Below are 144,179 nucleotides of genomic sequence, written 5' to 3'. Positions count from 1 at the left end.
GAGGATCATATCATCCACAAACAGTGAGAATGTTACTTCTTTTACAATCTGGATTCCTTTTATTTCCTTTTCTTCTCTAATTGCTGTGGCTAGGACTTGCAGAACTATGTTGAATAGTAGTGGTGAGAGGGACAGTTTTTTTTTTATTGGCTTCTTGGTAAAAAGAAGAGCTTCTTGGTAAGAATAAGAGCTCTTATTCTTTTAATTCCTGGAGCTGTTGATTCATTTTTTGCTTGACTTTCTGGGACCCCTCTTCAGTTCCTGCCCTCACCCTTTCAGCTATTAAAATGTACACCATCAGTCTCTCTCTTCCCCAAAGTCTGATCTATTACTGGCTCCTATAAGACACTTTGAGCCTAGTCATCTTCCGCAGAACCCTTTGGTCAATTCCTTCATGCATTCTTACCTCTAAAGGGAGACCTGAACTTGCCTAAGGCTGACCTCTTTCTCTTTGCTTTTATTGTAGCCACTTTACCAGTCCCTTACACACTACATTTGAATTTCTCTTGGCATGAAGCAGACACTGGTCTCCATCTGTGTGCATGCTAAACTCCTGATGACATATACTGAGTCCTCCTAATAACATTTTCACTGCTCTGATGGCCACATCAAATTTACCTTCTGGGTTTTCCTCTGTCAGGAGTGAGAGTCCAATCTCCCTGATCTCATATGCTCTCTGAGGCATTATACTTGGGGTCCTATTTCATATGGTCTGGGGAGGATGCAAGAAGCAAAGGCAAAACATTTTCTACTCCAATGAATTCCTGCCAACACTGACCTTCAAACTTCTAACGTTTTCTGATTTAGGCTGGTAGTGTGTGATGGGAGATTGATAGTTAAAGGGGCAGGTTGGCCACCTCTTAGAAAGTTCTGAGGGATGGTTGTCCTATTAGTTTCCTATGTTGTTGTTTAGTTGCTAAGTTGTGTCCGACTCTTTGGTGACCCCATGGACTATAGCCCACCAGGCTCCTTTGTCCAGGGGATTTCCCAGGTAAGAATATTGGAGTGGGTTGCCATTTCTTTCTCCTGGGATCTTCCCAACACAGGGCTTGAACTTGTATCTCCTGCATTGGCAGATGGATTAAAAAAAATTTTTTTTTATCACTGAGCACCAGGGAAGCCGAATTTTATACATGGTGTGGTGGTGGTTTAGTCTCTAAGTCTCTCCTGAATCTTGCAACCCTGTGGACTGTAGCCTGCCGGGCTCCTCTGTCCTTGGGATTTCCCAGGCAAGAATACTGGAGTAGGCGGCTATTTCCTTCTTCAATTTTATACATAGTAGTGTGTATATGTTAGTCCTAACCTCCTAATTTATTCTTCCCCTTACCCCTCTTTCTCCTTTGGTAACAGTAAATAGTTTTCTATGTCTGTGAGTCTCTTTCTGTCTTGTAGATAATTTCATTTATATCATTTTTAAAGATTTTACATATAAGCAATATCATGTGATATCTATCTTTCTTTGTCTGGTTTAGTTTACTCGGTGTGATAATCTCTAGTTTCATCTATGTTGCTGCAAATGGTGTCCTGCTCTGCTGTGCTTAGTCGCTTAGTCATGTCTGACTCTTTGTGACCCCACAGACTGTAGCCTGCCAGACTCCTCTATCCAAGGGAATTCTCCAGGCAAGAATACTGGAGTGGGTTCTCAGGCCCTCCTCCAGGGATCTTCCCAACCCAGGGATTGAATCCAGGTCTCCTGCATTTCAGGCAGATTCTTAACCATCTGAGCCACCAGGGAAGCCCATGAATACTGGAGTAGGTAGACTTTCCCTTCTCCAGGAGATCTCCTTGACTCAGGAACTAAACAAGGGTCTCCTGCATGGCAGGTGGATTCTTTACCAGCTGAGCTACCAAATGACAAGTGGCATTATTTCATTCTTTTTTATGGCTGAGTACTATTACATTGTGTATGTGTATATGTGTACCACATCTTCTTTATCCATTCGTCCACTGAAAGACATTTAGGTTGCTTCTGTGTCTTGGTTATTTTAAATAGAAAGCACTGAAATTTTGCGGTTGTTTATTATTGCAGATTTACCTTGCCTATTCTGACTGATACTGTTCTTAGCTTTGGGCATTCCATGAAACTCTAAGACAAGAGGAAAACTCCCATTCAATGTGCTGTCATCTTTAGAATTGAAGTTTCTTTTTGGAGTGTATATTTATGTACTTCCTGAGAATACTCATATCTTAATACAATAATGCTAAAAAAACTTTAATAATTAAAACATTTTGGCTATTCTAAGCCAATGGGAATTTTCTATATGACTCAGGGAAGTCAAACAAGGGCTCTGTATCAACCTAGAGGGGTGGGATGGGGAGGGAGATGGGAGGGAGGTTCCAGAGGGAGGGGACATATGTATACCTATGCCTGATTCATGTTGGTGTTTGACAGAAAACAGCTAAATGCTATAAAGTAATTATCTTTCAATTAACAAAAACATTGTGGCTATTCTATAAAGAAATCCCTTGAGAAAACCTTTGAGGATTTCTCAGGGAAGATCATCATAACAAAAATCTGGTCTCATCTGGCTTATTCAGCCCTTCTGCCTCCTCTCTTCCACCTGTAACCTGCATGCCAATAAGATCTCTGGACCCACTTGCTCATTTCCACCTCTGAAAATTCATCTGAACATACAGTCACTTTTCTTGGAATTTCTTCTCTTTCCTTTCCATCTTTCTTCTTTCCTGAATTTAAGTCTTTTAACAAAATACTGATACTTACTGAGTAGTGGGTTCTCCAAGAGATTATCCCAGGAAATACCAACAGGGCAGTGGGGAATGAGGATGAAATAAATAGGGGGTGCATTAGTGAACAGGTTGCTGTTCAGGACAACTGGGGCTCAAACCTGCTGAGGACCTCTGGGAGATTGAATAGGACACTAACCTGTTCTACCTCAGAGGTGAAGTCAAATCCTGCCTCAGTACACTGACACCAAATTAAATCAGAGTTTTTAGTGAAGTGGAAAGAATAACATTATTGCTTTGCCAGGCAAAGAGGGCCACAGTGGACTAATGCCTTCAAAACTGTGTGTCCCAACCAGGGTGGAGGCTGTGAGGAGTCTTGTAGTCCTGGGGTAGAGTTGTTGATAAGAATCAGGGTGTGTGCAGGGCCAACATTCCTTCAACCCATAGATCATCTGGCATCAGGTGATGATGGGTGAACTGTGACCTTCTCTGGAACAAAGAATGCTTCATCAAGTCCTGTTTTGGTGGGGGTTTTAGTTCTGTAAAAGAGCTCAGAAATAATGTTCTGTATATACTTTGAGTGAGAACCAGGACCCTGCCTTCAAGGCTGCACTATTCTTTCTTTTTTATTGGAGTATAATTGCTTTACAGTGCTGTGTTACTTCTGCTGTACAATGAAGTGAATCAGCTGTATGTATATGTATATCCCCTCCCTTTTGGACTTCCCTCCCCACTCCCCCATCCCACCCATCTAGGCCATCACAGAGCACTGAGCTGAGCTCCCTGTGCTATATAGCAACTTCCCACTAGCTACCTATTTTACACATATATATTTTGTCAAACCTAATCTCCCAATTCATTCCACCCTCCTCTTTCCCCACGGTGTCCACATGTCCACTCACTAAATCTGCATTTCTATTCCTGCCCAGCAAATTGGTTCAACTGTACCATTTTTCTAGAATCCAGATATATGCATTAATATGTAATATTTGTTTCTCTCTTTCTGACTTAACTCTGTATGATAGACTCTAGGTGCATTCACATCTTTACAAATATGACCCAATTTCATTTACATCTTCTTTATCCATTCATCTGTTGGTGGACATTTAGGTTGTTTTCATGTCCTCAGTTCAGTTCAGTTCAGTTCAGTTGCTCAGTCGTGTCCAACTCTTATCTAGGTATTGTAAATAATGGTGCAATGAACATTGGGGTATATATACCTTTTTGAATTATGGTTTTCTCAGGGTATGTGCTCAGGAGTGGGGTTGCTGGGCCATATGGTAGTTCTATTTTTAGTTTTTATTTATTTATTTATTTTTAATTAATTTATTTTAATTGGAAGCTAATTACATTATTGTGTTGGTTTTTAAAGGAACTTTCATACTGTTATCCACAGTGGTTGTATCAATTTACATTCCCACCAGCAGTTCAAGAGGTTTCTTTATTCTCTTCATCCTCTCCAGAATTTAGTGTTGTAGGTTTTTTTTTTATGATGATCATTCTGACTGGTGTAAGGGGATACCTCATTGTAGTTTTGATTTACATTTCTCTAATAATTCGTGATGTTAGGCATATTTTCATGTGCCTCTTGGTCACCTGTATATCTTCTTTGATGAAATGTCTATTTAGGTCTCCCATTCATTTTTTGATTGGGTTGTTTGTTTTTCTGATATTGAGCTGCAAGAGCTGTTTGTATATTTTGGAGATTAATCCTTTGTTCATTGCTTCATTTGAAAATATTTTTTCCATTCTGTGGGTTGTCTTTTTATCTTATTTAGGGTTTCCTTTACTGTGCAAATGTTTTTAAGTTTAATTAGGTACCATTTGCTTATTTTTGTTTTTATTCATTACTCCAGGAAGTGGATTATGAAAAATCTTGCTACGATTTATGTCAAAGAATGTTTTCCCTAAGTTTTCCTCTAAGAGTTTTCCAGTGTCCAGCCTCACACTTAGGTCTTTAATCCATTTTGAGTTTATTTTTGTGTATGGCATTAGGAAGCATTCTAATTTCATTCTTTTTACATGTAGTTGTCCAGTTTTCCCAGAACAATTTATTGAAAAGTCTGTTTTTCCTCCATTGCCATCTTTGTCATAGATTAGGTGACCATGGGTGTGTGGGTTTAACTCTGGGCTTTCTATCCTATGCTATTGACCTATACTTCTGTTTTTGTGCCAGTACCATGCTGTCTTGATTAATGTAGCTTTGTATTATAGTCTGAAGTCAGGGAGCCTGATTCCTACAGCTCTGTTTCTCTTCCTCAAGATTGCCTTGGCTATTTGGGGCCTGTTATGTTTTCATAGATGCCCTATTGTTTCTTGACTGCTTCCCCTTTATCTCTGCATCTTCTCCTTTTCCTGATTAGCAACTGTTTGAACCTTTCCTTTGGAATTCAGGGAAGGGGGCACAGAAAGGCTTTTGTGCCCAGGAGCTCCACAGGTTCCTGCTCAGGTTCAGGGGCAAGGATCTTGCAGGTATTTAAGCTACTAATCCATGACAATATTTGGTGGAGGACTGTTCCCAGGGGTGTTTGTTCTACAGTTCTCTTCCTTCTTCTTTAGGGGCCAGCTAATCCAGTCACTGGAGAGAGGCTGTAGGGTAAGTTCATGGGTGCTTAAAAGAGGAAGTGTGTACCTGTAGAAGACTGTGAGTGCAGAGAACCCAGCAGCATTGGCTACAGTCACTACCTCTGTTGAGAGAGCTGATTTGATACAGCTCACAAGACTGAGCAGGGGAGGTAGGCAAACGCCTATCTACTATGCCATGAGGTAGGATGTATGTTAAGAGAATGACTAAAAAGATGCAAGAAGAGCATGGATGAAGGAGAAATTAATTTTTCTTTTGAGACTAGAAATACGGATTTTGATTTGGCTTTATTAGGTGGAATTGGGATTCTCTGGTGGCTCAGACAGTAAAGCATCTACCTGCAATGCGGGAGACCTGGGTTTGATCCCTGGGTTGGGAAGATCCCCTGGAGAGGAAATGGCAACCCACTCCAGTACTCTTGTCTAGAAAATTCCATGGTTGGAGAAGTTTGGCGGGCTAAAATCCATGGGGTCGCAAAAAGTTGGACAGACTGAGTGAATGGTGGAATGGATTAAGTGAAGAAGAAGAGCTTGTTTGAAATGGAGATATTCCTGTAGCAGAAGCATGACTGCTGCAGCATCAGATTGTGTTTTGGGAAAATTGTATTCAGTGGATTTGACAGGGACAAAAAGTGGTTGAGAGGAAATAGAAAACCAAGCTAGAAGAGCATAGGGCCAAATTATAGAACAACAACAGTTAGAATTGGACATGAAACAACAGGCTGGTTCCAAATTGAGAATATCAAGGCTGTATATTGTCACCTTGCTTATTTAACTTTGATGGTGGCTCAGACCGTTAAGTGTCTGCCTGCAATGCGGGAGATCTGGGTTCAATCCCTGGGTCGGGAAGATCTCCTAGAGAAGGAAATGGCAACCCACACCAATAATCTTGCCTGGAAAATCCCATGGATGGAGGAACCTGGTGGGCTACAGTCCGTGGGGTCGCAAAGAGTAGGACACGACTGAGCAACTTCACTTTCACTTTATTTAACTTATATGCAGAGTACATCATGTGAAATGCTGGGCTGGATGAAGCACAAGCTGGAATCAAGATGGCTGGGAAAAATATAAAAAAACCTCAGATATTCAGGTGACACTACCCTTATGGCAGAAAGTGAGGAGGAACTAAAGAGCTTATTGATGAAAGTGAAAGAGGAGAGTGAAAAAGCTGGCTTAAAACTCAACATTAAAAAATGTAAGATCATGGTGTCCAGTCCCATCACTTCATGGCAAATAGATGGGGAAACAGTGGAAACAGTGACAGACTTTATTTTCTTGGGCTCAAAAATCACTGCAGATGGTGACTGCAGCCATGAAATTAAAAAGACGCTTCTTGGAAGAAAAGCTATGACCAACCTAGACAGCATTTTAAAATGTAGAGATGTTCTTTTGCCAACAAAGGTCTGTCTAGTCAAACCTATGGTTTTTCCAGTAGTCATTATGGATGTGAGAGTTGGACCATAAAGAAAGCTGAGCACTGAAGAATTGATGTCTTTGAACTGTGTGCTGGAGAAGACTCTTGAGAGTCCCTTGGACTGAAAGGAGATCAAATCAGTCAATCCTAAAGGAAATCAGTCCTGAATATTCATTGGAAGGACTGATGCTGAAGCTGAAGCTCTAATACTTTGGCCACCTGATGAGAAGAACTGACTCATTTGAAAAGACCCTGATGGTGGGAAAGATTGAAGGTGGGAGGAGAAGGGATGACAGAGGATGAGATGGTTGGATGGTATCACCAGCTCAGTGGGCTTGAATTTGCTCAAGCTCTGGGAGTTGGTAATGGACAGGAAGGCCTGGTGTGCTGCAGTCCATGAGGTCGCAGAGTTAGACACGACTGAGCAACTGAACTGAAGAGTTCAGTATGTGATATTTTCAAAATATTGCTGGTGAATTTGAGGTTCTGTGTTTGCAAAATAATTTAGAGACAAAGTGATATTAAGAAGTAGATTTATTTAGAAAGAAACACACTTCACAGACAGAGTTTGGGCCATCTAAGAAGGCAAGAGAGTGAGAAAGCCTTGAAATATGGTATGGTTAGTTTTTATGGGCTGGGTAATTTCATTGGATAGTAAGTGGGAAGATTATTCCAACTATTCTAGGAAAGGGGCAGGGATTTCCAGAAATGGGGCCATTGTCCACTTTTCAGTCTTTTATGGTTAGCCTGTTATAAGCTTCCCTCATGGCTCAGATGGTAAAGAATCTGCCTGTAATGCAGGAAACCTGGGTTTGATCCCTGGGTCAGGAAGATACCCTGGAGAAGGGAATGGCAATCCACTCTAGTATTCTTGCCTGGAGAGTTCCATGGACAGAGGAACCTGGTGGGCAGATTCAGACACAACTGAGCAGCTAACACACACACATGGTTAGCCTCAGAACTGTAATGGTGCTGATGGGTGTATCGTTTAGATTCTACTGTGTTATAATGAGTATATAATGAGACTCAAGGTCTACTGGAAGTTGACTCATCCACCATCTTGGACCTGTTTGATTCTAATCATTTTTTGTCATGTGTTATAGCTATGTCAGGGCTTCCCACGTAACTCAGCTGGTAAAGAATCTGCCTGCAAAGCAGGAGACCATGGTTTGATTCCTGGCTTGGGAAATTCCCCTGGAGAAGGGATAGGCAACACGCTCCAGTATTCTTGGAATTTCCTGGTGGCTCAGATGTTAAAGAATCCATTTGCAATGCAGGAGAGCTGATTCAATTCGTGGGTTGGGAAGATCCCCTGGAGAAGGACATGGCAGCCCCCTCCAGTATTCTTGTGTAGAGAATCCCCATGGATAGAGGAGCCTGGCGGGCTACAGTCTGTAGGGTCGCAAAAAGTTGGACATAACTGAGTGACTAAGCACAGCACAGCAACATAGCTATATCGTTCTTTAAAGGTTGTGCCCTGCCCCTTTCCTCCTGTTTCAATAACAAGGGGAAAGCACCACAGTTTTAAAATTTATAGATGGACTTAAACTCTGGCCTCAGGATAGCATCCTTCAGGTAATACTTGATCTCTCCTCCACGTTTACCTGCCTCCTCTTTCTCTTCTTTGAGCCCTGTATTTGCTTTTTCCGGTCCATCTTTCTGAGTGCTTTCAGATTTTTCTGAGCTGATTTTCCCTTGACTTCTAAGATCTGTGTACTGGACACCGACCTCTTGCCGACTTTGTTTTCTGGAGCTCGAGAAGTGGCCTCATCTCTGTTCTGTCCACTTGGTGGTAACCATCTCTATTTCTTCCTTCATGTGCTGTCTACTTCTGGCTCTGAAATGCCCTGTCCTGACTTTCCTCCTTGCTTTTCCCATCAGGTAATTCTTCCTTTTATACCATAACATGGGTTATTAAATTCTTATTCAATAATTGCAAATCTTTCTAAAGAATTGTGTATCCCTGTTAGTCTATTGTAATTACAAAATATGCTTATACTGAAACTGAGATCCCTGGGTGGGAAAGATCCCCTGGAGGAGGAATTCACAGCCCACTTCAATATTTTTGCCTAGAAAATCCCATGAACAGAGGAGCCTGGTGGGCTACAGTCCATGGAGTTGCAAAGAGTCAGACATAACTGAGCACAAGTGTGGATGGACGGATGGAAACCAAGCCCTTTGGGGCTCCTGGGCACAAAAGCCTTTCTGTGTACCCTTCCCTGAATTCCAAAGGGCAGGTTCAAACTGTTGCTAATCAGGGAAGGGGGGAATGTGGAGATAAGGGAGGAAGAGCCAAGAAACAATAGTACAGTCTTAGGGGCAGGGTTCTGGTTTCACCTAAATGGGTACACATAACATTATCTCTGAGCTCTTTTGCAGGACTAAAGCCCCCACCAAACAGAAAACTTGGATGAAGCACTCTTCATTTCAAAGTCACAGTTCTGATCTCTGGGCTGAAAGAATGTGGGCCATACACACATCCTGGTTCTTATCAGCAACCCCACCCCAGGACTAGAAGACTCTTCATGGCACCCGCAGCTCCACTCCCAGGTTGGGACACACACTTCTGAGGGCATTGCGTGGTAAAGCAATAAAACTATTTTCTTCTACTTCACCCCAAACTCTGTCTCCAAGATTTAATTTGATGTTGGGGTACAGAGGCTGGATTTGGCTTCAGTACCCCTGGAATTTGTTGTAAGTTGCAGAAAATCATGTTATTTCTCTCATTCAATGATTCACTGTTTCATATATAGTATTTAAGAACAAGATCGATAATTGTATTTATAATAAGACACATGAATAAATAATTTTATTTACTTATGTAAACAAAATGAGTTACATTTTTAGCTCTGCTGGTGAAGCACACATTATGCTGAGTAAAACAAGCAGGAAAATAATTAATTTCCACATGCACTGATATTTAAGAAATAAAGCTTTTACAAAATGTTAAGCACTGTTCTGAGATTTTTATATGAATTAACATTTTAAATCATTATGGCAACCTTAGGGGATTGTCCTGTTGCTTTCCTTAATTTACAATTAAAGTAAAAGAGGTAGAGAGGAATTAAGTAACTTGCCTAAAGCCACACACTTTAGAATAAGCAAAGGTGGGATGACACTGGCTCAGAGTTCCAACTCCTTCCCACTAGGAAATAGTGTTACCCACTGTGCTAAAGGGGAGGGGTTCTCAACATGCACACCTGAGACCAGTAGCATCAGTATCACCTTGGGACCTGTTAGGGAGGCAAATTGTCTGGCCGTGGTCCAACCTACTAAACCAGAAACTCCGGACATGGCACTCAGCAATCTGTGTTGAAATAAGTCCACCGACTAACCCAACATGTACCAATATTTGATAATCACTGCAGGTAATTTTGACTTATGCTTTGAGCTATGGTTCTTTTTGGATAAATAGGAGAAACTTTTACAGAAACTCTGAGGGATGAAGGAAATGTTGTATTTGATTGGCCCTTTAAAATAACAGATGACACTGATAAAATTTTAAGTCTGTGGATAAGTCATAAAGATGATCATTCACAACTAATGGTTAGTTGCAATTTTACTACTGATAACCGAATGGGAAAAAAGTAAGATATTTTACTCCCTTTCTTTTAAATTGTTAACTTCTACTGGCGTGATATTGACTGTAGGCTGATAAGGTTAGAATAAAGCAGTCTTCATATTCCTTTCACAAAACCTCCAATGCCATACAGTGAGTGTACTGTTACCCTTGGCCTCAAACCAATGAGAGGCAATTTTGCTGTCTTGTTCAATTTTTGTCTTTTAAGGCAGGCCCTTCTCTGACACTGTAATTTTAACTGATCACCCCCTGGAGTTCTTTATTTCTCTTTGACACCAAGAGGAGTTATTTGTTCTCTCTTGCTTTTCCCACCTGTCTCTTTAAGTTTTCATTCCTCTTGTCTTTTTGGGATTTTGAAGAACCACTTTCTAAAATGGTTAAGCTTAGTTTTCTCTACGCACCCAATTTCACTTCCTGCAGCAAAACCATATGTGCCTGTCCATTTGATGTTTAGCTGCTGCCTATCGCCAGGTGTGGCCTGGGGAAAGGATTAGAGCAGCGCTTCTCAAACTTCAATGTTGTGCAGGCACCTGGGCAGTCTTGTTGAAACTTCATTTCTCATGCACTCCTAGGCTCACGCTTGGAATAGCCCTGCTCTGTCGATGGCTCTTGACCTGGGCTACAGGTTGGAATCACCTGGATGGCTTTCAAAACTACAAATGCTTGGCTTGCTCCCCATAGATCATGCCTCAGTTGATCTTGGGTGGTGACTGATAGAAGTTCCCTGGGGGATCCTAATATGCAGCCAGAATGAGAGGAAGGCATTTCCTTCAGTGGCTCTTTGAATCTGTACCTCCTGCTGCCTCCAGAGATGTGTTCTGACTGATCTAAGCTAACACCGTGTAGTGTAGAGAGCATGCCAAAGACTGAATCCTGACCTTCTGAATTGGAATCCTCATTCTCATGCTTACTAGCTGTGTGACCATAGACAATTTAATTAGCCTCTCTGTGCCTTAGTTTCCCAATTGGTAAAGTGGGGATAAGATGGCATGTTTTACTAAAAGGTCATTGTCAGTTAAAATATACAAAGTACTCAGATCTGTGAGGATGCAGTGATCTTGAAAGGGGCTGAAGAGTTATCTCCTTCCAAAATAGGCAATCACATGGCTATTGGCTACAGCCTCAGTTTCTCCCCAATCAGGCATCTTCGTAGGGCCACTTAAATGTCCTTGCAACATGGCAGTTGGTTTCAGTGAGAGTGACTGAAGAGAGAAAGATGGAGAAAGAGGAAGAGGGAGAGGAGGAGGAGGAGGAGGAGGAGGAAGCCTCAATAGTTTTTATGACTGAGTCTCAGAAGTCATACTATCACATGTCACATTTTATTCATTACAAGTGAAGCCACACTCAAAGGAGGAAGAATGAGTTTCCACCACTTATAGGGAGGAGTATCAAGGAATTTATGTACATAATTTAAAACCACCACAGTTTCTGCCTCATGGTTTTTGTTGTTTAGTCTCTAAGTCCTGTCTGACTCTTTGCATCCCATGGCTCATGGTAAGCAATGTATTTGTTAAATATTTATTATTTCATTAGCTGGTATTGAAACCATGTAGCCCAACTTGGGGCTTGAACCCACGCAGCCAAGACCTGAGCCTGTCCAAAACCCACAGTCTTTTAACTGAGATAACACATCTGGTTTCAGAACTTAATGAAACTCAGATTCTTGATGTCTCATTGCAGAAAGAATTCAGTGAGAGACAAAGTGATAGATAAGAAGTGGATTTATTTAGTGAAAAAACATACTCCACTGACAGACTGCCCCAAAATATGGGTGGATTAGTTTTTGATGGGCTGGATAATTTCATAGGCTAATAAGTGGGAGGATTAATCTAAGTTTCAGGGAAGGGGTGGGAATTTCCAGGAATTGGGAATCCCTACTTTTTTGATCTTCTATAGCCTCAGAACTCTCATGGCACTGGTGGCTGTGTCATTTAGCTTATTCTAATGAACTCCGGGAGTTGGTGATGGACAGGGAGGCCTGGCGTGCTGTGATTCATGGGGTCGCAGAGAGTCGGACACGACTGAGCGACTGAACTGAACTGAACTGAATATATTACAATGAGTGTTTATTGAGGCTTAAGGTGTAGTGGAAACTGACTCATCTGCCATCTTGGTCTGATTTGGTTCTAATGAGTTAACATCGTGTCCTTGGGCTATGCCATTCTTTTAAAGTTTGTGCCTTGCCCCCTTCACTCCTGTTTCAGAATCATATCTCCATAAAGGAAAAACATTGCCTGACATTCCAATTCTACAAAGATCAAGTCATTAGCCACTGCAGTTGACCACTGACAGTGTGCCCTGAGGAGAGTTCAGGATGGAGAAAAACAGGAAGTATTCTGTGCAGTCCCCAGGTAGTTAAGATGTATATCTAAGAACAAATTTTAATGACTCCAGGTTCTTGCAACTTCCCATACATAGAAAAACACTAAAACAGCTTAACATGTCTGTTCTTTGTGATTGGTTTGACTACATGTTTTCTTGCAGCTAAAATTCATCTAAATGCTACCTCCTTCCCTGCCTCCTCATAGCAGTTACTCAGAGCTATAGGAGAGTCTGTATCCTGGGCTATAGTCCTCAGTAAAGTCCCTGAATAAAACTGAAACTCACTGCTGTTACGTGTTTTCTTTCTTTCTTTTTTGTTTTAAAAATATTTATTTATTTACTTTTGGTTGCACTGGGTCTTCATTGCTGTGCATGGGCTTTCTCTAGTTGTGGTGAGTGGGGGCTACTCTCTTGTTTTGGTGCATGGGCTTTTCACTTTGGTGGCTTCTCCTGTTGCAGAGCATGGGGTCTAGGGTGCTGGGGCTTCAGTAGTTGTGGTACGTGTGACTTGGCTCTAGAGTGATGGCCCAGTAGTTGTGATGTACAGGCTTAGTTGCCCCACTACATGAGGAATCTTCCCAGACCAGTGATCAAACCAGTGTCCCTTGCCTTGGCAGGTGGATTCCCAACCACTAGACCACCAGGGAAGTCCTGTTGTACGTTTTTCTTACCGTTGACATTTCTGTCTGAAAATATATAATCATGCCATATTGTCTTCTAGAATCAGCTCTGGCCAACGGAACCCTCTGGGATGACAGGAGTGTCTGTTTCTACACTGCTTAACACAGTGGCCATGAGCCTCAATGGCTATTGAGCATTTGAAATCTGGCTAGTGAAACTGAGGTTCTTTAGTTCCTCTTCATTTTCTGCCCTAAGGGTGGTATCATCTGCATTTATGAGGTTATTGGTATTTCTCCTGGCAATCTTGATTCCAGCTTGTGCTTCATCCAGCCTGGCATTTTGCATGATGTACTCTGCATATAAGTTAAATAAGCAGGGTGATAATATACAGCCTTGACCTACTTCTTTCCCAATTTGGAGCCAGTCTGTTGATGAAAGTGAAAGAGGAGAGTGAAAAAGCTGGCTTAAAACTCAACATTCAAAAAACTAAGATCATGGCATCTGGTCCCAACACTTCATGGCAAATAGATGGGGAAACAATGGAAACAGTGACAGACTTTTATTTCCTTGGGCTCCAAAGTCACTGAAGATGGTGACTACAGCCATGAAATTAAAAGAGGCTTGCTCCTTGGAAGAAAAGCTATGGCCAATTTAGACAGCATATTAAAAAGTGGAGACATTGCTGACAAAGGTCTGTGAAGTCAAAGCTATGGTTTTTCCAGCAGTCATGAATGGATGTGAGAGTTGGACTACAAAGAAAGCTGAGCACCAAAGAATTGATGCTTTTGAACTGTGGTGTTGGAGAAGACTCTTGAGAATCCCTTGGACTGCAAGGAGATAAAATCAGTCTATTCTAAAGGAAATCAGTCCTGAATATTCATTGGAAGGACTGATGCTGAAGCTGAAACTCCAATACTTTGGCCACATGATGCGAAGAGCTGACTCATTGGAAAAGACACTGATGATGGGAAAGATTGAAGACAGGAGGAAAAGGGGACGACAGAGGATGAGATGGTTGGATAGCATCACTGACTCGGTGGACATGAGTTTGAGCAAGCTCTGGGAGTTGGTGATGGACAGGGAAGCCTGGCATGCTGCAGTCCATGGGGTCGCAAAGAGTCAGACATGACTGAGGGACTGAATTGAACTGAACTAGTGAAACTGAGGGCCTAGGTTTATGCTGTTTAAAGTAATTGCAGTTTAAATTTGACTAGCATGTGTGACTGACTACTGGCTACTGTATTGGGTAGCTGAGTTTCAGAGCCTTATTCCAAATGGTCTTCATTTTCTAACAATTCCCTTGTGTCTGTTCCTAGGACTGTATGTGGCATGGATGTAAGGTAATCAGGCAGCCACAATCCAGTTTGACCCTCCCAAGGCTGCTTGAAATCCTTAGAAGAGCAGCTGACATGGCCTCTTCATAGCTCCTTGACAATCACTTCCATCATACAACTGTATTTTATGCTCAGGAGCCTTTGTAACAATCGGCCCTCAGTTCTTCAGAATCTGTATGATTGACTCATTGTAGGAGAAAAGGAATTTTCAGGTCAGGAATGAGCTGCGTTTGTCACTTACCAGATGAATGGCAATGCTGATTCCTTTTTCTTGCTGATCCTCATGTGGAGGAAACCCACACTAGGGATGCATGTGATTCAGGGGCAGTAATGGGAGAACTGGGGAGGGCTGCGCAAGCAGCCAAGGAGCTGGGACCTTATTCAAGACTGACATTTTTTCAGTTGAATTAGTTTCTTTTTGAATGAAATCCTGAGTCCTCTTTTGTTTAGGAGTGGGTAGTTAGGGTTTTACTTTTATTTTCTGTTGACTAAAAGGGGACAACTGACACAGGTGATCCAAAGGGGAGATGCACTTCCAAGATTTAGAAACGAGGAAAAAGATAAGAGAGATGCTCAATGCTTGTGGACAGAATACCCTCTATTATTCTAATGTCCATATAAATAAAATCATCTCTAATATTATTAAATAATGTCATCTTTCTACCTTGTGTTCTTTAAGCACTGTCCCTACAGTTCTAGAATTTGCAAAAAGTTTACATTGGGCTTTAAAATTTAATAATTATCTCCAGAATCTTCTTTTTTTCTCATCAATTTCTCTGTGAACTTTTCAGTTATATAACCTGAGAGTGGTTATGTCCCATTCATTGTTTCAGTCCTGAAGGCAGATCAAGTTCTCCTTCCACTATTCATTTCTTTGTAGGGTACCAGAGGTTAGAACTTTAGTAAGAATGACATCAAAGAAGATTTATCTTTCTATTCTTTGTCAGTAACACTGTATTTGTCCTGTAATATGCAAGTATTATAACCCAGGCTATTTGCAAATGTCCATAATATTCACTTGGAAAAAATGTGATATATATTGAATTCAATGTCTGAGTTTTTGATTAAGCACCAAGAGAATAATTAATATAAATTAATGTAACTTCCAGATTATGGAAACCTAAAATTAAAATTTCATATTTGAGCACAGACCCATGTTTCCTTATATCACACATGACAAAGCTTCCAATTCAGTCCCAAGTAGGAGAAGCCAGGTTGTTTAAAGTGTATGTGTGTGTGTGTGGGTGTATTTGAATAGGTACTTAGCTTAGCACCTAGGCAGCTAAAATTATTGCACATGTGAAGCTAACCATTCTCAGGCATTCATGGCTCACAGGCCTTCATTTTACTCTCCCTTCAGCCTATGTTCTAAACACTTCCCAATCTTTACCTGTGGAACAGACATCCTCTCTTAGTTCTAGACACACATCTACCTGTGAACTGGTGTCCTCAGCTGAATGTTCCACTGGCATCTAAAACTCAACCCCACCTTTCACTGAATTCTCCATTCTTCCTTCACTCTTTCCATAACTTCTGGAAAACTGGGAATTCCCTAGATGTCTCCATCTCCAACTCCTTGGTTAAGAGACCATAGAGGAGGTAGGAAAGAGTATCTATGGCACTAAATTTTGACAAATTAGTTCCCAAAATTATTTTTAGAAACATATTCTAGAAGGGGGCTTCCCCAATGGCTCAGTGATAAAGAATCCCCCTGCAGTTCAGGGGATGCAGGAGAGGCAGGTTTGATCCCTGGGTCAGGAAGATCCCCTGGAGGAGGAAATGGCTACCCACTCCAGTATTCTTGCCTGAAAAAATCCCATGGTTAGAGGAGCCTGGAGGACTACTCTCTATGTGTTTACAAAGAATTGGACATGGCTGAGTAAATGAACTTGCTCGCATGTGTGCACACATGCACGCGTGCACACACACACAAGCGTACACACATATCCTAGCAGAAGTGTACAGGAATTTCTGTTTTTCTACATCTACTCCTTCATGCCTGATTTTGTTTCAAGAGTGTAACAATCTCATAAGAAGAATTAGGTACCATTTCCAATTATTCTATTTTCTGTGAGAGTTTATATGATGTAGAATTAAATATTCCTTGTACGACTTGTACAACTTGTATCTGAAACTATCTGGAAATGACGTTTTATCCGTAAGTAGTTTCTTTTTTTAACTACTGATTCTTTTCTTTACTCTTCTTGTTTTTACTTTAGTCAGTTTTGGTAAGTTACATTTTTATAGGAAATATCTATTCACCTAAGTTTTCAAATGTATTAGCATATAATTTTGCATAATTTTAATAATCATTTTAATCTTTATTTTAGCCATAGTTTTGTCACCTTTATAATTCTTAAGTGGATTATTTTACTTCCTTTCCTTTTTTGATATGTCATCCTCTCATGTTTATTTAAAAATGTCATTGGTTTCTTCTCTTTGCTTAATTTTTTCTTTATACTTTGAGTTTAATTTGTGATTTCTAATTTTTAAAAATGAGTGCTTAGCATCTTAATTTTCAGGTTTTTTCTTTTCCAAGAAGTAATTATAGCCAAGGAAATAATTGTCATACTAGATACCTCCCACAAGCTATGGAAAATAGTATTCTTATTATTAATTCCAAGTTAAAATTTTTTTCTATATAGTTCCTTTTTATACAATGGATCATTTAGAAATGTGTTTTTAAATCTCCAAAATATTTTAGTTACCCTTTTCCCCACATATTTCTACTTAGCTATACCATGGTCAGATGACATGATCTATATAAAATAGATGCTTTGAAACATACTAAAAATTGCTTTACTTTTTGTAAACATTCCACATATGTTTAAGATAAAGATGTATTTAATGGGGTTCTATATATGTCTACTAGATCACCTGAATCAAACCCCTTATGATTATACAGTGGAAGTGAGAAATAGATTTAAGGGACTAGATCTGATAGACAGACTGATGAACTATGGACAGGGGTTCGTGACAGTGTACAGGAGACAGGGGTCAAGACCATCCCCAAGAAAAAGAAATGCAGATAAGCAAAATGGCTGTCTTGAGGAGGCCTTGCAAATAGCTGTGAAAAGAAGAGAAGTGAAAAGCAAAGGAAAGATATACCCATTTGAATGCAGAGTTCCAAAGAATAGCAAGGAGAGATAAAGAAGCCTTCCTCAGCTATCAATGCAAAGAAATAGAGGAAAACAATAGAATAGGAAAGACTAGAAATCTCTTCAAGAAAATTAGAGATATCAAGGGAACATTTCAGGCAAAGATGGGCTCAATAAAAGACAGAAATGGTGTGGAGCTAACAGAAGCAGAAGATATTAAGAAGAGGTGGCAAGAATACACAGAAGAATTGTACAAAAAAGATCTTCATGACCAAGATAATCACAATGGTGTGATCACTCACCTAGAGCCAGACATCCTGGAATGTGAAGTCAAGTGGGCCTAAGAAAGCAACACTATGAACAAAGATAGTGGAGGTGATGGAATTCCAGTTGAACTATTTCAAATCCTGAGAGATGATGCTGTGAAAGTGCTTCACTCAATATGCCAGCAAATTTGGAAAACTCAGCAGTGGCCACAGGACTGGAAAAGGTCAGTCCTCATTCCAATCCCAAAGAAAGGCAATGCCAAAGAATGCTCAAACTACTGCACAATTGCACTCATCTCACACGCTAGTAAAGTCATGTTCAAAATTCTCCAAGCCAGGCTTCAGCAATCCGTGAACCGTGAACTTCCTGATGTTCAAGCTGGTTTTAGAAAAGGCAGAGGAACCAGAAATCAAATTGCCAACATCTGCTGGATCGTGGAAAAAGCAAGAGAGTTCCAGAAAAACATCTATTAAACATCTATTTCTGCTTTATTGAGTATGCCAAAGCCTTTGACTGTATAGAACACAGTCAGTTCAGTTCAGTTCAGTCGCTCAGTAGTGTCCAACTCTTTGCGGCCCCATGAATCATAGCATGCCAGGCCTCCCTGTCCATCACCAACTCCCAGAGTTCACTCAAACTCATGTCCATCGAGTTGGTGATGCCATCCAGCCATCTCATTCTCTGTCATCCCCGTCTCCTCCCACCCCCAATCCCTCCCAGCATCAGAGTCTTTTCCAGTGAGTCAACTCATTGCATGGAGGTGGCCAAAGTATTGGAGTTTCAGCTTTAGCATCAGTCCTTCCAATGAACACCCAGGATTGATCTCCTTTAGAATGGACTGGTTGGATCTCCTTGCAGTCCAAGGGATTCTCAAGAGTCTTCTCCAGCACCACAGTTCAAAAGCATCAATTCTTCGGCGATCAGCTTTCTTCACAGTCCAACTCTCACATCCATACATGACCACGGGGAAAACCATAGCCTTGACTAGACAGACCTTTGTTGACAAAGTAATATCTCTGCTTTTTAATATGCTATCTAGGTTGGTCATAACTTTCCTTCCAAGGAGTAAGCGTCTTTATTGTGGAACACAATAAACTGTGGAAAATTCTGAAAGAGATGGGAATACCAGACCACCTGACCTGCCTCTTGAGAAACCCGTATGCAGGTCAGGAAGCAACAGTTAGAACTGGACATGGAACAACAGACTGGTTCCAAATAGGAAAAGGAGTACATCAAGGTTGTATATTGTCACCCTGCTTATTTAACTTATATGCAGAGTACATCATGAGGAACTCTGGGCTGGATGAAGCACAAGCTGGAATCAAGATTGCCAGGAGAAATATCAATAACCTCAGAGATGCAGACTGTACCAACCTTATGGCAAAAAATGAAGAAGAATTAAAGAGCCTCTTGATGAAAGTGAAAGAGGAGATTGAAAAAGCTGGCTTAAGGCTCAACATTCAGAAAACTAAGATCATGGCATCTGGTCCCATCACTTCATGGGAAATAGATGGGGAAACAGTGGAAACAGTGGCTGAATTTATTTTTTGGGGCTCCAAAATCACTGCAGTTGGTGATTGCAGCAATGAAATTAAAAGATGCTTACTCCTTGGAAGGAAAGTTATGACCAACCTAGACAGCATATTAAAAAGCAGAGACATTACTTTGTCAACAAAGATCCGTCTAGTCAAGGCTGTGGCTTTTCCAGGAGTCATGTATGGATGTGAGAGTTGGACTATCAAGAAAGCTGAGTGCAGAAGAATTGATGCTTTTTATGTGTGGTGTTGGAGAAGACTCTTGAGAGTCCCTTGGACTGCAAGGAGATCCAAATTGATCCTAAAGGAGATCAATCCTGGGTGTTCATTGGAAGGACTGATATTGAAGCTGAAACTCCAATACTTTGGCCACCTGATGCGAAGAGCTGACTCTTAGGAAAAGACCCTGATGCTTGTAAAGATTGAGGGCAGGAGGAGAAGGGAACGACAGAGGATGAGATGGTTATATGGCATCACCGACTCAATGGACATAAGTTTGGGTGGACTCCCGGGAGTTGATGATGGACAAGGAGACCTGGTGTGCTGCAGTTCATGGGGTCCCAAAGAACCGAACAGGACTGAGCTACTGAACTTAAGTGAACTAGATCAAACTTGTTAATTAAGTTGCATATTTTATATACATGTTTTCCCCTGCATGGTTTACTGATTACTGAGAGAGGTGCATTTAAATCTCCACGTCTCCTTGATTTTCATTCACACTTTTTGCCTGTTAGGTGCATATACATTTAAACTTTACAAAACTTCCTGATTAGGTAAATGACTTATCATCATTTCTTTATCCTTGACAATGTGTTCTTTTAAAGCCTATCTCTTGTGATATTAATAGTGCCATACCAGCTGTCTCTGATTGGCATTTACTTAGAAAAAACTGTTTACATCCTTTAACTCTGGGTATTTCTATGTCCTTATATCTGACATATGTCTTTTGTAAATAGAAGATAGCTACATCCAATCTCGCAACTTTCTCTTATAATGTGCTATTCTAGTCTGATATTAATTATGATCACAAATATATTTGATTTATTATTTCTGTCTTATTCTATTTTGAATTTAAACTGATTTTTCTAAGTTGACATGTTTTTTCTCCATTGTCCTCTTTTTGATCAGTAAACTTTGTAACTTTTTTCCTATTCACTGTAAAATTTACATTCTTTTAAATGGTTATTATTAAAATACTAACATGCATACTTAAGATCTAAAGCTAACATTTCTGTCCTTTTCTATACAATTAAGAAGCTTGGAACACTTTAATCCCAGTCACCCCTACCATTGTACATTTTATCGTTTTCCAGTATTTATTCTAACTTTAAATCCTGGTTTGAAGTTATTATGATTATTTTCTATAGCTCCTATTTATAGAGACCTAAATTTACTAACAAAGCTAGTGGAGGTGATGGAATTCCAGTTGAGCTCTTTCAAATCTTGAAAGATGATGCTGTGAAAGTGTGCACTCAATATGCCAGCAAATTTGGAAAACTCAGCAGTGGCCACAGGACTGGAAAAGGTCAGTCCTCATTCCAATCCCAAAGAAAGGCAATGCCAAAGAATGCTCAAACTACCACACAATTGCACTCATCTCCCACACTAGTAAAGTCATGCTCAAAATTCTCCAAGCCAGGCTTCAGCAATATGTGAACCGTGAACTCCCAGATGTTCAAGCAGGTTTTAGAAAAGGCAGAGGCACCAGAGATCAAATTGCCAACATCCGCTGGATCATGGAGAAAGCAAGAAAGTTCCAGAAAAACATCTATTTCTGCTTCATTGACTATGCCAAAGCCTTTGACTGTGTGGATCACAATAAACTGTGGAACATTCTGAAAGAGATGGGAATCCCAGACCACCTGACCTGCCTCTTGAGAAACCTGTATGCAGGTCAGGAAGCAACAGTCAGAACTGTACATGGAACAACAGACTGGTTCCAAATAGGAAAAGGAGTGCGTCAGGGCTGTATATTGTCACCTTGCTTATTTAACTTATATGCAGAGTACATCATGAGGAACGCTGGGCTGGAAGAAGCACAAGCTGGAATCAAGATTGCAGGGAGAAATATCAGTAACCTCAGATATGCAGATGACACTACCCTTATGGCAGAAAGTGAAGAGGAACTCAAAAGCCTCTTGATGAAAGTGAAAGAGGAGAGTGAAAAGGTTGGCTTGAAGCTCAACATTCAGAAAACAAAGATCATGGCATCTGGTCCCATCACTTCATGGGAAATAGATGGAAAAACAGTGGAAACAGTGTCAGACTTTATTTTTTTGGGCTCCAAAATCACTGCAGACGCTGATTGCAGCCATGAAATTAAAAGACGCTTGCTCCTTGGAAGGAAAGTTATGACCAACCTTGATAATATATTAAAAAGCAGAGACATTACTTTGCCAACCAAGGTCCGTCTAGTCAAGGCTATGGTTTTTCCCGTGGTCATGTATGGATGTGAGAATTGATGCTTTTGAACTGTGGTGCTGGAGAAGACTCTTGAGAGTCCCTTGTACTGCAAGGAGATCCAACCAGTCCATTCTAAAGGAGATCAATCCTGGGTGTTCATTGGAGGGACTGATGCTAAAGCTGAAACTGCAATACTTTGGCCACCTCATGCGACGAGTTGACTCACTGGAAAAGACTCTGATGCTGGGAAAGGTTGGGGGCGGGAGGAGAAGGGGACGACCGAGAATGAGATGGCTGGATGGCATCACCAACTCTGTGGACATGAGTTTGAGTGAACTCCGGGAGTTGGTGATGGACAGGGAGGACTGGCATGCTGTGATTCATGGGGTCGCGGAGAGTCGGACACAACTGAGCGACTGAACTGAACTGCACTGAAATTTACTGATTTGTTTACTCACCATTCCTTTATGTATTGCAGACCTTTCTTTCTGGATTATTTTCCTCTTTCCTAGAGTACCTTCCTTTAGTGAATGATTCTAAGAATCAAATGGTCTTGGTTTTGATTTTCTGAAAAGTTTTATCTTCATTCTTAAATAAAGTTTAGCCAGATATAGGACAAATTAACAGTTATTTTTCTTTTATTATTTGGATGATATTATGCTATCATCTTCTAATTTGCGTAACTGCTTTAAAAATGTCAACTTTCAATCATATTGTTGTTTCTATGTAGATAACTATAAAAAAAATCTGATTTTTATTCTTTAATTTACTCAGAACAGCAGTCTATTTCCCAAGTGAGGATGAAGGAGGAAATAGTAGAGGCTGAAGAGAGAAGAAAATACAAGAGATGTCTATTGGGGCAGAGTAAGAGCATGAATGAGTTGGAAACTTGTTGTGTGTTTGCTAGCACACTAGAAGCCCACTTAAAGTTACCAGTTAGTATGGTTTGTATGTTCTGCTCCCCATGTTGGCAACCCAAATGTAGTAAACAGGCAGTGGAGAGTTAGAATTAAGGGATGAAGTTCTGCTAAGTGTGTGTTAAAATTTTTCTTAAGGGAGAATAAGAGGAATATTGGTCTTGCGTGTTAAGGTGGTGAAAGAGAGAGGAGAGGACACAAAGATGGTGAGAGACAGTGAAAAGATGTTAAAATACACAAATTCGAGGACCCAGAAGATCTAATGGATCATTCTCATTGGAGGTACTAGAGAGAGTGAGCAGGGAAGATAGGAGGTGGTGGATGAATATGGAATGCTTAAAAAGTGAGATTAATAGAAAACCAGGTGTTTTTCTATCCCTGTGCTCATACAATTATTTAAATTATGCTAGCTATTTAATAAATCTTGCAACTTTTATGCTGAGTCCCACTTTTTCTCCTTCTTCTCCCTCTCCCTCCCTTTCTTCTTCAAAATTGTTTTGGCTATTCTTGTCTTTTAATCTTCCAATCTGCCAAGTTCCTTGAAAAAGGCACTGAGAGAAAATATGTATATTTTCTACCTAGACAATTTTTCACGAATGGCTCCTGAATAGGGCCTGGTCCCTAGAAAGACCAAACCATAATTAGCTTTTGGAATTTTCAGCCCCAGCCTCCATCCTCCAGAGAGGTGAGAGTAGCTGGAAATGTGCTTAATGATTGTTCATGCCTACTTGGGGAAGCCTTCATAATATCCCAATAGTAGGGGTTTCTGAGAGCTTCCAGGTTAATGAATGCATCCACATAGGGAGGGTGATTGCACCCCAACTCCATGCCCCCCCAGACCTTGCCATATGTATCTCTTCATCCTGTTGCTCATCTGTATCCTTTATCGTATCTTTTAATAAACTCGTAAATGTAACTGTTTCCCAGAATTCTGTGAGCTGCTCTAGCCAATTAACCAAACATGGGGAGAGGGTCGTGGGAACTTCATGTTTATAGCCAGATTGGACAGAAATTATGGGTAACCTGGAGACCTACTACTTGTGATTGGCATTTGATGTGAGGTGGGAGCAGTTATGCTGGACTGAGCCCTTAACCCATGGATCTGCCACTATCTGATATTCTCTCTAGGTAGATAGTGTCAGAACTGAGTTAAATAGTAGAACATCTAGCTGGTGTTGTGGAGAATTGTTTGATGAGGGGAAAATCACCCATATTTTGGTGACCAGAAACTGTCTGAAGGGAAGTATTCTGTGTGAATAGTAAAGGAGACACATAGGGAAGGATTGGTTCGTTTTTAACTGAGATTTTAATTAGATTATAGGCTACTTTGGAAGAGAATTGACAAAATTATCTTCCCATCTAAGGCATTCCCTTTAATTTAAGCGTTATTTTCCAGCCTTTGGCTACATAGATTAATTTTCCCCAATAAGGACTTTCATATTTCCTGTTAGATTTTTCTATTTAAAACCTTTTTATAGTTTAGGTATTTTCTTGTGTTTTCTGTGTAGGCAATTATATGTGGCATGATTTTACTTCTTAACTATATTTTCTCATCTTATTGTACAACTCAGAAGTCTAGACCAGTGCTGAATTGAAATGATGAAAGCAGAAATTCTTGCTTTTCCCCTATTAAAGGTAATGTATCTAAAATATTTCAATTAAGAATGATGCTTACTGTAGATTAATGGGTAGATACATGCGACGAGTTGAGTCACTGGAAAAGACTCTGATGCTGGGAAAGGTTGGGGGCGGGAGGAGAAGGGGACGACGGAGAATGAGATGGCTGGATGGCATCACCGACTCTGTGGACATGAGTTTGAGTGTACTCCGGGAGTTGGTGATGGACAGGGAGGCCTGGCGTGCTGTGATTCATGGGGTCGCGGAGAGTCGGACACGACTGAGCGACTGAACTGAACCCAATTATTAAAGTCTTCGTATGACACTCAAGTCTAAATGTCTGTAGGTTTTCTTTTGGACTGTTCTGTTTCCCCAGGGTGGAACATTTAATTTCTTACCTGCAGGATAGGGTAACAGTCAATGATCTCAAGTGCCAAAACAAGAAGGGCACTTGTAATCTCACCATTAAAAGATTTCTCTGTTTCAGTTGGCATCTCACGCTTGCCTGTCACTGCTTGATCTCCCAGTTGTGAGGCTCTCTGGACAACCCTTCCAGGGAGAGGGTTTGTCTCTTGCTGGGGTCAAGAGGCCCTGCATATTTGGAGAGGATACCAGTTTCTTATGAAGGATTTCAACTAGACTTTCCTTTTCCTTAGGCTTGCAGAGGTGCTTGTTGCCTCTAGTTCAGGCCCTTCTGGCTTCTACTATGAGTCAGACACTTCATGTTGCTTCTTGCCTCCTGCAAACTGCCTGCTGTTGTCAGCTTTCCTTGCCCTGATGAGTCAGTTACCATTTATCCATCTACTTTCCTTCTTCCTAAACATCCTCTACATTTCTCATCTCTTCTGTGGCCTTTGTGGGCTTAATTCCCTTTGGGGACTTTAGAGACGAGTAACAATAATTGATCTGAATTTCTAGTGTTTAACTGAAAGTCAGATTTGTCTTCTCCATCTTTTTTCAGACAATTTCTATGTCATCTATGTCAGAATAGAATAATGATGAGCACACCCTTGGATTAAAAATCTAACTGAAAACCCAAGAATCTTTAACTGGCAAGTTTAACTTATCCATATTTATTATGAATATTGTTACACTTGAATTTATTTATTTCTGTCATCTTCATATTTTTGCTTTCACAGTTTTTCTTTACTTTTCTCTTTTTTCCCCAGTATCTGTTTTATTGACTTTTCTTTATTCCCTGCTTTTCCTTCTCTATTAGTTTGGAAACAATAGATTCTATTTCTATGGCTTTAGGGATTACACTTAAATTTTAAACTTGTATACTTGATTCAACTATATCTAAAAATAATCAACCTCTCTACCCTTATGCTGATAATACAACCCCCTAAGAATGATTAACTCTATCAACTCTTGATTATCATCTTGTCTGGCTTTTCAGGATCCCTTTGTCTTATGTTTAGCTTGTTGTTGTTGTTCAGTCACCGAATTGTGTCTGACTCTTTGCTATCCCATGGACTGCAGCACCCCAGGCCTGTCTCTCACCTCTATTGGAGTTTGCCCAATTTCATGTCCATTGAGTCGATGCTATCCAACCATATGATCCTCTGTTGCCCTCTTCTTCTGCCTTCAGTCTTTCTCAGCATGAGTATCTTCTCCAATGAGTTGGCTGTTCGCATCAGGTGGCCAAAAGATTGGAGCTTCAGCTTCAGCATCAGTCCTTCCAATGAGTATTCGGGGTTGATTTCCTTTAAGATTGACTGGTTTGATCTCCTTGCTGTCCAAGGGACTCTCAAGAGTCTTCTCCGGCATCACAGTTTGAAAGCATCAATTCTTTGGTGCTCTGCCTTCTTTATGGTCCAGCTCTCACATCTGTACATGGCAACTAGAAAGCTTTAGCTTTACATTTTTCTAAATGCCTCAGTTAATCATTATTACTATTATTATTGGCAGCCTTTATTTAACAATTTCTTTGCTCACAATTACTTCTTGTATCTTGCATTTTCCTTCTGGGTTCAATTAACTTATTACTGAAGACCATACTGTAGTGGTTTTTTTCCCAGTGCAAATCTTCGAATGGTACATTCTTTCATATTTTAGATAACTAAAAATGCATCTGCTTCATTTTTATTTTACAACTTAATTAGCTGGTTATAGTGTTTTAAGGCCATAGTTAGCTCTTTATAAATGCTAAAAATAGTTTTAATTGTCTCCTGACACCTGTTGTTACTATGGAGATGGCTTCTTTTCTTTTTCTTTTTTGCATGCATGGCATTTAGAATCTTATTCTCTGACCAGGAATCAAACTCATTTCCCCTGCAATGGAAGCACAGAATTCTAACCACTGGACCTCCATGGAAGTCCTGGAGAAAACTTCTGATTTTTCTTTGTGTTAAAAAATTAACTTTTTCCCTTTTTCTCCCTTCTGAGAATTTCTTTTTCTTTTTTGTTTTCCAGATTTATTAAAATACAGCTGGGTATGGATTTATTTTTATGCTTACAGTATTTAATCAATATATCTAGGTATTAATTTTTTTTATGCTTACAAGTTTTTGTATATTTTCTTCCTCAGGATTTATCCTTTTTTTTTTTTATCAGTTCTGGAGCATTCTCAGCCATTATCTTCTCAGCACCTCTGTTCTCTCTTTCTGGAGCTCCAGTTTTACATAAGCTAAATCTTCTCTGCTCTTTCCACACCTCTTATCAATTTTTTTAACTTCTTGATAATTCTCTATCTTTTTTCTTCTATGATATTGATTCATTTTTTCATTTTTGAAAATCAAAAATTTAATCTGTATTTTAATCCATCTGTTGAGACTTGGAATGCCACTAGTTCTTTCTCAAAGTCTTTTAGCTATTTTTTTCCCCAGAGTTCTCTGTTCTTGTAGTTTCTGTTTCTTAGTTCTTTATTTGAAAATTCATATTTTCTAATCTTTCTCAGTTTATTCTGTTCTTGCAAATTCTTGATGTGATACATATTCCAGTTTGTTTTATCTGCTGACTTCCTGTCATGGCAGATTATTTCCTGGCTTGCTGAGTCAAGTGTTTTGCATATGTATTTGTGGGTGTTGTATACAGCTTCAGTTCAGTTCAGTTCAGTTCAATCGCTCTTTGTGTCCGACTCTTTGTGACCTCATGAATCACAGCATGCCAGGCCTCCCTGTCCATCACCAACTCCCGGAGTTCACTCAAACTCATGTCCAGAGAGTTGGTGATGCCATCCAGCCATCTCATTCTCTGTCGTCCCCTTCTCCTCCTGCCCCCAATCCTTCCCAGCATCAGAGTCTTTTCCAGTGAGTCAACTCGTCGCACGAGGTAGCCAAAGTATTGGAGTTTCATAGGGGTTTTTCTTGCCTCTGCCTAGGGTCCTTGGGATTTCTATTGTCAAGTCAGCTTGGAATTCTGGTGTCACTTAATAGCATGAACTCTAGGTTTTCTCAGCCTTGATATTTTAACTTCTCATGGGAAAACACTACTTTTTCACTCAAATTTTTGGGAAAAGACAAGTTCCTTGATCCTTTATTAGGCCCCCAAACTGATTTTTTTTCTAGTTCTTTCACAAAAGGAGTAGCCTTTCACTATATATATATTTTTAATTAATTAGTTTATTTTAATTGAAGTCTAATTACTTTACAATATTGTAGTGGGTTTTGCCATACACTAACATGTATCAGCCACGGGTGGACATGTGTCCCCCATCCTGAACCCTGCTCCCACCTTCCTCCCCATTCCATTCCTCAGGGTTGTCCCCATACACTGGCTTTGAGTGCCCTGTATCACGCATCGAACTTGGACTGGTCATCTGTTTCATATAGGGTAATATAGATGTTTCAATGTTATTCTCTAATCATCCTACCCTCTCCTTCTCCCAGAGTTATATTTTTTAATGCAAGTAGTCCAGAAACACCTTGCCTCCTCCGTGCCCCAAATCATAACTTTGTGTTTTCACAGATAATAAGATGCCCTCCCAGCTGTGAAACATGAAATTTGAAGCAGATACTTTACATTGGCAATTAAATAGTCATTGAACAGTAACTCTAAAAAGTTTTACGTTTGTAAAAATATGACCTTTTAATTACATTTTTACAAACTAAATAAAATTGTTATCCATTAGCTATAATGTGAAGGATTTTGATATAGGCTTGACATTAACACATGCACTCACTCCTCTTTACTTCTTCCATCTGCAGAATTCTTTTTTCCCCTCTCTTTCTTTTTGTATTTTATCCACATGTTTTTGTGTCCATAGTGGGAGAAAGATCAGTTTAGTCTGCACTTAGTTTAGTTGCTAGAATTGGAAATAATAAATCAAGATAACACTCAAAATTACTTTCTATCCTCTTATTTTAAATAATATGATTGAAAATTTACAAAATATCAAAGATGACAGAATTAATTATTATCTTTCTTGTCTCAATATTTTATTGATGGATCAGCAATGTTTGGATAAATAATAAGGATCTATATAATTATTAAATTAATTTTATAAATTTTTATCAGAAAAATCATTATTTTTAACCAATATTTTTACAAAATTGACATTGATTTGACAGAACTGGCATTCAGTTCAGTTCAGTTGCCCAGTCACGTCCGACCCTTTGCTACCCCATGAATTGCAGCACGCCAGGCCTCCCTGTCCATCACCAACTCCCGGAATTCACCCAAATTCATGTGCATCGAGTCTGTGATGCCATCCAGCCATCTCATTCTCTGTTGTCCCCTTCTCCTGCCCCCAATCCCTCCCAGCATCAGAGTCTTTTCCAGTGAGTCAACTCTTCTCATGAGGTGGCCAAAGTATTGGAGCTTCAGCTTTAACATCAGTCCTTCCAATGAACACCCAGGACTGGTCTCCTTTAGGATGGTCTGGTTGGATCTCCTTGCAGTCCAAGGGACTCTCAAGAACCTTCTCCAACACCACAGTTCAAAAACATCAATTCTTCGGCAATCAGCTTTCTTCACAGTCCAACTCTCACATCCATACATGACCACTGGAAAAACCATAGCCTTGACTAGATGGACCTTTGTTGGCAAAGTAATGTCTCTCCTTTTCAATATGCTATCTAGCTTGGTCATAACTTTCCTTCCAAGGAGTAAGTGTCTTTTAATTTCATGGCTGCAATCAGCATCTGCAGTGATTTTGGAGCCCCCAAAATAAAGTCTGACACTGTTTCCACTGTTTCCCCATCTATTTCCCATGAAGTGATGGGACCAGATGCCATGATCTTCGTTTTCTGAATGTTGAGCTTTAAGCCAACTTTTTCACTCTCCTCTTTCACTTTCATCAAGAGGCTCTTTAGTTCTTCACTTTCTGCCATAAGGGTAGTGTCATCTGCATAACTGAGGTTATTGATATTTCTCCCAGCAATCTTGATTCCAGCTTGTGCGTCTTCCAGCCCAGCATTTTGCATGATGTACTCTGCTTATAAGTTAAATAAGCAGGGTGACAATATACAGCCTTGATGTACTCCTTTTCCTACTTGGAACCAGTCTGTTGTTTCATGTCCAGTTCTAACTGTTGCTTCCTGACCTGCATATACGTTTCTCAAGAGGCAGGTCAAGTGATCTGGTATTCCCATCATTAGATTGATCTAAAAAATTAAAAAGTTAGATGAAATTGTAATTAGTGTACATTACTATTTTCACTAGAATGTAAATTAAATGTAAAAAAAATAAAAAATTAAAATTTTATTCATTTGTCTTCAAAGTTATTTTTCTTCTAAACTATAAAAAATTACTTATCAAAATTAATATCCAAAAGATAAATTGTAGCTAATGGATATCAGCGTTATTTAATTTATGAAAAACTGCTCTCTCCCCTTTCTGATCTTTATTGTTCTTACAGTTTGTAGCACATCACTTAGTACTTTATCATTTCCTGCTTGTATCATTCAAGTTAGGTGGTGAACAACTTGAAAGCTAGAACCATATCTTGGAGAAACTTTGTAGTTTATATTAACCTAATTTATGCTATTGCTTGTTACAGATTGATTCTCTTTTCTGAGGTACATTTCTCAGGCTCTTCAGCACGTGCATTAATAGATCATATAATCATCAAAGCATAAATAGGTGTTTTAAAAAATAAAAGTTGGAGGCCTATGAAGATCCCTCTCCCCACTTCATTAACATTAAAATACAATTTATTGAATTCTTTCTTTTTTTCCCCCTTCTACTTGGTTGCTTTGTGCTAAGTGAAAGTTTTTTTTTTTTTGGTAGTATGTATATGAGAAATGCAAACAAAGAAGCAGTCCTTTTATGGTATAAACTATGTTTGCCTTCAGGCCAAGTGAATGTGTAAACTCATCTACATTCATGGAAAGGAATCATTAGTTTTGAGTTTTCAAGTTCTTACTTTTAAAATTTATTGAGATTAGCTCAGGCAGCATTAAATTTGAGGCTTCCAGATGACTTTTATGATTTTTATGGTTTTTTAGAGGACTGACATATTTTTATTTCTTTACACTAAGAAAAGACAATAGAATTATTTAAATACCAACAGGTATTTTTAGAGATGCATGTTTGTCCAATTCACTTTGCTTCTTTTTTTTTTTTTTCTTATTAGATACATTTGGGATTTGAAGAGAAACAAAGCTATAGACCTTACCATCAAACAGTTAACATAAGAGCACAATACATCAGTTTTTCTTTAAAAATTCAGAATTTTCCCCATATTCCCCAAAGTATGTATTTAATTCTCTTGGCATGTTACATAGCAAACTGAAAGTATTTATGAATGTGGCTACTTCTTTTAACAAGTTCCAATAACTGCTTCCTAAACTTGTGTTTTTATATCAATTACATACAGTAAGCACTGAAATCAACCAAAGAGAACTGCGGAGGCCAACTTGAGATATTCATGTTCAATGAAGACTGAGCCTGCCAAAAATAAAATGTGGATATAATTTTATAACACCATTTTATAATTAAAGTCATAAGTGAGGTTTCCTGCTATTGTTTAAAAATGTGTCATGATAAATTTAAATCAAAGATATGGGCAAAGAAAGGTCTGTAAAGTAACAGATGAAGGCAACTAAGATGGTACAGGAACACAGCCCAGTGCAGAAAAGAAACACATGCAAACAATTTCAGTGAAATAATTACATTTATTGTAGATGGAGTTCTGTTTTAGAAACTATAACCACTTAGAAATGGTTTTCATTCATGTCAGACTGAGGTTAACTTGTTGGTACTGTCTGTCTATTGAGAGATTTTTTACCAGCAGAGAAACTTAATACATTGATTTAATGATAAGACTATGTCTTCTGACCAAATAGCCACCAAACAAAATCCCCTAAAACAGAAGAAGGTAGTTCTTGCATGTGGTCCACAGTTAGTGTCACCAGATTTAGCAAATAAAAATACAGGACACCCAGTTAAATTAGAATTTCAGATAAATTACAAATACATATTTAAGGGTAAATATGTCTCACACAATACTAGGAACTAAATTCTAAAAAAGTTGTTTGTAGTTTAATTGATATTCTAATTTAACTGTGTATCTTGTATTTTATCTGACAAGTTTAACATTAGTAAAAACACAAAGTTTGGCAATGGATTTTTGTAATTTTAAGCTAAACATTTGAATGACAATACATTTAAATGATCAAAGCAGAGAATGAGGTTAATTTATTTTTGCACTGTCAGCTCATTAAATTTCTGATGTTCATAGGTATACGGATGAGTGATGATTTCTGTTCAGTAATGGAGAAGATTTTTGTTTTGCTAGTGAACACAGCTCATTTAAAAGAAATTCTTCCCATAGGAGATAAGTTGATTCACATACATGGATAGATTTAATCATTAGGGCATTCCTGGCTTTAATAAGTCATGTTTGTCTAATGCACAGGCCGTTCCCAATGTATCAATTCATTCATCTTGTCTCTAATACAAGCCATGTGTTTCTTATGGGAGTTGAAAGGACATTAATCAGAATCTCCCCCTTCAGCCAGTCCAAGGGGACACAAAGTTCTTGGTTACATCTCAAATGTCAAGATACGGGGAAATGGAGAGTAACATTCAAAGCGTATCAGTTGTAATTCATACCGTTGTTACAATTGCTGTGAAATGTGTTGGGGGTGGGGCAGCAACGAACCATAAAGCAATGTCTTTTCTGTGGAAACTGTGGCTGGAAGGGCCTGGAGGGCTGTATCTGTTTTTCCTCAGCAGACAAAACTTCCACTGAATCCACGAGAAAGCAGGATTTGGTATCCGAACTTTTGTATAGCTTGATTGTCCTTTAAGAGTAAGGGAAAGATGTAGTCATCTCTGACTTGATTCCCTTGTTATAGATCAGTGGTTCTAAATCTTGGCTGCAGATAGGTACCACCTGGGAGCTTTTCTCTTCAAATCCCTCAAAAACTCCTGAGGTTTTTGCCACACTCCAGAACAATTAAATAACGATCTCTGGATTGGGATCTAGGCATCAGTCCTTATCAAAAACTCCCCACATAGTGCCAGTGTGCAGCCAGGCTGGAGAACCACTGGCTCATCACAGGAAATTATGTTTATAAACATGGAAACACTTACTGACTTGATATTCGTGGCATTTGATTTCATATAAATTTATGCTATTATTTGGAAACTTCTCTATTTTACAAAGTTTTGTTAGTTCACTATCATCATTCATATTATGAATATCATCTCTTATGCACTTAGAAGAAAAGTGATGGCAAACAAATAAGCATAATAAATATCTTGTAATGAGACGCTGGGCTTCCCTGGTGGCTCAGTAGTAAAGAATCTGCCTGCAATTCAGGAGATGCAGGTTCAATCCCTGGGTTGGGAAGATCCCTTGGAGAAGAAAATGGCAACCCACTCCAGTGTTCTTGCCTGGGAAATATCATGGACAGAGGAGCCAGCAGGCTACAGTTCATGAGGCTGCAAGAATTGGACACAAGTTAGTGATTAAACCACCACCAATGAGATGCTAACATTTGAAATGGATGGAATACACCAGGTGGTGGGCTAGGGTAATCAGAAAAGCCCTCCTCTTCAGATGACTTTAAAGTGAAGCTATAAAACTGGTTCTCAAAGTACAGTCCCAGCCTCCATGTTACCTGGAAACTTGCTCAAAATGCAAATTCTCAGGCCCCACCCACTCTAGCACTCTTGATCAGAGACTCTGGGAGTGGGGCACAGAGGCCTACATTTTAACAAGCTCTTCAGCTGCTTCTGATGTATGGGCAAGTTTGAGCTTATAAATATTTCTCCTAATGTTGATTTAAAGCAATCCTGTAGGAATTGCTGTGCTCTCATTCACTTTCAGTTTTGACCTACCTTTTAAGTTAAGGGTGATAGAGAAGAATGTTTTAGATTCCAAGTTGGGTAACTTTTGGTTGCTAATTTCCAGTTTTATTTTTTTTAATTTAATTTTTATTTTTTTTAACACCAAAAATATTTTGTATTGAAAGTGTTAGTCACTCAGTTGTATCCGACTCTGCAACCCCATGGACTGTAGCCCACCAGGCTCCTCTGTCTGTGGACTTCTCCAGGCAAGAATACTGGAGTAAGTAGCCATTCCCTTCTCCAGGGGATCTTTCCAACCCAGGGATAGAACCCAGGTCTTCTGCATTGCAGGCAGATTCTTTACCATCTGAGCTACATAAATGTCTTATTTTGTACTGGGATACAGCCAATTAATAATGTTGTGAGAGTTACAAGTGAACAGTGAAAGGACTCAGCTATACATATTTATGTATTTTCCCCCAAGCTCCCCCCTCCTATTCAGGCTGGCACATAAGATTGAGCAGAGTTCATGTGCTATGCAATAGGTTTGTGGTTATCCATTTAAATATAGCAGTGTGCACATATTGGTATATGTTCCACTTGGCAACCATGAATTTGTTTTCTAAGTCTGTGAGTTTCTTTCCTTTTTGTGAGTGAATTCTTTTGTATCATTTCTTTTTAGATTCCATATATAAGGGATATCGTATGATATTTCTCTTTCTCTGTCTGACTTACTTCACTCAGTATGACACTCTCTGTGAAAGTGAAAGTTGTTTGTGTCCGACTCTTTGTGATCCCATAGACAGCAGCCCACCTCCGTCCCTGGGATTCTCCAGGCAAGAACACTGGAGTGGGTTGCTATTTCCTTCTCCAATGCATGAAAGTGAAAAGCGAAAGTGAAGTCGCTCAGTCCTGTCTGACTCTTAGCGACCCCATGGACTGCAGCCCACCAGGCTCCTCCGTCCATGGGATTTTTCCAGGCAAGTGTACTGGAGTGGGGTGTCATTGCCTTCTCTGATGACACTCTCTAGGTCCATCCAAATTGCTGCAAATGGCCTTATTTCATTCTTTTTAATTAATTTCCAGTTTTCTTGTATTGTCTTTATATAACATCACATAGATGATTTCTTTGAGGCTATCAGACCAATTTTACAATATTTCATGGATTTTGGGAAGAATATATATCTTTTGGAGTACATATTCATATATACTAAGTCAGGATTGCTTATTCAGTAATTTTTTCTGTGCTTGATCTGTCAATCTCTGATGATGTGAAAGGCTTCCACTCTGGGGCTGGCTGTTTTTCACCTTTCCAACATTTTTGTTTCATGTGTTTCAAAATGATGTCCTTACATAAAAATCCATGAGTGTTTTACCTTGATAAGTCTATTAGCATTTATAGCATTTTATCAGCTTGTCATTCCCTATTAATGTTATTTTTGCCATTCTATTTTGTCTGATATTTACTTTGCTTCACGTATTTTTGTTCATCACCTTAAAATAATTTTATTTGTTTATTTTAAATTTAATTTTATTTATTATTTTTGGTTTTGCTGGGTCTTCATTGCTGCATGGGCTTTTCTCTGGTTGTGGTGGGTGGGGGCTACTCTTTTTTGCAATATGTGGGCTTTTTGTTGTGGTGGCTTCTCTTGTTACCGAGCATGGGCTGTAGGGTGTATGGACTTCAGTAGTTGTGGCACATGGGCTTGATAGTTGTGGCTCCCAGGCTCTAGACACAGGGTAATAGCTGTGGCACACAGGCTTAGTTGTTCTGTGGCATATGGGATGCTCAAGGATCTGGGATCGAACCCATGTCTCCTGCATTGGCAGACAGACTCTCTATCGCTGAGGGAAACCCTGTTCGTCACTTCTGCTGTCATATTTCTTTTAATACATTATGTCTCTTAAGACAGCCTACAGTCTGTGGATAGTTACTGGTTTTGTTAGTTTTGAACCTAATTGGAAATCTCTTTTTAACAGCAGAAATTAGCCATTCATATTCATTGTAATCTTTGAAACATTAAAACTTCTATGTTATTTTGTGATTACTAGTTTTTAAATTTTATTATTTCATTTTCCCTCTGACTTTTGATAGGACTATATATATATTTTTTATTTTATTTTTTTTAAAGTAACTTTTCTTCTAGTAAGTTGTTGGAAATAATACATCTTAAACTACTTAGAAATCTGTTTTCAAGTTCTTTGACACTTTTGCACTAAGAAGTGGGGTCTAAACCCCCTTCTCCTAAATAAACGCCAGGTCTAACAAATAGAATGTGATAAAATGATACAGGTACCACATCTTTTGTCTGATGTTCTATCTCTCAATTTCTCTCTCTCAGAATGCTTGCCACTGGAACCCAAGCACCATGCTACAAGGAAGCTTGGTCTGCACGGTGAGGCCGTGTGCAGGTATTCTGAGTAATAGCTCCCGCCGAGGTTCCAGCAGAGACTCAGCATCAACTAGCACACATATAGATGAAGAACCTTCAAGCCTTGTTGTGCTCAATCAATCCCCAAACCATGAGAGAGGAAAAAGGAATGGTTATTGTTGTTTTAAGTTACAGATGCCAAAGCAGTGGTAGATAACTGAAGCAACATCTTACTTTAATATTTGTTAGTTTTACATTTATACTGATGGCAAGATCAAGCATTAATCAATATTTATTGTCTATAACATGAGCAAGGCAAGGTCTTTAGCAAATTTATACTTAACCTCCTTCTCTCTTTTGGTTTATTGGAAATAAATATGGGATTGTTATTACATCTTATAATGTGTCTTTGTTATTTAATATTTTATTATTAATAGTGTTTTAAGTGTCCTATGCGTATTCCCAGCAATTGTTTAGATTCAATTGTAAGTTTTGTTGCATATCTTACTCACTACTATTCCAGGTATCCCATGTCTTTATCTTTCTTGGATTTATTATTTCATTTCACTGTGGTATATACTTGGATCATTTTTCAAAGAAGATATATGAAGATCGAATATTTTGATCCCTTACCTATCTAAAGCTTTTTTTCTCACATATCAATGATGTTTCTCCTGGGAGTAGAATTCTCAGTTTTAAATAACTTTCTTTTAGGACTATGAAAACAATTCTCCATTGTCTAGTAGCACCTCCTGTCAATGAGAAATCAGATGCCAATTCAGCATTTATTCTTTTGTTTATAAGGTATTTTTTTACTTTTGGGATTTTCAGTTTAATTTTTAATATAAATATTTTTGCCAATCTGTACCTCTGCATACGACTTAAAATTATTTCTGCTTATGCTCTGATGGTCTATTTCAGACTGAAGACTCAAGTCCTTTAGCTCAGGAATTTTTTCCTATTATTCCTTTGGTTATTCTTTTTGTCCTCCATTCTCTTTTTTCTCTGTTTCTTGAATGCCTACCAGATGAATGTTGGCATCCTGGGACTCTCTTCCATGTTTTTAAAATTGTATTTTTGTATTTTCAATCTAATCAGTTTCTTTCATTCTCTTCCTCTCCCTTCCTCCTTTCCTTTCTCTTTTTTTCTCTGTCTCTTCCTTTTTGAGCTTTATCACGATATTTATCATCTAGCACAATATTTGGGTTGATTTTTAGTCATTTTATTATTCAGCCCTTCTGTTCAATATATTATTTTGGGAATCAGGTTTTTAGTGTCAAAGAGCTCTTTGTTGTTCTCTGAATGCCTGTTCTTATGTTATGGGTCCACCGTCTTCTCATAATTAGAACTTAAAAAATTATCATCTATTTCTTGTATTGTTGATTTCTGCCTTTGTATCTTCAAATATATGGTGATAGTGACCACCTGTTCATAAAAGGAGGATTAGATTGTTTATCAAAGTTATGAGACACATGTACTATCTGGAGGTCTCTTTCCACAACAGGCATGTTTCTTTTTAACTTGAGTGAGCAGAAAGCAGTGAGGAGAGAGAAATCTGAATGAACCTTGAGTCTGATTTCCTTCTGATAGTTTAGCAAAGAACTGACTCAGCAGGCATGAGTTAGCTTAGCAGGCTGATAGGAGGCACTCAGCTTCCAAAATTGCTTCTAACAATGTCTCTTCCCTGGCCAGAAAATTCCAGAGTAAATTATTTTTCATAGCTGTTCCCTTTTCCTGATGCTAACAAAAGCAAAGGAGAAAAGGAAAGATATAAGCATCTGAATGCAGAGTTCCAAAGAATAGCAAGGAGAGATAAGAAAGCCTTCCTCAGTGATCAATGCAAAGAAATAGAGGAAAACAACAGAATAGGAAAAACAAGAGACCTCTTCAAGAAAATCAGAGATATCAAGGGAACATTTCATGCAAAGATGGGCTCGATAAAGGACAGAAATGGTATGGACCTAACAGAAGCAGAAGATATTAAGAAGAGGTGGCAAGAATACACAGAAGAACTGTACAAAAAAGATCTTCACGAGCAAGATAGTCACGATAACGTGATCACTGACCCAGAGCCAGACATCTTGGAATGTGAGGTCAAGTGGGCCTTAGAAAGCATCACTACGAACAAAGCTAGTGGTGGTGATGGAATTCCAGTTGAGCTCTTTCAGATCTTGAAAGATGATGCTGTGAAAGTGCTGAACTCAATATGCCAGCAAATTTGGAAAACTCAGCAGTGGCCACAGGACTGGAAAAGATCAGTCTTCATTCCAATCCCAAAGAAAGGCAATGCCAAAGAATGCTCAAACTACCGCACAGTTGCACTCATCTCTCATGCTAGTAAAGTCATGCTCAAAATTCTCCAAGCCAGGCTTCAGCAATATGTGAATCGTGAACTCCCAGATGTTCAAGCAGGTTTTAGAAAAGGCAGAGGAACCAGAGATCAAATTGCCAACATCCACTGGATCATGGAGAAAGCAAGAGAGTTCCAGAAAAACATCTATTTCTGCTTCATTGACTATGCCAAAGCCTTTGACTGTGTGGATCACAATAAACTGTGGAACATTCTGAAAGAGATGGGAATACCAGACCACCTGACCTGCCTCTTGAGAAACCTGTATGCAGGTCAGGAAGCAACAGTTAGAACTGGACATGGAACAACAGACTGGTTCCAAATAGGAAAAGGAGTGTGTCAGGGCTGTATATTGTCACCTTGCTTATTTAACTTATATGCAGAGTACATCATGAGGAAAGCTGGGCTGGAAGAAGCACAAGCTGGAATCAAGATTGCTGGGAGAGATATCAATAATCTCAGATATGCAGATGACACTACCCTTATGGCAGAAAGTGAAGAGGAACTCAAAAGCCTCTTGATGAAAATGAAAGAGGAGAGTGAAAAGGTTGGCTTGAAGCTCAACATTCAGAAAACAAAGATCATGGCATCTGGTCCCATCACTTCATGGGAAATAGATGGAAAAACAGTGGAAACAGTGTGAGACTTTATTTTTTGGGGCTCCAAAATCACTGCAGATGCTGATTGCAGCCATGAAATTAAAAGACGCTTACTCCTTGGAAGGAAAGTTATGACCAACCTTGATAATATATTAAAAAGCAGAGACATTACTTTGCCAACAAAGGTCCGTCTAGTCAAGGCAATGGTTTTTCCCGTGGTCATGTATGGATGTGAGAGTTGGACTGTGAAGAAAGCTGATCGCCGAAGAATTGATGCTTTTGAACTGTGGTGTTGGAGAAGACTCTTGAGAGTCCCTTGTACCGCAAGGAGATCCAACCAGTCCATTCTAAGGGAGATCAATCCTTGGTGTTCATTGGAAGGACTGATGCTAAAGCTGAAACTGCAATACTTTGGCCACCTCATGCGACGAGTTGACTCACTGGAAAAGACTCTGATGCTGGGAAAGGTTGGGGGCGGGAGGAGAAGGGGACGACTGAGAATGAGATGGCTGGATGGCATCACCGACTCTGTGGACATGAGTTTGAGTGAACTCAGGGAGTTGGTGATGGATAGGGAGGCCTGGCATGCTGTGATTCATGGGGTCGCGGAGAGTCGGACACGACTGAGCGACTGAACTGAACTGATCATGGGTTAGAGTCCTATGACTGGAATTTTGGCCATGTTCACACACTTCATCCATGCTTGGCCTAAGCATGGGTTAATGAGAAGCTCAAAGACTCTGTGCGTTCTACTACTTCTCTGCTTATAATCACAGTTTTTCACTTTGGTAAATTCTGGTGTCTGCACTAGATACACGGATCTATGGCCCACCCATTTGTATGACAAGCAGGCTTGGGGAACCCTAAGTTATCCAAAGCTGAGATGGGTTTGCTCTAGGCATGGATGATGTTTTTATTTTCTATGCATTGCTGCCTTTTGATTTTTTTTCTTCATGGTTACTGTGGAGTTAGGCACTTCCCTCTTTGGACCTAAGTTCTGCCCTGGAGCCTTCCCCCAGTACTCTTCTCCCACAGTTGTGATTGACCTGGAAGCAAAAGCAACTGACAGCAGCTCTGTTCACAGAGGGTCAGGACATGTGTTCATTTGGGTGTTTTGACATCAACTATAAAAGAAGCTTACTCCTTGGAAGGAAAGTTATGACCAACCTAGACAGTGTATTAAAAAGCAGAGGCATTACTTTGTCAACAAAGGTCCATCTCGTCAAGGCTATGGTTTTTCCAGTGGTTGTGTATGGATGTGAGAGTTGGACTATAAAGAAAGCTTAGCACAGAGGAATTGATGCTTTTGAACTGTGGTGTTGGAGAAGACTCTTGAGAGTCCCTTGGACTGCAAGGAGATCCAACCAGTCCATGCTAAAAGAGATCAGTCCTGAGTGTTCATTGGAAGGACTGATGTTGAAGCTGAAATGCTAATACTTTGGACACCTGATGCAAAGAGCTGACTCATTGGAAAAGACCCTGATGCTGGGAAAGATTGAGTGCAGGAGAAGAAGGGGACGACAGAGGATGAGATGGTTGGATGGCATCACTGACTCAGTGGACATGGGTTTGGGTGGACTCTGGGAGTTGGTAATGGACAGGGAGGCCTGGCATGCTGTGGTTCATGGGGTTGCAAAGAGTCAGACATGACTGAGCGACTGAACTGATCCAGAGGTGGGGGGCGGTTGGGGGGTGGGGGAGGGGAGAGAGAGAGAGAGAGAAGGAAACTAAAAGTATTACTGTGACAAACCTTCCAATCTAGTCAGTAGTGAAGAACAAGAGCAGGTGTGAATCTGTTTTGGTTCCAACATGCCACTCAGGTTGAGCATCTTATCAGACTGAGTATGATTCTAACCTTAAAAAATATCTTTTATTTTCTGTATGCTCTTAACGCATGTCATAAACTATCTGGTGCTCCAATGAAAAGCTATGATCTGTCCCAGTGCTGGAGGAAAATCTATCAACTTGTAGACTCTATGGTGATTGAAGATATTTTCAAGGTGATAATGACTCCAGGAAACTTCTGCCTTATGTGATGATCTTAAAAGGCTCCTTGAGAGCCTGACTCACCCACATGGGCCAAACTTTATTTAAACTCCTGTAGAGTTGTTCCAATGGAGAAGGCAATGGCAAGCCACTCCAGTTCTCTTGCCTAGAAAATCCCATGGATGGAGGAACCTGGTAGGCTGCAGTCCGTGGGGTCGCTAAGGGTCAGACACGACTGAGCAACTTAACTTTCACTTTTCACTTTCACACATTGGAGAAGGAAATGGCAACCACTCCAGTGTTCTTGCCTGGAGAATCCCAGGGACGGGGAAGCCTGGTGGTCTTCCGTCTATGGGGTCACACAGAGTCGGACACGACTGAAGTGACTCAGCAGCAGCAGCAGCAGCAGCAGAATTGTTCCAAAACCCAACCCCACACCCTGCTTTGTTAGCTCAGAGCTTGGAAATTCTTTGGGACTTTTTGGAAAGAGGTTATTTATCCTATGTAAATTTCTTTGCAAGTTCAACTTTAGGTTGGAATATTTTTTCCTCTTCTATATTAATCTTATTCCATCTACTTACATTTAAAAAATATTATTTTTGAAATTATCCATTCTCAATGTAAAATTTCAATCCATAGCAAAAAAAAAAAAAAAAAAAGAAAGGGCATCTTCGATGTCCAATCTAGAGTAGACTTGAATTTCCATTTTTCCCCATTACTCTGTTAAATGTTTATTCAAATGTATTTTTAAAATCTGATCTTCTTTATCCAAATATGTATATATATGCATAGTTTTAAAATGTAGTTGCGCTTTCTAGTGGTCTTTTTGCTCTGTCTACAAATCACTCCAAACTCAGTGGCTTAAAACAACATATATTTTATTATATCTCATGATTCCATGGATTGGCCATGGTTAAGCTCATCAGTTTTTCTACTGTCCTTGCTTGGATGCTGTAGATAAAAATGTCCACAACAATATTCCCTATTTTACATGCTACACTCTGATCAAATGGTGGAGACTATGTCCCCGCCTCTTAAGTTAGGTAGGCCATTGTGAATTGCTCAATACTCATAGCACAGAGTATAGCAGAGGAGATTCTATGTAACTTCAAGGCTAGTTCATGAAAGGTAATATGGCTTCCACTGGGACAGTCTCTTGGGACAGTTTCTCTTGGGACACTCACACTTGGAACCCAGCCTGAAGAAGCCCAGCTTATATGAAGTCTCAGTCCTGGCCATACAACTTAGCAAGTTTGTATGTGAATCCTTTAGCCCTCAATCAAGTTTACTCCAGGTGGCATAATGTATAGCATCAGGCAGCAATGCCAAGCTCTGCACAAATTGAAGATGTGTGAGTAAGTAAATGTTACTGTTTTGAGCCACTTCAAATGTTCTGGAGTGGTCTGTTTTGCAATAGTAAGATAATGGGATAACTCTCGTGCAGCAGCATCTGATGGTGGTGTGGAATAAGATGTATGGTGCCTTGTATTCCTCAAGGTAGACTCTCACCCCGATGGGAGCCTGTACACCTTTTGTGGAAACTCAGAACTCCAAAAAGGAGAAAGTGGAAATTTTCAAGCCTCTTTCATGCCTCAGCTTGGAAGTCCCAGAATGTCACTTCATCCACATTTGATTGGTCAAAGCAGTCAGAGGCTCAGCCCAAATTTCAGTGGGGAGACGTAGATCCAGCTGCTGATGGGAGGAAGAAAGAACATGATGTGCATATAGGAGGGAGAGAGAATTGATGCTGGCCATCTTGGAAACCAACTGCCACACTGTCCTTCATTAGAATACCAGGTCCACACCAGCCCCAGCCTTGCCTCTCTTGTTCACCGTCGCATCCCCAGCACCTACTGCTGTATTTGGCACATGGTTTCTGTGAAAATATTTATTGCAAAAGTAAATGGGTATACAATACAAAGGAAAAGTGATTTTGTATGAGACCATTTCTTTTGACCAGAAGTCTTCCTTCTCTCTCCCCTGCTGACTAACTCCCTCTCCTTTTCAAAACTCAGTTTATGTGCTGTTTCCTTTATGACTCCAGGCTGGGTCATTCTCTCCTCTTGGATTCCTTGGTCCATTGCTCATATCTCATTGTTGTGTTGGACATTTCTTGGTTTCCTTCTGGGAGGACCTCAAAGGGCAAAAATCATGTCTTTGTCATATATTTGAGTGATTTCCAGTGTCTGGCAGGTAGTATGCTCAGAAATAGAGCCATGCTTAGATGAACACTCAAAAGTGGAATCAATTACTTCTAATTCTGGGCTCCATCACTCAACAGAGAAATGAAAGATTTGAAGTACATTTTAAGAAGAGCTTAAAGGCATTGTAGTGGGAGTGGGGCAGGCAAAGATAGAGATCAAGAAATCAAGAAAAGACAGAGTCAAGAACAAGGCAGTTATTTCCAAAGAAAAACATGGAGACTACTAAAATGTTAAAAATAATTATATGAACTTGCAATAATAGGAATGTATAACCTTCTAGACTTCATCTGTAAAATGGGGATAAAATAGTTCTTATAAAAATTTAAGGTTGATGTGAAGAGTAAATGAAATAGAGTATGCATAGTGCTTGGATCAATGTGTGGAGCATACTAAGTGTTTGATAAATGCTAACTATAATGAAGAATTGAAGCTTTTGAATTGTGATGCTGGAGAGACTCTTGAGTCCCTTGGACAGCAAGGAAATCAAACCAGTCAATCCTAAAGAAAATCAACTCTGACTATTCATTGGAAGGACTGATGCTGAAGCTAAAGCTCCAATACTTTGGTCACCAGTTGGGAAAAGCCTACTCATTGTAAAAGAGCCTGATGCCGGGAAAGACTGAGGGCAAAAGGATAAGGGGGTGGCAGAGGATGAGGTGGTTAGATAGTATCACTGACTCAATGGACATGAATTTGAGCAAAGTCTGGGAGATAGTGGAGGATAGAGGAATCTGGTGTGCTATAGTCCATGAAGTTGCAAAGTGTTGGACACAACTTAGTGACTGAATAACAACACAAACAATAATGAAAACTCCAGCAATATTTGCCATTGGCTGACTGACCGCTTTGTGCCAGAAACTTGTCTCACAGATATGGATGCCAAGCAATGGATGTTTGTTTACTAGAGCAATTCAACACGATGCAAGAAAGGGATGGGAGCCTTTCTGGAAACAAGTTTGTGGCGCTTCAAGAAGTTCTCTCCTGTTGTTTATCACTGGTGCTTTCAGAGTCTAGAATCTTCTCCAGTGCAGGAGGGAAGAGCAGGTGAACCTGAGATTGGCAGTTTCTGCAAGGTGGTGAATAGGAGGAAAAGCCTCGTTCTTGCTTGTCTGTCACTTAGAACAGAAAAATCCATGTCTGAAGAGAAATCTCTGGGTCCAAGATTTCTAGATTTTGGGAATTTGGAGCTTGTTTTATGTAGCAATTCTTTTCTAGCCAGCTATTGGAACAAAAAATGTCTGCTATATTAAAACCAGTCTTCCTGTGAGAGTTATTCTGAATAGAGAAATGGCAGAATTCTTGCTCACCTGATGTAGGACCAAGTGGACATGTCACAGGCAGTCTCTCATGCATACTCAGCAACACTCTCAAGGTTTCTTGGAGAATCCATCGTCAACTGACATTGCTTTGTCTGATACCTTACATGGCCTGTTCAACGGCAGATGGCCCAGACAGACCTCATTGCTAACTGGCAGCTAATTAGTTTACCTCCAAAATACAAAATAAGGTCTACTGTTCTTATTGTTTTTTCCTCTTCTTTCTCACCACTGTTTTTTTTCCAGTCCTGCTTTTACCTCTGTTCACTGACAACAATCCAATAGCCATCACCTTTACATACAAGTGAATTGTTTGGCATGTAGATAATTAACTACATGTCTCTGAGTCATTCTTTGACATATGACATCATGGAGACTTACTGTCATCTTATATGCAGTCCCTTAAAATATTAGTAAATATTCTGTTTTGATATTTTCAATATAAACGCCACTTTTGGGGACTGATTTTAAAATACAGAAATGAGGGTAGATGCCTTTTTGAAATAGGATGCATCATTATATAAATGGCCTTTGGACACTGATTGATCTGGATGCCAGATTTTGAAAATACCTGGAGATGTACTGGTTGAAGATTCAGGTAAATATTTTAATCAGAATTGTCCAGTTAATGTCAATATATAAGTGAAAGAAGATTAATTATTTTCTAAGATCTCTAGGACAGTGGTTTCTCCACCAGAGGACAGTTTTGCCCCCTGGGGAGCACTTGGCACTGTCTAGAGACATCTTTGGTTGTCACAGCTGGCACAGGGTGGGGGAGGGTGTAGAGTGCTACTGGCATCTGGTGGGTAGAGGCCAGGGATGCTGCTAAAGGTCCTACTGTGCACAGATCCTCACAATTACAAATTATCTGGTCCCCAGTGTCAATAGGGCCAAAGTGGGAAACCTAATCTAGGGTTACAAGTCCTAATGACCATCGCCCCAGGTAGCACTCATTAGGTTAAAAGTTCCTTTTTTCTCCTTCCCCTATCTCTACCTTTGTTGTTTTGTCAACTAAGCCAATGTCAAACACAAGGCCTGGCACACACTGAGCACTCAAACACTCCTCCTTGACTTCTGTGACTTTGGTGAATATTTGTTAGATGAGTAAAGGGTCTAACTTTACCAGCTAATTGCAGTGTTTGTGCTCCTCAAACATTGTGAGCTTTCTGTTTTCTTGCCTTAAATGACTTTCCTCTGGGTTCACTGGGACTCAGATTTCCAATTACCCAAGAGATTAATTCTGCAGGGATTTGGAAAGATAGTAGTGAAGCTACACGTGGCAGGGAGGTAAGTAACATTGCTCTGCTTTGATTCTAAGGTTACTAGGCCCTCTGGATTACAGTGAATTTATAAGGGATTACATGATTTGCAGAAATATTTGCACATTAAACACATTTGTTAAAAAAACTCACTTGAATTAACTAATCTCCATAATGTTCCTGCAGCAGATCTTTATTAATCTTTACGCCTATGAGCAGTTATTGAGTGCCTTTTACAAACCAAACCCAATTATTTCCTCTAACTTTGATGAGACCAAGAGACTTTATATCATTAGCTGGTGAGTTGTTCCAAAAGTGTTGGCTTATTCATGACCAGAGAATTCCATCTCTTTTGTGGCCTTGGCTAGATTGTATAAAGCATAGCCTCTTGTTTATTTATAATGAACTTTGAGATCCTTGGACGAGATGTATTACATATGTGCGAAGGATTAGAGGGCAGATTTTAATAACAACAGGAATAATACTGCTTTGTACTGCTAAACTGTAGATCTTTTCTTCTAAAGATTTAAAGCCCATTATAGACATAATTTGATTGTTGCTCTATTGCAACAGTGTTTTTCCTTCTCTCCCTGTCCAGTCAGATTTTTTTCTTTATTAAAGATGGCACAGATACTTTCTCATGTTATGACCTCTTTGATAAACAGCTCAGGATGTTATAAAAGCAAAGCAGGAGATGTCTCAAATAATTAACAACAGAAGGCTTGCTGATGCTTGGGTGTTAATGTTGCCAGAAAGCTCGGCTATTTGTGGGTTGCTCAGTACGTTTTTGTACAGATGTGTGTGAGGTTGAGTTTCAGCCATATGCCTGTAACAGCATCAGGAAACATTTTGTCATGCTACTTCCTTGGGTGATCTTTTATGACCAAAAGAAAAAAAAGTAATATTTCTGTCTTGTGAAATTGAACTCGAATTCTGGGTAGTTTAACAGTAATCAGTATATGCCTGAATCGCAGCTGCATGGAATGGTTTGTATTATATACCAATGGCAACTATTGCTCTAAATATGGAAATTAAATACTTTAGGTTCAGGCTGATTCAAATCTGTGGGTAGGAAATGTCTGATTTTTCTCAAGATAAGTTTAAAGTGTGTGGAGCTTTCTCTAGGGCTGCAAATCCTGTTCACATTCATATGTATTTCTTTGGGGACGGTCCCTTGAGACCTCTTGGCAGCCTCCTTCTTTAATATAATGGAGAGACTGAGATCCAGAGGAATGCCAAAAAAAGAGAAAGAAAACGTCCTCAGTAGATTACCAGAGTGTGGTTGATCTAGAAACCAAATCAGACAGTTCCAAGCCTCAAAAGATAAGTATCAAGCAATACTTGGCTTCCCTCCCTCCAGGCATCATGAGACATCCACATTTAGCCAGAGTCAGTTCGTAATTTGGAAGCTTCTTACATTACTGACATTCTCAGATCCTGCACCAAATTTCTCATCTACTCTCCTAATCATAAGTAGTTATATATAGTGTTATGGTTGTAGTACTTGTAGTAGTTGTATGTTGTATTATGAAGTCTTGAAGCTTCTATTATCGATCCATCATTCTAGATGTATTTCTTGAAGCCTCTGTAGCCATGACACACACTCTAATACAAGATGGCACATACTCAAATATACACACTAATACTCTAATACAAGATGACCATATGAAACTCACCTAGTAGGCTTTCTTAACGTGGTTTTCTTTTCTAAGAAAAACAATTTTTAAAAATTTTGTATTGGGGTATAGAAGATTAACAGCATTGTGATAGTTTCAGGTGAACAGTGAAGGGACTCAGCTATATGTATATTGATACATACATTCATTCTCCCCCAAACTCCCCTCCCATCCAGGTTTTCTTAATTAGTCTATGTTAGAGCTCACTCAGATTTTTTTAAGGGGTTAAAGTGACATGATATGTCAGAAGTTATTTACTAGTGCCTTACCAGACCATCTAGTCTATGACCTTCTGGACACCTAGCAGACTGTGCTGTGCTCTGTCTTTACCAACTCCACGCACCCTAGTGGTTGTGGGCAACTTTGGTGGACACTTTCTGTCACACTCATGACTTCTGATCGCAAGCACTTGTGTTCTCTGCCTGAAGCCTTCTTTGGCCTGAGGGCTGACTCATCCTGGCTTGGGGCACAGCAGGGGAATTAGGATTGGTCCTCAGTTGTTGAGGGATGAGAGCTGGTGGATAGGAACCCAGGCTTCCTCACTATCTAGGTCAGCCCTGAGCTATGTTCCGCACAGTGGCTGAGAGGGTGCCCAGGGGACTGAACCCTACAGCCTGTAGTAGTCTGCTATCTGTAACAGCTTCTTCTAATTCCTTCTTTCGCCTTCCCAGTCCTTGCTGCTATCACTGCTCACATAAAGTACCTGCACCCAAATTCTTATATACTGGGATCTGGGATCTGGTGTTGGAATAATCCAGACTACGGTAGCACCTAATACAGCAGCCCTCCAGGGAGCCTGCCTCTTTTTAGTGGGCTACTAAGAGCTTTGGCTCTACTTCCTACATAACCTTTGAATTTTCTCCTCTTAGGTTTCCCTGGTGAGTCAGCAGTAAAGAACCCAGCAATACAAGAGACACAAAAGATGTGGGTTCAATCCCTGGGTTGGGAAGATCCTCTGGAAAATGGCATGGCAACCCACTTGTTTTCTTGCCGGGAAAATCCCTACAGTCCATGGGATTGCAAAGAATCGGACACGACTGTAGTGACTGAGCTCACCATGGCACTAATTCTAGAAGTTGGTTCCAATCTGTAGAATCCCACTTAGTTGATTACAGTGGCATTCTAAGGGATGTCTCCATTTTAATCTATCTCCCCATAACCAGTCTCCACAGTGTCGCCAGAGATAAGATTCCAGGAGGCATACCTGATCTTGTTACTTCCCAGCTTCAAACCTTCCAATGGCTCGGCCATTTATCACCAAGCCCTGGCTTACCCATCCCACACCCATCTTGAACTCCATACTGTTGCACATGTTCTGGGGCATCAGTGGGGGATTTACACTCCACTTTTGTTCGCCAGTGAACTTCAGCACAATTTAAGGACAAAATAAACTTTACCTTCTCTTTGAAGCAGTCCTTTAGTAATCACAGTCAGGGGTGGCTTCTTCATTCCATTGCTTTATCTTGTACACATCTCCACAAATGCTTTCATCTGTTTATTGTGTGAATGTATCAACCCTTACCATTCCATCTATGATTCTAGGCCACTGGCTCAGCACTAGGCATGAAATCAGTTCTTGGTCCTGACAGGGACATGTTGGCCATTCAGTTTGTCTCTTGAAAGATTCCTCTGGGAAATATGGTGGGGCTGAAAGTTGGGAGGAGGCTCTTTATTTTCCTGACCCATAAGAACTGATTAATGAAGAGAAACAAATTGATGATGATGGTTGCTTGACCCAAAGGTTTGGTGGGACAACATGGTTAAAATAATCATTAAGTATTTTATATAGAAAAAGACCCATTTTGGTGCTTCATTGTTAAACCTACTTGTTTTGCTATGTTGAATTCCTGTTACAAGGGACACACTTATTAGCCTTTGCTGACCATATAGAAGGAAATGAAAGTAAATTTGCAGGAAACTCCTGTTCTCTCAGATTTATTCTGTCCCTACCCCTAGATTTGTTAAGACTTGGAGTCAATGAAGTCAAGTGATAGAAAAATTATAGAGTAAAATAAAACAATGTTTAGTTTTGTCTGATCTCAGCTTGGAAGGTACTTGGATTTCTGTTGGTTAGTTGTACCTCTCTGGGGGAACATGGTATTGGGAAGCCAAAATACCCAGCTCTGTTCCTTCTGACGGAGAACTTGTGGGGAGGACCCTGTTTTCCTGGTGCTGTGGCTTGGGTATGGGCTTTGGCTCCCTTTCCTATGCAAGTGTCTCCATTCTAGAAGCCAGATTCCTATCTACAGTCCCAGGGAAGGTGTGGCAGCAAATTTCATCCGTTTATACATGGTCTAGTATGGGGAGGTTGATTCCAGTTTTTTGAAGCTGCTCTCCTTAACTTCAGCAGCATCCCCTAGAACTTCTTAGTATCAGGGCAATATGGTGGAATGGAGAAAGCATGGCACTTCCTGTCTCCTTGGTGTCTCCATGGCTAAGAGTTGAGAAGGAACAGAGTTGCTAAGCAAGGTTGAAGTCAACCATGGTCAGCACAGCCACTTCCTAGCTGCATTGAAACACACAGCCACACTCACGGTGGTGGCTGAGGCTTGTCTCCTGGGCAGGATGGGAAGCTAGGTGTTCCCAGCCTTGCAAGGGGCTGGGAACTGCTTTTTAATTGGGTAGAGCCCTGAGGCTTGTGTGATGGGATATAGGCGTACCCTGCAATACAAATAAAGCCACAGGTGTGGGTCTACCCCGAGGAATGGAGACAGGAGATAGCAGCCAAGCCTAGGCAGAGAGGAGGCTGGGAAACCACTGCCTGTGAGCAGGGTGCGAGGGTCCAGTTCCCACGCACAGTGAGTGGCTTCGCCTCCTGCCTGAGTTCCTAGCGGAGTAGCCCTCATAGACCCAGCCTGAGGTTTCGCTTGCTGGTATTGGTTTCCTCACTCTTTCCATGGGTAGTCTGTTGTGCTGTGTCACTGTGTGTTTTCTCACCCTGCCCGGCCCATCTGAAATTGAAAGGTAGTGGTGAGTCCTGAGCTCCAATCTGAGATCTTCCCCTCAACTTCCATGTTCTCTCTCTGTTCTCAAATAGAGTTTTTTAAAAAATTAAAACCAATTTTATATATTAAAAAATTATTCTATCAATGATAATAAAACTTCTGGTTATTTTGTTCTATATTGAAAAATATCAAAGAATTAGTTTTTTCCATTTTAACAAAAATAATCATAATGGTTTACATTAAAAAAATATTTTCCATGTGGCTTGGTACAATGTTAAGAGCTTTGTTTCCATAGTTTTGTTTAATTTTCATGACTTCTCTAAGGAAGATATTACTATGAACTCCATTTTATAGACAAGGAAACAGAAGAACAGAGATATTAAGTAACTTTCCCAAGGTCACACAATAAAAGCAGAAAAGCAGGACTTCACTCCAGGCTAAATAAATGTAAACAACGCAGACTCAGCATCGGGGAGATTCTCATGGTGGAAACAGCAGTGCTGTTGGGGTACATTTACCTTGTTGCAAAGGACATGGAGGTTGGGGTCCATATTTTAAAGGGCTTTTTACCCTCTTACCCACATTTGTGTCTCTTTATGGGATACTCTCACTCCCTCCCAACTTAGATTTTCAAATTCTTTTTATTTCCCCTCCCTTACCTCCAATGGTCCCCTATTTCCTCTCCCATAGAACAGTGGCAACCAGATGGCATCACTGCTTGTCACAAACCTGTGGGAAAGAGTGCCCACATTTATTCTATCTATTCAGGAAAGCCCAAACAAGCAATTACTATCTTCTACACTTGCACTTCCCAGCATGGGAGCCACCAGATCCATGTGGCTGCTGAGCATTAGAAATAGGGGGAGTTGAAGCTGGAATGTGCTGTGAGTGTGACCAGCACATACACTTTCGAGGACTTACTATGAGAGAAAAAAGATTGTAAGATATCTTGTTAATAGCTTGTTAATATTGACTACAGGTTGAGTGTTGGCTTAGATAAAGTACATTATTAAACTTAATTTTGCTGGTTTCTTTTAACTTTTTCTAATGAGGTTACTAGAAAATTTAAACTTACCTGTATGGCTTGCCTGACGTTTCAGCTGGATGGGGCTGGTCTAAACCCTATACTCCCTGTTTGGGGTAAAGAAAAGAGAGAGGTGCAATCCCTCCCTGAGAGATTCCTGGGGTGTTCGGTGTCGGTGTCGTACCTCTTCTAGATGCTGGTGCTCAGGAAGGATCCAAATTCTGTGGGGGGCCCTGTGAGGACCTTCTGCATATTTAGGGAAGGCAGATGCTTTCTTTAATCTAATGGAGGGAGCTCAGGCATCAGCATTCGGCTGCTGAATCAGTGTCAGCTGTCAGGTTCTGGATGGAGGAGGCCACACCTTCTCTGCAGTTTCTTGGCATGGTGCCTCAGTAGTTGTTCAGTGCTTAAATGTATTTGAGTTCACAAGGCTTCTGTCTGGTATCCCATTAACCTCCTCACGTGGGCAGCCTCTTCTTGTTCCTGATGGATTTCTCTCGCCCTGTTGCCACATCTGCCTCATTACCAGGCCTGCCAGTCCCTCTTCTCATTGCTGTCAAGTACCCTCTCCACGTCCCAGTCCTAACCAGACCCTCATCATCTCTCACTTAGATCTCCTTTAGTCTTCCCACCTCCAGACTAGCACAAACTCCAGCAGAAGTCAGAGTCATCTGGAGGACTCCTTAATGCACAGCCCGCGGGGCCCCACCCTCAGAACTCTGACCCAGGCCTGGGCTGGGACTTGAGAATGTGCATTTCTAATTAGTTTCCAGGTGCTGTAGATGTTGATGGTCCAGAATCTACATTTGGAGGATTGCTGGCCTAGCCAATCATCTTCCTAAAATACAAATCTGATCATGACATTTTTCATAAGACTCACCAATAGGTCTTTAGGCTGCCCCCCAGGCCTTCAGGGTCTGTTCCCTGGGTACCATCCTAGTTCCATCGATGAGGGCTTTGCTTCCTCAGGTGCCTGCCATTCTCCTGATTAATCAATCTCTACCTCCCCTCTAGGTGCCCTGCATGTTGTACATATCCCCCCACCCCCTTATCCTGTAGGCTGCTTTCCCCAGGCTCCTCTGACTGCTAGCTTCATGCTGAATGAAGCCAGTTGGAAATAATTGAAGGAGGTGGGCAGGTGGTGGGAGGAAGGTCTATTTTTCTCTCTTCTCTACTCTTTGAGCAGCATCTCCAGGAGTGACTATGTCTTCTCCATGGACTCAATTTCTGTCAGATCACTCAGTCATAGTGTACTGGAAATAACACATTTTCCTAAGATCACTGTTGTCTTGGGGCAGAGCAGCTTCCTGCTGTCTTTAGTACTGGCTGCTTCTCTGGCCTCATTTGGCTACTCAGCTCTTCTATTTTCAATATTCTGTATATAGTTCTCTCTAAATGAATAGAAGTTATACCAAGGATAACCAATATAAATTTTTGTCAAGATGTAAATGTTCTTTCTAAATGCAAGTGGCCAATAGGCACATGAAAAGATGCTCAACATTGTTATTTATTCAGTTCAGTTCAGTCGCTCAGTCATGTCTGACTCTCCGCGACCCCATGAATCACAGCACTCCAGGCCTCCCTGTCCATCACCAACTCCCGGAGTTCACTCAAACTCATGTCCACAGAGTCGGTGATGCCATCCAGCCATTTCATTCTCTGTTGTCCCCTTCTCCTCCCGCCCCCAACCTTTCCCAGCATCAGAGTCTTTTCCAGTGAGTCAACTCGTTGCATGAGGTGGCCAAAGTATTGCAGTTTCAGCTTTAGCATCAGTCCTTCCAATGAACACCCAGGATTGATCTCCTCCAGAATGGACTGGTTGGATCTCCTTGCAGTCCAAGGGACTCTCAAGAGTCTTCTCCAACACCACAGTTCAAAAGCATCGATTCTTCGGCGATCAGCTTTCTTCACAGTCCAACTCTCACATCCATACATGACTGCAGGAAAAACCATAGCCTTGACTAGACGGACCTTTGTTGGCAAAGTAATGTCTCTGCTTTTCAATATACTATCAAGGTTGGTCATAACTTTCCTTCCAAGGAGTAAGCGTCTTTTAATTTCCTGGCTGCAATCAGCATCTGCAGTGATTTTGGAGCCCAAAAAAATAAAGTCTGACACTGTTTCCACTGCTTTTCCATCTATTTCCCATGAAGTGATGGGACCAGGTGCCATGATCTTTGTTTTCTGAATGTTGAGCTTCAAGCCAACCTTTTCACTCTCCTCTTTCACTTTCATCAAGAGGCTTTTTAGTTCCTCTTCACTTTCAAATGCAAATCAAAACTACAATGAAGTATCACCTCATGTTGGGCAGAATGGCCATCATTAAAAAGTCCTCAAATAACAAGTGCTTGAGAGGGTGTGGAGAAGTAAAGGGAACATTTTACATCTTACATAAGTTGGTGCAGCCACTATGGAGAACAGTATGTAGGTTCCTTAGAAAATGAAAAATAGAATTACCATATGATCCAGTAGTCTCATTCCTGGGCATATATCCAGAGAAAACTATAATTCAAAAAGATACATGCACCCTTATGTTCATAGCAGCACTGTTCACAATAGCCAAGACATAGAAACAACCTAAATGTCCATTGACAGATGAATAGATAAAGAAGATATGGTACATAGGTACAATGGAATACTACTCAACCACAAAAAGAACAAAACAGTGTCACTTGCAGCAACATAGATTGCAACTAGAGATTATTATACTAAGTGAAGTAAGTCAGAAAGACAAAGACAAATGCCATATGATATCACTTACATGTGAAATCTCAAATATCACACAAACGAACCTATTTATTAAACAGAAACAAAATCAGGGACATAGAGAATAGTCTGCTGGTTGCCAAGGGGGAAAGGAGTGGGAGAGGGTTGGATTGGCAGTTTGGGATTTGCAGATGAAAACTGCAATAATTTCGATGCATGATACAGGATGCTCGGGGCTGGTGTACTGGGATGAACCAGAGGGATGGGATGGGGAGGGAGGGGGGTTCAAGATGGAGAACACATGTGCTCCTGGGGCAGATTCATGTCAATGTATGGCAAAACCAATACAATAATGTAAAGTAATTAGCCTCCAATTAAAGTAAATAAATTAAAAAAATAAATATCCATGGTGATCATAAAAATGTCATCATAATGGCAAACAAGATAAGAGAATAAGCAAGGTCCTTTAAGTATGATTTTCATTTTTTAGCAATATTTTTATATATGGTCAACTATACAAAAAGGCTGGTAGTGACAACAGAAAAAACAAAACAAAAAACATTCAAAAAACCAAGATCATGGCATTTGGTCCCATAATGTCATGGCAATTGATGGGGAAAAAGTGGAAATAGTGACAGAGTTTATTTTCTTGGGCTCTAAAAATCACTGCAGATGGTGACTGCAGCCATGAAATTAAAAGACATTTGTTCCTTGGAAGAAAAGCTATGACAAACTAGACAGTGTATTAAAAAGCAGAGCCATCACTTTGCTGAAAAGACATAGTCAAAGCTATGTCTTTTCCAATAGTCAACTGTGTGGAGTTGGGCTATAAAGAAGGTTGAGCACCAAAGAATTGATGTTTTTGAATTGTGATGCTGAACATGACTCTTGAAAATCCTTTGGACTGCAAGGAGTTGAAGCCAGTCAACCCTAAAACTCATTGGAAGGACTGATGTTGAAGAGGAAGCGCCATTACTTTGGCCACCTGATAGGAACAGCCAACTTGTTGGAAAAGACCCTGATCCTGGGGAAGACTGAGGGCAAGAGGAGAAGCGGGAGACAGAGGGTGAGGTAGTTGGATGGCATCACCGACTCAATGGACATGAACTTGAGCAAACTCTGGGAGATAGTGAAAGATAGGGAAGTTTGATATGCTGCAGATCATGAGGTCACAAAGAGTCAAACATGACTTAGTGACTGAATAACAACAAAGCTGGATTATAGTCTTTGAGTTCTTACTCCCTGCTTGTCAGGGTTCAGGGATCCTTTCTCTTGCTGTGTGTGGCCTTGCATCTGCTCTATTTCTTCTCTCTTTTATGTTTGTTAGAGTTACATGTCAAATAAGAGTAAAAAGGTTCTAACTGGGGACCTAAAATATTTGCTTTTCTTTTAACCTTCATTATGACATCTCTGGTGGGCTATAAATTTTTGGGAAAAGATCACCCCTCATCATTTTAAAGATAAATTGTTTCTAAGGACATGGAATCACATCAGAAACTAGGTGACCACTCAGTGCAGTGTTGCATGCAGTGTGGTTGATCTTGCTATCACAAGTTCCTTCTCTTCATGCCAAACTTGGAGGTCTCTGCCATAGGCCAAGTGCATTGCTCTCAACACCAAGCTCTTTAACATATGTGACCTGTAGGCTGCCCTGGGGAAACTTGCTGCAAACAAACTGTGCCCCAAATAGGAACTGTTCATGGCATTCAGGTCCTTCCTAATTTTCTAACCAGCCTCAGGAGCAACAAGGCCATGTCCCCATCCTGGGGTCTCCAGTGTTTTAAAAACTTGGGCATATAATAATATGTCCACTTTCAGCTTTTCAGGACCCTGGAAAACCCATATATTTTGTTCTTTTTTCCTTTTTTTTTGTCTTAGCTGTGTACTATATTCTTGAGTCTGTGGCCTATAGATAAATATAATTGCTATTTTATAGGGCATCTTCATGGTTCTGTACTAAAAATGACATAAAACAAGCCAGTGGACATAGCATCTTGACTTCGGTAGCTGCAAAACTTGGGCAAGTTACTTAACTTCCCTGTGCCTATTTATTCAATTGTAAAATGAGAATAATAATGGGACCTAGCTCTTATGTAGCTGTAAATGTTAAATAATTGAGGTTTTGTAAAGTTAGTACTTTAATAATTCAAGACAAAAATGTCATACTCAATATGTGGAAGCTGCTGTAAAGAAATTAGTAAAGTAGGAAGTGAGTTTACTATGGGCTGTAAAACGCATGTGGGATTTTGAGAATTTCCTGTACTGGAAAATAAATCCCTTAAGTGGGGGCTGTCCTACTTAAGGGTGGGATACCAAATCCTGGGCCATGGACTGGTACCATTAGGAATCAGACTTTGGAACCGGAGGTGAGTAGCAGGCCGGCAAGTGAAGCTTCATTTGTATTTATAGTTGCTCCTCATCCCTCATATTACTGCTTGAGCTCCACCTTCTGTCATATCAGTGGCTGCGTTAGATTCTCATAGGAGTGCAAATCATACTGTGAACTGCCCATGTGAGGGATCTAGGTTGCATGCTCCTTATGAGAATCTAATGCCTGATGATCTGAGGTGGAGTTGAGGTGGTGATGCTAGGATTGGGAAGTGGGTGCAAATACAGATTATTATTAGCAGAGAGGTTTGACTGCTCAGAGGCCATAGTAAATCAATTACTTACAGACTCGTATCAAAACTCTATCATTGAGTGGAAAGTGACAGTTAAGCTGCATCTGGTGAAAGGCTGTATAGTGGCAAGTGAGTTGATGTACTTCTATTGTACAGTTGCATCTGGTGGCAGGCTTTAGGTCAGAATCCAACACTTATTCTAATCTGCAAATGGCCTGCCCATTATTTTATTTACCACTTCCATCCATGCATTTTTCTCGCACTGTGCATTTGTCTCAGTCACAGTTTTGATAAGCCCACAGGCTAACCCTAACCAAAATGAGTATAAAACAAACATTACCGGAGAGCTTCTTTGAAAAGGGGGAAAGGCCCAGGGATGAGACTCTAAGACTGCCAACAAAAAGAAAGCTGAAAATACAAAGAGTCCTACTTAAATTATGGGTTCCTTGCAATAAGTGATTCACATTCTCCAAGCTTGCTTATAAATATATATATAATAAGTGGTTGACCAACTATCCAATAAAGCCACAAAACCTTCAAAACTGCTTCGCCATGTGGAGACCAAGCACCCTGCATTAAAAGACGAGCCTTTGGAGTTTTTCAAAAGAAAAAAGAAACATGAACATGAAAAACAGTCTTTTGGACTCTGTGGGAGAGGGCGAGGGTGGGATGATTTGGGAGAATGGCATTGAAACATGTATATTATCATATGTGAAACAAATCGCCAGTCCAGGTTTGATGCATGACACTGGATGCTCGTGACTGGTGCACTGGGATGAACTAGAGAGATGGTATGGGGAGGGAGGTGGGAGGGGGGTACAAGATGGGGAACACATGTACACCCGGGGCGGATTCATGTCAATGTATGGCAAAACCAATACAATATTGTAGTTAGCCTCTAATTAAAATAAATAAACCAAAAAAAAAAAGAAGTAATTATTAAAGACCACCATTTATGTGTGGAGCACAACAAATTGTAGAAAATTATTAAAGAGATGGGAATACTAGACCACTTTACCTATCTCCTGAGAAATCTATGTGCAGGTCAAGAAGAAACAGAACTGGGCATGCAACAATGGACTGGTTCAAAATTGGGAAAGAAGTATGTCAAGGCTGTCTACTGTCACTCTGCTTATTTAACCTATATGCAGTGTACATCATGTGAAATGCCAGGCTGAATGAATCACAAGGTGGAATCAAGATTGCCAGGAGAAATATCAATAATTTCAAATATGCAGATGACACTACCCTAATGGCAAAAAGTGAAGAGGAACTAAAGAGCCTCTTGATGAAGGTGAAAGAGGAAAGTGAAAAAGCTGGCTTAAAACTCAAGATTCAAAAAACTAAGGTCATGGAATCTGGTCCCATAACTTCATAACCTTTCCCTTCTCCAGGGGATCTTCCCAACCCAGGGATTGAACCCAGGTCTCCTGCATTGCAGGCAGATTCTTTACCAGATGAGCCACAAGGGAAGCCCTCATGGCAGATAGATGGGGAAAAATTGGAAACAGTAACAGACTTTATTTTCTTGGGCTCCAAAATAACTGGGAATGATGACTGCAGCTATGAAATTAAAAGATGCTTGCTACTTGGAAGTAAAGTTATGTGAAACCTTGACAGCATATTAAAAAGGTCTAAATGGTTTTTCCAGTAGTCATGTACAGATGTGAGAGTTGAACCATAAAGAAGGCTAAGCACTGAAGAATTGATGCTTTCAAACTGTGTTGCTGGAGAACACGCTTGAAAGATCAACAGAGAAAACCAGTCAAAATAAAGGAAATCAACCCTGAATATTCATTGGAAGGACCAATGCTAAAGCTGAAGCTGCAGTACTTTGGCCACCTGATGTGAAGAGCTGACTCATTGGAAAATACCCTGATGCTGGGAAAGATTGAGGGCGTGAGGAGAAGGCAGGGGGCAGAGGATGAGATGATTGGATGGCATCATTGGCTCAATGGACATAAATTTGAGCAAGCTCTGGGAGATAATGAAGGGCAGGGAAGTCTGGCATGCTGCAGTCCATGGGGTCACAGAGGTGGACACGGCTGAGTGACTAAACAACATCCACTTCATCAAATGTGTCTGCACTTATAAATCAAACAAGATCTTCTATGACCCACCTCCAAAGTAATGGAAATAAAAGCAAAAATAAACAAGTGGGACCTAATTAAACTTAAAGCCTTTTGCATAGCAAAAGAAACTACAAACAAGGTGAAAAAACAGCCTTCAGAATGGGAGAAAATAATAGCAAAGGAAACAACTGACTAAGAATTAATTTCCAAAATATATAAGCAACTCATATAACTCAATACCAGAAAAGCAAACAACCCAATCAAAAAGTGGGAAAGGGACCTGAAGAGACATTTCTCTAAAGAAGACATACAGATGGCTAACAAGCACATGAAAAGATGCTCAGCATCACTCATTATTAGAGAAATGAAAATCAAAACTACAAGATACCACCTCACACCAGTCAGAATGGCCATCGTCAAAAAGTCTACAAACAATAAATGCTGGAAAGGGTGTGGAGAAAAGGGAACACTCTTGCACTGCTGGTACAGCCACTATGGAAGATGGTATGGAAATTCGTTAAAAAGCTAGGAATAACGTGGAAACTTACATTCAGTTCAGTTCAGTTCAGTTCAGTCGCTCAGTCCTGTCCGACTCTTTGTGACCCCATGAATCACAGCACGCCAGGCCTCCCTGTCCATCACCCACTCCCGGAGTACACTCAAACTCATGTCCACAGAGTCGGCGATGCCATCCAGCCATCTCATTCTCCGTCGTCCCCTTCTCCTCCCGCCCCCAACCTTTCCCAGCATCAGAGTCTTTTCCAGTGAGTCAACTCGTCGCATGAGGTGGCCAAAGTATTGCAGCTTCAGCTCCAGCATCAGTCCCTCCAATGAACATCCAGGACTGATCTCCTTTAGAATGGACTGGTTGGATCTCCTTGCAGTATAAGGGACTCTCAAGAGTCTTCTCCAACACCACAGTTCAAAAGCATCGATTCTTCGGTGATCAGCTTTCTTCACAGTCCAACTCTCACATCCATACATGACCACGGGAAAAACCATTGCCTTGACTAGATGGACCTTGGTTGGCAAAGTAATGTCTCTGCTTTTTAATATACTATCAAGGTTGGTCATAACTTTCCTTCCAAGGAGCAAGCGTCTTTTAATTTCATGGCTGCAATCAGCATCTGCAGTGATTTTGGAGCCCAAAAAAATAAAGTCTGACATTGTTTCCACTGTTTTTCCATCTATTTCCATGGAAACTTACATTACCATATGTAAAATAGACAGCCAACAGGAATTTGCTGTATGGCTCAGGAAACTCAAACAGGGGCTCTGTATCAACCTAGAGGGATGGGATGGGGAGGGAGGTGGGAGGGGGGTTCAAGATGGGGAACACGTGTACACCCGGGGCAGATTCATGTGAACGTGTGGCAAAACCAATATGATAATGTAAAGTAATTAGCCTCCAATTAAAATAAATAAATTAAAAAAAACAAAACAAAAGGGAGGGGATATATGTATACCTATGGCTGATTCATGCTGAAGTTTGACAGAAAACAACAAAATTCTGTAAAGCAATTATCTTTCTTTTTTTTTGTAGTTAATTTATTTTTTATTGGAGGCAAATTATTTTACAATATTATATTGGTTGGTTTTGCCATACATTGATATGAATTTGCCCCGGGTTTACATAAGTTCCCCCTCCTGAACCCCCCTCCCACCTCCCTCCTCCCTTTATCCTCCCTCTGGCTCATCCCCGCATGCCAGCCCCGAGCATCCTATAACATGCATCGACCCTGAACTAGTGATTCATTTCACATATGACAACATAGGTGTTTCAATGCCATTCTCCCAAATCATCCCACCCTCAACCTCTCCCATAGAGTCCCAAAGACTGTTCTATACATCTGTGTCTCTTTTTGCTGTCTCGTATACAGGGTTATCATTTGCATATTTCTAAATTCCATATATATGTGTTAGTATACTGTATTGGTGTTTTTCTTTCTGGCTTACTTCACTCTGTATAATAGGCTCCAGTTTCATCCACCTCGTTAGAACTGATTCAAATGTATTCTTTTTAATGGCTGAATAATACTCCATTGTGTATATGTACCAAAGCTTTCTTATCCATTCATCTGCAGATGGACATCTAGGTTGCTTCCATGTCCTGGCTATTATAAACAGTGCTGCAATGAACATTGGAGTACACCTGTCTCTTTCAATTCTGGTTTCCTCGGTGTGTATGCCCAGGAGTGCGATTGCTGGATCATATGGCAGTTCTATTTCCAATTTTTTGAGGAATCTCCACACTGTTCTCCATAGTGGCTGTACTAGTTTGCATTCCCACCAACAGTGTAAGAGGGTTCCTTTCTCTCCACATCCTCTCCAGCATTTATTGCATGTAGACTTTTGGATAGCAGCCATTCTGACTGGTGTGAAATGGTATCTCATTGTGGTTTTGATTTGCATCTCTCTGATTATGAGGGATGTTGAGCATTTTTTCATGTGTTTGTTAGCCATCTTTATGTTTTCTTTGGAGAAATTTCTGTTTAGTTCTTTGGCCCATTTTTTGATTGGGTCATTTATTTTTCTGGAATTGAGCTGCAGGAGCTGCTTGTATAATTTGGAGATTAATCCTTTATCAGTTGCTTCATTTGCTATTATTTTCTCCCATTCTGAAGGCTGTCTTTTCACCTTGCTTATAGTTTCCTTTGCTGTGCAGAAGCTTTTGATTTTAATTAGGTCCCATTTGTTTATTTTTGCTTTTATTTCCAATATTCTGGGAGGTGGGTCATGGAGGATCCTGCTGTGATTTATGTCGGAGAGTGTTTTGCCTACGTTCTCCTCTAGGAGTTTTATAGTTTCTGGTCTTACATTTAGCTCTCTAATCCATTTTGAGTTTATTTTGGTGTATGGTGTTAGGAAGTGTTCTAGTTTCATTCTTTTACAAGTGGCTGACCAGTTTTCCCAGCACCACTTGTTAAAGAGACTGTCTTTTCTCCATTTTATATTCTTGCCTCCTTTGTCAAAGATGAGATGTCCATAGATGCGTGGATTTATCTCTGGGCTTTCTATTTTGTTCCATTGATCTATATTTCTGTCTTTATGCCAGTACCATACTGTCTTGATGACTGTGGCTTTGTAGTAGAGCCTGAAGTCCGGCAGGTTAATTCCCCCAGTTCCATTTTTCTTCCTCAAGATTGCTTTGGCTATTCGAGGTCTTTTGTATTTCCATACAAATTGTGAGATTATTTGTTCTAGTTCTGTGAAAAATATCTTTGGTAGCTTGATAGGGATTGCATTGAATGTATAAATTATTTTGGGTAGTATACTCATTTTTACAATATTTATTCTTCCAATCCATGAACATGGTATATTTCTCCATCTATTAGTGTCCTCTTTGATTGCTTTCAGTAGTGTTTTATAGTTTTCTATGTACAAGTCTTTTGTTTCCTTAGGTAGATATATTCCTAAGTATTTAATTCTTTTCGTTGCAACAGTGAATGGAATAGTTTCCTTAATTTCTCTTTCTATTTTCTCATTATTAGTGTATAGGAATGCAAGGGATTTCTGTGTGTTGATTTTATATCCTGCAACGTTACTGTAATCATTGATTAGCTCTAGTAGTTTTCTGGTAGAGTCTCTAGGGTTTTCTGTGTAGAGGATCATGTCATCAGCGAACAGTGAAAGTTTTACTTCTTCTTTTCCAATTTGTATTCCTTTTATGTCTTTTTCTGCTCTGATTGCTGTAGCCAAAACTTCCAGAACTATGTTGAATAGTAGTGGTGAGAGTGGGCACCCTTGTCTTGTTCCTGACTTTAGGGGAAATGCTTTCAGTTTTTCACCATTGAGGATAATGTTTGCTGTTGGTTTGTCATATATAGCTTTTATTATGTTGAGGTATGTCCCTTCTATTCCCACTTTCTGGAGGGTTTTTATCATAAATGGATGTTGAATTTTGTCGAAGGCTTTCTCTGCATCTATTGAGATAATCATATGATTTTTATTTTTCAGTTTGTTAATGTGGTGTATTACGTTGACTGATTTGCGGATATTGAAGAATCCTTGCATTCCTGGGATAAAGTCCACTTGGTCATGATGTATGATCTTCTTAATATGCTGTTGGATTCTGATTGCTAGAATTTTGTTAAGGATTTTTGCATCTATGTTCATCAGTGATATTGGCCTGTAGTTTTCTTTTTTTGTGGGGTCTTTACCAGGTTTTGGGATTAGGGTGATGGTGGCCTCATAGAATGAGTTTGGAAGTTTCCCTTCCTCAGCAATTTTCTGGAAGAGTTTGAGTAGAATAGGTGTTAGCTCTTCACTAAATTTTTGGTAGAATTCAGCTGTGAAGCCGTCTGGACCTGGGCTTTTGTTTGCTGGGAGATTTTTGATTACAGTTTCAATTTCCGTGCTTGTGATGGGTCTGTTCAGATTTTCTATTTCTTCCTGGTTCAGTTTTGGAAAGTTGTATTTTTCTAGGAATTTGTCCATTTCTTCCAGGTTATTGATTTTATTGCCATATAATTCCTGATAGTATTCTCTAATAATCCTTTGTATTTCTGTGTTGTCAGTTGTGATCTCTCCATTTTCATTTCTAATTTTATTGATTTGGTTCTTCTCCCTTTCTTTCTTGATGAGTCTGGCTAGTGGTTTGTCAATTTTATTTACCTTCTCAAAGAACCAGCTTTTGGCTTTGTTGATTTTTGCTATAGTCTCTTTTGTTTCTTTTGCATTTATCTCTGCCCTAATTTTTACAACTTCTTTCCTTCTAATGACCCTGGGATTCTTCATTTCTTCCTTTTCTAGTTGCTTTAGATGTAGAGTTAGGTTATTTAGTTGACTTTTTTCTTGTTTCTTGAGGTGTGCCTGTATTGCTATGAACTTCCCCCTTAGCACTGCTTTTACAGTGTCCCAGAGGTTTTGGGTTGTTGTGTTTTCATTTTCATTCATTTCTATGCATATTTTGATTTCTCTTTTGATTTCTTCTATGATTTGTTCGTTGTTCAGCAGCGTGTTGTTCAGCCTCCATATGTTGGCATGTTTAATAGTTTTTCTCCCATAATTGAGATCTAATTTTACTGCATTGTGGTCAGAAAAGATGCATGGAATGATTTCAACTTTTTTGAATTTACCAAGGCTAGATTTATGGCCCAGGATGTGATCTATCCTGGAAAAGGTTCCATGTGCACTTGAGAAAAAGGTGAAATTCATTGTTTTGGGGTGAAATGTCCTATAGATATCAATTAGGTCTAACTGGTCTATTGTATCATTTAAAGATTGTGTTTCCTTGTTAATTTTCTGTTTAATTGATCTATCCATAGATGTAAGTGGGGTATTAAAATCTCCCACTATTATTGCATTATTGTTTATTTCCCCTTTCATACTTGTTAGTAATTGTCTTACATATTGCGGTGCTCCTATGTTGGGTGCATAAATATTTATAATTGTTATATCTTCTTCTTGGATTGATCCTTTGATCATTATGTAGTTTCCTTCTTTGTCTCTTTTCACAGCCTTTGTTTTAAAGTCTATTTTATCTGATATAAGTATTGTTAACCCTGCTTTCTTTTGGTCTCTATTTGCATGGAATATCTTTTTCCAGCCCTTCACTTTCAGTCTGTATGTGTCCCTTGTTTTGAGGTGGGTCTCTTGCAGACAGCATATATGGGGGTCTTGTTTTTGTATCCATTCAGCCAGCCTTTGTCTTTTGGTTGGGGCATTCAACCCATTTACGTTTAAGGTAATTATTGATAAGTACGATCCCGTAGCCATTTTCTTTATTGCTTTGGGTTCGAGTTTATACACCCTTTCTGTGTTTCCTGTCTAGAAAAGATCCTTTAGCATTTGTTGGAGAGCTGGTTTGGTGATGCTGAATTCTCTCAGCTTTTGCTTGTCTGTAAAGCTTTTGATTTCTCCTTCATATTTGAATGAGATCCTTGCTGGGTACAGTAGTCTGGGCTGTAGGTTATTTTCTTTCATCACTTTAAGTATGTCTTGCCATTCCCTCCTGGCCTGAAGAGTTTCTGTTGAAAGATCAGCTGTTATCCTTATGGGAATCCCCTTGTGTGTTATTTGCTGTTTTTCCCTTGCTGCTTTTAATATTTGTTCTTTGTGTTTGATCTTTGTTAATTTGATTAATATGTGTCTAGGAGTATTTCGCCTTGGGTTTATCCTGTTGGGGACTCTCTGGGTTTCTTGGACTTGGGTGATTATTTCTTTCCCTATTTTAGGGAAGTTTTCAACTATTATCTCCTCAAGTATTCTCTCATGGTCTTTCTTTTTGTCTTCTTCTTCTGGGATTCCTATGATTCGAATGTTGGAGCGTTTAACATTGTCCCAGAGGTCTCTAATATTGTTCTCATTTCTTTTAATTTGTTTTTCTTTTTTCCTCTCTGTTTCATTTATTTCTACAATTCTATCTTCTAGCTCGCTTATCCTGTCTTCTGCCTCTGTTATTCTACTGTTTGTTCCCTCCAGAGTGTTTTTGATCTCATCTATTGTATTATTCATTGTATATTGACTCTTTTTTATTTCCTCTAAGTCCTTATTGAACCTTTCTTCCATCTTCTCAATCCTTTTCTCCAGGTTATTTATCTGTAACTCCATTTTGCTTTCAAGATTTTGAATCATTTTCACCACCAAGATTCGAAATTTTTTTTCATGTAGATTCCCTATATCTTCCTCTTTTGTTTGTGTTGGTGGGCATTTATCTTGTTCCTTTACTTGCTGGGTATTTCTCTGCTTCTTCATCTTGCTTATAATGCTTTGCTTGGGGTGGCCTTTCCCTCTTCTGGCCGTTTGTGGAGTTCTCTTTATTATGTAGTTTCCTTGCTGTGTGTGGGGTTGGACAGGTGACTTGTCAAGGTTCCCTGGTTATGGAAGCCTGTGTTGGTGTTCTGGTGGGTGGAGCTGGATTTGTTCTCTCTGGGGTGCAATGAAGTGTCCAGTAATGAGTTATGAGATGTCAGTGGGTTTGGAGTGACTTTGGGCAGCCTGTATATTGAAGCTCAGGGCTAGTTTCCTGTGTTACTGGAGAATTTGCGTGGTATGTCTTGCTCTGGAACTTGTTGACCCTTGGGTTTAGTGTAGGTATGGAGACGTTTGATGAGCTCCTATCGATTAATGTTCCCTGGAGTCAGGACTTCTCTGGTGTTCTCAGGATTCGGGCTTAAGCCTCTTGCCTCTGGTTTTTGGTCTTATTCTTGGAGTAGTCTCTAGACGTCTCTATCTGTCAATTCCAAGGTGGTTCCCTCTGTTTTAGCTTCTGTCTGCTGGTCTCTTCAGTGTCTAATTTCCGCCCTGATACTAGGGGGTGGGTGGACACTTTTAAGGCTCAGTTGTTCAGTCCTGTTCTGGGAAGGGAGGAACGCTGCAGTCGATTATCTCTGGCGTCTGTGGGGAGTGCTCGCAGCATCTCAGCCACACTGGGTTTGCCCCCGCTCACAGCACGTATGCTGTCCCAGTCTATACTGCACAGTCTCTAGGTTGCTCTGCTGGGAACTGTCCGAGGCTGGCGCCGGGTTGAAGGACTTCCCAGGTCTGAGCGGCTCAAGTTCAGGTTCTCAGGTACTCCACAAAGGCACAGACTTGGTTGGGCCTGCGTTTTGTGCCTTCCCCAGTCCGAGCAGCTCAGGGGACCAGATGTTTGGCGAGCGCGGTCTCTGCGACTTATCGCCTCCCCAGTCCCTGCCACTCAGTTTTCTGGGTGTATAACCGGCGCACCTTCTCAGGGGGATATCGACCGGCCCGAGCCCAAGAAGTCCTGAATAGCAACAAGCCTGCCTGCAGTTTGTATCGGATGCCTTTCTGGGGCCGCGGTTGCCCGCTCCGGCTCTGGCTGCGCTCCCTGCCTGTCTCGGCGGGGAATGGGGGATGGGCCGACCGCAGCCGGCTTGCTCTGCTCAGTCCTTTATTCTGTGAGCGGGGCTGGCCGAGTCATAGGTTAGAGCTTTCCGCCTTTTCGTGGGGAAGCTATCCCACAGTCTGCTTTGCTCTCCCCAGTTCTCTCAAATTGTTCTCGCGGCATTCAAGCCCAGTCCTCTCTCTAAGCAGTTCAGCCGGCTCCTCCCTGCCCAGCCCCCGCTTGCTAATGGCGTATGCAGGCGTCAGCGCTGCTTCTCCGCTGGGAGTTACCGTTTGGCGGGTAATCTGTGGGTTTTAAAAAAATCTTAAAAAAAAAAGAGGGTTATGTGGCCCTCTGAGCTTCCAAGGCTCGCCACAGAATCGCCAGTGAGAATGTTTCCTGGTGTTTGGAAACTTCTCTCTTTTTAAAGCCTCCCTTCCCGGGACGGAGCTCCGTCCTTACTTCTTTTGTCTCGCTTTTTATCTTTTATGTTTTTTCCTACCTCCTTTCGAAGACAATGGGCTGCTTTTCTGGGTGCCTGACGTCCTCTCCCAGCATTCAGAAGTTGTTTTGTGGACTTTACTCGCATTCAAAAGTTCTTTTGATGAATTTGTGGAGGAGAGAGTGGTCTCGCCGTCCTATTCCTCTGCCATCTTGTTCCTCCCCCTCCGCAATTATCTTTCAATAAAAAAATAAAATGAAAAAAAAAAATAAAAGAGATAACAAATGCTGGCAAGGGAAAAAAAAGCTAGGAATAAGACTACCACATGACCCAGCAATCCCACTCCTAGGTATATACCTTGAGGGAATCAAAATTGAAAAAGACAGATGTACCCCAATGTTCATTGCAACATTATTCACAATAGTTAGAACAAGGAAGCAACTAGATATCCATTGACATGAATAGATAAAGAAGTTGTGGTACACATATACAATGGAATATTACTCAACCATGAAAAGAACACATTTAAATCTGTTCTAATGAAGTGGATGAACCTAGAGCCTATTATACAGAGTGAAGTAAGTCAGAAAGGAAAATATAAATATCATTTACTGATATTTACTGATATATATGGAATCTAAAAAGATGGCACTGATGAATTTATTTTCAGGGCAGCAGTGGAAAAACAGACATAGAGAACAGACCTATGGACACAGGGAGGAGGAGAGGAGGGAGAAGGGGAAATGTATGGAGAGAGTAATATAGAAATTTACAATACCATATGTAAAATAGATAACGGGAATTTGCTGTATGACTCAAGGAGCTCAAACAGGGGCTCTGTATCAAGCTAGAGGGATGGGATGGGGAGGGAGATGGGAGGGAGGGATGGAAGGGAGGTCCGGGAGGTACATGGGTGTACCCATGGCTGATTCTTGTTGATGTATGACAGAAAACCACAAATTTCTGTAAAGCAATTATCTTTCAATTAAAAAAAAATTACCTTGATGTTAGGGGTAGCTGTTATAAAGTAAAAATTATACATTTATGGAGATGTTTATTAAATGTATCAATCTGATGATGGCAAAAAAGAGAGCTTGAGCCAAAAAAAATGTGTCTGCGCTGGGCGCATCATTATTAGTAGTTGATTGCATTGGAGAGCTAAGATGCCCTTTACTATTGGTGAAAAGTTGATCTTGACTGCTACTATGGACATTTTTCAAGAACTTTTAGGAGAGGCTGCAGTTCAAAAGATGGCATATGTCCCTCTTTCAGCTAGCACCATAACTAGATGAATGGATGAAATAGCAGAGGATATTGAGGAACAATTGTTAGAGAGGAGTCACTCTTCTACGCTCCAGGTTGACGAGTCTACCGATGTTGACAACAAGGCAACAATGCTGGTTTTTGAGGAATACATTTTTTCAGGAGAATGTGCATGAGGATATGTTATGTGCACTTTTGTGGCCAAACAACACCACAGGTGCAGAACTATTCAATTTGTGTTGTTACACACATGAACAGAGCAGCTGCCATGACTGGACAGTCTTGTGGTTTCACCCAGTTCAGGTCAGCTCAGTCGCTTAGTTGAGTCCAACTCTTTGTGACCCTATGGATTGCAGCATGCCAGGCCTCCCTGTCCATCACCAACTTCTGGAGCTTGCTCAAACTCATGTCCATTGAGTTGGTGACGCCATCCAACCATCTCATCCTGTCATATCCTTCTCCTCCCACCGTCAATCTTTCCCAGCATCAGGGTCTTTTCCAATGAGCCAGTCTTCACATCAGATGCCAAAATATTGGAGTTTCAGGGCTTCCCTGGTGGCTCAGAGGGTAAAGTGTCTGCCTGCAATGCAGGAGACCTGGGTTCGATCCCTGGGTCAGGAAGATCCCCTGGAGAAGGGAATGGCAACCCACTCCAGTACTCTTGCCTGGAAAATCCCATGGACAGAGACGCCTGGTAGACTACAGTCCATGGGATCGCAAAGAGTCAGACACAACTGAGCGATCAACCACAGCTTCAGCACCAGTCCTTCACTACTTGGGTTATAGAGATTGCCTCTGAATATGAGTCTATGTACTGGGTTATCCATACAGAAATGCTGACTAACTCTAAACTGTCACCTGAACTTAACAATGTTTTGCAGGATGATCAACCACATTAAAGTGCATGCCCTTAACTCATGTCTGTTTGTGCAACTCTGTGAGGAGTTGGATGCAGAGTACACACATCTTCTCTTATACAAAGAAGTGAGATGGCTTTCTAAAGGTAGATCACTGGCCAGAGTTTCTGAGTTATGAGAGCTGCTCCAGAGATTTCTTTCAGGAAAACAGTCTCCACTGGCAGACTTTTCAGTAACCCAGAAAAAGTCACAAAATTTGCTTTCTTGTGTGACATATTCAACCTGCTTAATGAACTCAACTTGTCACTTCGGGGGAGAATGACAACTGTTTTCAAGTCAGCAGTTAAAATGTTTTCATTCAAACCAAAACTGGAATTATGAGGGCAACAAGTGAACATAAGGATTTTTGAAATGTTTCAAACATTAGCAGAGATTTTGTTTTTTTCTTTTCCATTTCTTTTTTTTAATTTTTTCAAAAACAATTTTAGGAATCTTTACTTAAAAACAACCTTATCTTAAAATGGAGTAACTTTGGTTTTACGAGCAGCAAGCAAAGTACAGAAGCAAAAATGCATTACAGGAGCATTAAGTTCTACATTAGGTCACAGCATCTAATCTGAAATCACACCCATAATATCATTTTTCAGGATATCTGGGAAATAGTTATTTCCCAGGATGTCTGAACCATAGCTACTCTATTTTGACTTTTAATTGTAAAAACAAAAAAATTTTTTTAATAGCCAAAGCAGAATTCACCATTAATGACGTCAGTGTTTTTCTAGGTATGAGAAGATGCAAGAATTGGAACTCATAAAACATTTTTCTGAAAAGATCTAACTATCTGAAGGCCTGTTCTGCCAGTTTTTTTTTTTTTTTTTTTCAGAGCACAGAGTGCCTCATTCCTGATTTTCACCCTGAACTTCTTTCAGGGGGTGTTGAAGGTCAGCAGCTTGCAATGGTCATGATGTAATCTTTGTAGAGGCAGCTGGCAAGTACCAACTTCCAGTCAGCAGGGTCCCTTCATAGCCACATATCTGACCATGTGACACCATTTCATGGCCATTGTGTCCCGCAGTGCTGGGAAGGCTCATTCCCGGGTCTAGGGAAGTGATGGGCCACTCAGTGTGCTAAAATTGGACCACGCCTTGCAAGTAGCAAAAGTCTCTGGACCACTGTCTTACTAGCCTCCTGGTCCAGGAAAATATTTCCTCTTGTTGTTTTTTCCCATACCCAGAGTCACATTATTACAATTATTGATCTCATATGGAACTGCATATCAGCTTTATATCACAGACTCAGTGAAACAAGTGACATAGAAAATAATATAGTCATAGTAAGCCAGAAAGAAAAACACCAATACAGTATACTAACACATATATATGGAATTTAGAAAGATGCAAATGATAACCCTGTATACGAGACAGCAATAGAGACACAGATGTATAGAACAGTCTTTGGGACTCTGTGGGAGAGGGTGAGGGTGGGATGATTTGGGAGAATGGCATTGAAACATGTATGTTGTCATATGTGAAACGAATCACCAGTTCAGGGTCGATGCATGTTACAAGATGCTCGGGGCTGGTGTGTGGGGATGACCCAGAGGGAGGATAAAGGGAGGAGGGAGGTGGGAGGGGGGGTTCAGGAAGGGGAACTCATGTACACCTGGGGCGGATTCATGTCAATGTATGGCAAAACCAACCAATATAATATCATAAAATAATTAGCCTCTAATAAAAAAAATAAAATATAAAAAAATAAAGTTAAGTTTGAGACTCCATAAAAGTCTCAGCAAAAAAAAAAAAAAAAAAGGGTCTATGGTTATACAAATAATCAGGTCAAGTTTATTGAGAACAGATCTATTTTTTAAACAAGTCTTAATTTGGTTATATTTGGTAAAAATGAGGGTGATTTTAGGGAGAAAAGTATGCTTCAATAAATGTTAAATCCCAGTTTGTTAATGGTGGTCTACCAATGGAGGTAGTAAGACTCATTTCTTGGATAGTTCCTTGCTGTTATGTGATATTAATGTAAAAGTTTGTTTTTGAAGCTTATCTCAGTGATCTCTCTTTGGATGCCTCGTGACCTGCAACCAGGACTAAAATAAAAAAGAAAAAAGGACATAATTTAAAGGACTGTCTCCAATCTGGATGGAAGGACTTTTTTCAGAAGAAACTACACTACACCAGGATGAGAAGACGACGACATCAGAGGTAGACAGCTTGCCCAAGATGCTGGACCTGATTCGTATGATCATTTATAATGTTTTCTTGACTTCTTAGCCCTCTGCATATAAATCAAATGCTTTTCTACCATAGGCCTGATCCTATGCTAGTTTTAGAAATTAATCCAATTGTCGGGTTTGTAGACATGTAAAAGCTCATTCTGCTTATACAAAAACTCTGTTAGACTTGTGCCATCCTAATGTTCTTAAACCATGGCAACAGTCTGCTTCTAAATTGGAAAATTAAAAACAATAGCTGGAAATCAGAGTCAGGGCTATGGGAAATCCAAGAGGGCTGCTTGGCTTTTCCCAGCTCCCTGACAAACCTCATTTTTTATTTGATGGGTTAAAGCCTCCCTGGCTACAGGGCCTCCATAATGAAAAATCACGGAATATTAAGTTTTGTAAATTGTTAAATTAAGTTTCTAGTTTTGTTAATGTCTAGTGTTTACTAAGACTCACTGCTGAGACAGTTCCTTGTTACGTGATACTGCTAAAAGATTTAAATATTAAAAAGGACACTCTAGGTTAGTTTCTAAGGCTTATCTCAGTAACCAATCTTCAGATAAAGGTCGGATGCTCCATAATGTACAACCAGGAGATTAACACCAGACTATAATCATTTAACGAATGAAGTCAGGTGACTTGGGGTATACCAGGTTTATCTAATGAAAGTTCTTGACGTATAATTCTTATTTTACTAATAACTGCTAGCAGAGATTTTGAAAGAGACTGAGCAAGAGCCTTCTTTCTCCCACCTGGTTCACGGTCACCTATCTTAGCTTTCAAAAGAGTTTGAGCATTATTTCCCAATCACAAAAGACGTTCAAACTGGCAAGGAATGAATCTGCGACACACTTGTGAATAAACCAGGTGAATCAACCTTGTGACAGAAGAGGTCAACTGCTTAAGATTGCAAATGACGGTGGCCTTGAAAGTATGTTTGAGACAACTTCAAATCTCCATGCAATCTGGAGTCAAGTCAAAGTAGAATATCTTGAGATGGCCAAAAAACCACTGAAAAGCCTGCTTCCATTTCTAAGATCCTATCTATGTGTAGCAGGGTTTTCTCTGGTGACACCAATCAGAAAGAGGTGATAGAGTAGACTGGGAACAAGCAATGCACTTCATGTATCACTGTCTCCCATCACACCCAGATGGAACTCTCTAGTTGCAGAAAAACAAGCCCATGACACCCACTGATTCTGCATTATGGTGATTTGTATAATTATTTCATTATATATCACAATGTAATCATAATAGAAATAAAATGCAAAAGTTATCTTCCATGATACCAGTCTCTAGTGCCAAAAAGGTTGGGGACCACTGCCCTAGAGGTTCCTATTAGGATTTCATATTCAACTGAATATCTTTTATTTTGGATAACTGACTACTGTGAGCTGAATCTGGTGTCCTCATGCAAGTCTAGGGGAAGACCCCCAGCTCTGATAATCTATTTTTTGTAGGTAAATGAACAGAGATAGCTGCCAATTCGTTGCTGAGATCAAGTGCATGAGGGCTCTGAACATGAGGGACCACTAGGTTGGAACAGTCTGCCTCCCAGACCCTGCTTCCCTGGCTTTTGGGTGTCTTAAAGCTGCCTACTAAACTTAGGTTTTCCAGGTAGTGCAGTGATAAAGAATCTGCCTGCCAATGCAGGAAATGCAGGCTTGATCCCTGGATCAGGAAGATTGCAGGAGTAGGAAATGGCAACCCACTCGAGTATTCTTGACTGGAAAGTTCCATGGACAGCAGAGCCTGGCTACCGTCCATGGGGTTGCAAAGAGTTGGACACAACTGAGCATGCAATCACACTGAACTCAAGCCTAGTCTCCCTCCCATAATCTTAGTCTGCAGACTTATTACCTTGGATTTTTTCCTCCGTGGCATCATTTATTGCTTTCTAATTGTACAATAGGAAAGAAAGATTCACTATATAGACTTTCTATAACTAACTATAAACGCTTTTAACATGGGGTTTACAAGGAGACTTGTGTATAATTGCCCAACCCTGGAAACAACCCAATAATCTATCAATTAGAGACTGGAGAAAAACAAATTGTGGTGTATCCGTCCAATGGGATACTTTTGAAAGGGCTTCTCTTTTAGCTCAGCTGGTAAAGAATCTGTCTGCAATGTGTGAGACCTGGGTTTTAATCCCTGCGTTGGGAAGATCCCCTGAAGAAGGGAACAGCTACCCTCTCCAGTATTCTGGCCTGGAGAATTCTGTGGACAGAGGAGCCTGGCAAGTCCATGGGGCCACAAAGAGTCAGACACTTACTACTCAGCGATGAAAAGGGACAAACTAACACACACAACAACATGGACTGAGGTCAAAAAAATGTTGAATAAAAGTAGCCAGGCAGAAAAGATATACTATATGACTGCATTTATAGAAAAACTTGTTATAGTAAGAGAAATTAAGACAGAATCTGCCTCTGTTGGGGGATAGTGTAAAGCCTAGACTGACTGGAGAACATTTTGAGGTGCAGAAAAGGTGCTATGTCTTTATCTGTGTGACATTTGTATGAATTAAATGGCAAAATTCATTGAGCTGTAGTCTTGAGGTTTGTGCATGCTACTGTATATAAATACCTCAATAAAGTGCTATTAATATTAGCATATTAAAAAGTTTTAGAAAGGGAATATGTGTTGTGCAGGAAAATGAAAAAGAATGCTTAAAAATGCTTTATCAAGTGAAAAATCTTTAAGAGTGAGAATTCTGTATAAGTGTCTGGCTCTATTGTTAACCAGGATTTATTTCAGGGAATGATTAGCTCAGGACCTTTTGTTCCTTTCTTTCCCTTGTTTGACTGCTGGTCTGATTTCACTGCTTATTGGCATCTTATGCAGCACATTGAAGGAGAAATCAAAGAGTGGGTGGGGGCGGGAAATTTGCAATAGGAAGGCACTGCAGCATCCAGAAATGGACAGGGTTTAGGTGAGTTTCCTAAAAGCAGAGCTGAAGTGGGGATTTTTGAGCAAGTGATTTATGGAGGCAGAGGTCTCAGGTGAACCTGTGAGGGAGGCAAGATGGGGTTCAGGAAGACCCTGGGCAAAGACGTGGGCTGGGTGGAGTCTGGCCTCAACCAGAGCACTCTGGAACTCGAATGACACCACAGAGTTGTTTCACTGGAGGTAGGACACTTGGGCTTCTGCGTCCCTGTCTCTATGGTCGTGGAGGGGGTGGGGTGGGGTGGGGGGGTCTGCTGCATATACACGTATGGTCACATGCACACACGTGTGGGGCAACTTCTAGGCATTTCCTGTACTTTCCTGAGATGGGAGCAGCTGTGAACTATCAGCGACCAATGCGGATAGCAACTGGTCTAGGAGATCTGGGAAGGCAAGGACAGCTCCCAAGGCCATCACAGGCCTGGTGCAGCCAGTATTGAAGATAAACTGGTAGTACCAATTCAGGTCGTTAAAAGTCAAGGGGGAATAGAGAATGCACAAGGAGGTCCACAGAGCCCCAGAGCACTGGGAGCCATGGCATGGGCCATGGACTTGCTTTGGAGAAAGTGGGATATGCTGGCACCTGTTTGGAATTTAAAAAGAACCTCTAAAGAGAAAACCAAATTCTGGATTCCAATTACAGGTGTTCAAAATACCCTATACTTTTTCTTCACTGTAGTTATCACAATTGCAATTGAATTCTAATTGTTTTTGGGCTTGTTTAATGTCATCCCCATGATACAGTAGATGCTAGGAAGAGGCTCATGATAACACACAATGACTCCTATATCTCTCATGCCTAGCACATATTAGGTGCTCAATAAATACAGATGAAGGAATGGGTGGGTATGTTTAAGAAAGTGGAAGAAAGGGGTTCATAGAGGTGATGTCTTAGCTCAATTGTTTTACTTTCCTGGAATGCCTTCTCTGCTGCCCATACCAACCCAAGCCCATTCTTTAGTGTCCAGTTCATTACCTATCTCTGTCAGGTGTCTTCTTCCTAACTCACTATGCACAGTGCCATTTAGCACTTATGAACATGTGAAGTCTGTAAACCTTGCTTTTGTAAGTGGTTTTCTGTATTTATCTGTCATCTAACTCATTACAGAAAGGGACTGGTTGGAATTTTTTGATGGCCAAGTTCCTGTCTTGCCTTTGGTTTCTAGGATGCTTCCTCTCTTCTGCCTTTCCTGTTACCTGCGAAGTACTTCCCCCAACAATCATCACCTACTAAAATCCTTAAAAGGCCTGTTCATGGGCCATTCCTTTACTGGCTGATCCAGTTGGAAATCATCTTTCTCTCATCTGAATTCTACCACTCTGAAGACACTAACTTTTGCGTCATTGCATGCTAGTTATTCCTATATATGTCATAGTTTCTCTCTAGGTCTGTTGGTTCTTTTATAACAAGACCACATGTTGAACATCTTAGTGCTGGATGCACTGTAGATGCACAATAAATGTCTTTTATACTGTTAACATAAATGTATAGATTGTTGTTGTTTTTCAGTTGCCCAGTCATGTCTGACTATGATTTCATGGACTGCAGGACACCAAGCCTCTCTGTCCCTCACCATCTCCCAAAGTTTGCCCAAGTTCATGTCCATTGCATCAGTGATGCCATCCAGCCACCTCATCCTCTGACACTCTTTTCTCCTCTGCCCTCAATCTTCCCCAGCATCAGAGACTTTTCCAGTGAGTCAGCTGTTCACATCAGATTATCAAAATACTGGAGTTTTAGCTTCAGCATCAGTCTTTCTAATGAGTATTCAGGGTTGATTTCTCTTAAGATTTAATGATTTCATGATCACTGCCTTGTCATAATGAAGGGGCTTGCACAATGCAATGAAGCTATGAGCCATGCTGTGTAGGGCCACCCAAGATGGATGGGTCATAGCGGAGAGTTCTGACAGAACGTGATCCACTGGAGGAGGGAATGGCAAACCACCCTAGTATACTTGGTATGAGAAACTCATGAACTGTATAAAAGGATACAAAGCTATGACACCGAATGATGAGTCCCTCAGGTCTGAAGGTGTCCAATACGCTACTGGGGAAGAGTGGAGGAGTACTACTAATATCCCCAGAAAGAATTAAGTAGCTGGGCCAAAGTGGAAATGGCACTCAGTTGTGGATGTGTCTTGTGATGAAAGCAAAATCTGATGTCATAAAGAACAATATTGCATGAAATGGTAGGTCCATGAATCAAGGTAAATTGGATGTGGTCAAGCAGGGGATGGTAAGAATAAACATCGACATCTTAGGAATCAGTGAACTAAAATGGACAGGAATGGCGAATTTAATTCAGATGACCATTATATCTACCGTTGTGGTCATGAATCCCATAGAAGAAATGGAGTAGCCCTCAACAAAAGAGTCCAAAATGCAGTGCAACCTCAAAAATGACAGAATGATCTTGGTTCATTTCCAAGGCAAACTATTCAATATCACAGTAATCCAAGTCTATGCCTCTGCCACCACTGCTGAAAAAGCTGCAGTTGACCAATTCTATGAAGACCTAGAATACCTCCTAGAACTAACACCAAAAAAAGATCTCCTTCTCATCATAGGGGATTGGAATGCAAAAGTAGGAAGTCAAGAGGTACCAGGTGTAACAGGCAAGTTTGGCCTTGGAGAACAAAATGAAACAGGGTAACAGAAACAGACTAACTGAATTCTGCCAAGAGAATGCATGCTGCTGCTGCTGCTGCTAAGTCGCTTCAGTCGTGTCAGACTCTGTGCGACCCCATAGATGGCAGCCCACCAGGCTCCTCTGTCCCTGGGATTCTCCAGGCAAGAATACTGGAGTGGGTTGCCATTTCCTTCTCCAAGAGAATGCATAGGTCATAGCAAATACCCTTTTCAACAACACAAGAGATGACTTTACACATGGACATCACCAAATGACCAATACTGAAATCAAATATATACATATTAGACAATATATCAAGACTATAGGATGACTTATAGTAATAAGGGTGGAAACTGGACAGGAGAGAAGGTGACTTCTTTAAGTTTTTGGAGTGACCCAAATTCAATATTTAATCTTTGAAGAATAGGCAGAGGAAGAAGAGAGATGGCAATGGAGGAAATATAGCAGAGAGTCGTCTGTTCACAGACTAATTGGGATCAAGAGGGTCCCAGGGCAGGATGGAGCATAGCTCCATGAGTTTCCTTTTCTTTTCTCGTATCTAGTGGGTGATATGTGCCAAACTTGGGTGATAGAGACCTTGCCCTGGAACTTCACCAGTCTTCCATTTTAGGGCAGTTCTTCCCAGAACTGAGTCCTGTGGTTTGTGGTCAGTGAGGCCCAGCCTGTCTTACTAGATTTGGCACAGATGTTGATGATTGTTCCTTCAGCTTTGAAACAAGGGTTTATAGTGCCAACAATTCATATTAAACAAAGCCCGTTTCCTCTATAATGTGAGAGCACTTTCCTGATCACTCTTTAATGAAAACAGATGTTTTTGAAACAGCCTATAACAGGATATGGAAAATTTGGCCAATAATCAAATATAGGTTCAAAGGGAGATCCTTGATGGCCCCGTTTGCACTGTGGGCAATGGCTAAAAATAGCACATTGATACAGTACTTTTAAAATGTAACAACTGTTCTAGATTGGTGCTGAATTCTGGAAGCAGCCATCTGATGTCAGGAAGATGCTCCCCAGTGAAGGAGACAGAGTGAGGTGGGGGTTTCTTCTCTGTGGAGGTGAGTCCTGTCAGTGCTGTGCTCTGCCAGGTGTACCTTCCCTCTCATAACCTCCCCCAGACTTACGAAGCTGAGTCACTTCCTTCAGTGTGTATAGTTCCAGAAACACAAAGAGCAGGCATCTTACCTCAAACCTGGTTAATAGTAGGGGAAATTTAATGCTACAAATACCAATTAAATACCTGTGCTAACTTGCTACTGTCCTGGATCCAAAGATGCACAAATAAAGCTAAGTGTTGAAGCAGGGAATTTATTAGTAGAATTATAGAGTTAGATGGGATTTTAGGAATTAGCTCTCACAAAACCCTCATTATAATGATCGTGAGGTGGGAAGGGAGGGGAAAAGAAATTATCACTTATTATGTGATGATTATATGTCAGGCATGTATATTCTGTTATTTTGTCTCCCAAAAACTCTATGTGGGAGAAGGTGGGAAGGAATACATGAAAAAAACATTTTTTTAAAAAAGTTGCATACAATGGAGACATTGTATCTTTGAGTAATTTGAATTCTCACAAAATTCCTATAAGATAGATGATATATTTTCCATTTTGGAGAAGAGGAAAATGAAACTCAGAGATATGAAATGTCATTACTGAGAAGTGACTGAGCTGGGATTTGAATGGCTCATAATCAAAGCCTTTGCTCTTTCCTGACCCCAATATTTCAGATAAAGACACAAATAGGCACAGGGTATGGCATGTTTCAAACAAGACTTCTGACCTATGACTCAGTTGTCTTAAACCCAGGGATCGAACCCAGGTCTCCCTCATTGCAGGTGGACTCTTACCAACTGAACCACCAGGGAAGCCAATTCATATTGAGTGCGTCCCCCGTGGGGGACTAGGAGGAAGCAGGCATCAACTGACCAAGCATGCTGGACCCCAGTTCAATCCTTCTTCCTAGGTTATATGCCTTCAGTCAGTAACTGTAATCCAAAATTTTCTACGGGAACAAATCCCAGAGACCAACAAACATCACTTCTTTTTAAGATGTTTTCAAAGTTGCTGATAAGACTATTTAAAATGTTCCATTTGCTCAACCCTTTGTGCATTTATGAAAATTTTTTGAAGCATAGCTTTTTTTTTTTTTAGTGGACAGAATACTCTACAGTGAATTTGATCTATAACTGGTTTTCTCAAAATGCAGTCTAAGGATTTATGAAATTTTAATCTATTCTTTTCAAGACAGTTTATGTTATCAGAAATCTGTTTCCAGCCTCCCACTATGTGTCCCGGCCTTTCCTCTTCCTGGTGTCTACTTTAGGTCCCTGTGGTTGGAGTTGGAATAACTTCCTCATTCTTTTTCAGATGTGTTAGAAAAAGGCAATAGTAATTCTCTGAAGAGCACCCATTGGATAGTTGGAGGTAGTTGGGGAACCCCTTTCACCTTTTAGTAATATGAGCCTTTCCATTAGAGCTAGTTTTTAAGAATGGAGAAATCAAATATGTTCAGACATGTCTTTATGCTTTGGGGAGGGCGTGTGTAGAGCAGAGAGGGAATTGTGGAGGCTTCTTCATCTGTGTTTGAGCATAGGGGAATCCAAATATGCTTGGATGGAACCTACACTATGGTAGAGATCAAAGCTGAAAGATTTTACAGCACTGTGTAAATCTCAGATGGTCCTTTGCTGGTCGAGGAAAGAAGCAAATTAGTCTAATGGCAGGTGTTAGGGAACCAATACTTATTTGCTATGATCAAGCATGTTTATCTGGATTCTTGCCTTTAATTACAAGACAATGTGGTCAATGGGATTAGTACCGGCCAAAGACTCAGCACATCTGGTAACTAATTAAGTAACCCAGGGAGGGCCTCTTCATCTCTCTCCTCTCTCCTTTCTTTGGGGTAAAATGAAAAATTGGAATAACAGTCCCCTAGAGCTCACCCCCATGGAAAAGAAATGCAAAAAAGGAAAATGGCTGTCTGAGGAGGCCTTACAAATAGCTGTGAAAAGAAGAGAAGTGAAAAGCAAAGGAGAAAAGGAAAGATATAAGCATCTGAATGCAGACTTCCAAAGAATAGCAAGGAGGGATAAGAAAACCTTCATCAGCAATCAATGCAAATAAATAGAGGAAAACAACACAATGGGAAAGACTAGAGATCTCTTCAAGAAAATAGAGATACAAAGGGAACATTTCATGCAAAGATGGGCCCAATAAAGGACAGAAACGGTATGGACCTAACAGAAGCAGAAGATATTAAGAAGAGGTGGCAAGAATACACAGAAGAACTGTACAAAAAAAGATCTTCATGACCCAGATAATCACGATGGTGTGATCACTCACCTAGAGCCAGACATCCTGGAATGTGAAGTCAAGTGGACCTTAGAAAGCATCACTATGAACAAAACTAGTGGAGGTGATGGAATTCCAGTTGAGCGATTTCAAATCCTGAAAGATGATGCTGTGAAAGTGTTGCACTCAAAAATCCAAAAGTCTACAAGCAATAAATGCTGGAGAGGGTGTGGAGAAAAGGGAACCCTCTTACAGTGTTGGTGAAAATACAAACTAGTACAACCACTTTGGAGAACAGTGTGGAGATTCCTTAAAAAACTGGAAATAGAACTGCCATACAACCCAGCAATCCCACTGCTGGGCATACACACCAAGGAAACCAGAATTGAAAGAGACACATGTACTCCAATGTTCATCGCAGCACTGTTTATATAATAGCCAGGACATGGAAGCAACCTAGATGTCCATCTGCAGACGAATGGATAAGAAAGCTTTTTTACATTTACACAATGGAGTATTACTCAGCCATTAAAAAGAATACATTTGAATCACTTCTAATGAGGTGGATGAAACTGGAACCTATTATACAGAGTGAAGTAAGCCAGAAAGAAAAATACCAATACAGTATACTAACGCATATATATGGAATTTAGAAAGATGATAACGATAACCCTGTATACGAGACAGCAAAAGAGACACAGATGTATAGAACAGTCTTTTGGACTCTGTGGGAGAGGGCGAGGGTGGGATGATTTGGGAGAATGGCATTGAAACGTGTATATTATCATATGTGAAATGAATCACCAGTCCAGGTTCGATGCACAATACAGGATGCTTGTGGCTGGTGCACTGGGATGAACCAGAGGGATGGTATGGGGAGGGAGGTGGGAGGTGGGTTCAAGATGGGGAACACAGGTACACCTGGGGCAGATTCATGTCAATGTATGGCAAAACCAATATAATATTGTAAACTAATTAGCCTCCAATTAAAATAAATAAATTAAAAAAAAAGAAAGTGTTGCACTCAATATGTCAGCAAATTTGGAAAACTCAGCAGTGGTCACAGGACTGGAAAAGGTCACTTTTCATTCCAATCCCAAGGAAAGGCAATGCCAAAGTATGCTCAAACTACCGCACAATTGCACTCATCTCACACGCTAGTAGGTTCAGTTCAGTTCAGTTCATTTCAGTCGCTCAGTCATGTCCGACTCTTTGTGACCCCATGAATCACAGCACGCCAGGCCTCCCTGTCTATCACCAACTCCTGGAGTTCACTCAAACTCATGTCCATCGAGTCGGTGATGCCATCCAGCCGTCTCATTCTCTGTCGTCCCCATCTCCTCCCACCCCCAATCCCTCCTAGCATCAGAGTTTTTCCAGTGAGTCAACTCGTCGCATGAGGTGGCCAAAGTATTGGAGTTTCAGCTTCAGCATCAGTCCTTCCAATGAACACCCAGTAAAGTCATGCTCAAAATTCTCCAAGCCAGGCTTCAGCAATATGTGAACTGTGAACTTCCAGATGTTCAAGCTGGTTTTAGAAAAGGCAGAGGCACCAGAGATCAAATTGCCAACATCCGCTGGATCATGGAAAAAGCAAGAGAGTTCCAGAAAAAAATGTATTTCTGCTTTATTGACTATGCCAAAGCCTTTGACTGTGCAGATCACAATAAACTGGAAAATTTTGAGATGGGAATACCAGACCACCTGACCTGCCTCTTGAGAAACCTGTATGCAGGTCAGGAAGCAACAGTTAGAACTGGACATGGAACAACAGACTGGTTCCAAATAGGCAAAGGAGTACGTCAAGGCTGTATATTGTCACCCTGCTTTTTTAACTTATATGCAGAGTACATCATGAGAAACGCTGGGCTGGAAGAAGCACAAGCTGAAATCAAGATTGCAGGGAGAAATATCAATAACCTCAGATATGCAGATGACACCACCCTTATGGCAGAAAGTGAAGAGGAGCTAAAAAACTTCTTGATGAAAGTGAAAGAGGAGAGTGAAAAGGTTGGCTTGAAGCTCAACATTCAGAAAAATAAGATTATGACATCTGGTCCCATCACTTCATGGGAAATAGATAGGGAAACAGTGGAAACAGTGTCAGACTTTATTTTTGGGGGTTCCAAAATCCCTACAGATTGTGATTACAGCCATGAAATTAAAAGAGACTTACTCCTTGGAAGGAAAGTTATGACCAACCTAGACAGTATATTAAAAAGCAGAGACATTGCTTTGTCAACAAAGGTCTGTCTAGTCAAGGCCATGGTTTTTCCAGTGGTCATGTATGGATGTGATATTTGGACTGTGAGGAAAGCTGATTGCCAAAGAATTGATGCTTTTGAACTGTGGTGTTGGAGAAGAGTCTGGAGAGTCCCTTGGACTGTGAAGATATCCAACCAGTCCTTCCTAAAGGAGATCAGTCCTGGGTGTTCATTGGAAGGAGTGATGTTGAAGCTGAAACTCCAATACTTTGGCCACCTCATGCGAAGAGTTGACTCATTGGAAAAGACCCTGATGCTGGGAGGGATTAGGGGCAGGAGGGGAAGGGGACGACAGAGAATGGCTGGATGGTGATGGCTGGATGGCATCACCGACTTGATGCACATGAGTTTGGATAAACACCAGGGGTTGGTGATGGACAGGGAGGCCTGGTGTGCTGCGGTTCATGGGGTCTCAAAGAATCAGATACGATTGAGCAACTGAACTGAACTGAACTGAGTGCTCACCCAGTTCAGGCAATCCATATTCTGGAGAATTTCTAGGAGGGGAACAGTATTGTTTCAATTCCCCACATCCTGCATGGGCACAAAAGGGATGTGTTATGTCACATATTGGTGGGGGAATGACTGGTATTTTATTGTAAAATTCACCAGAAGAAGACAGCATGGTGTACTGAAACAATAATTAGGTGGCCTGAGATTGAATTTTGGCTTTGCCGTTAGTTTCCTGGGTGACTGTGGGCTTAACTCTCCTCATTACGTAAGTGACAGTTCACTTTCAATGATCTCGTAAATGCGTACTGCTGGTGACTCTGTGCTAGTCACTGAACTCAGAGTCGAGAGAACAGGATATGAGTTCTGATTCTGGAGCTCACAGTTTGTTTGGAAAGGAGTAAATAAACCATTGTGGTTATTTAGGTTATGTAATACCACAGAAGTATGTTCAGATGCTATTCAAAAGAGGAGACAAAAATTAGTATGCAGTAGGGAAAAGTACCGGAGAAGGCAATGGCACTCCACTCCAGTACTCTTGCCTGGAAAATCCCATGGATGGAGGAGCCTGGTAGGCTGCAGTCCATGGGGTTGCTTAGAATCAGACACGACTGAGCGACTTCACTTTCACGCATTGGAGAAGGAAATGGCAACCCACTCCAGTGCTGTTGTCTGGAGAATCCCAGGGACGGGGAGCCTGTTGGGCTGCTGTCTATGGGGTCGCACAGAGTCGGACACGACTGAAGTGATTAGCAGCAGCATCAGGGAAAAGTACAGACTTCCCCAGTAGCTCACCAGTAAAGAATCCACTTGCAATGCAAGAGCTGCAGGAGATATGGGTTCAATCCTTGGGTCAGGAAGATCCACTGAAGGCATGGAAACCCACTCCAGTGTTCTTGCCTGGAGAATCCCACGGACAGAAGGGCCTGGCGGGCTACAGTCCATGGCATCACATAGGTCAGACACAGTTGAAGTGACTTAGCACATATACAGGGAAAAGACAGGGAAGGCTACAGAGGTTACATTGGTCTACTGCTCTCCAGATAAGAGAACTGAGGGGGAAGGACAGCCCAGGCAGATCAATGAACCAAGATAGGGAAGGACAAGGACATCTGAGGCAATGACTCTGGGGCAATAACATAGGATACATGAAAGAGGTAAGGGAGAGAGTAGTGGAGTAGAATTGAGATCACACCATTCTGCAGTGGACATCTGTGCCTTGCTAAGGAATGTGAACTATATTCTCCATAAAGTGATAATTCATTGACAGATTTTAAGGTTGTGGCAGGATGTGATTTGTATATTATGAATGAGGAAATGGAGGCAAAAGAAAAGAGGCTAGTAAATTAATTAGAAGCTCCTGCAAATATTAATATCTAAGGAAGAGGAGCTGAGAACTTGGAATAAAAGCCTTGGTAGAGGAAATGAAGGAGCAGGTTTCAGGCTAGGACTTGTCTTGTAGGTGGAATCAGAATGGGCTACACAATTTGTGGGGCTCAGAGCAAAATAAAATCCAAGAGCTTGTTCTTAAAATAATAATTTCAGGATGTTGACAGCAAAGCAGCAAATCAGGTGAGGGCCCTTCTAAATGTGGTGCCCTGTGTGTCTGCACAGGTCTCATCCCCCTGAAGCTGGCTCTAAGCAGAGGACTCCTTACTTTATTTCTAGCTGTGCTTACTTTATTTCTAGGCGTACTGTAATCATAGATGGAAAGACTGATTAAAATTGATAAGACTATACAATAATGTAATTAGCCTCCAATTAAAATAAATAAATAAATAATAATAATAAATAAATAATAAAACTAAAAAAAATAAAAGGAATGAAAAAAAATTGATAAGGCTTTACATTTTGGGGAGAAGGTCCATATTGCCCATCATTTCATTCAGTCTACTCTGCCATCTGTCCAGATTTTTTTTATCTTATGTAATCTTTTTTTGAGTTATCACACCAAGAGATAAACCAGGCTGATTGGGATCTCTGTTGTTCAATTTCAAAGTTGTGTCCAGCGGCTTTGTGATCTCATGGACTGTAGCACGCCAGGCTTCTTTGTCCCCCACTATCTCCCAGAGTTTACTCAAATTCATGTCCATTGAGTCAGTGATGCTATCTAACCATCTCATCCTCTGGCACCCCACTCTCCTTTTGCCTTCAATCTTTCCCATCATTACGGTCTTTTCCAATGAGTTGGCTCTTCACATCTGGTAGTCAAAGTATTGGAGCCTCAGCTTCAGCAACAGTCCTTCCAATGAATATTCAGGGTTGATTTCTTTCTTTTTTTAAAAAATTTATTTATTTTAATTGGAGGTTAATTACTTTACAATATTGTATTGGTTTCTTTCTTTTTTTTTTGAGTTAAGATTTCTTTTTATAGTATCTTGCTACCGGAATAAAATAGAGGCTCTGTGTTCACCATATCTTTGCAGGTAATTAATGTCAATGATTTGTCTCAGAGAAGTCACATCATTCCTGTATTCTGAGATGTAAGTGGTTATTTGAGAATTGGCCAGTGTGGTTTAGATTTTGATCTGTAGCTTTGGTTTTCTTATGATTCATATTGATTGCTCCAATTTGTATGCTGTTTTGCTCTGTAGGTTCTTTTTTTTTATTTTTATTTTTTTTATTTTGACAAGTTTGATCTCCTTGCAGTTCAACGGACTCTCAAGAGTCTTCTCCAACACCACAATTTGAAAGCACCAACTCTTTGGTGCTCAGCCTTCTTCATGATCCAACTCTCATATGTGTACATGACTACTGGAAAAACCACAGCTTTGACTATATGGACTTTTGTTGGCAAAATCGTCTCTGCTTTTTAATAAGCTGTCTGAATTTGTCATAGTTTTCCTTCCAAGGAGAAAGTCTCTTTTAATTTCATGGTTGCAGTCACCATCCACAGTGATTTTGGAGCCCAAGAAAATGAAAAAATCTGTCATTGCTTCCACTTTTCCTGCGTCTATTTGCCATGAGGTGGTGGGACCAGATGCCATGATCTTACTTTTTTAATGTTTAGTTTCAAGCCAGCTTATTCAATCTCCTTTCTCACTCGCTGCTTTCACCCTCATCAAGAGGCTCATTAGTTCCTCTTCACTTTCTGCCATTAGAGTGGTTTCATTTGTATACCTGAGGTTGTTGAAATTTTACCCAGAAATTTTGATTCCAGCTTGTGATTCCCCCAGCCCGGCATTTTGCGTAATGTGCTCTGAGTGTAAGTCGAATAAGCAGGCCTGTCAGCAGACTTGAGGTTTTACTGTTTTTTTTTTCTCTCATGAATCAAAAGACCCTATTTTAAATTTTTTATAGGTTTTAAAATCTATTTTTAATTTGATAAGTATCATTTTGCGGATCAAATAATTCAATGTTATTTTTAGGTGCAGTTTTTGTTTTGATTTGATAGTTTCTAGTTTTTGGAAGAATTTGATTAATGATTTGGAAGGATTTTTTCAGAAATTATTTAACATTTTCTGTTGGGATTTAACAACCAGAAACTTCAGATTCAAGAAAAGTTGATTTCTTCCAATCAATAAGCAGTTTAAGTCTTTGCAAATATGCTTCTAGGTTGTCACTGACATTGCAAAATGCTAATATTGAAATAAGGTGGGCTAAATGTGGTTTGCCAACTAGTATATGTAGAAAAGAGGATGGTGTTAGAAAATCCCTATTTTGCAACATCTGTAGTAATTAAAACTTGCATCATTATTAATGATTAATTCAGGAAAAATCATCAATACATCCTAGTGGTTGAAATTTGATGAGAATTAGTATATGTTCCGGAGAAGGCAGTGGCACCCCACTCCAGTACTCTTGCCTGGAAAATCCCATGGACTGAGGATCCTGGTAGGCTGCAGTCCATGGGGTCGCTAAGAGTCAGATACGACGGAGTGACTTCACTTTCACCTTTCACTTTCATTCTTTGGAGAAGGAAATGGCAACCCACTCCAGTGTTCTTGTCTGGAGAATCCCAGGGACGGGGGAGCCTGGTGGGCTGCCGTCTATGGGGTCGCGCAGAGTCGGACATGACTGGCGCGCCTTAGCAGCAGCAGCAGCAGCAGTATATGTTCATGGGCTTCCCAGGTGGCACAGTGGTAAAAAATCTGCCTGCCAATGCAGGAGACACAAGAGACACGAGCTTAACCCCTGGGTCAGGAAGATCCCCTGGAGTAGGAAATGGCCACCTGTTCCAGTATTCTTACCTAGAGAATTCCACGGACAGAAGAACTTGGTGGGCTACACTCCATGGGGTCTCAAAGAGTCAGACACGACTAAGTGACTAAACACTGAGCACTTCACTGAGGATATGTTCATAGTCTCGAAGTATCCCCCACAAATATTGATTGCTTATGAAGGGAAAGCTTTGCAGGTGACACATGATAAAGAATCTGCCTGCCAATTCAGGAGCTGCGGGAGACACCAGTTCGTTTCCTGGGTTGGGAAGATCCCCTGGGGAAGGGAGTGGCAATCCACTCCAGTATTCTTGCCTGGAAATCCCATGGCAACATGGGCTACAGTCCATGGGGTCACAAAGAGTTGGACATGACTTAGAGACTAAACAACAACAATGAAGGGAAAACGTGGGTGAGCACCATTTCACACTAAGTGATTGAAGTTAGTATTGCCAAATCACGTGATAAACTGAGAACAGAACATCTGTCCTGACAGAAGGCAAAAGACCACCCTAAATGGACAATGTTGTTTAAAACAGCTGGCTGGATTCTTTTAAAAATGTCCAGCTTATGAAAGATAAAAAAAGGCTGAAGAACTATTCCAGAATAAAGGAGACTGAAATGCAAGGTAGAAATCTTGTATGGATCCTGGACCAGGATAAAAAATATAGCTGTAAAGACATTATTGTTATGATTGGTGAAGTCTGAATGTGGATTAGACAGCAGAATTACACCAATGGTAAAATCACCTAGGTTTTGGAACTGTGGTTAATGTAAGAAAATATTCTTCTTTTAGGAAACACACACTGATGTATTTAGGAGTAAAGGAACAAGATATTTTGCAAAGCATTCTCAAATGGGTTGGAAAATGGAGAGTGACAAAACTGATGGAACAAAATTTTTATGGTTTGCCCCATTGTGAATCTGGGTAAAGCATGCATGAATGGTATTGGTATTCTGGCAACTTCTCTGGAGGGGTTAATATTATATCCAATTAAAGTTGTCTCCAAACCCCATAAAGACAAAAAATGTTCTCTAAATGTAAAGGTCCAAAATAGAAATGCTATTGATGGTATAATTACATTATATTTCATTACCTTAAAACCAAAGCTGTACATATTTTTAAGCAGCTAAGTATGATTAATGAAAGCAGGGAAAAAAACCTCTAGATTTAGCAATAAAAACCTTGTACGTCTGGACATGACTGACTTTACAGTTCTCAGTGTTCTTCCCTAGTATGTCCTAGTTCAGTTACACCTCACAGTTGAAAATGGAAAATGGGAAATATGTATTTCTTTTCAGCTGTGATGGAGAGAAACTGGCTTTTACCTGAAAAGCAGCTGAGACTCACAGGAAGAACAAATGGGTAGAGAAGGAAAACATTTTTCCTAGTTGACATTTCTTAGTCCCACACTGAGAGAACAGCACTGTCTATTGTGGTTGAGGTTCTAGAAATTAGACAAGAAAGTTTGCTGTAATGTGGAGGCATTGATTTGGGGGGTTTGGTAGCAGTGGACAAAGTCAAAACAGAATAATTAATTCCATTGGAGATTGTTTCTTGAACCAGAGCCTGTGGAGGAAGCCATGAAGAAGGACAAGGTGGCAGACAGTTGGGCCATTTTAACAAGAGCATTCAGCTAAAGATTTGGATTTTCTCACTTCAATCTTGCCTTTGGACCCCATGTCACCATTTTCTTCAAATCCAGGCAAAACAAGACACCACGAGGCCTCATGTTTGTGATTATTTTGCCTGTGTTTTAAAATCTGTTCTTTCCCCAAAGCTGTGTATCCTCCAAGGACTTCTCCAGTCCACCTCAATTCTCAGCTGGTGTTGGCAACGACTTTGGTAGATGTTTCAAAATACTCAATAGTTTACTCTTTGCCTGCTTTTATTTCCCTCTCTTCTACGTGTAACTCATAATGTATGGGCTATACATGTTTGTTTTGCCAGTGGTGGAAACATTTAACTAAATGTTTACTGAAATCAGTTAAGTATATGAGTTTTATTTGGAAGATAAAGCTGTTTCACTGGATCTTCATTTTTATTTTTGAGTGCTGAAACCAGGTTGTCATTTTTGAAGAAGCAGTAGGTGGAGCTACAGGCTTTTTATCACTAAAGAATTCTCAGTAGCTGCCCATTGCGGAATAACCTGAACAAGCACATCTTTCCAAAAATAACAGAGGCATTTCCAAGTATTCCAGAAATATATGCAAGACTGTTTAGTCATTCATAATCACCGCTTTGCAAGTACTAGAGAGATTCTTTAGAAAATATTTCAGAAGCAGAAAAAAGATTCACAGAATTCCTTGTATTTTTAGAAAAGAGATTCTTAAAAAAATGAAGTCAAGAGGGAGGGAGAGGCCCTTATTCTGCGTAATCATGTACCATTATTTTTTTTCCAGGTGGTGAAAGGGCCCAGAGGGGTAACCAGGGGCGGAAAAAAGTCTTTTCCATTTGCGTCAGAACTCTGAGGAGCTCTTTACTCCCCACTCGATGAACTTTTTTGAGGCTCTAAACTGTGGTTTTGATTCTTCTGAATTACAGAGGGTGGCCTGGGTTAAGTGATTCTGAGGAGACCAGAAGGCACTTGTAAGAGGTCACTCTCAAGTGCCATTCCTCTCACTGGGTACCCTGATGTTCCTGACCATTTCCCTGGGATAGATTAAAAAACAGTTTTTCATTACTGTGGAAATGTAGATTCTTTTCACATAAAAAAGCACAAGTTCTGGTAAATGCTCTAATGGTTTTATATATATATATCTATCTTATTATATGTACTGTTGGTTCTCTCTCTGTTTATATACATATATATAAGTTTTGGGACTATCACTCTGAGAAGATTATGAAAGATATGAATCCTAACTCCAGAAAAAGCACACATAAACAAAATTTCACATATACTTTATATAAACATATATACATATAGGTATATATATATATTTATATACAGAGATGAGAGAGAGGGATTTGTTTTAAGGAATTGGATTATGTGACTGTTGGGTTTGGGAAGCCCAAGATTTGCAGGGCAGGCTAGTTGGCTGAAAATTCTGGCATGATTTCTATGTTACAGTCTTCAGGGCAGAATTTCTTCTTCTCTGAGAAACCTCAGTTTTTACTCTTAAAGTCTTCAACTGATTGGATGAGACCAGCCCATTATCTGTTTTTCTCAAATCTAATGGTTATAAACGTTAGTCACATGTACAAACATCTTCATCAGTTCAGTTCAGTTCAGTTGCTCAGTCGTGTCCAACTCTCCGCGACCCCATGAATCACAGCACGCCAGGCCTCCCTGTCCATCACCAACTCCTGGAGTTCACTCAAACTCATGTCCACAGAGTTGGTGATGCCATCCAGCCATCTCATTCTCTGTCATCCCCTTCTCCTCCCGCCCCCAACCTTTCCCAGCATCAGAGTCTTTTCCAGTGAGTCAACTCATCGCATGAGGTGGCCAAAGTATTGCAGTTTCAGCTTTAGCATCAGTCCTTCCAATGAACACCCAGGATTGATCTCCTTTAGAATGCACTGGTTGGATCTCCTTGCAGTCCAAGGGACTCTCAAGAGTCTTCTCCAACACCACAGTTCAAAAGCATCAATTCTTCGGCGATCAGCTTTCTTCACAGTCCAACTCTCACATCTTCATAGCAACATCTAAACTAGTCTTGACCAAGGAATTGGACACCAGGACCTGACCATATCGATAGATGAAAGTAACTATTACAGGTCCTATTGCTATAATCTAGTCTCAGGAACTTCACAAATCAAGCACATCATTGCCCTGGGTATTGTGTGAGGAAAAGGCCACAGGATGCTTCTGTTGGAAGAGCTAGGGTACTTGCTCCATCTTCTCCGTGGGGACAGTAAATCATGACACAAAATAGTGATGAGACAGAAAGAGAGATATTGCTACAATTTGCTGGTAAAATGTTGCAAACACCAGGCTTCTCTGCCTTCAGCTCTTCCAGATGCTGCTGGAGATGGTGATGTGTAGCAGTGGGGAGAGTAGCCATGATGTCTTGACAGATTGGGTCAAACTTAGCAACTGGGGAAGCCAGCTGCTTCCTTATGTTGTGTTCTTCACAACAAGTACAGAAAACCTCTGATTTAGAAATGGGGAAAGGGCTCAGAAAGATTCATTGATTCATCTGTATACTGGGCAGTGCTCTGGGTGCTGGGAATAAATACCAGTGTGATTAAAGCAGACACATTTCTCCCATGCATTAAATATTTGAATGGAGTGACAGAAAACAAAACAAGTAAGTAGAAAAGTAAAAATTGCAAGTTGCAGTAATTGATGGGAAACTACTAACTAACTAAGTGGACTGAGATAGTATTTACTGGTGAGATGGTGGGAAACTTACTTTAGGTGTTTCACAAGGAAGCCTCCTCTGGGGTGTTGATGTGTAATCTGAAACCTAAATAAACTTAATGGATGGGCTAAATCCTCCTCTGATAAGAGCTGGAGTTGGGATGCACAACCAGGTGGTCTGAACTCTAAATTATCTATTCATCTTTATCTTAGTTTAGAAGTTGTGTCCACCAGAAGTCTGGCATTCTTTCTCAAAACCGAGGAAGAATTGTGTGTGTGTACTGAAGGACAGGAACGCACATGCAAATGAATATATGTTTCTGAATCTCCTAGTGTTTCCATCACTCCTATTAGGCAATTCTTCCTCTCTGTAGCCTGGATTTTTCAAGCTGTATCTGACATTTTTTTTCTTTTGCTTTGTTCTTTGTTCACGTGGACAGACACTCTGCTTATTACCTTTTGTATTGGGTTGACCTTAAAAACTTCATTTGCATTTATCTGCAACATCTTATGGACAACCTTGAAGAAACTTTTTGGCCAACCCTATAGAAAACCTGTTTGTCATGTATGTTGTCATATGTGAAACGAATCACCAGTTCATGGTCGATGCATGTTACAGGATGCTTGGGGCTGGTGTGCAGGGATGACCCAGAGGGAGGATAAAGGGAGGAGGGAGGTGGGAGGGGGGTTCAGGAAGGGGAACTCATGTACACCCGGGGTGGATTCATGTCAATGTATGGCAAAACCAACCAATATAATAATGTAAAATAATTAGCCTCCAATAAAAAAAAATAAAAAAATATTCAAAAAGAATAAATAAAATAAATACTAAAAATAAAAAAAAGAAAACCTGTTTGTCAAGCTGTCACTTGCATTAATGTATCATTTATTTTTATTTTTTATTTTTTTTAAATTATTTTTTATTGGAGGCAAATTATTTTACAATATTATATTTGCTATTTTTGCCATACATTGACATGAATTTGCCCCAGGTGTACATAAGTTCCCCCTCCTGAACCCCCCTCCCACCTCCCTCTTCCCTTTATCCTCCCTCTGGGTCATCCCCGCACGCCAGCTCCGAGCATCCTATAACATGCATCGACCCTGAACTGGTGATTCGTTTCACATATGACAACATACATATTTCAATGCCATTCTCCCAAATCATCCCACCCTCACCCTCTCCCACAGAGTCCCAAAGACTGTTCTATACATCTGTGTATCTTTTGCTGTCTCGTATACAGGGTTATCATTTGCATATTTCTAAATTCCATATATATGTGTTAGTATACTGTATTGGTGTTTTTCTTTCTGGCTTACTTCACTCTGTATAATAGGCTCCAGTTTCATCCACCTCATTAGAACTGATTCAAATGCATTCTTTTTAATTGCAGAATAATACTCCATTGTGTATATGTACCAAAGCTTTCTTAGCCGTTCATCTTCAGATGGACATCTAGGTTGCTTCCATGTCCTGGCTATTATAAACAGTGCTGCAATGAAAATTGGAGTACATGTGTCTCTTTCAATTCTGGTTTCCTTGGTGTGTATGCCCAGGAGTGCGATTGCTGGATCATATGGAAGTTCTATTTCCAGTTTTTTGAGGAATCTCCACACTGTTCTCCATAGTGGCTGTACTAGTTTGCATTCCCACCAACAGTCTAAGGGGGTTCCCTTCTCTCCACATCCTCTCCAGCATTTATTGCGTGCAGACTTTTGGATAGCAGCCATTCTGACTAGTGTGAAATGGTATCTCATTGTGGTTTTGATTTGCATTTCTCTGATTATGAGGGATGTTGAGCATTTTTTCATGTGTTTGTTAGCCATCCTTATGTCTTCTTTGGAGAAATGTCTGTTTAGTTCTTTGGCCCATTTTTTGATTGGGTCGTTTATTTTTCTGGAGTTGAGCTGCAGGAGCTGCTTGTATATTTTGGAGATTAATCCTTTATCAGTTGCTTCATTTGCTATTATTTTCTCCCATTCTGAAGGCTGTCTTTTCACCTTATAGTTTCCTTTGCTGTGCAGAATCTTTTGATTTTAATTAGGTCCCATTTGTTTATTTTTGCTTTTATTTCCAATATTCTGGGAGGTGGTTCTTGGAGGATCCTGCTGAGGTGGTTCTTGGAGGATCCTGCTTCATTTTTTTTTTTTTTAAATGAACCTATCCTTCTGGATCTTATTCTCTGATTATTTAATTATCTTCCAGGCTCTACATAGTTTGTGTGAATTGTCCTTGGAACAACCCCTGAGGGCACTATTCACATAAAGACATAATAGATTGATATGATCACAATTGGGCTTTCCTGATGGCTCAGATGGAAAAGAATTCGCCTGCAATGTGGGAGACCTGAGTTCAATCCCTGGGTTGGGAAGATCACCTGGAGGAGAGCATGGCATATTAGAATCATAAGAACAATCATACTTGTTTCAAATACTTTATCCATTACAGAATCATGTAACATGAATAGCTGCTGCTGCTAAGTCACTTCAGTCGTGTCCGACTCTGTGCGACCCCATAGACGGCAGCCCACCAGGCTCCCCTGTCCCTGGGATTCTCCAGGCAAGAACACTGGAGTGGGTTGCCATTTCCTTCTCCAATGTGTGAAAGTGAAAAGTGAAAGTGAAGTCGCTCAGTCATGTCTGACTTGTAGCGACCCCATGGACTGCAGCCTACCAGGCTCCTCCGTCCATGGGATTTTCTAGGCAAGAGTACTGGAGTAGCTTGCCATTGACTTCTCCGACATGAATAGCTACTATTTATTAACGTGCTAGACAAAGCACTAAATTCTTTTTGTGAATTATGTCCTTTAACCCTTATCTGCATTTTATGTATGAAGAAACTGAGGATTAAGGAGGTTAGTAGTTTCACCAAAGTCAAAAGTTAATAAGTGGTACATCTGTGACTTGATGAAGCCACATTCCCAGGAGTCAAAATTTCTTTGATTTCCACTCCAGTATTCTTGCCTGGAGAATCCCATGGACAAAGGAGAATGGTGGACTACAGTCCATTGGGTCGCAATGAGTTGGACACAACTAAGTGACTAAGCACAGCATATGATCACGAGGGGGCTTCCCAGGTGGTACTAGTGGTAAAGAACCCTTGCAATAATGTAATGTAATTAACTTCCAATTAAAATAAATAAATAAAAAAAACACTTTATGAAAAAAAAAAAACCCTCCTGCCAATGCAGGAGATGTAAGAGATGCAGGTTTGATACCTGGCTTGGGAGGATCCCCTGGAGAAAGGAATGGCTACCCACTTCTGTGTTCTTGCCTGGAGAATCCTGTGGACAGAGGAGTCTGGCATGCTAAAGTCAACAAGGTCTCAAAGAGTTAGACAAAACAGAATTGACTTAGCACACATGCATGATTACAATGACAGTATATTGGCAGATGGCTGATTTCTCTGCTTTGGGGATAGGGGGTGATTTCTCTGCTTTGCACAAAATAGCCTTACCAGCTAGAGGTGGCTGCATGTCTGTCTTACTTATCAGCCTTCTTTCTTTCCAGTCCAAAGATAGGAAGATGAAAAGTGAGTTTATGAATCTTTTCTCTCCCATTGGCATTATTAAGGTACAGGGAGCATATCTTACAGGAAGACATTGTTCATTTTCCTTCTTTTTTTGACTGCTTTTTTGTTTGATGTCCAGTAACTTCCTGAAATTATATGTGAAATATTGTTTATGGTAGTTTAGTAGTTTTTTGTATTACCCATTCTAGGAAACAATCTTACTTGTGTTAATAATAATATGAACAAATGACATTTGGAAAGTACTCTTACCAGAGGGAGAGATTGGTACCTTAAACCAAAAGAGGGATGTCAGGTCCAAGAGTCAGTGGTGGGGAGAGAAGGTGTTGGACAGATGGTGCTGTAGGTACTTCTTAAAAATTTAAACTTTGTGTAGAGTTGAGTAAGCCAGGGACTTCCCAGGTCTTTGTTTTATAGGTCAATGTCCTCACTGGAAGGAGTTCACCATGCTTTATTTCTCTAAAAGTCCAGGTAGAAACTTCGAACTGAAGATGCAATTATAATCTGCAGGTGGGCTTGTAAGAAATTTTGATTCCTGGGAATGTGGCTTCATCAAATCATAGGTGTACCACTTATTAGCTTTTGACTTTGGTGAAGTAACTAACCTCCTTAATCCTCAGTTTCTTAATCTATAAAATGTAGATATAGTTCTTATTTCATAAGATTGTTGTGAGGGTTAAATGATATAATTCACACAAAGAATTTAGTGCTTTATCTAGCACTTTAATAAATAGTAGCTATTCATGATTCTGTAATGGATAAAGTATTTGAAACCAGTATGATTATTTTTATGATTCTAAAAATGAAGACTAGGAAATAAAAAAGTAAAGTCTAGATTGTTTTAAATTTGTATCTCATATTTTTTATTCTAGAAGAGATCATCTTGCATCTTGAAGTGTTCTTCGTATTGGTAGGAAAGAGGTCTGGGCAACTCTTTAAAACTGTAAAGATAGTAAGCCTAAAAAAAGAGTTAAGTTGTTCATTTTCTGTAAATTGAATACATTAGTTTTGTGATTGCTAAGTTATACCAGGAGCAAGCTACTTTTTGCAAAAAGTTTAAAAGAACTAATGGAATTTCAAAATGTGAAACAAAGTATATTTAGGAAACTCTGCATTGTCTCATTAGTGTAGAGCAGCATACTCATTGAAGAAGGACTTGCAGATAAGACTGAAAAGAGAAGTTGAGAAGGAATGATTTTGCTTGCTTAAGTTGAGATGTGTGAACTCTTTTCGAGCCAGCAGAAAACTAGCAAAGATTTTGGAGAAGGGTGATTCAACCAGATTGTGGAGATGTCTGCTTTCACTACACGTATTAATATAAGTTGAGTTAGATGTTGTTGTTGTTTAGTTGCTGAGTTGTATCAGTCACTTTGTGACCCCATAGACTGTAGCCCACCAGGCTCCTCTGTCCATGGGTGATCTCAAAGCAGGGGACAGTTGCAACTGATCAGGCAAAAGGAAAGCAGAGTTTGAGTGAGGAGCCTTTGAAAAGTTAGAGCTTACATAAACACTTGGGAAAACTTTGTGTGCGTGCTAAGTTGCTTCAGTCATGTCCAACTCTTTGCAACCCAATGGACCATAGCCTGCCAGGCCCTTTTGTCTGTGGGATTCTTCAGTTATGAATACTGGAGTGGGTTGCCGTGCCCTTCTCCAGGTGATGTTCCCAATTCAGGGACTGAACCCAAGTCTCTTACATCTCTTTCATTGGCAAGCAGGTTCTTTACCATTAGCACCAGCTGGGAAAGCTTTGGATGGGGGTCAAAGGAAAGGAAAACAGGGAATTTGCTGCCGTTAATAGTGAAATTTTAGCTAGGCTGAGAGTGGCTTTTGATACGTTTGTTTGGACCTGTGTGATAGAACACCCAGGTAGGAGCCCTAGGCCATTGGAAAGAGCTCAGAAGGGACATCAAGGCTGGTGATAGATTTTGATGTCTTCAGAGAAGTGATGTTTGAAGTCATAGGATGGGATGAATTTCCTAAAACCTTGGGAAATGCTACATTCAGAGCAGAAGGAGGTGGACAAGTAATCAGTAGAGACTGAGAAAGAGCTGTGGGAGAAATAGGGAACAAGGGTGAGGAATGGTCTCAGAGACCAAAGCAGGAGGGCATTTCTCCAATGAATGGGTAGCCTGACAATGACCAGGTCATAAATCATAGCAAAGAGAACAATTTTGATGGGGAAGTTAGGGAATAGGCCGCTTAAATGAGTAGAGAGAGTGGATTTGATGAAGGATAGACAGGAGATAAGACATCTAGTGATGCAGGGAATAAGAGAATTATATTCATGGTAGGGCTGGATCAAAGAAATGTTGGAATTAGGGAAAAGGAAACAAAATACCAGGAAGAGAGGATAATTAGTAGAATAATATTGCAGATTCTAAGGTGCCCATAGCTGGTAAATAATATTGCCTTTCTCAGTGTTTGAGACCTATCTCATATTTCCCTCATGTTTTTCTATCACTGCTTATCTTAAATTTACTCTATTTTTTTCACTCTAATCTATTATAATGTTCTCCGTGAAACCTCCTACAGTTATTTTCAATATATATTGTAATATCTCTTATTTTTAACATCTGTTGCCTGAGTTGTTTTTTATTTACTTTCTCGATTTTGAGTGTTTCTGTTGTATTTTTATACAACCTAATTTCTATCTCTTTACATATTAAAGACATGCTTCTGATAACTTTAAATCATCCACACTCCTGGTACACATCCATCATGTCTGTATTGAATGACTAATTATTTAGAATGTTTACATCTTGTTTCAAAATTTGGGGGGATGGTCAGACATTCCAGTTTCACCTTATTTCTGCTTTTAGGACTAACAATAAATTGACATTTCAATTATTTTTCAATAAGCGTGTCATTTCAAATGATATACAGCATTTAACATTATTTTTCACATGCAGTTGGTTATCACTAAGTGTCTGTTGGTTGGTTGAAATGATTGTTTTAGTTTAGAATGGGCTTGATTATATGTGTCTTGTATTAATAATAGCTGACACATACCTGGATTTAATCACTTAAAATAATTTAATCTAGTGATAGCTGGAATTTATTCCTAAACTTTTGCAACAAGTGAGCAACTTGCAGAAGATGTCCCTAGGACTCACTATCATCTGGGTCTCTTTTCTTCCCTGGGCACACAGTAGATTATATTCTCAGACCTTTTGAAACTAGGCAGGTTATATGACTTGTTCTGGCCAATAAAATATGAGTATAAGTGAAGTATATTGCTTTCAGACCTTCTAAAGTCTCCTGTGATACTGTTCATGGGAGAAGGGAATGGCAAACCCATGAAGAGTATCACAGGAGACTTTAGAAGATCTGAAAGCAATATACTTCACTTATACTCATATTTTATTGGCCAGAACAAGTCATATAATCTGCCTAGTTTCAAAAGGTCTGAGAGAAGAGGAACTAAAAAGCCTCTTGATGAAAGTGAAAGAGGAGAGTAAAAAGGTTGGCTTAAAGCTCAACATTCAGAAAACAAAGATCATGGCATCTGGTCCCATCACTTCATGGGAAATAGATGGAAAAACAGTGGAAACAGTGTCAGACTTTATTTTTTTGGGCTCCAAAATCACTGCAGATGCTGATTGCAGCCAGGAAATTAAAAGACGCTTACTCCTTGGAAGGAAAGTTATGACCAACCTTGATAGTATATTAAAAAGCAGAGACATTACTTTGCCAACCAAGGTCCGTCTAGTCAAGGCTATGGTTTTTCCTGTGGTCATGTATAGATGTGAGAGTTGGACTGTGAAGAAAGCTGATCGCCGAAGAATCGATGCTTTTGAACTGTGGTGTTGGAGAAGACTCTTGAGAGTCCCTTGGACTGTAAGGAGATCCAACCAGTCCATTCTGGAGGAGATCAATCCTGGGTGTTCATTGGAAGGGCTGATACTGAAGCTGAAACTGCAATACTTAGGCCACCTCATGCGACGAGTTGATTCACTGGAAAATACTCTGATGCTGGGAAAGGTTGGGGGCGGGAGGAGAAGGGGATGACAGAGAATGAGATGGCTGGATGGCATCACCGACTCTGTGGACATGGGTTTGAGTGAACTCCAGGAGTTGGTGATGGACAGGGAGGCCTGGCGTGCTGTGATTCATGGGGTTGCCAAGAGTCGGACACGACTGAGCGACTGAACTGAACTGAACTGAACTGAAAGTCTCCTGTTTCTCTTTTCCTCTTTCTGATCATGAATATACTTTCATGTTATTATGAATTTGCCTCATAAATCAAGCACCAGATGGAGGATGATTGGCCTGGAATGTCACCTGGACTTGAGGCTCATTTTGTTTGACTGATAAGGTTTTTGGTGTGAAAAGCCACTGGGAATTTGTTTGTTTGTTTGTTTTTATTTTCTGTGTAACCTACCTTATCTTGACTATTACTGTTAAAAGCTAATAGTGAACTAAACAGACATTTCTCCAAAGAAGACATACAGATGGCTAACAAACACATGAAAAGATGTTCAACATCATTCATAATCAGAGAAATGCAAATCAAAACCACAATGAGGTACCATCTCTTGCTGGTCAGAATGGCTGCTATCAAAAAGTCTATAGACAATAAATGCTGGAGAGGGTGTGGAGAAAAGGGAATCCTCTTACACTGTTGGTGGGAATGCAAGCTAGTACAGCCACTATGGAGAACAGTGTGGAGATTCCTTAAAAAACTGGATATAGAACTGCCATATGACCCAGCAATCCAATGGCTGGGCATACACACCGAGGAAACCAGAATTGAAAGAGACACATGTACCCCAATGTTCATCACAGCACTGTTTACAATAGCTAGGATGTGGAAGCAACCTAGATGTCTGTCAGCAGATGAATGGATAAGAAAGCTGTGGTACATATACACAATGGAATATTACTCAGCTATCAAAAAGAATGCATTCGAATCAGTTCTAATGAAGTGGATGAAACTGGAGCCTATTATACATAGTGAAGTAGGTCAGAAAGAAAAATAATAAAGTATATTAACACATATATATGGAATTTAGAAAGATGGTAACAATGACTCTCTTTTGCGAGACAGCAAAAGAGACATAAAGAACAGACTTTTGGACTCTGTGGGAGAAGGCAAGGGTGGGATGATTTGAGAGAATAGCATTGAAACATTTATATTTCCATATGTGAAACAGATAACCAGTCCAAGTTCGATGCATGAAACAGGGCAGTCAAAGCCGGTGCACTGGGGCAACCCTGAGGGATGGGATGGGGAGGGAGGTGGGAAGGGAGTTCAGGATGGGGAGACACATGTGCACCCATGGCTGATTCATGTCAATGTATAGCAAAAACCACTACAATATTGTAAAGTAATTAGCCTCCAATTAAAATAAATAAATTTTAAAAAAAGAAAAAATAATAAAAAAACAGACAGAAAAAAAAGCAGCTAATGGTGTGCATAATAGACTTGTAGGCACTGGGGAGCTACCCAGGAATTAGGAAGTTGTTAAACAGCAAACAATGATTGTGTAAGTACAATCTCCCATCTCAGGGAGATTTACCTCCCCCAGGAGAAATAAAATAACTACTGTAACTCAATGAAAATATGGAAGAATGAGATAAAGCACACACAAGTGACTAATAACCTACCGGTCTAGCTGCCTGTTTGGGACATGTGCTATCAGTGCATGTTTAACACAGGGTGAAGAAGTCCGTCTAGTGAAGGCTATGATTTTTCCCGTGGTTATGTATGGATGTGAGAGTTGGACTGTGAAGAAAGCTGAGCACCGAAGAACTGATGCTTTTGAACTGTGGTGCTGGAGAAGACTCTTGAGAGTCCCTTGGACTGCAAGGAGATCCAACCAGTCCATCCTAAAGGAGATCAGTCCTGAGTGTTCATTGGAAGGACTAATGTTGAAGCTGAGACTCCAATACTTTGGTCACCTGATATGAAGAGCTGACTCGTTGGAAAAGACCCTGATGCTGGGAAAGATTGAGGGCAGGAGGAGAAGGGGACGACAGAGGATGAGATGGTTCGATGGCATCACCGACTCGATGGACATGGGTTTGGGTGGAATCTGGGAGTTGGTGATCGACAGGGAGGCCTGGCGTGCTGCGGTTCATGGGGTTGCAAGGAGTCGGACACGACTGAGCGACTGAACTGAACTGAAATGAAGAAGTTAAGGTAAGGGGTGGGTATGTTTTTGGAGACACCTGGTCAGATTTTCTGAAAGGATTTCTTGAAAAAAAAATCTGCTCTAAGTTGAGGAGAAGGGATGGAACCAGAAGAAAATAATTTCATGTGATAATTTTAAGGCGGTAGGAGAAAAAGTGTGTGCTATCTTTTTACGTAAAGAAATTAAAGCAAAAATCATAAATTAAGATATAAAAAGAATGATGGATGATAATTGGAGTGAGGGAGGAGAAATAAAAGTAGAAAAACATCTAGCAGGGATTAGAGAGATGAACGGGTTGCCTGGTGGCCAAGGCAAAGAGAGAAACACCATCAGTCATGAAGAGTGACAGTGTCCATGATATAAGAAACAAACCAGTTGTTTGGAAAAGTGGAGCCACAAGGTCTGATGAAAATTCCTAACGTGGGTCTGCAAAATTAGAGGAGTGTGATTTAAAGACTGTAACAGAAAAAAATCTTGGCAGAACAAGCTAGCTAGAAGAAGTTGAGAGCTACTCTCCAAACAAAAATAAAACATAAAAGTTCAGAAATCATGTATATGCAATATTTTTTACCCTAAAAATCACCATGTGAGGGAATCCATAATTTAACATTTCAAGTATATCATGAAGAATACAAGAAAATTTGGGGAAGGTAGTTTCTAGATACTGCATTGGCTATATAACATTATGTGGTGTTTTCTTTGGGAAAAGATGCTTGAGTTTTATTGCTGTTTCACTATGAGTTTGCATGAATACATTGACTAATGTTTGGTAACTTAGAAGAGTTTCATTGCAATACTTGATATGTTTGTTTTAAAAAGTCCTCTCCAACCTTAAGAAAGATATGCCAGTAGTAATCAAAGTATTTATCATTAAGGACTAATAGACAGCAGCGGTGGATATTCTCAAAAGAGTGACAGTTCATGGAGATGGTGAGATAATTTTATAGTTGGACCAAAAGACCAGAGAGCTCTTTTATAGCTACTTAAATAAGTTAATATTGATTTTATGATGCTTTTTCTATTATTTTATAAGGGAAAGTAGTGAGAATATGAGGTGTTGGCATCTGTTGCCCACTTTTATGAAATGGTCTGCTTGCTTCTTTTTCTATTAACTGTTTCCTGCTTTCCAAAGCAACTGGACAGACTGAGCACTAGGTCAAGAAATAAGTTTTATTTTTCTTGAAAAAAAAAAAAAAAAAAAGAGAAACAAATTTAACTATTTCTATGTAATTTCATCTTGAATCTGGATTATTTTATTTATCTGTTAACAGAACCAGGTCTCTTGTTGAAACGCTAATGGGGTCTCTCAGGCAAGTCCAAAGCATTTCTATAAAGCTGTTTTTTCCCTCCCCCATTATTGTACTCAGAACATTCTCAGTTATTGATCTCAGAATGTTGCCTAAGCACGTGACCCACAAAAAACAGTGGCTGTGCACAGTTAATTATATAATCCTGCTATGTAATTCTCTTCTTATGCATAAACTTGGGGGCCACTATGACTTGATTTAGCCACTGGTTTCACTATTCTTACTTTGATAATTTTCTTAAGAAAAGAAATGCTTCTGTTTTAGTTATATATCTCCTGAAATCAGGTTCCAATCCCCTGAAAACATGAGCCATTTGGCACCACTACCTGCTTAGATTCTATGGTCCAGAGTTATCAGTTTCCTCCAGATTTCAAGATCTCAGGCCATGGTATCAGTTAATCTGTATTTGTACTATATCCTACAAATTGTCTTGGCCTGGCAGATCTTTAAGTGAGCCAAGGATAGCCCTCTGAAATGGTGGGTAGGGGTCCTGGCCTTGAAATTGACTTAATTCAGTGAAGCTACATGGATCCAGACTGCTTTGCCATCTAACACTGGACCTTCCCAAAACATTTTTTTCTTTCTCATTTAGAACTTGATAGTTTTTAAAAAAAATCATCTCTGGTGGGAAATTTTAGCTAAAGAATTTTTATTTTTAGGTTTTGCATTCAACATGTCTTTTTTTGGCAAAGCAAATAACATTTCATCAGACAGGAGGCCACAGGGTTTACCCTTGGATATATAGTGATTACATTTCCAAATGTGAGGCTGATGCCATGTGGGGCTTATTTCAGATGGAGGGAGTGGATGGTGGCATCTTGGTATGAAATCAACAGGACAACCCACTCCTAACCTCTTGTGAGTGACTGAGGCCAGGCTACAGAAGGAGGCTCATGTACTCCATGTAGGAATATTTAAAAGTTAGAAATAATGTTGAGATCTTTAAAGATAAACATAATTTTCCCTCCTATCTTGACAAATATGTCTTCTTCTTTACCTGGAAGGCAAGGTTTAAATTTATAATTCTTAAAATTCTTGGATTCTCTGTTTGATTGTGCTACCTGCGGAGAGTTGACCTCAGCTGTAGGCCTTTTAGCTGTCAGCCTGCAGCCCTTCTCTCCCACCTCCAGTTCCTGCACCAGCAGAGGCTTCTTCTGTGCACCCTGGGATATATACCACACAAATAGTTGTCTCATGGCCACATCATGAGCCCATGACATTCTGTGTGTGGGAGGATAGGCTTGGGGAACTGGAGAATGAAGACCCTGGAATAGGCTCAGGAGATTCTTGGGTCCTGGGTACTGCGGTGTGGTCTAGAAGGAAGGTGTATTAGATTGCTAGGACTTCTTTAACAAAGTACCACAAACTGGGTAGTGTTAACAGATATGTATTGTCTCACAGTTCTGAAGGCTAGAGGTCTGAGATTAGGTGTCAGCAGGGTTGGATTTTGTATTTATTTAACAGAAAAAAAATTTTTTTTGGCTGTGCTGGATCTTTGTTGTTGTGCATGGGCTTTCTCTAGTTGTGGCAAGCAGGGGCTACCCTCTAGTTGTGGTGTGCAGGTTTCTCATTGCTGTAGCTTCTCTTGTTGCAGAGTATGTACTCTAGGCATGTGGGCTCAGTTTTGTGGCACATGGGCTTAGTGACTCTGTGGTATGTGGAATCTTCCCAGACCAGAGATCAAATTAGTGTCCCCGGCATTGGCAAGTGGATTCTTAACCCCTAGACCACCAAGGAAGTCCAGGTTGGTTGTTTTCATGGGCTGTGAATAGAGAATCTATTCCATCCATCTCTCCTGGCTTCTGGGGTTTTTCTGGACATCTTTGGCATTTCTTATCTCATAGATGGGCTTCCCTGGTGGCTCAGACCTTAAAGAATCTGCCTGCAATAAGGGAGACCTGGGTTTGATTTCTGAGTTGGAAAGATTCCTTGGAGAAGGGAATGGTAACCCACTCCAGTATTATTGCCTAGAAAATTCCATGGTCAGAGGACTCTGGCAAGTTACAGTCCACGGGGTTGCCAAGAGTCAGACATGACTAAGAGATGAACACACACACACGGAGCTTGTAGATGCATCACCTTGATCTCTGCCTTCATCTTCACATAGCATTTTCTCTGTGTCTGTGTCCAAATATCCCCTTTTTACAAGAACACCAGTCACACTTGATTAGGGTCCACTCTAATGACCTCGTCCTAACTTGATTACATCAGCAAAGACTATTTCTAAATAAGATCACTTTCTGGGGTGCAGGGTAAAAGGACTTCAACATATGAGTTTTTGGAGGACACTTTTAAACCTATGACAGAAGGTAAGTGTGGGCACCATAGTACATCCCCTTGGCCTTATGGATTCTGTCCTATTGGGAAGGTTGTTGCTGGGTAGTATCCAAAAGGGGGCTCTTGAAAGCTTGGGGTCTGTGGCCTGGATCCTTGTAAATGAAGTGCTGGGCATTAGTTCTTTCCTTGTCACCAGTATCTCCACAGTCTTTAACAAGGAAGATCTAATATTACAGTTTAAAAAGCAATAGAAAGGGCATGAACTTTAGCTTTCTCTTTTCCCCATTTGATCAAATTAATGAAGCCTCTTCCTTTGCCTCTGAATAGTCCTTCCAATATAGTCCATCCTATCCCTTCATTCCCTCTTCACCCCTAATTCCCATGGTACTTCTTACCCGGATCATTTTATAGATTATGAGTTTCTGCTTTTTTCCAACCCAAAGTGTTGATCTTTAACACAGTATCAGAGTGTGGCAAGTCTTCAGCAAAATTGTTTTGGTTCTCTAGGCCTCTGGCCTTTGTTTATTGCACATGTAATCCACTAGCTTTGATTCTGCACAGTATATTTCTAGTTTTGAGGGCAGTCAGGCCTTCGATGTTGTGTATGTGGGTTATTTCTGAGCCCGCATTTTAAAAATAATCCATGGCGGGAAGGAGGGGTATTCAATTCTGTGACTAAAAACAATCTCCTGGGAGCCAAAGAAACACACAGATAATGTTTATTCTCCATGCTAAAAATAGGTGGGCTGGTATTTTTAGTCATTCCCCAAAATATGGTGTCTGGACTCAAATTCAGCTGTGGGTGCCTGTCTTTATGGGATCCAACGGGACGGGTCATGTGGGGAGGAGTTGCTAGGGTCAGATGTTAGGAAAAAAATGCTTCTAGGAGAGAAGCTAGACCTTGCTACCAATTTAAGGTTTCTAGCTTATGAGGGTGTAGTTCAATTTCAAACATTTTTAGAGTTAAAAAAGCAAAAACAAAAACAAAAACAAAGCAACCTCAAGGAATTATCGGGAGCATAAAGACCAGCAGTTGTTCATCCCAGGCTGTAAAAATGAACTACTTCTTCTCCTCAGATGAGGGCAAAAAGTGGTCTGGAATCACAACAAAATTAATTTGTTTGCTCGGGTTTAAATTTAAAACGACTTACCTGATTTTTTTCTTCTGTAATTTGCCAGAGTTAATTCAGTCCCAATGGACTTGCTTTTTACCACCTTACTATAAAATCTGATTCAGTTTCATACAGTTTTTTTTTCCCCCCTTACTAATCCCCAGACTAAATGTATGCTTTAAGAAAACACCAGGGCTATAGCTGGTGTTTTTGTCATGTTTCTTGTATAGACTTTCTGGGACCCTAGGTGTGGGAGAGTATTCACGGACATTTAAAGAGTTTAAGAAATTTTTCCAAATCATCATGGTGGTTCCCCCACCCCCATACCCCCTGCCCACTTCTGAACATATCAAGTTTAAGGGCTCATTTCTTTACCAGATCTTAGATCTACCAAATATCTGCTGGGGTTGAGATCAATTGTGAGGTTTGGAAAGGAATGGAAAGAAGCATGTTTAGTGAAAAAGTGCTGTGTCAAACTTGAAAGTAAAAAAAGAATTTTGTTTATTCTTTTTTAAAAACATTTATTTTTAAATTAAAGGATAATTGCTTTACAGAGTTTTGTTTAACACTTCAGAGAGCTTAGCCTGCCCACTTGGAGGGCCCAAGTCTTCTGCTGTCTCCTAGAGGTTGCTTTGTGGGAGTTGTTCCATATCTTGATAAGTTTTTGATGTATTTGTGAGGAGGCTGGTGACCTCCCTGTCTTATTCCTCCACCATCTTCCATCTCCTCAGAATTTGAGTTATTCTTATATGACAAAGCCATCTTCTTTGTTTCACTAACCTAAGATCAGTAATCAAAAGGCTGGGGGCTGCCTCCAAATCATAGGCTGTGTATGGGATTCAACCTAAACCCATCTCACAGCAGAAACTTTTGGAAGATTTTAACGTGACTTTGGAAGCAACAGAATGAGCAGCAATGATTTCATTATGTCCAACAAGCACATGTGGCGTCATTGTGCTTGATATTCTCCACATAATCTTCTGGGTATTGGGTGTGTGTGAGGGCATTGGATGCAACAGAAGATGTTTTCATTGAATGAGTTAGGATGGAGCAACATGTCTGTGTCTTATTTCAAGCTTGCCTGAAGATTCTTCCTGTGACAATGAGTGAGTTTAATATCACACTATACTCTTCATATAGGAATTAAAAAATCAAACCCTTTTTGGCATAATCATGCCATCTCTTCACATGTTGAATTTTGGTAACATTGTGGGGGGCAGGAAATATATGGCCAAAGGACTAGTGGCTGAAAAAAAAAAACGGAAGAATTGCCATACATGGCATGACATCTCTGCTATGTCATCTGCCAAGTAGATGTGATTTTCAAAGATTTTTAAAGTTCTCTTACTCCATCTCCAATTAATTCCTCTGTCTGTAGTAAGCCCCTTCAGATCTATGGTGATGGAAATTATGGATATTTTGAGGGCCAGTTGTATTTTCCAGACTAATTTTTAAAAAAGTATACTCTTCATATTATGATTATTCTAAGAGTGATGACCAAAATTTTGGAGCCATTATTTTCTTTTAAAAGTCAACATAAAATTTGTTTTCTTTCTGGTTTCATGAAACTAAGTATCTCAGAATCACCAAACTCTAGTGCAAAGATGGTGACACTGAAGGCAGGTTGCACAGGAAGTTAGTGCAAAGGTGGAAACCTACACACAGTAGTTATTTTTCAAGCTCTTTTGTGAACACATTATCTATTTAGCAATTTTCTATTCCTTGTAATTAAAATATAAAGAGTCACACTTTCTCTCTGCTTGATATTCTTCATATAATCTTCTGGGTGGAGCTTGAGGATTTTTCTGGACTCCTGGTGCTTGTCTGGTTACCTCTGCTGACAGACCTGGACACAGCCTTGTGTGTGTCTGTCGCACTCAGCAGGGCAGCGAATGGCAGGGTCCTGCTGTGATTTCACAGTCCTGCTTTCTTCTCCGGCATCCACGCTGGGCTATATATATACCATTACCACATCATTCACAGCTTCCTGTCAGAAAGCCAAGAATCACATTGCCTTATCCCACACTCACATTAGCACGAATAATTTAAATCAACATTTCTGCATTGGGGGATACTGTTGTTTGGGAAGTGGGGTGCATCTACAGGGCTGACTGACAGTGGTAGGTTTTTCTTACTTTTGGTGGGCTCAAGCGCTTGTCTAAATACAGACCCTTAACACTGGCTTGTTGTCTCCACCCAGCAGGCAGTGATTCTGGCTCACTACATCACAGTCTCTCATGTCAACAAAGCCTCGTCTTAGCAGTTTTCCTGGTTTTAGTCTGAGGGGTGTATATCTCTGTCTGTGAGAATGTTTGCTAGGAAAGTTTTTCTCCCTGATGGAGGAACAGGAGAAAAGAATCAAGCCACAGAGTTCTCTAGAAACACCCATGACTCATTTAGATTTCATTGTGAGATTATGAGCTCTTCTTCCTCCTGGAATCTCTTGAGACCTTAGGTTGGCATATTCCAAAGTATCATAGACATCAATGACCTCTAACTTGGACAACCAACAAGAAGTCAATTCAGATCTAAACACTCTCCAGGCTCCTTGGCTCCTTTCAACAAAACAATGATGCCTGCTCACTGAGCTTCTCTCCACTCCTGGGTGATGGGAGTAGGATGGAAAGGACCACCAGGATCTCTTCTCTTCTGGTGCTTCCATCCTGACATTCTTTCAGATTCAGGGTATGACTTTAAAAAAAAAACAACAACACTAAGTGCAATGATAGGCATATTAGTAATGTATATGTGAGACAAAGAATGAATATTTTGAGGGAACTTACAGAATAGAATAAAGAGAGACTCCATATTAGAAAATTGTTTTCTGAAGATGAAGGTAAAATCATCAGATGTTCAATTGACAATCCCTTCTGTCTTTATACAGCTATAGTTATTTAGGTCATTGCACAGGTTATTGGTCCCAGTTCATCCTTCCCCTGTGGTAATACTTTATGTGACATCCTTGCTATGGTCTCATGGTGGGCAAAGTGGATTACCCAATGTCTTGATTTTGCACTTGGCCATTTTACTTGTTTGGTCAATGGGATGTTAACTAATGTGAGGCTTAAGATGTGAGCCTTTTTGCACTTCTGCCCAAAGCACTCCATTGTCTGTTGGCTCCAAGAGGATGAGAAACATGGACCAGATCTAAAACAAAGTAGCTGAGCCAACCTAGATAAGCCAAACCCAAGCCAATGGTCAGACAAATGAGCAAAAAATAAATGTCTATTATGTGCCATTGAGATTTTGTGTTTCTTTGTTATGTAGCAACAGCTGACTTTTACATAATGTGACTACCAATACTACCAACTTTCATTTCACAAAAATTCTATGAGACTTTGTGATTGGTTTCACATAGTAATGGCTGACTGATTACATGCCACTATGAACTTTATTACTAACTTCCATTTCATAGCATTGTTACTGACTTCCATTTCATAACAACCCAGTAAGGTTCTTTATAAAGAGAGAGGTTGATGGTGATCCTGGAGTTCATCCAGTGTCCCTGTTCTATTGCTGAGAAAATTGAGGCTCAGTGTTATGTCACTTGGCTGATGTAACACAATCTGAAAGGTCCAACAGGAATCCTCTGGCTGAACCACACTGGTGGTTCAGTGTGGTTTATTTATTCTCAAGCTTCAGGTTAAGAGGATAGGACTGTGACTGATGCTGTATGCAATTCTAAACCATGGTTGTGCCACCAATTATATAGGTAACTTCTATTTGCATGACATAAAGCTCACCCATATTTGAAACTAGATGGAAAGAGAAAGATCTATGAATAACAGGTTGTAATCAATTCATCTTGTGTATAAGCATATTTCCAGACTCTGGGCTGCATCCAGCAGTAACATAAATGACAAATTGGAACAGGGCCAAGTAATCACAACCAAAGCTCTCAAGGAAACATTATTATTCCATCATTAAGTCATGTCTGACTCTTTGCAACCCCTTGGATTGTATAATGCCAGGATCCTCCGTTCTCCACTATCTCCCAGAATTTGCTCAAATTCAAGTCCATTGAGTTGGTGATGCTATCTAACTATTTCTTCTTGTCCTACCCTCTTCTCCTTTTGTCTGCAGTCTTTCCCAACATCAGGGTGTTTTCCAGTGAATCGGCTCTTCACATCAGTTGGCCAGATTATTGGACCTTCGGAGTTAGCATCAGTTCTTCTAATGAATATTCAGAGTTGATTTCTTTTAGGATTGACTGGTTTGATCTTGCAATCCAAGGGACTCTCAAGAGTCTTCTCAAGCACTGCAATTTGAAAGCATAAGTTCTTTGGTGCTCAACCTTCTTTATGATGATCCAGCTCTCACATCTGTACATGACTACTGGAAAACCATAGCTTTGACTATACAGACCATTGTTAGCAAAGCGATGTCTCCGCTTTTCAGTACATTGTCTAGGTTTGTCATAGCTTTCCTTCCAAGGAGCAAGCATCTTTTAATTTCATGGCTGAAATCATCATCTGCAGTGACTTTGGAGACTAAGAAAATAAAATCTGTCACTGCTTCCACTTTCCCCCCTTCTATTTACCATGAAATAATGGGACCATATTCCATGACCTTAGTTTTTGAATGTTGAATTTCAAGCCAGCTTTTTTCACTCTCCTCTTTCACTCTCTTCAAGGGGCTCTTCAGTTTCTCTTCACTTTCTTCCATTAGAATGCTATCATCTGCATATCTGAGGCTGTTGATATTTCTCCTGGCAGTCTTGATTCCAGCTTGTGATTCATCCAGCCTGGCATTTCACAAGATGTACTCTTCATAGAAATTAAATAAGCGGTGTGACAATATACAGCCTTGTCATACTCCTTTCCCAATTTTGAATCATTCCATTGTTCCACGTCCAGTTCTGACTGTTGCTTCTTGACCCACACACAGATTTCTCAGGAGACAAGTAAGGTGGTCTGGTATTCCCATTTCTTTAAGAATTTTGACAGTTTGTCGTGATCTGCACAGTCAAAGGCTTTCAATGATGCAGAAGTAGATATTTTTGTGGAAGTACTTTGGTTTCTCCATGAGCCAATGAGTGTTGGCAGTTTGATCTCTGATTCCTCTGCCTTTTCTAAACCCAACTTGTACATCTGGAAGTTCTTCATTCACATACTGCTAAAGCCTAACTTGAGGGATTTTGAGGATAAACTTGCTAGTATAAGAAATAACTGCAACTGCATGGTAGTTTGAACATTCTTCGGCATTGTCCTTCTTTGGGGTTGGAATGAAAACTGACCTTTTCCAGTCCTGAAAATCCATGGACAGAGGAGCCTGGTGGGCTACAGTCCATGGGATCACAAAGAGTCAGACATGACTGAAGCAACTTAGCACTTTTCCAAATTGGAGGACATATTGAGTTCAGAACTCAGTATGATGGAAACATCAGGGAAAAAAAAGTGGAAGCAACCTATGTGTCCATCAGTGGATGAACAGATGAACAAAATGTGGTATACACATACAGTGGAATATTTTTCAGACGTAATAAGGAAGGAAAGTCTGATACATGCTACATGCTACAGCATGGATGGATCCTGAGGACATCTGGCTAATTAAATAAGCAAGACACAAAAAGACAAATAGTGTATGATTCCATTTATATGAAGTATCAACAGTAATTAAATTCATGCAAACAGGAAGACTGGTGGTTTCCAGGGGAACCTGGGAAATGGAAAATGAGTTGTTATTTAATGGGCTTCTCTGATAGCTCAGTTGGTAAAGAATCTGCCTGCAGTGAAGGAGACCTGGATAGATTCTGGGTTGGGAAGATCTCCTGGAGAAGGGAAAGGCTACCCACTCCAGTATTCTGGCCTGGAGAATTCCATGGACTACAGTCCATGGGGTTGCAAAGAGTCAGACAGGACTGAGTGACTTTCACTTTCATGTAATGTGTATAGAGTTTCAAGTTTGCAAGTTGAAAAAGTTCTGGAGATTGGTTGCATAAAATATTAATATACTGAATATGACTGAGCTGTATACTTAAAAATGGTTAGTTAGCAAATTTTATGTTACTTTTTAGCCACAGTTAAAGAGTGAAAAAAGAAATCCTGATTGTTGATCACTGGGGGAAGACCCACAGATCCCTCCTCATGGCAGAGCTGGCCAACTTTGGCTTGAAAGTGAAAGTGATAGTCGCTCAGTCGTGTCCAACTCTTTGTGACCCCATGGACTATATAGTCCATGGGATTCTCCAGGCCAGAATACTGGAGTGGGTAGCCTTTCCCTTCTCCTGGGTATCTCCCCAACCCAGGGATCGAACCCTGGCCTGCTGCACCACAGGCAGATTCTTTACCAGCTAAACCACAAGGGAAGCCCAATATTTATTTATTTGGCTGTGTCAGGTCTTCCTTGTGGCATGTGTGGTTTTCATTGCATCATGTGGGATCTTTCACTGCTCCATGGCATGTAAGGTCTTAGTTCCCTGACTAGGGATTGAACCCACATCCCCTGCATTGCAAGGATTCTTAACCATGGGACCACTAGGTGTCTTTAGCTTCTATTTCAATTTGTTACCACTTCAAACCCTCTATCCTCTTCGTATGCTTAAATTCTCCTACAAGTAGTCTGACAATCAGTAACCCTAATAGATACCAAGCGTAATTCCCTTGTAAAAACCCACAGTGAGTTATTTTCTCCTTCTATTTTCTAAACTTCTCTATCTTGAAATTTTGTTTATTCACAATATATACATGTCATATACAAAACTAAGTGTTCTCTTTGTTATTCTCTCTACTAGTTCTGTTGTTACACGATTTATGTTTTGGCTCATAGTGTGCTTAATTTTTTCCTCTATAGAATTCTTGCATTTAAGCAAGAAACTCTGATTTTATTTCCATTTATTCAACGAGTGTATGTTGAAGGTCCACTCTATGTATTGATAAACAGTGATTCCATTAATGATTGCAAAATCGCAAATGCCTTTGAGGTAAACATAAATAGATTGAGTTATTTTTAGTTGAGCCATGGTTAGTATTAATATTATATATATTTAATCATAATCTACTGTTTAAAATAGATCAACCAATTGTGTAGTGATTTTACTCTAATCTAAATATTTGACTAGAGCACAAAGGGAAAGGCAGCTATAGATAAAAGCAGGTAGTGGCAACACCAAACACCCTTACCCTTTAGATTCAGCACATGTTATGAACCTTTATATCTGTCAATGCCACCTCTGAGCACTCTTCTCCCTAAGCCTTCCCTGCCATAGACACAGCTGCTAAACAGTTCTGGGCTTTGACTCTGCCATTATAAAGTCTCCATACCTTATCCTCATTACTTCTTTGATCCTCTCAAGGGGGCTGTACCTGTGCTAAGATCTTTCTGTGCATGTTTTCCTGCCCATGCCTTAATTCTATTTCAGGCAGTTTTTCTCACATGCAGGCTAACACTCTCTTTAACCTTCTTTAAACTCTTTTCTTCCTTGCCTTTGGGGCATTTTACAGAAGCCTGTGTCTGTCTATTTCTCATCCCAAGTGATTCTGATGCATGTGGTATGAGGACTATTCTTAGGGGAAAAGCATACATTTTTGGTATTAAGTATACCTGGGTTTCAGTACTGGTCTGCCACTACATAGCTGAGTTACACTGAGGAATACCCGTATCCATAAAGTGGGGGGTCATGAGAACACCAGTTTGATTTACATGTTTGTCTCATTTCTGCTTTTAGATTTTGTAAATTATCTCTGGTAGATGGGATTCCGTGAGCAAAATAAGGGATTGGTTGAAGATAGGAGCACAAATAGTTTATCACTAGTAGCCATTAAAGCAAAGCTACAGAACAAGATAGCTTTGCTTTGATGGCTTGGTGGTGGCAGTCTGTAGGTCAAGACTGTCCAATAGAAATATAAGGCAAGGCACGTAAGTGATTTAAACGTAAAGAAATAGGCAAAATTAATCTCTACTATAAATTTTATTTAATTTAGTATGTCCCAAATACTATTACTTAAAGATGTAATAGATGCTAAAAATTATTACTATTTTACATTTTCTTTGTCAAACTAAATCTGTGAAATTGGTCTAAATTTTCCAGTTAGAGTACATTTCAAATTGGGTCCTAGATTTGTATCAGAAATAAGTGAACTATAGTTTGTAAAAATATGTGGTTGAAAAAGTAGATTCACACACCAACTTACTCTAAACATACTTAAAATTTTTTCCAATAATTGAGTCGACCATAAGTTTAAAATTAAAATGGAAATAAATCAAAAACTCAGTTTCTCAGTCATACTAGTCATTTCATGGCTTAATAGCTACATGTGTTGGATAGTGCTTTATTAGGTAATGTGGATCCCAAGTCATGAAGTTTGTGGACATAGATGGGTCCTTTGCCATAGAATTAATTAGCCAGTTTTTCCCTTTGTTTAGTAGGTAATTATATTAACCACATTGCCCATTAAACCTGCAGACATAGTTCAAGCATAAAGAACGCTTCCCTCCTTTTTTGTCTCAGAAAAATTGGTCACATTTTTTATTTTATTCATGGGGCTGAATTTAGTCATTTTGTCTGCTACAAGCGATAAACTTTTTCAAAACTGTCCTGTGGGGAATCTGAGTATTTTTTCAGCTTGCAGCTGCACTATTGTTAGGTCAACAATTAGCCTAGTCTTCTGAGTTGCATAACAAATATACCAGCTCCCAGGAAATGAATGATGCCAGGACAAACTTAACGCCAATGTAGGTGGAATCTTGTTTAATGTGTCCTGCTCTGTGTTTGTGATAAGACAGGACTGTAAAATAATGTTCCACAATTAAATATTATATTTTTTAAAAATATAAAAGAATTGGAATTCTTCTTTCATATTTACTGAGAAAAGTTCCAATCGGAAAAACTAGAAAGGTCTTAGAACTGAACTTTGTGTGTAATCGAACATTAATTGAAGTTTTTTGTGTGTTTTGTCATGTCTGACTCTCTGCAACCCCATGGACTGTGACCCACCAGGCTCCTCTATCCAAGGGAGTCTCCAGGCAAGTATGCTGGAGTGGGTTGCCATTTCTTTCTCCAGGGGATCTTCCCCACCCAGGGACTGAACCCAGGCCTCCTGCATTGCAGGCAAATGCTTTACCATTTGAGCTACTAGGGAAGGCCAAAGTTTACCACACTTCATAATTTCAGATGTCCACAAGTAGGAAAAAGTAAGGATGTCACAGACGATTTAAAATAAAGAAACAAATGTATGAAAAGCCCACAGCTGACATCATACTCAGTGGTGGAAAACTGAAAGCTTTTCTTCTCAGATTAGGAGTAAGACAAGGATGTCCACTTTTGCTACGTCTGTCCAACCCAGTACTGGAAATATCAGCCAGGGCAATTAGGAAAGAAAAAGAAGTAAAATGCATTTGAGTTGTAAAGAAAGAAGTAAAGTTATCTTTGTTCACAGATGGCACAATTTTATATTTAGAAACCCTAAAGTTTCTAGAAAGAAAAAAGAAACTGTTAGAACTAATAAATGAGTTCATCAAAACTGAAGGATACAAAATCAAAATAAAAAATCAGCTGCAATTTTTTATAGCAACTAAAAATGAATTACCTGAAAAGGAAATTGAAAAAACAATTCCATTTACAATAGCATCAAACAATAAAATATGTAGGAATATACTTTACCATGAAGGTGAAAGGCTTGTACACTGAAAACTGTAAAGCTGTACTTTAATGAAGACACAAATAAATGAAAAGATATCTCATGTTCATGGATTAGAAGACTTGATTTGTTAAAATGTCCATACTACCCACAATGATCTACAGATTGAATGCAATCCCTACGCAAATCCCAGTGATTTTATTTTTTCCCACAGAAATAAATTCTCAAATTCAAATGGAATCACAAAGGACCTTAAATAATCAAAGCAATCTTGAGAAAGAAGACAAAAGCTGCATACCTCACCCTTCTGATTTCAAAACATTATAAAGCTCTATAATCAAAACATATGGTACTGGCATTAAGACACACAAACGTTCACTTGGGTTCAAGGGAGTCTCTCCATAAAGTCTCTCCAGCAGACAACATGAAAACATGGCAGCTCATCACTCCCATAGTCTACTGGCTAAAGCAGTCACCAGGTACACTCAGATTCTAGATGACTAAGAAATAGACTGCTTTTAAATGAGGGAAAGGCAAAGCCACATTTCAGAAGTGCCCATGGAATGGGAGACATTGGTGCAGGCATTTTTGGAAAATAAAATCTGCTATTATAGGCAACAGAAAGGTAATGAAGTAGCAAAGAAGGGAAACTGTGCCTTAAATACTAGGGTAGTTGACTACAGACTCTAAGTCCTATTGCTTGTTTGACATAAACTGTTAAGTCAGTTTGCTAAATTAAGGGAATTAAAGCTTCTTAGTTCCTTATTTTTAGTTTGGTCTTATTGTGTACCTTAGGCTCATTTATCTACTGGCATTTATGTTTTGACTAAAAAACTTGCTTTGTTATGGGGCCTCCAAAGTGCAGAATTTGACTCAGTAGTTTACCTAAAATTGTAGCTCACTTTGCATAGTTTTGACATGATAGGTTTTATTCATCCATCCACCCATTCACTGATTCAGTATTAATTTAGTGCGGATGCTGATTGCAGCCAGGAAATTAAAAGACGCTTACTCCTTGGAAGGAAAGTTATGACCAACCTTGATAGTATATTAAAAAGCAGAGACATTACTTTGCCAACCAAGGTCCATCTAGTCAAGGCTATGGTTTTTCCCGTGGTCATGTCTGGATGTGAGAGTTGGACTATGAAGAAAGCTGATCGCCGAAGAATTGATGCTTTTGAACTGTGGTGTTGGAGAAGACTCTTGAGAGTCCCTTGGACTGAAAGGAGATCCAACCAGTCCATTCTAAAGGAGATCAGTCCTGGGTGTTCATTGGAAGGACTGATGCTAAAGCTGAAACTGCAATACTTTGGCCATCTCATGCGACGAGTTGACTCACTGGAAAAGACTCTGATGCTGGGAAGGATTGGGGGCGGGAGGAGAAGGGGACGACCGAGAACGAGATGGCTGGATGGCATCACCGACTCGATGGATATGAGTTTGAGTGAACTCCGGGAGTTGGTGATGGACAGGGAGGCCTGGCGTGCTGTGATTCATGGGGTCGCAAAGAGGCAGACATGACTGAGCAACTGAACTGAACTGAACTGATGTACCAGATGGAATTCCCTGGTGGTTCAATGGTAAAGAATCCACCTGCAGTGGGGTGGACCTGATGCCTGCGTTGGTTAGATCCCCTGGAGGAGGGCATGGCAACCCACTGCAGTGTTCTTGCCTGGAGGATCTCCATGGACAGAGGAACCTGATGAGCTATAGTCCATGATGTTGCAAAGAGTCGGACACGACTGAGTGACTAAGCACGGCACATGTACTAGACACTGCTTTTGGTGATGCAGTTACAGCATTGAGCAACACAGACAAAATTCCTGGGCTTATGGAGTTTACATCCTCCATTATTTCTCAATTGGAAAGCAGCTCAGAGCAAGGCAGAGGGATGGTTATGACTAATGAGAATTGGGAATACAAATAGAATGTCTGTAAGACTCTAATGGTATGAGAAGAAATACTTTCTTCTTAACCAGCACATAAACACATTGGGGGAAACCCATTTCTTTCAGCACATGTGGGGAAAATAAAATCTACTGGTGAATGTTGAGGAGAACTCTTTTGGAAGCCTGAAACAACTTTAAATTTACCAGGAGGTTGTAAATGAGGTTAGCTGTTGTGTTTATTGGGTAAGAAAAAGAAAACTCAGACTGGGAAGTCCCAAGGAGCTATTATTATTATTATCAGTCTCAATGACCTTAGGTCTTTTCATTCTCCTGGCTGCTAGGCGGCTGTGAGTTGTGGAATGCTTCGGATTTTATCCTATACTAATTTCAGAAACTTCAGCAAAGTATAAAAGAGGAAGGTAATGGCATCTGATGGTTGTGTAGGAAAGACAGTTCTCTTGTGTTTCCAGAGGTACTATTATAGTAACTGTCTTATACAATTTCTTAATGAGGGGAAACCTCCTCTCTAGCGTTGCCAAGGCTGTTTTTGAGACGAGTTCAGGAGCAAAATCCTCAGTGTACAACTGTAGTTTTTTTTTTTTTTTAATTTACTTCTTACTTCCCAAGTCAAAGCAAGAGAAGCGGACACGTAAATTGGAGGCTGCATCCATCACTTACAGCTGCTCCTGATAAAAGAGGAGCAGCTCCAAGCGCCTCAGTGCTGGCAGCTGCTTTCTTGACGGCTATCATCTCCCTCCTGTATCATCTCGAGTTTCTCATTTTGTCCAAAGTGCAGAGCCAAGAGGCGTCTAGTCTCAAGCCTGGGACCTGCTCACCTTATCACTCTGGCACTGCATCCCACGAAGAAAGGGGCTTGTTTCCCCCCACCCCCACCCTTTTAGCAGTTTACAACAAATTGGTCTCTTGTATACAGAAAGAGCAGGCCCTAGGCTGGATCTGACTATGCTGTTTGGAACTGTTTAGGGCTTATTTTGGACTCTCCAGGCAGGGCCATAAATACACAGTTAATCTGCCTGATAGCAGGAACAGCACTTTGGCCCCAAGAGATTAACCACATGTGAAATACAGAAACCCCATCTATCCTGCACCAGCCAGCTGTATGCAAGGCCAGCCCTCTGTGGACTGGTTGGGGGACTGAGGCCCCAACTGACTCTCTGGCCGTTTCCTTTCCCTGCACTGTCCAACACCTGGTGCCATCCAGGATCCTTCCTGGACCTTGGAAAAGATCTAGCAGTTACTTAAGCTGTTGGTTGTCTCTTTTAATTTAAATTTGGGATTTAATCCCTATCATTGTGACTTGAAAAACCTTGTTACCTCTTATTTGGTCATTTAGGGCTGCAGTGTTCAAAAAGGCTGACACTAGTCACATGTGGATATTGAAACTTAGATGAATCAAAATGCACTCAAGTAAAAAATTCAGTTTCTCAGTCACACTAACTATGAGTCAAGTGCTCAGTATCTCATAGTATTGGCTAATGAAGACATAAAACACTTTCATGATCACAAAAGGTTTTATTGGTCAGATCTGATTTAGGACATTTGCACTGGAAAAGGCAGAGGTAGGAAAAATGGTCTCCTCACTTCATATTTTGGACTTTTTTTTTTTGTTGTTGTTAGCCTATACATGAAAAAAAAAGTCATAAATATAGCTGAAAAGTATTGAACTTCAGTACATGCCAGGAAATGTGCTTAGAGACTTATATGCTCTACCTCATTAAAATATCAAAATAAGCCTATAAGGCAGGGACTATTATTGTGCCCATTTTACAGATGGTGGTAAGAAAGGTAGAGAAATTCTCCCAAGATCATTCAGCTAGACTTTGATTCCACTCCGCCTTCCTCCCAGGTAACCTGCCCTCCACCCCAGTGAAGCCTCATGACCAGGCTGCCACCCTGGGCTCTAGGACAGTTTGGGGATTTCTGGAGTTCCTCAATTCCACTGGTGTGAGAGTTTGAGGTTGGAGGGCTGCTCTGCCTTGGTCAGGTGCCTCCAGTTGTACACTCCCCAGATCCAGGTAAACCTGGAAGTCTTCTAGAATCCCTCTTTCCAGTTTTATTGCCCTATAAGTGGACAGAATCTGGGGTTCTTGGCATGTCATCTTGATAGGGGAATTGCAGAAGATTCCCAAGTTTTTCCAGCTTAAGATAAGAAGTGATTTGGAGACTGAATGATTTGGCCTGTTCGAGCTGCCCTGAATATCCTCAAGTGCCAGGAATGTGCTTTGGGTGGGTAGTCACACAGAGGGGACACAGGGATAGTGAAAGGAAGGGAGGGATAAAGAGGCCCTAGAATAGTATTATAGAGGGTTTTTGCCATGTCCCAGGACATTTCCCTGTAGCCAGCTACCTTCTCACACAAGGTACCAGTCATTATCTACACTGTCTCAGGTCTTGCTTCCTCCCTTTTGCATGTCTGTGGGCATGAAGTTCTCTCTCCATGTTGGATGTGAGCCAGCATGCTAGCACTTTGTGAGTTGATTGTCAGGACAAGGTGCGACTTGATTCTCCCAGAAATCTCCCTTGTTCTAGAGATAGCCTGGGGGGCCAGGGAGCTCTGAAGGACCAAAGTTCAATTCCCTCCGTTCCCACCACACTCGAATCTCAGGAGGTGCAAGTTCCGTGTTTCCCAGTGGTGACAGATTAGAGGGGGGCCAGACCGGAACACCCCAGCTACAGCTGGAGGGGCTTAGAGGTGGGCTGATTAGGCTAAGCTGCTTGGCAGAGGTCGGATTGGGCCTCCTGAGGGGAACACTCCACTCTTGCCTCTCCAGCAGCAAAGCCTGTTGTGGAACACAGAGCCCCTGCATTGCGCGTCTGAAAGCTTGACTGATGGGAAACTGTGGACTTTTCTGTTATTGTTGTTTGTGTGCATGAGAAACTCCTTAATCAAACTGTGGGCTCCTGAAGAGTAGAGCGTACCTTTCTCTTCACCAAGTACTGGGTTACCTTTACTCTATGTGTGTGTGCTAAGTTGCTTCAGTCGTGTCTGACTTTCTGGAACCCCAAGGACCATAGCCTGCCAGGTTCCTCTATGCATAGGATTCTCCAGGAAAGAATACTGGAGTGGGTTTCCTTGCCCTCCTCCAGGGGATCTTCCTGACCCAGGGATTGAACCTGCATCTCTTATATCTACTGTGTCAGCAGGCAGGTTCTTTACCACTAGCACCACCTGGCTATGATCAAAAAACAGGAGGCTGTGGAGGAGGCCAAGGCAAGATGGTTACATATTTTGTTCAAAAAAAGTAACATATTAACTAGTTTATATTATTTTACCCACTTTTGGGGAAAATTTTTCTATGTAACCCACCTTCCTATATTTCTTACTCTTCATCTAACTTGTTTATTCTCTCTTTTAATCCATACAAAAAAAATAAGAATGTTATCCACAAACGATTAACTTTTGATTTTCTGAGTGTTGGGTTTGCATTTCAGTCAAATAACAACTCCAGGTAATTAAGTAAATATGGAGTGTCCCAGAAGCTGTGGGGCAGGTCACAGACTTGAGAAAAAGCCCAACACCTGGGTATTGGAAGGCTAGTATCAAAGGGGGCTTCCAGACATGGGTAGCTGAAAATAAAGGAAACCTCCCTTGTGCTGGAGTCCATCAGCTCAAAGCATTTTTCAATCCTAACATGTCTTCCTTCAAGATTCAAAATCCTGGGAGAGGAGAGTTTTATTGGCCTAGATTGGGTCACATGACCATACTTGGCTTCAGCTGATGGGAAGGGGAACGTGTGTCATTAAGGAAAAGGGGAGATGTGCTGGGAAGACAAAAACAATAACAGAGGATCACCGCAGGTCATAGATACTTTATATTCATCTGTGATTTCTAGATATTTTTGTAAAAATCATTAAAATTTAAAAATATATTTATATATATTTTATAATAAGAAAGTATTTAAAATTTGTTATTTTGGTATGTAAAAAAAGATATAACAGAGCAACACTGCATGAGGAGGCTGGTACACTGGAAAAGAATCAGAGGTGAATATTTGAGAAGGGACAGAAAACCATGCAAAATGTATTTTGGGGAGGAGTGTGGGATATGTTAATCAGCAGACAAGGAGACTCAGGTGCGTCCTTGTGAGCGCCTTCCACCACTTGAGGGAACAGTGTCAGGATGTGGTGGGTGTGTCCTTCAAGGCTCCAGAGGTAAAGCTGTGCTTCTGAGGGTCTTCACTGCCCAGATATATGAAGGATGGCTGAGAGCTCATGCATGACCTCACCAAGCGTATCCATGGAGGGACTCAATGACTTATGCCATGCTTGGTGTAACTGGATGAGAAGATTCTGGCATCCCTTCCAACTCTTACCCTTATGGTTTCATGACTCACCATCAATATGTATTTATAGGGGAAGCAGGAAAGTCAATTTTCTGAAAGTCAAGTGAACAAAACCCAGTATTTGGATGACTGGGAAGAAGTATAAGAAAAATATAACTGTAACATTCTACATATTCAGAAGAATGTCCAAGAATATATTAAAGATTCTTATCTTTCAGCATCCTACTGTCTGCCCCATCTTTGGGTCACAGTCTCCTAATCCCTTACCTCCCAGCTACAGCAGTAGAGAGAAGGAACAAAGTGAACTTTCTTTAAAATGACAACCTGGAGACAAAATTGAAATTTGTCAAATACATACACACATATGCATAAGAGGTGAACTCAGAGAATTGCTCATTTGGTAAACTGGCATTCAGGGAATTTGCTTATGATGAACTGAACTTTCATTTTGAGACTACAGATATGGGGAGCTGAACAGAAGTTTTAAAATTTCCTCAGGTTGGGAAGATCCCCTGGAGAAGGGAAAGGCTACCCACTCCAGTATTCTGGCCTGGAGAATTTCATGGGGTTGTAAAGAGTCAGGCATAACTGAGCCACTTTCACTTTCACGTCTCAGAGAAATAATCTACACTAGGATGTTGGGGACACACCAGCCTTCAGAGCCATCTCAGAGTATCTAATTTCTAGGGAAGGTTGGGACTTTTCTAGGTGCAACAGGTCTTTAGGTGCCCTGGGTAGTCTGAATGGTTCTGAGGGGTCCCTCATTGCTGATACAAACTAGAGCTACTTTTGGAAGAGCTGTACCACAGTGAGAAGGCATCTTGATTCAGTCAGCATTGTTCTGTACCTTTCCTGGGGTTCATGTGTGGACCCAGCGCTAAGCCGCTTAAATATACCTGCATGGATGAAGCACTTAACTCCCACAACTGCTGGAAGCACAAACATAGACAGCCACCAGTGGCTAGAATGCTGTAACAACTGGCTCAACTGAATGGGGGGCTTTCCTGGTGACTCAGATGGTAGAGAATCTGCCTAAAATGCAGGAGACTTGAGTTCAATCCCTGGGTCAAGAAGATCCCCTGGAGAAAGGAATGGCAACCTACTGCAGTATACTTGTCTGGAGAATTCCACGGACAGAGGAGCCTGGTGGGCTATAGTTCACAGGGTCTCAAAGAGTCAGACACAACCGAGCAACTTTCACTAGCTCACTCACAGCTGAATGGAGCTGCTTTGTCCAAGGTCACATCTCTTGCCAGGTTACCTATAACCAAAATTGAAATGGAGGTTCAGTTCAGTTCAGTTCAGTTCAGTTCAGTTGCTCAGTCGTGTCCGACTCTCCGCGACCCCATAAATCACAGCACGCCAGGCCTCCCTGTCCATCACCAACTCCCGGAGTTCACTCAAACTCATGTCCACAGAGTCTGTGATGCAGGTAGAAAGGCTCTATTCCCTTGCTCTAACTTGACAGCTTCAAAACTTAGCTTAGGTGAATTCTGGTCCCTCTGGGTCATCCTGGTGGCTTTGAAATTCTTCCTGCTGTATCATCTGCCTCACCTAGAATACATTATAGTAAATTATTGCACTTAAATAGTAAGCCACCACAAAAGAGCTTTGTGTTCGGTATTTCAGTTAATCCCATGTATATCCATGGCATATGTGATATTATTATCACAATTTTAGAGCTAAGAAAACTGAGACTTAGATAAGTACAGTAATGTGATCAGCATCATAGATGGTAGTTGGTGACTGTGGAGTAATTATTTATCTTCCTTATGTACTGTAGTTTTTTCTGAGCTCTTCAGTATTTAACTTTTCTTACAACTATGTGGGCCTTCCCTGATTGCTCAGTTGGTAAAGAATCCGCCTGCAATGTAGGAGACCCTGGTTCGATTCTTGGGTCAGAAAGATCTGCTGGAGGAGGGATAGGCTACCCACTCCAGTATTCTTGGGCTTCCCTTGTGGCTCAGCTAGTAAAGAATCTGCCTGCAGTGAGGGAGACCTGGGTTCAATCAATGGGTTTGGATGTTCCCCTGGAGAAGGACAATACTACCCACTCCAGTATTCTGGCCTTGAGAATTCCATGGACCATATAGTCCATGGGGTCGCAAAGAGTCAGACATGACTGAGCGACTTTCACTTCACACTTATGTAAATGAACCACGAGAAAGTTGAAGCTAATACCATCTGAATTGAAGTAAAGTGAAGCTGCTTAGTCATGTCTGACTCTTTGTAACCCCATGGACTGTAGCCTACCATGCTCCAATGTCCATGGGATTTTCCAGGCAAGAATACTGGAGTGGTTTACCATTTCCTTCTCCAGAGGATCTTCCCGACCCAGGGATCAAACCCGGGTCTCCCACATTGTAGGCAGATGCTTTACCATCTGAGCTACCAGGGAAGTCCAACTCAATATATAAGTGATGAAAGTGGCACAATATATTTAAAGGGATGAAAGGGAATAACTTTCAACCAAGAATGCTCTACCCACATAAGGTTTGGTGAAGGGTCACAGCATGGCATGGAGTCCTGACTCCAAGTCTATCTAGAATTTGGTTGAACAACCACACTGACAATGAAGTCCTGAAGCGGAAGTTGGTACCTGTTTATGCTCTGCTGGCAGTTGATGGACCCCAGGAATGCTTGCAGGCTTTCAAACTCCTGGAGTATTTTTTAGTTTCTGGGAAAACCCCAAACTATGCCATGGCACATTGATGTATCATCCAGCATAAAGTGGAGATAGGAAAAGGATTCATGGGATAAATATTCATGATTCTGAAAACACAGATGGTTTTCTTTCTTATGACCAAGAAAAGACAAAAAAGCTCCCATTAAAACAACTAGGGATATGGTTAGTAAAAATTAATCTTCATATTTTGCTCTGCTAATACTGGATAAGGATCACAGATCTGTCACTGAATTTCATAAGCATTTTCATAAGCCCATAATAGTATGCCATCATTCCCCCCCAAAAGATTTGCTCACACTGTGTTTGAAATTTCACAACAATACCCCTTTGAAGATTTACAGAAATTGTGTCTGATTTCTTAGTAATTCTTCTGGAGGCTACATCACTATCTCCAAGTATGTTTATGGCTTAAAAATAAATAGTGTAGACAGCCAACTTATGTGGGATAAACATGATCCTTATGTTTTACTCCAGCATTTCAGAAGAGTCAATATCCTAATGTGACTTAATGCTGCACACAGCCAGTAGTTTAGCTTGGTTGTTCCTTCCTTTGCTTCTTAAAGCACAATGGAAATAGAATGGGCAGAACATGAGTATTAAGTACTAGAGTTTTGAACTTGATCAGTGACCCACCAGCCTGCCTTGGTAAACAGCGTACATTTTGTCTTCAAAAGCCTGGATGATACCAATGAGCTTATCTTCACATTTGGGAAATATATACAATATGAGGAAAAGGCCAGATTTTAGCAGCTGCTTGATTTAGCTTTGAGTTCTGTTCAACCAGAGTATCTGGGACTGTCCTCTATTTCTTAATAGGGCAAGAGGTGTCCACATCACAGAAAGACCCACCAACAGACAAGGTCTTTCAAGGTTATATATTCCTCTCGCTGCCTATTAGATGTTACTCATCTTGTTGGACAGCTGCTCATTATAGTCATGCTTCAGCCATGCAGGATGTTGATGCTTTCACTGACTCAGGATGTCATGTAAATAAATGTGTCTGTTAAAGACTATAGGTATTTTGGTTTTGAATTAGGGTGTCTTTAATTATGATTGGAGTTATTTCTCTCCCGATCTCCAGTAGCATATTTGGCACCTACCGACTTGGGGAGTTCATCTTTCAGTGTCCTGTCTGTTTGCCTTTTCATACTGTTCATGGGGTTCTCAAGGCAAGAATACTGAAGTGGTTTGCCATTCTCTTCTCCAGTGGACCGTGTTTTGTCAGAAATCTCCACCATGACTCGTCCGTCTAGTCAAAGCTTTGCTTTTTCAAGTAGTCATGTATAGATGTGAGAGTTGGACTATAAAGAAAGCTAAATGCTGAAGAATTGATGCTTTTGGACTGTGGTGCTGGAGAAGACTCTTGAGAGCCCTTTGGACTGCAAGAAGATCCAAGCAGTTCAGCCTAAATGAAATCAGTCCTGAATATTCATTGGAAGGACTGATGCTGAAGCTGAAACTCCAGTACTTTGGCCACCTGATACGAAGGACTGACTCCTTGGAAAAGACCCTGATGCTGGGAAAGATTGAAGGCAGGAGGAGAAGGGGACATCAAAGGATGAGTTGGTTGGATGGCATCACTGACTCAATGGACATGAGTTTGAGTAAACTCCAGGAGTTTGTGACAGACAGGGAGGTCTGGCGTGTTGCAGTCCATGGGGTCACAAAGAGTCGGACCTGACTGAGTGACTGAGCTGAACTGAACTGAATTATGATTGCTTATTTCTTTGTTCCTTCTATACTATGCTCCATTTCTTCCCTAATTTCTCATTTTGGTGTGTCTTCTTTGGGTATATGGGGTAAAATGGTTCAAAGGTCATCTTTGTCCTTGAGTAGCTCAGATTCTGTGGGAATATGGACAGTTTATCTCTGAGGGTCTCACCAGAAAATGTCTTGAGTATTTAAAACAAAGGGACTCTAGTGACACAAAGAATAGTAATGGCAGAGAATTGGGATCAAAGGTTTTAGAAGAGCTATGCAGCCAAAGAGGGATCAATGAAGCCACCAGAGATTAACAACAGCAAGAATCCCTTACCATCTCTTGGCAGGAGGGAGATGGAGAAGGAGGAAGTAAAGTTAGCTTGGAGAGATCAACTCTTGGAAGCAAGAACCTCAAGTGGGCCTATTCAGTGCGATCAGGGTTCACAGCGGGATCCTGTGCTGGAGACAATGTCCAAGGCAGAGAAGACAGAATCTGGCTTCTCCCTTTGTCTGCTTTTCTACCTCCCGTCCCTGCCTCCCACTGAACAAGTCCAATAAGGATTCTATTGTGAATATTGCTTACCTACTATGATAGTTCTGGGCCTATTTTCCCTCTGATTTCAACCCTCCTTTTCTCTGTCCTGAATCTCAGAAACTGACAGAACCTGGGAAACAAAGGCTGCAGGAGTCAGCCCCTGAGATTTAGTACCAAGAAGTTGAGAGCTGAGCCCTGGATGGGATGGCCAAGAGTGTCAGGGTCATCACACCAGGTAATCAGTACCCACATTAAAATCTGGACTGGGGTGTTCTTTCTCTAATTCTCCATCCTGCCTTCCTTTAGAATCCAATTCAGTGTTGCTCTTCCGGAAAGCTTTCTTTTGATCCTGCTAGTCCAAAGTCTGTCTCTTTTGTGTTCCCATAATGTTCTGGCATACTTTTATTAGGGCATGGATTGCACTAAATTATAATTGACAGTGTACTGCTTTGTCTTTCTCCATTAGTCCCAAGTCTTCTTGGTGGCAGGGACCATTTCTTATCCATCCTTCTATCCTCAGTCCCAAGCATACCTCTTCAGTAGGAGGTCAATAAACAAAAGAAGAAATCCCTAAATTTTGTGCACAGAGTTGTGTAAGACATTAACAGATATCTTCACTTGCTAGTCACTTGTTTATAAAACACAAAAATTGTGCAAATGAAAAATGGTCTGATTAGCTTTTGTCCTTTGTTTTATTTTTGAGCCATATCTAAGCTCCATAGGTTTTGAGCTGGATGTACTTTACCATTACTTTCGGATGCTAAATGTGTCTTTGGCAGATAGAAACTGTTGACAGATTGCTGGAAAGGCAACCCGAGATGACAGAAGTGTGAAATAAATGGACTTGGGAGCTGAAAATGGATCTTCTGAATGCTCCTTTCTCTTATACCAATGGCTATTTGCCAGAATAATATGTCAGTTTGTCTTTTTTTCTTTTCTCCATTCCACTACAAACAGAATTGCTACTATAGACAGGACAACAGAAAATAGTTTTTATTTAATTATTGGAATGAGAGAGTGCATGATCTTTGTTTCTATCTCATTGATTCTTTTTGTTTCCAACAATTATTCCCATTCTCTACTGAGTTTGATTTGATGACTTTTTTGTAGGTCAAATGACACCCTCTCTGGCCAAAGTATCTTGGCTCCTGTCTTCCTCTTGGGTGCATGGGAAATGAGTTGACATAATTTATCATAAAAATTCCTTTCAAGCCTGTGTAGAATTTGTCTATTCACAAAGTAAGTAGCAATTTATGTCATGAATGTATGTTGTTTTAAATTTAATTTAAAAATTGGGGGAGCATTCAAAGGTATAGAGTTTTTAAGGTCAGAAAAATTTAAATTTCACTTCAATATATATGATGAAACATATAAATTTCATTATATCTCATATTTCAAATATATTTTCATTCATTCTTATCTACCTATCACCTATCTTTCCTCTCCCAAATAAATTACTATTGCTCACTCTTTGTGTACTTCAGTAGAACTATTTCATGCTTATAAGAGCAAAGTACCCACTCCCTCCCCACCCCCAACACACACACACAACACTTGGTACAAATGGAGTATATTGAAACTGCTGTTTTGCACTTTCCTCTTACTTTTTTTTTTTGCTCACCACTACATAAACCATAAATCTGATCATAGCAAGGAAGTTGCTCTTTTACCCAAATTTCCTAAATAGGCCCTTTGATGCTTGGAAGTTGCATTTCTATTGGATCCGTTCGGTCGTTCCGTTCGGTTGCTCAGTCGTGTCCGACTCTATGCGACCCCGTGGACTGTAGCCTACCAGGCTTCTCCGTCCATGGGATTCTCCAGGCAAGAATACTGGAGTGGGTTACCGTTTCCTTCTCCAGGGGATCTTCCCAACCCAGGGATCGAACCCGGGTCTCCCGCATTGGAGGCAGACGCTTTAACCTCTGAGCTACCAAGGAAGCCCCATTATTATCCACTATTATTATATATTATTATTATATATATCCATTATTATTATATATCCATTATTCTATTGGATAATGGATATATATTTTTTATTTGTAAAATCTGTAACACTGAAGAGACAACACCTTAAACTTCCCTAGTTGAATATTTAGTCTAACTTTGTAATCTGCTAGGGATGTTAAGAGTGAAAGGGATTGATGAGAACATAAGAGAGTTGAGATTTTGGGGGAGAAAGATTGCTTTGACTAGGAGAGAGGTACTGAGAGGAAACTTTTCCTGCTTCTTTGATTTGTAGAGTGTCCTTCCAAAATGTAAACAACTTAGAGGGGGCTAAGTCATAAAAGGCAGAGGGCCAAGGAGAGCCAAACTTGAACAATATGGTAGTACCAAAGTGATTTTCAGACAAATATAATCCAACCCTGGGAGATAAGAGTTGTCTTTATCAAAGTTGTTAAGACTAACTAGGAAAATGTATTAATAGACATGACTTTAAGGAATTTATTTAAAGGATCAAAAATGTGCTCAATTGCACAACTATAAAGATGCTTGTTCCTCACAGCATTTTGATGAAATAGTAAAAAAAAATGTAAATGAGAAATTGGTTGTAAAAATGATGAAGATGAGTGATCTTGTCATTATTCTTCAAAAATTGAAGACAATTTTTAATGACATGGAAAGGGTTTGAAATATAATATTAAGTAGAAAAAACCGAGCAAATAGAATATTATTCAATTTTGGTGAAATATATTCAGTATTAATATATTTATGATAATATCTGTTTAGAAAAAATCATATATTTTTGTAAAATAAGCCTAGGTGGTAGGATAATGGGTGATTTTAACTTCCTTTTTTGCTTGGCTATAGTTTCTAGGTTTTCTAAGTAAATGTACTCATTTTTCAACAATAATTTTGAAAAATGTAAGAACAATTAGCTGAGATGTATGCCAAATGGTTTATATTGTTAATTTCAGTCCTGATTCTACTTCCATTTTACTATATGTCCTGCTTAAAAGGCATAATGTGAAATATGGGCTTCATTGGTGGCTCAGTGCTAAAGAATCCACCTGCCAATGAGGGAGATGTGGGTTCAATCCCTGATCTGGGAAGATCACTTGGAGAAGGAAATGGCAACTCTTTCCAGTATTCTTGCCTGGAGAATCCATGGACAGAGGAGCCTGGTGGGCTATAGTCCATAGGGTGGCAAAGAGTTGAACACGACTTAGTGACTGAAGAGCAACAACAACCAACAATGTGGAATATGTATGATGATGCAAATAATAGACCACTCAGGTATGACCTAAATTAAACCTCTTATGATTACACAGTGGAAGTGACAAACAGATTCAATGGATTAGATTTGATAGAGTGCCTGAAGAACTATGGACAGAGATTCACGGCATTGTACAGGAGGTGGTGATCAAAACCATCCCCAAGAAAATGAAATGCAAAAAGGTAAAATGCTTATCTGAGGAAGCCTTACAAATAGCTGAGAAAAGAAGAGAAGTGAAAGGCAAAGAAAATGACAGATATATCCATCTGAATTAAGAGTTCCAAAGAAGAGCAAGCAGAGATAAAAAAGCCTTCCTCAGTGATCAATGCAAAGAAATAGAGGAAAACAATAGAATGGGAAAGACTAGAGATCTCTTCAAGAAAATTAGAGATGCCAAGGAAATATTTCATAAAAGATGGGCACAATAAAGAACAGAAAAGTTATGGGACTAGCAGAAGCAGAAGAGATTAAGAAGAGAAGGCAAGAATACACAGAAAACTATACAAAAAAGATCTTAATGGCCCAGATAACCACGATAGTGTGATCACTCACCTAGAGCCAGACATTCTGGAATGTGAAGTCAAGTGGGCCTTAGGAAAGCATCACTATGAACAAAGCTAGTGGAGGTGATGGAATTCCAGCTGAGCTATTTCAGATCCTAAAAGATGATGCTGTGAAAGTGCTGCACTTAATACGCCAGCAAATTTGGAAAACTCATCAGTGGCCACAGGACTGGAAAAGGTGTTTTCATTCCAGTCCCAAAGAGAGGCAACACCAAAGAATGTTCAAACTACTGCACAATTGCACTCATCCCACACACTGGCAAAGTAATGTTCAAAATTCTCCAAGCAAGGCTTCAACAGTACCTGAACCGAGAACTTCCAGATGTTCAAGCTGGATTTAGAAAAAGCAGAGGAACCAGAGGTCAAATTACCAATATCTGTTGGATCACAGAAAAAACAAGAGAATTCCAGAAAAACATCTACTTCTGCTTTATTGATTACGCCAAAACCTTTGACTGTGTGGATTAAAACAAATTGTGTATTATAAATAGTGCTGCAATGAACATTGGAGTACATGTGTCTCTTTCAGTTCTGGTTTCCTTGGTGTGTATGCCCAGGAGTGTGATTGCTGGATCATATGGCAGTTCTATTTCCAGTTTTTTGAGGAATCTCCACACTGTTCTCCATAGTGGCTGTACTAGTTTGCATTCCCACCATGGAAGCAACCTAGATGTCCATCTGCAGATGAATGGATAAGAAAGCTTTGGTACATATGCACAATGGAGTATTTTTCAGCCATCAAAAAGAATGCATTTGAATCAGTTCTAATGAGGTGGATGAAATTGGAGCCTATTATACAGAGTGAAGTAAGCCAGAAAGAAGAACATCAATACAGTATACTAACGCATATATATGGAATTTAGAAAGATGGTAACCTTAACCCTGTATACGAGACTGCAAAAGAGACATAGGTATATAGAATAGTCTTTGGGACTCTGAGGGAGAGGGTGAAGGTGGGATGATTTGGAAGAATGGCATTGTAGCGTGTATATTATCATATGTGAAATGAATCACCAGTCCAGGTTCGACACATGATACAGGATGCTTGGGGTTGGTGCACGGGGATGACCTGGAGGGAGGATATGGGGAAGAGGGAGGTGGGAGGGGGGTTCAAGAAAGGGAACACATGTACACCCGGGGCGGATTCGTGTCAATGTATGGCAAAACCAACCAATGTATTAATGTAAGGTAATTTGCCTCCAATAAAATAAAATAAAAAAAAGAAAGAAAATAGTAAAAAAAAAAAAAATTAAAAAAAAAAAGAAAAAAAAGAAAATAAACTGTGGAACACACTTAAAGAGATGGGAATACCATACCAACTTGCCTGCCTCCTGAGAAATCTGTGTGCAGTTCACGAAGCAACAGTTAGAACTGGACATGGAACAATGGACTAGTTGAAGATTGGGAAAGGAGCACATCAAGGCTGTATATTGTCATCCTGCTTATTTAACTTATATGCAGAATACATCATGTGGAATGCTGGGCTGGAGGAAGCACAAGCTGGAATCAAGATTACATGGAGAAATATCAATGACCTCAGATATGCAGATGATACCACCCTTATCGCAGAAAGTGAAGAGGAACTAAAGAGCCTCTTGATGAAAGTGAAAGAGGAGAATGAAAAACTTTCTTAAAAATCAAAATTCAGAAAACTAAGATCATGGCATCCAGTCCTAACACTTCATGGCAAATAGATGGGGAAACAATGGAAACTGGCAGACTTTATTTTCTTGGGCTCCAAAATCACTGCAGATGGTGACTGCAGCCATGAAGTGAAATGATTCTTGCCCCTTAGAAGAAAAGCTATGACCAACCTAGACAGAATATTAAAAAGCAGAAACATTACTTTGCCGACAAAGGTCAATACTAAATACTACCTTCCAGCTTCACAACCTGCATCACACATATAATTTGATGGATATGTAAAGAGTTATTTCCTAGATCTTAACATAATTATATATATATATAATTTTTAATGTTTTTTTTTTCCTCCAAGAGTTACCTTTAAAGAGGTAAATTCAAAGATTCATTGCTCTGTTACTTTGGTTGCGACTCGTTAGTCTGACTGATATGTGTCTAGGAAAGTGTTATTTTCTTAAAGGTTATGCTTTCTTAAAGCTGTCACATTACCATTGTTTACTAAGAAGGAAATCTCAATCTGAATTTCTAAAATCTATGGTTCCATCTACTAGCAACCTGAGTACTCAAGAGTCTTCTGCAGTACTAATTTGAAAGCATCTAGTCAAAGCTATGGTTTTCCAGTAGTCATGTATGGGTATGAGAGTTGGACCAGAAAGAAAGCTGAGTGTTGAAGAACTGATGCTTTTGAACTATTGTGTTGGAAAAGACTCTTGAGAGTCTCCTGGACAGTAAGGACATCAAACCAGTCAATCCTAAAGGAAATCAGTCCTGAATATCCATTGGAAGGACTGATGCTGAAGCTGAAGCTCCAATACTTTGGCTACCTGATGCAAAGAACTGACTTGCTGGAAAAGACCCAGATGCTGGGAAAGATTGAAGGCAGCAGGAGAAGCAGACAACAGAGGATGAGATGGTTGAATGACATCACTGACTCAATGGATATGAGTTTAAGCGAGCTCTGGGAGTTGGTGATGGACAGGGAAGCCTGGTGTGCTACAGTCCATTGGGTTGCAAAGAGTTGGACAGGACTGAGCAGCTGAACAGACTGACTGATGCAAATAATAGGTCTTGTAGGTGCTTGTGAAGCAACAATGACATTCAATCTTCCTTCACCCTTGAACTTCTTTTCTGAAAATTCTATTAAACACCAATTCCCCTCCCCTACTTTTTACTTGGAAAATACTATTTGCCTCACAGAGAGTATGTGTTATGTGTTATGCAACAGAGAGTCACACAAGGCTCACTGATATTTGTAAATCACATATGAGATCAGCCAGCCTGATTCCATTCCCAGTTTATTTCTTTGATACGGAGCTCCTCTATCCCAACTTGGATGGTAATGTGCATGCATTCGTGCTCAGTTGTGTTAGGCTCTTTGGGACTCCATGGACTGTAGCCCACCAGGCTTCTCTGTCCTCAGGCTTCTTCTGAGCTCCTTCTGCTCCTTCTTTCCTGGATTTCCCAGGAAAGAATACTGGAATGGGTTGCCACTTCCTTCTCTAAGAGATCTTCCCAATCCAGTGATCAAACCCAAATTTCCTGCATGTCTCCTGCATTGCAGGCAGATACTGAGTCATTGAGGAAGCCTTTGGGTAGTGGTATATATGTTTCTTTTTGAGAGATATATTTGAAACAGGTTGCTTTTTACTGTTCCAGGATATGATTTTAGGGGGGAGTTTCAGTGTTCCTAAGTTTATGTTTGATTTTGTTGATCCACAGATCAAGGAGGGCAGTTCTGTTTTCCTTTGTAACCATCAGATATTTGAGAGCTTACATGACAGAAGTGACGGTCTTGCAAACACAGTCCTTCAATTTAGGTTCCACAAAACACTTTTAATGGAGGAGGAAGAAAAATTATTTTTTCTGCCACACAGACAAACAAACTAAATACAAATGCATAAACATTTCAATAAAGCAAAGTTCTTATTCAACAAAACAGAAATAAAAGCAGAAACAAAAAAATATACAAATCAGTTTCATGAGTAGTGAATTTCCACTCAGTGCAACAAATGTTTCTGAAATATTACCAGCTGCTTATTGTCACTATAATGCTATAAAACAAAAAAATAACCAAACTTTAGTACTGTGCAATATTGAACATTTATTTTCCTCTTGAGTCTATGGGATTGCTGGGTGACTTTTGTCTAGCTGTGCCCGTGCATCTTTAGTTAATTGGCAGTTCATTTCTGCTGCATGTGGCCACTTACACTACAGCAGGATAATATGGGCTTATTTTTATGGTTGAAGCAGGGGTCCAGATAATAGAAGTGTGCAAGTTCTGTTGAGACCGAGGCTTGGAACCCATGAAACATCATTTTTTTTGCATAATCTATTGGCTACCTGCCTCTTGAGAAACCTATATGCAGCTCAGGATCAACAGTTAGAACTGGACATGGAACAACAGACTGGTTCCAAATAGGTAAAGGAGTACATCAAGGCTGTATATTGTCACCCTTCTTATTTAACTTATATGCAGAGTACATCATGAGGAACGATGGGCTGGAGGAAGCACAAGCTGGAATCAAGATTGCCGGGAGAAATATCAATAACCTCAGCTATGCAGATGACACCAACCTTATGGCAGAAAGTGAAGAACTAAAGAACCTCTTGATAAAAGTGAAAGAGGAAAGTGAAAAAGATGGCTTAAAGCTCAACATTCAGAAAACTAAGATCATGGCATCTGGTCCCATCACTTCATGGCAGATGGAGAAACATTGGAAACTGTGGCTGACTTTATTTTTCTGGGCTCCAAAATCACTGCAGATGATGATTGCAACCATGAAATTAAAAGATGCTTACTCCTTGGAAGGAAAGTTATGACCAATCTAGACAGCATATTAAAAAGCAGAGACATTACTTTCTCAACAAAGGTCCATCTAGTCAAGGCCATGGTTTCTCCACTAGTCATGTATGGATGTGATAGTTGGATTATCAAGAAAGCTGAACACTGAAGAATTGATGCTTTTGAACTGTGGTGTTGGAGAAGACTTTTGGGAGTCCCTTGGACTGCCAGGAGATCCAACCAGTCCATCCTAAAGGAGATCAGTCCTGGGTGTTCATTGGTAGGACTGATGTTGAAGCTGAAGCTCCAATACTTTGGCCACCTCATGCAAAGAGCTGATTCATTTGAAAGTCCCTGTTGCTGGGAAAGATTGAGGGCAGGAGGAGAAGGGGACAACAGAGGATGAGATGGTTGGATGGCATCACCGACACAATGGACATGGGTTTGGGTGAACTCCGGGTGTTGGTGATCGACAGGTAGGCCTGGTGTGCTGTGGTTCATGGGGTTGCAAAGAGTCGGACATAACTGAGTGACTGAATTGAACTGAACTGAATTGGCTACAGCAAATCACAAAGAAAGTTCAGATTCAAGGGGTGGTCTCTCTTTTGATGAGCATTTGCATGAAGACATATTAAAAAGGGCATGGATCAGGGAGGGGGAGAGAATTGATGCCCATTTTTAACAATCAGTATGCACAGGGATTTGGAAAAATAAAGGTTGTCACCTGGTGATAGCACTGATGAATCCAGGCTCTTCTAACTAGATTGGCTACTTGGTTATTAGATTTCCATAGTCCTCCCATCATGTTTCAGAAAGCTGAAATCTGGATCAGTGAATTGTATTTGTGATGTATATTTGTAGTTCCTACAAAGAAAAAGTAAGAGGAGGCAATGCCCATTTTCCCAAATAGAACTCTGTGCTTGGTTAGAAACTGTGCTGATGTGTGAAGTTAGAATGTTAGCAGCTCTCTCTCTCTCTGTCTAACTTTGAGAAATGTGTATAGTGACTATGCCAAAGCCTTTGACTGTGTGGATCACAATAAACTGTGGAACATTCTGAAAGAGATGGGAATCCCAGACCACCTGACCTGCCTCTTGAGAAACCTGTATGCAGGTCAGGAAGCAACAGTCAGAACTGGACATGGAACAACAGACTGGTTCCAAATAGGAAAAGGAATACGTCAAGGTTGTATATTGTCACCCTGCTTATTTAACTTCTATGCAGAGTACATCATGAAGAACGCTGGGCTGGAAGAAGCACAAGCTGGAATCAAGATTGCTGGTAGAAATATCAATAACCTCAGATATGCAGATGACACCACCCTTATGGCAGAAAGTGAAGAGGAACTCAAAAGCCTCTTGATGAAAATGAAAGAGGAGAGTGAAAAGGTTGGCTTGAAGCTCAACAGTCAGAAAGCAAAGATCATGGCATCTGGTCCCATCACTTCATGGCAAATAGAGGGGGAAACAGTGGAAACAGTGTCAGATTTTATTTTTTTGAGCTCCAAAAATCACTGAAGATGCTGATTGCAGCCAGGAAATTAAAACATACTTACTCCTTGGAAGGAAAGTTATGACCAGCCTAGATAGCATATTAAAAAGCTGAGACATTACTTTGCCAAACCAAGGTCCGTCTAGTCAAGGCTATGGTTTTTCCCGTGGTCATGTATGGATGTGAGAGTTGGACTGTGAAGAAAGCTGATCGCCGAAGAATTGATGCTTTTGAACTGTGGTGTTGGAGAAGACTCTTGAGAGTCCCTTGGACTGCAAGGAGATCCAACCAGTCCATTCTAGAGGAGATCAATCCTGGGTGTTCATTGGAAGGACTTATGCTAAAGCTGAAACTGCAATACTTTGGCCACCTCATGTGACAAGTTGACTCACTGGAAAAGACTCTGATGCTGGGAGGGATTAGGGGCAGGAGGAGAAGGGGACGACAGAGAATGAGATGGCTGGATGGCATCACCGACTCGATGGACATGAGTTTGAGTGAACTCCGGGAGTTGGTGATGGACAGGGAGGCCTGGCGTGCTGTCATTCATGGAGTCGCGGAGAGTCGGACACGACTGAGAGACTGAACTGAACTGAACTGAACTGACAGTCATAGAATGAAATCACAGGAAAGGATCTGAGATTCCAAATTTCCCAGTTTCATCAATGAAGACACTACACTAGGACCCTGAGATATAGTGACCATATCCGTAGCTTTATTTTTCAAAAGTATGACATCCAAGGGCAGAAAATAATAGCTCCTAAAAATACAAGAAAAAAGAAATTTAAAGCAAGATTATTGTAATATATTTATGGGTAAAATAAAACTACAAGTGATCAAGAGTATATATGATTTGAACATTATAGTCAAAAGCTCAATTGGTTTTGTCAATCATCTCTAAGCTTTCGTTGAATTCTAGTGTACTATTTTCTGATTTTAATCTTATCTCCTTCCTTTTTCTTTATATTTACTCTGTTTTTCTTTGTCCAGATTCTTTAATAGAATTTTTACCTCCCTTCCCACCTCCCTCCCCATCCCATCCCTCTGGTTCATCCCAGTGCACCAGCCCCAAGCATCCTGTATCATGCATCGAACCTGGACTGGTGATTTGTTTCATATATGATAGTACACATGTTTCAACGCCATTCTCCCCAGTCATCCCACCCTTGCCCTCTCCCACAGAGTCCAAAAGACTGTTCTATACACCTGTGTCTCTTTTGCTGTCTCGTATACAGGGTTATCATTATCATCTTTCTAAATTCCATATATATGCATTAGTATACTGTATTGGAGAATCCCAGGGGCGGGGGAGCCTAGTGGGCTGATGTCTATGGGGTCGCACAGAGTCGGACACGAATGAAGTGACTTAGCAGCAGCAGCAGCAGCATACTGTATTGGTGTTTTTTTTCTGGCTTACTTCACTCTGTATAATAGGCTCCAGTTTCATCCACCTCATTAGAACTGATTCAAATGTATTCTTTTTAATTACTGAGTAATACTCCATTGTGTATATGTACCACAACTTTCTTATCCATTCGGCTGCAGACAGATATCTAGGTTGCTTTCATGTCCTGGCTATTATAAACAGGACTGGGATGAACATTGGAGTATATGTGTCTCTTTCAATTCTGGTTTCCTCGGTGTGTATGCCCAGGAGTGGGATTGCTAAGTCATATGGTAGTTCTATATCCAGTTTTTTAAGGAGTCTCCACACTGTTCTCCACAGTGCCTGAACTAGTTTGCATTCCCACCAACAGTGTAAGAGGGTTCCCTTTTCTCCACACTGATTATGAGTGATGATGAGCATCTTTTCATGTATTTGTTAGCCATCTGTACGAAGTTTTATTTTTAAAAATAAAAACCTTACAGAATGTTTTATGTTCTCTTCTTATCATGTAATGGTTTATATTAAGGTAGACAATACAGTTGTATACCTAGACCCATAAACCTTAAAATCTAATGTGATCAGTCTCACAGCCATTATAAACCTCTGTTTCACAGAATTTTGCCATTCCCCTGTTGAAAATCACAATGTCCACATAAGAATGGAGAAAGAATTACTTTCTTGATAACTATTTGCAGTTTCTGACATTTAGCAATCCACTCCAGTATTCTTGCCTAGAAAATTTCATGGATAGAGGAACCTGGTGGGCTCTATGGGGTCTCAAAGAGTTGGACATAACTGAATGACTGAGCTCTCTCATGCATTTTGGGGCTTCAAGATACAGGATAAGGAAAGAAAAGTGAAAGGTATAGACATTCTAGTTGTTTATTGTGGAGTGGAGAAAAAGTTATGTTCTTTATGAATTCTATTATTTGCTGGATGTTTTTAAACTTTTAAAAACATATTTATTTTAAAGGCTCTTTTTTCCTTAAAAACTTTTTTTTATTAAAGGATAATTGCTTTACAGAATTTCGTTGTTTTCTTTCAAGCCTCAACATGGATCAGCCATAGGCATACATATACCTCCTCCCTTTTGAACCTCCCTCCCATCTCTCTCTCCATCCCACCTATCTAGGTTGATACAGAGCTCCTGTTTGAGTTTCCTGAGCCACACAGCAAATTCCCATTGGCTATATATTTTACATATGGTAATGTAAGTTTAGGGAAAACCACTAGACCATTCAGGTATGACCTAAATCAAATCCCTTATGATTATACAGTGAAAGTGAGAAATAGATTTAAGGGACTAGATCTGATAGACAGAGTGGCTGATGAACTATGGACAGAGGTTCATGACATTGTACAGGAGACAGGGATCAAGACCATCTCCATGGAAAAGAAATGCAAAAAAGCAAAATGGCTGTCTGAGGAGGTCTTACAAATATCTGTGAAAAGAAGAGAAGTGAAAAGCAAAGGAGAAAAGGAAAGATATAAGCATCTGAATGCAGAGTTGCAAAGAATAGCAAGGAGAGATAAGAAAGCCTTCCTTAGCAATCAATGCAAAGAAATAGAGGAAAACAACAGAAAGGGAAAGACTAGAGATCTCTTCAAGAAAATTAGAGATACCAAGAGAACATTTCATGCAAAGATGGGCTCGATAAAGGACAGAAATGGTATGACCTAACAGAAGCAGCAGATATTAAGAAGAGGTGGCAAGAATACACAGAAGAACTGTACAAAAAAGAGCTTCATGACTCAGGTAATCACGATGGTGTGATCACGTACCTAGAGACAGACATCATGGAATGTGAAGTCAAGTGGGCCTTGGAAAGCATCACTACGAACAAAACTAGTGGAGGTGATGGAATTCCAGTTGAGCTTTTTCAAATCCTGAAAGATGATGCTGTGAAAGTGCTGCATTCAATATGTCAGCAAATATGGAAACTCAGCAGTGGCCACAGGACTGGAAAAGGTCAGTTTTCATTCTAATCCCAAATAAAGGCAAAGCCAAAGAATGCTCAAACTACCTCACAATTGTACTCATCTCACATGCTAGTAAAGTAATGCTCAAAGTTCTCCAAGCCAGGCTTCAGCAATACGTGAACCATGGGCTTCCAGATGTTCAAGCAGGTTTTAGAAAAGACAGAGGAACCAGAGATCAAACTACCAACATCCACTGGATCATTGAAAAAGCAAGAGAGTTCCAGAAAAACATCTATTTCTGCTTCATTGACTATGTCAAAGCCTTTGACTGTGTGGATCACAATAAACTGTGGAACATTCTGAAAGAGATGGGAATCCCAGACCACCTGACCTGCCTCTTGAGAAACCTGTATGCAGGTCAGGAAGCAACAGTTAGAACTGGACATGGAACAACAGACTGGTTCCAAATAGGAAAAGGAGTACGTCAAGGCTGTATATTGTCACCCTGCTTTTTTAACTTATGTGCAGAGTACATCATGAGAAAAGCTGGGCTGGAGGAAGCACAAGCTGGAATCAAAATTGCTGGGAGAAATATCAATAACCTCAGATATGCAGATGATACCATCCTTATGGTGAAAGTGAAGAGGAACTAAAAAGCCTCTTGATGAAAGTGAAAGAGGAGAGTGAAAAGTCTGGCTTGAAGCTGAGCATTCAGAAAACGAAAATCATGGCATCTGGTCCCATCACTTCATGGGAAATAGATGGGGAAACAGTGGAAACAGTGTCAGACTTTATTTTTTTGGGCTCCAAAATCACTGCAGATGCTGATTGCAGCCAGGAAATTAAAAGACGCTTACTCCTTGGAAGGAAAGTTATGACCAACCTAGACAGCATATTAAAAAGCTGAGACATTACTTTGCCAACCAAGGTCCGTCTAGTCAAGGCTATGGTTTTTTCTGTGGTTATGTATGGATGTGAGAATTGGACTGTGAAGAAAGCTGATCGCCAAAGAATTGATGCTTTTGAACTGTGGTGCTGGAGAAGACTCTTGAGAGTCATTTGGACTGCAAGGAGATCCAACCAGTCCATTCTAAAGGAGATCAATCCTGGGTATTCATTGGAAGGACTGATGCTAAAGCCGAAACTGCAATACTTTGGCCACCTCATGGGACGAGTTGACTCACTGGAAAAGAGTCTGATGCTGGGAGGGATTGGGGGTGGGAGGAGAAGGGGACGACAGAGAATGAGATGGCTGGATGGCATCACCGACTCGATGGACAGGAGTTTGAGTGAAGTCCGGGAGTTGGTGATGGACAGGGAGGCCTGGCATGCTGTGATTCATGGGGTTGCAAAGAGTCGGACATGACTGAGTGACTGAACTGAACTGAACTGAACTGATACCGCCTTCCCAGACTTCCCTGGTGTCTCAGAAGGTAAAGCGTCTGCCTACAAAGTGGGAGACCCAGGTTCAAACCCTGGGTTGGGAAGATCTCCCGGAGAAGGAAATGGCAACCCACTCCAGTATTCTTGCCTGGAAAATCCCATGGATGGAGGAGCCTGGTAGGCTACAGTCCCTGGGGTCGCCAAGAGTCAGACACGACTGAGTGACTTCATTTCATTTCATACACCATCTTCCATAGTGGCTGTATTATATTTACATTCCCACCAGCAGTGCAAAACTTTCCCTTCTCTCCACACCCTCTCCAGCATATTGTTTGTGGACTTCTTGATGAGGACCATTCTTACCAGTGTGAGGTGATATCTCATGTAATTTTGATTTGCATTTCTCTAATAATGAGCTGGGAGGGATTGGGGGTGGGAGGAGACGGGGACGACAGAGAATGAGATGGCTGGGTGGCATCACCGACTCGATGGACATGAGTTTGAGTGAACTCCGGGAGTTGGTGATGAACAGGGAGGCCTGACGTGCTGTGATTCACGGGGTTGCAAATAGTTGGACACGACTGAGCGACTGAAATGAACTGAACTGAACTGAATAATGAGCAATGTTGAGCATCTTTTCATGTGTTTGTTAGCCATCTGTATGTCTTCTTTGGAGAAATGTCTGTTTAGGTCTTCCCCCACTTTTTGATTGGGTTGTTTGTTTTCTGAATTTGAGATGTATGAGTTGCTTGTATATTTTGGAAATTAATCCTTTGTCAGTTGTTTCATTTGCTATTTCCTCCCATTCTGAAGATTGTCTTTTCACCTGGCTTATAGTTTCCTTTGCTGTGCTAAAGCTTTTAAATTTAATCAGGTCCCACTTGTTTACTTTTGTTTTTATTTTCGTTACTCTAGAAGGTGGGTCACAGAGGATCTTGCTTTGATTTATGTCATCGAATGTTCTGCCTATGTTTTGCTCTAAGAGTTTTATAGTTTCCATGTTACATTTAGGTTTAATCCATTTTGAGTTTATCTTTGTGTATGGTATTAGGAAGTGTTCTCATTCCATTCTTTTACATGTAGCTGTCCAGTTTTCCCAGCACCATTGATTGAAGACGCTTTGCCCCATTGTATATTCTTGCCTCCTTTGTCGAAACTAAGGTACCCATAGGTGCATGGGTTTATTTTTGGGTTCTCTATCTTGTTCCATTGGTCTGTATTTCTGTTTTTGTGCCAGTACCATATTGTTCTGAGGACTGTTGCTTTTTAGTATAATCTGAAGTTAGGAAGGTTGATTCCTCCAGATCTGTTTTTCTTTCTCAAGATTGCTTTGACTATTCAGGGTATTTTGTGTTTCCATATAAATTGTGAATTTTTTTGTTCTAGTTCTGTGAAAAATGCCATTGGTAATTTCATAGGGATATCATTGAATCTGTAGATTGTGTTTGGTAGTATAGTCATTAGCAGCAGCAGCAGCAGCAGCAGCAGTATAGTCATTTTTACATTATTGATCTTCTTACCCAGGAACGTGGAATATCTCTCCATCTGTTTATGTCATCTTTGATTTCTTTCATTTGTGTCTTATAATTTTCTGTGTACAGTTTTTTCTTTTTTTACTTCTTAGGTAGGTTTATACCTAGATATTTAATTCCTTTTGTTGCAATGGTGAATGTGATTAATTCTTAATCTCTCTTTCTGATTTTTCACTGTTAGTATATAGAAATGCAAGTAACTTCTGTGTATTGACTTTGTATCCTGCAACTTCGCTAAATTCACTGATTAGCTCTTGTATATTTCTGATAGTATCTTTAGGATTTTATGTGTACAGTATCATGTCATCTGCAAACAGTGAGAGCTTTACTTCTTTTACAATCTGGATTCCTTTTATTTCTTTTTCTTCTCTGATTGCCTTAGCTAGGACTTCCAGAACTATGTTGAATAATAGTGGTGAAAGTGGACACCCTTGCCTTGTTCCTGATCTTAGGGGAAATGCTTTCAGTTTTTCACCATTGAGAATAATGTTTGCTGTAGGCTTATCATATATGGCTTTTACTATGTTGAGGTAGGTTCCTCCTATGCCCATTTTTTGAAGACTTTTAATCATAAATGAGGGCTGAATTTTGCCAAAGGCTTTTTCTGTATCTATTGAGATGATTATATGATTTTTATCTTTCAATTTGTTAATATGGTATATCACATTGATTGATTTGTGTATATTGAAGAATTCTTACATCCCTGGAATAAACCCAACTCGATCATGGTGTATGAGCTTTTTGATGTGTTGCTGAAATCTGTTTGCTAAAATTTTGTTGAGGATTTTTGCATCTATGTGCATTAGTGATATTGGCCTGCAGTTTTCTTTTTTTGTGTTGTTTTTGTCTGGTTTGGTATCAGGGTGTTGTTGGCCCCATAGAATGAAGTTGGAAGTGTTCCTTCCTCTGCAATTGTTTGAAAGAGTTTTGGAAGTATAGGTATTAGCTCTTCTCTAAATATTTGATAGAATTCTCCTGTGAAGCCATCTGGTCCTGGGTTTTTGTTTTTTGAGAGATTTTTGATCACAGCTTCAATTTCAGTGCTTGTAATTGGGTTGTTCATAATTTCTATTTCTTCCTGGTTCAGTCTTGTAAGATTGAACTTTTCCAAGAGTCTGTCCATTTCCTCCAGGTTATCCATATAATTGCTCATAATAGTGTCTTATAATCCTTTGTATTTCTGCATTGTCTAGTGTAGCTTCCCCTTTTTCATTTCTAATTTTGTTGATCTGATTCTTCTCTCTTTTTTTCTTGATAGTTTGGCTAAAGGCCAATTTGGTTTATCTTCTCAAAGAATCAGTTTTTGGTTTTATTAATCTTTACTATTGTTTCTTTCATTTCTTTTTCATTTATTTCTACTTGGATCTTTATGATTTCTTTCCTTCTACTACTTTTGGGGTTTTTAATTTCTTCTTTTTCCAGTTGTTTTAGGTGTAAATTTAGGTCATCTATTCGAGGTTTCTCTTTTTTCTAGAGGTAGGATTGTATTGCTATAAACTTCCCTCTTAGAAATGTTGCATCCCATATGTTTTGAGTTGTCGTGTTTCAATGTCATTTGCTTCTAGAAATTTTTTAATTTCTCTTTTGATTTCTTCAGTAACCTGTTAGTTATTTAGAAACATGTTGTTTAATTTCCATGTGTTTGTGTTTCTTACAGTTTTTTTCTTGTAATTGATATCTAGTCTCATAGCATTGTAGTTGAAGATGCTTGATACGATTCCAATTTTATTAAAATTACTGAGGTTTGATTTGTGACCCAAGATGTGGTCTATTCTGGAGAATGTTCCATGTGCACTTGAGAAGAAGGTATATTCTTCTGCATTTGGATGGAATTTCCTGAAGATATCAATTAGATACATCTCATCTAATGTATT

Source organism: Moschus berezovskii, chromosome 15 (assembly GCF_049115385.1).
Source record: "Moschus berezovskii isolate FMDL1 chromosome 15, NW_MosBer_1.0, whole genome shotgun sequence".
Lineage (NCBI taxonomy): Eukaryota > Metazoa > Chordata > Mammalia > Artiodactyla > Moschidae > Moschus > Moschus berezovskii.
Note: the sequence above shows the minus strand (reverse complement) of the source record.